We start from the raw sequence: 141045 nt of genomic DNA on the forward strand, positions 1-141045 counted from the left end.
TGGCTGCAGCGCTTGCATGGTCACAGGCTGTGTCCAGGAGCAGAACAGGGCTAGGGCTTTGGCTTGTGGGATTGTTTTACTCGTGCATTTTTTTACTAATTAGTGTCATGGTGTGTGTAGTTGAAAACAATTATTTCATGTGTCTCTGAGATAGTCTTAAAGCAACTTGAAATTCACTGTAATGCAGATAAAGCCTGCTTGGATGGCTGCCGGGAACTTCCCGATACAGCCAGGCTATGCTCTCTTCCCGGCAGTGCAGGCTTCCTCTCATGATTGCTTTTGCTGGTGATTATTTAATATTAGCTTTCCAGTTCTCCTTAATTCTCTGCGATTGTCTAAGAACATGCAGCTTTTTTATTGACTGTGCAGCTGAAATGAATTTGTAGACAGAAAGAGCAAGTTTTAGTCTCCACTCACTTGGTAGATGAAGCAAGAACATTTGGGAACTATGATTCTTTTTGTCAAAATGAAGAGTCTGATGTTCGCAGTGAGTACTGCCTGTGGAGAGGGCTTAGAAGGGGATTGGGTTTAGAAATGGGTCAGAGCTGCTGTGCCTGAGAGCCAGCCTGGTGCTGTGCAGGTCACCTCCTGAGGGGTGCATGGGTGCCCTGCTTGATTGCCAGAGCCCCAAAACATTTATGTGGTTGTGCTTGCAGTGTCTGCCAAGGGGCAGCTCTGCGACGAGACTTTACAGCTTTTCTAATGTACTCTGAGAAGAAGCAGCTTTGTAGCTCCTCACACAGTGAAAACAAAACCAGAGCCAGGACCAAGTGCTGTTCCCAAGAGCTGCTTGCTGCAATCCCAGCTGGTTGCCTGCACTTGGCAAGGACAGGAGCTGTCTCTCTCCACCTCCCTCTGCCTCCTCCCTGTCTGCACAGGCTTTGTCTTCAAAATCTTCTTCCCAGATGCAGGGGAAGGAAAGGCCTGCCAACTCTCCACTGCTTGTTCCTCCCCAGCTTGCAGAGTCACTGAAACTCATTGCCAGCAAATTTGCCTTTGGATGGAAATCAGAACTGGGAAAATAAATAATGCCTCTTCATTGCCAGCATGGAGAGAGTGGTGAACTTGGTGTGGCTGGAAAGCCATCAAGCCAGTGTGTCAACAGCAGCCAGCAAACGCATGGAGCCCCAGGACACCAGAACCTTTAAACACAATCAGTTGTCCCTGAGGAGCTTTCCATGTCCACATGGAAGTGCTGCTGATTTCCTTTCATAACCCATTTTTATTTTAACACAAGTATCAAGGGCAAAAAGAACGGTCTGACAGAGTTATAAATATAGTAGTCTTATGCTTCAGTTGCAATACCAAAACGAGGTACCACACTTCTCTTACCAAGACAGCTTTGAAGTGAGTAGGGTGAGAAGCAGAGCAGAGAAGCCAGGGTGCAGGTGGCCAGCACAATTTTTTTGATTGCCAGCACACTGTGATCCCATAGAAATTTACAAATATCTTCCCACACCTCTCCCCTCTGCCTGTGGAAAAGCACCTGGGCTCCAGAAATTTGGCCTTGTGTGACTTGCTTGGCTCCTCTCAGCAGAGAGGAAGCAAGGGCCATGGCCTGTTGAGGATGGCTGCTGTGGGATTTGGGATTTTAATCACTCATTAAGACGTCAGCATACACTTATGATTCTCTATGGGGGAAAAAAAAATTCTCAGACTGAAGCATTCTGGTGTCACTCTGAGCAAGCTGTCATCCTAGCAGCCAGACCTAAAAGTGCATGGAGGAAGCTGAGAGGTTTTAATCATTGCTGTCGTGGTAGGCTCTGCTCTCGTACCTGATCTCATCTGCACTGTGCTGTTACATGTCATACACGTGTGATGTGAAGATTTCTGAAGCTCAGCTCTCACATTTGCCAAATGCTGTAGGCTGCACTAGAAATGCTGCTTTATCAGCCCTCGGTGTTATTCAGGATATAGGCTGCTGTGGGAATCATCACTATGGTTAGCAATGGCAGCATCTTCTCCTTGCACCTCCAGGACTGTACTGAGCAACAGGGTAAAGCTACAATATCTTCTGCCTCAAGGTCTAACAAGAAGGTGAACAGAAAGTGCAGTGCTTCAGCATGGTCATTTAAAAATCAACCATAACAGATTCACTTAAGATGACATAAAGCATTTATCTATTGTTAGCAGAGTTCTAGGTGATCCACTAGAGTATGGAATTGCCAGAGTTGTGGCAGAATTTTTCAGTTTTAGTGAATTTTTATTTTCATAGATCCTGGATTAAATTTTCTTTTAATTTCCTTAATAAAGACAACACTTTTCTTCTTCAGGCAGTAGTAGTTCTTTAAGGTGAGAAAGGTGTGAAAAGGGTACATATCGGATAGAATAACATTTGCTTTCTATTCTGTATGCTTTAAGAAGTCTGGCATATGTCACTACCAAGTAAGCTAACATTAAATTTTAAGGAGAAAATCAGTACCTTGACAAGGAGCTATGACACTTTTTCATCAAACTTTTTATCTGTATTTTCAATCCATAAATGGTAAATATAAAAGCATGAGGGAGGAAAATGAACTTCTTTTACCAATAATATTAGATGCTTCCTTTGTGTAACTCCTTTAAATCCACAGAAACTTGGGCTAAGAAACGTGGTCCATATGAAGATATAGAAATTGCATAAAGATACCTAATTGCTTGAAAAATTAGATGAGATCAGTAATATAAAAGTGCTAGTTTGGTTGACAGGTTTTTTAATGTTGTAATATTTTCTGTATTATGAATGGATTTCTCTTTCAAAGGGGGACAGCTCTTTGCCTGTTGTAAATTGTCTCTGCAATATCTGTGTGTGTTTCCTGCAGTTTAAGTGTATTATTAGAGTCTGAAGTTGAAATACATGTAGCATAATGTCATTATCTTCAGCTTCAACAGAGCCATCAAATTGTTATTACTGAAAGCAGCTGGTAGTACAAATGACTTTTTTCTCTTTGGGGAGTATCTGAAAGACTTGAAACTGAGGACAGCCCCCAGTAAAAGCAGAGAAGGCTGATTTTATGACTTGTCTCCTACATGAAGATTTTGCATTGCTCTTACTGTCATCTTTCCATGTTCCATTGTCTAATTTCAACCAAATGTGAGTCATCTCAGAGTAAGGAATCAAGGTCCCACAAGCTTTGTGATATACAAACTAATAAACTCTAAAATATGAAAACCTAAACCACCAAGAGTGGACGAAGTTAGCACTCTGTTTGGAGCAAGACAAACAGAACTCAGCCCCTCTTATTCCTGGCAGCATAGGCTGGTCAGGCAGCAAATGCCATCTATGCCCTGTCAGAGGTCTGGACCAGCTGCAGCTTGTGCCAGTATTCCCCATGTGCCAAACTATGAAAAGGTTGGCAAAAGATATGGACACAAAACAATGGCATAGTGGGGATGTGTAAGGATCAGGTGGTGACAAAGCATAATGAAACAACCTTCTTTTTTTTTTTGCAGCAATTCTCCCTGATACTGCAGCAATTGCCAATTGTGATTTCAAAGCTGAGAAACAAGTTTGAAAGTCCCATGGTAGGGAAAGCCTTGGAGTGCAAGTGGTGGTACCAATGACTCAAAAGACAGCTCTCTTCTTTCTGAGTGAATACTGAATTTTTGTTGTTGCAGGATTGCTATAGAATGATACCTTTCTGAACATGAGCTTTCCCTGACGACTTTCAGAAACCTGATTCTGGTTACTCATGGTTTTTGAATTACCTTCTTTTTTCTCTCACAGAAACAGACCGACTAAAATTTTCCCTGTCTTTAGACGTAAAAGCATGTTTCTAGGGACGATTTCTGGTTCACTGAATCGGAATTTAACTTTACAAGGAAATTAAACCAATCTGATAAGATCACAGACATTTTCTTGTAAATTTTTTCTTATTTCTGTAAAAGCCGTATTTAAAAACAACCACACTTGAATAGTTGACTATAAACAGAATTTTAGCCTTGGCTGGATACTAGAAGAGGGCAGTACAGCCAAACATTGTTAACCAGATAATTACAGGAAATTTAAGTAGCATTTTGGTGAGATTTTTTTGATGGAGCTGTTTCTACTTTATTTTCCTAATGTTTCTAAAGCTCCTTAAGTGCAGGGACTACCTTTTCTGGGAATTCATATAGTTAGAAGTGTGTTAAAGAATGTTCTTAGTGCAAATTTCTACTTCTGCAGACAGCATAAGGAAGTAATGTGCCAGCAGCTGCCCTCTCTGCAGAAACTGCTGATGGTTTATCCAGGACATTGGGATATTCTTGTATATCCTGGGCATGAGGTAAGTGTACTGGGAGAGAAAAATAGGCCCATTTCACAAATATCAATGCAGCTGAAGCACTGACATGGAACATGTAGGACTTTTATTGGTGTAATGTTATACTTGATTTTGTTCTCACTGAATGAAAGCTAAAGTGAGTTTTCCATTTCCTTTCACAGGAACCAAGCGAGTTTGTTTACCTGGAAGGGGAAAAAAAAAAAACCACCAACAAAACCAGATTTATTTGGTTTGAATGTGCAGGATTTGGTATTGGCAGGTACAGGGATCACTTTTGTGAAAATCTGCCAGAAGCTCATGTGATAGAGGCTGAGCCCATCAGTGGTACTGGTAGAATCTCTGGGCTAATAACATTGTTAAGGAGGGGGAAAAAACATCTACTGGGCAACTGCAGCCAGAGAAGAGAGGAGTGAAAATATGTGAGAGCAACAACTCTTCAGGCACCAAGGTCGCTGAAGAAGGGTGAGGAGATGCACCAAGTACTGGAGTAGAGATTCTCCTGCAGCCCGTGGTGAAGAGAATGGTGAGATCTAGGGAATCGAGACCTGGGGTACAGGAGGGGATAAGTTCAGAAAGGGTTAAGTTCAAGAGGCTATTTCATTTGCCGCTTTGGCTGCCAGACCTGTTGCTGTGGAAATGATAGCTGAGATGATACTGCATATTCTAAATCTATCATCCAGCTTGAGTTAAGGTTTTTCCCTGGTGAACCATATAAACTTGAAGCTACTGGACAAAGGGAAGTGGGGGTTTAATCCTTTTAGCTGCTATAACATATGCCTCTGTTCTGGTCATCTTAGCATCTTTCTCCTTAGTAAGGCTATCCAGGCAGGGAAAAAGAAATAAAACTACCATTCCCAAACTTTCTCCTTGGGAATGCAAGCCAAACTGAGACATTTGTCTGTGAGTGACACAAGACTGAATTATGAGCATCAGGAGCCATAAACAGGAAGGATCAGCTTGTTCAGGAAGGTACACAGGAGGAGATGGGCTTTGGTGAGTGCAGAGCTTTTAAACTGCTTTAAAGCAGTTGGTTTAACAAGGCAGGTGGGGATTTTCCAGAGGTTGGTTTTTTGAGGTATCTTATCTTTTTTGGAGGTTTGTGTTTCTGGATCAAGCAGAAGTCAGAGAAGAAACTAAGAAAAGTGTAGTCTGCCCTGACCCACTGAGAGCGTGCTAGTGCTGCCCAGGACTGAATGACATTTATTTCAGTATCCTCACCTCATCTCAGCAATGCTGCAGGAGCAATTCCTTCCACTTTGGAGGCAAAAGTTACAAATGATTCAAACTGACTGATGTGATGGTTGGCTGAAGAAAATAAGATGAGAGCAATATGCATTTATACTTTCATAGTAGCCTTAACATCTGCATTTCCCCCATCTTAGTGAAGAAAAGTTTAGCCCATAGCCTTGCCTGTATCTGAATGTTCAATGGGTGGATAAAAGAGAGACTTACTGTGAGATTGCTTCTGAGTCCTAGTCCTGTGAACACTAAATTTTCACACCACAGCTGTTATGGCTAGTAACACATCAAGATTTGCTGAGTTGATTTCAGAGCCTGACCTTGTTCAGAGTATTTTGTAATGCCTTCTCCTTTTAAATCTGTTCTTCGTCGTGGAAGATAAAGTAACAGCTAGGATTTTTCAATTGATTTATATGAGTTTTAGTAGGTTTCAAGTAGTCTTTTATATGAAAGATAAATTTGATATCTATCTTAATGTAAAATGTTCTTCATAAAAATATTTTCCATGTTGGAAAGTAAAATTTTCTAATATTAGGAAATGCCCAATTCAAGAGTGATTGTATTTACTACAACAGAGCTTTGTTTCAGTTAATAATTCAAAGCACATAATAGATAATTCTGTCTTAGGTGCAGCTTTGAGGAGTGTTGTTGACTTCAGTGTGTGGCTCCAGGTGTTCTTATTTCATGATATTTGAGCTGCTGTTAGAAAAAAAAATCTTATGGTTTCCTAAGGGTTTTTATCAGGCAGCTATTACAGGAGTGTCTTCTGTGTTTTCTGATGAGCTCGTTTTATTTGACAATACCTTGTACACCAAAGGAGTATTTGTATCTCTCCTTCAAAGCTGAGAAACTGCGGAAAAAAAGAACCAAGTTGGGAGTGGGGAGAGAAGACACTACTATGATATTAAAAAACACGTTCCAGTTTATTTTGCTGCTCACTAGGACCCTGAGCTACCTGCTCATAATCACAGAGAAGGACGTTTTCTGGGACAGCTTTTGAAATAAACAGAGTTTTCCTATGAGCTGTCCACTGGGTGGCAGAAGTAGATAAGAAAAAAAAAAGTACCCAAGCATAACAGGAGGGGCACACAAGTCTAGCCACTAAACTATTTTGTAGCAGCACTGTATGATGCCTGAGCTGGATGTATTTGAGAGTAACACCTTATGAGATAATATATTCAATAGGGCTTTTTTTACTCTCTTCCCCTTTCTGTATGTACAAAGAGGTAGACTGCTGGGTATGCACATTCTCCTCCTTTCTTTCTGTTTTCCTCACTGACTACAGGGAGAGCATTTTCAGAGCAGAAGAGGGCCTGGACTGACCTTCCTTCTCATCCTTTTCTTTCCACCCCTTTTGATGGAAGATGCTGAGGCTGAAGCTGGAGGCTTTGCTGTTCTGCCCCATCCCTGAGCAGAACTTGCTGCTTTGCAGAAATTACAGAGGGAGGTGTCTTAAACCTTTGTCTACTCCAGTGTTGCCATAGCTAAAAGCAATTGTTAGTATTGACACAATGAAGATCCCTTCCAAAGATATGTGTTCCCAGGTGATCCAGATCCTTGAGCTGACCGCTTTTACCAGTAGCTGTCCTTTTGTCTTGCCTGAGTTTGTAACTCAAGCCAGATTTGCCAGTTTAAGAGAGGAGTTGAACCTGTTGTAAAATAGTGGGCAGCTAGTAAAGAGATATAGCAGGAAGCTGATAAATTTAAATGATTAACAATCCCCACTCTTCTATGGTACTATGGTTAGTATCCTACAAGGTTGAAGCAAAGCACAGTGAGAATATAGGTAAAGGGCAGGAGTAATGGACCAGTTGACTTGGAAAGCAACTAAGACCCAAGAGGTAAGCTTTATCCCTGAAAATCTTTGTGATAAAAATACATTTAAAACACAGTCTACGTGTTCCTGTCATATGTGGAATTCTGTTAAAAGCAAAGATAACCTTGTGATCCAATATGCTTCCATGGGTGTGTGTATGCCCTGTTGAGATAACTGAACATCCTTTGTCTGTCCACTGTAAAACCCCCAAATCCTAAGTGACCTAAGAGATCCTGAAAGTTTATAAGAATATAATATTTTGGTTCACCTCCTGATTGTTTGGTTTTTTTGGTTTTTGTTTGTTTGTTTGTTTTTGGTTTTGTTCTTTTTTTTAATGTTCTGTTTTGTGGTTTGTTTTTTTGGGTTTTTTTTGGGGGGGGAAGGGGCTTTTTTCTTTTATGAATTCTCTACAATATCTGTGAGAAAGAAATATAACTTGTGTTATCACTGTTTAGGATGTTTTTACAGAGAATTTGGCCTTGTCACCAAAATTTGTCTTTTAGATCTGCCTGCTTCACTGCCCTCCAAACACTCCTGCTTCAAAACTCACTCTATTCCCCCTTCTCGGCTCTTTGCGGAGCTCCTGCTTTCTTGCACTGCCTGGGCAGGAGAATGATGCAGTAACCAGCATGGTTAGTCTCCATGAATATTTTTGCCCTATTAAATTCAGTGTTCAAGAACGTCTTTATTATGTGTTTTATTATTGTGAGGCTGTGAGGACTGTGGCTCTTAGAAAGGCGCAGTGCCTGGCAGGTGGGCAGAGCATGTAGTGGGATGGGTTGAGCTCAGCATCTGGAGGATTATGTCTAACTGCATGTAGGGCCATTGACCTGGAATGCTTTTAATTTACAAGGGTAGTTCCCAATAGCGTATTTCTAGCATTCTTTCTTTAGAAGACCATGGATGCCAAGTTGTAATAACTAAAATGAGGTCAGCTATATCAGGCTCAAGCTATTTGACAGCACACTTCGCAATCTCTGGAATGAATTGGATGAAAGAAAATGTTGAATCTTGTTCTGGCATGACCTATTCCCTTTTTAAAAACTAATTATGGCAGTTTTATTCCACTTTGAACTCTACTGTTATATGTACACAACACTATGACAGTTTACATGTTTTTCCTGACCCACATGGTATGGATTTTTAGATAAAACTGCTTATAGCTACTATATTTTATCTAATCTTTGAGTAAAAATATGAAGATACGATTCCACTGAACATGCAGAGTAAACTACACAAAATTCTGTATTATGTACAAATCTTATATGCAACTTGTTCTATCAGTATTTGAAAATCAGTAGAAGTTTCTAAATAAAAGTAAGCATTCTGTAAACAGGTGTGATACATAAAAATAATGTTGAGTTTTTTCACTGGAAAGCAACAAACCTGGTACACAGAGGCAAGAGTGGTGGGGGAAAGAAGGATCTTTTCCAACAGTCTGTATGCCAGATGTAAAGTAAGAAAGATAGTCTGTTGGGCACATTCAGTGAAGAATTACATATTCAGGTCTAAATCTATTGTCAGGAACAAGTAGTTCCCCCAGCTAGGCTCAGTCCTGGGAGTTGTGGCATGGTGAGACCTCAGAACTGCTAAAAAAAAAATTATATAAATATTTCCTGGATATTACTTAGAAAATGCCAAGTTTCAAAATCTGAATGAAAATTCGAATGTTATTAAAACATCACAGAAAGCTAACCCTGATCACATCTTGTCAATATTTAATTTTGATGTTGTGTAAAATGCTCAGCATAAAATTTGCTCGAAGAAAAAGGAGCATACCAATTTCACAGTCTTAAAAACAGAGAAAAAGACCCTGAATATATTAAACATACAAGAAGAGAGTTCTGGTATTGTGGTATGGTTGGTTTGTTGGTTTTTTCTAAACATATAGCTGAGGTTACTTGGAATGCCCTACTGTACTTAAATGACTTGGCTAAATATGTTTATTTTGTACCCTTGGTTTCTGTAGTATGGAAAACTAAATCTAAAACACTCTACACTCAGCTACTGTGATGGAAATATTTTTTTGTTCCTGAAACACACAGGATAATCTTTATTATCCTTTGTACTATTTTTCTTCCCCCCCCCTACTATTTAAAGAAACAGCAGAAACTTAAGGCAAAGTTTAGCTAAATTAAATTGTCATTAATTTATACAAAAATTGAACGGAGTACTTGTGGGCTACTGCTATCAACCTAGGAGAAATTATAGTCTTAGGGACATTGTATGATGCTGACATGAGCTTTGGACATGCAGTGGCTTAAAACACTGCTTCTAGTAACTTGAGCATATACATTTTCCAAGGAAACAGTCCAGATTTTCCGAATAAAAGATGCTTAGTGGAAGGACGTACTGGAATTGGAGAAAAAAGCCAGGGTGTGGGAAATGTTAACTCACAGAGCAGTTGAGTAATGTTAGTTGGTCTCTGTTCCATTCCCCACTGACCTTTCTGTAAATGAACCCTGGCATGACTCACCCTGCAGTCCCACCTTGTCTGCCCTCCCTCCCTTTGGTGCAGCTGAGAGGTTGCAATGGCACTCACATCCATTTGGCTCATTCATAACAGCAATTTGGTGTTTGGGCTTGTTTTTTTTTTTTAAATTGTCAGCTCATATGCATAACATCCCTTTCCTTTTCTTGAATAAAGGTAGAATCCAGTGTGTTGCAATGTAAAATTGTACCCTTTCAAAAAGAAGCCAATTTTTGCTTTTGTTCTTCTGTAAGGTGCATCTTAATACATCTCTTTCTAAGTTTTTTCAACTGCGTATTGATTTCTCAACTACCATCCTTTTAATTATTTGATGCCAGTTTAATATGGTACATGTACAACCAAGGAAAACCACCTCAGTGTCACACAACATGTGATTTACCATCATTTTCTCGTATGTCAAAGGGCAATAAACAGTGATGATGACAAGAGTATTATCTCTTTATCTTGGAGGAAAGTATTAGTCTTGCTTCACTTCCTAAGTTTCCAGAAATCAAGTTCCCAAAGACACTGGGATCAGATTTTATGTTAGAAACACAATTTTATTGCACCAGTTTATTGCTGAACCTTGTGTAATAACAGGATGGACTTGATTATACTTTGAGCAGTAGCACTTGAAACTACAGAACTGGAACGAAAATTCATGCCTGTTTTCTGAACTACTGAGGATCCAGCAGAGTTGAAAAGGAGTCAGAAAATCATTGAGCCATTTCAGTAAGCCGTCAGGGAGCGAGGCAAGCCTTGCATCACAGAGGCATCATGACATTTCAGGAGTCTACAGCTCCTCAAATGCAATTCCATGTCATGTCCTCTTTTCTGATTTTTTATTCCTATCTTCCCCTCATGTTTTGTTTTTCTGGCTCCACGTTACTATTTTAGCTCTTGAAAGAGAAGGGGGAATAATCCATTTACTTAGTGGGAATTTGTATGTGTTAGGCAGACTGAAAGGGAAAAATTGTTATTTCTGGAGATGCCAGGAGTCTGATATCCTGGAGTTTTTACAGATACCTGTGTTAAAAATACCCACTGAGTCTTAGGTTTGCCTTGAGCATTTCTGATTAACTTAAATTTATGGCATCCTCTCACAAAAATCTCCATGATCTATTTTTTTTTTGTGTGACATTGTTATTTCCCTGTTTCATGTAATTTGACAGCTGTCTTTATTAAATTATGTTAAGTGAATGGTTGACAGATTGTTAAGAATAGAAGTAGTCGGTATAAAATTAACTTCCAGGGCCTGTTTCTTGGAGTTAGCAAGAGGAGACCAAGGAAAACTGTGTGCTTATATATGTAATATTTGAATAATAGAATACAAATAAAAAGTCTGTGTTTCTGTTATAAAATCTTCTACTGTAAGACAAGGCAAACCTTGAATAATCCCAGCATTCTTACCTATTGCACTCAAAATAATGAATTGTATTTTCTTTGCTATAAATTTATACATGTATATGAATTTTCAGTAGAAAGTAAATATATAATATTTTAATTTGATAGATTGAAGAACATGATGGGAGTACTTTTCACAAACTCCTATTATACTTTAGTAATTATAAAGCTTTTATTTGGAAGGCTAGAACATGAACCAGGCAGTTTACTTAAGTAGCAATGTAATACTGCTTAACATTGTTTTCTCATTTGCTCACAACTTACAGGTTTTTAAAAAATAATTGAACAAAGGCAAACCTAGGAAAATAATACCCACAGAAGAGAAGGGATCTCCTCAAAAAAAACAAATGATGGAGAGGGAGGAAAGAAAGTGGAAGATGAACTTTTGTTTAAACATTATCGATAGGGGAAAAAATCCCCCTTTTTGAAATCCTAGCACTAAGGAAACCTATTGCAATTCCATCACTGATTTTCATTCATGCAAATTCTATCTCTACATCAATAATAATTTCCAGTATTGACTAGGCCATAGCACAGGTGCAATATTTTTGGTGTCTTTGCCTTAACTCAGTTTGGTTTCTGTATCTTTAATGACAGTGGTCATAGTGGTGTATAGGTCATGATAAAAACTTAAATGTTATGAGTTCCTAATTAACATGAGAAAAATGTTGCTCTTGAAATGCAAAAAAGGATTATTTGCTTGATATTTGCAAAGGAACATAGCAAATGGAACTGTTTAATTTAAAATTGGGAAACTGAAAAAATATTAAAGATGATCTTCTTTGAAGTGAAAAGTGAATAAGATAATACTGGGAATAAAAAAAATACAAAGAATATGGATAAGAAGGAAGTATTTTAAAAATATTGATAAATAAAGTTGATAAGATATTGCCTGAATAAAATGGGAATTCTTTATTGCTGGATGCCTTTAAGAGTAAATTAGAGAAACACCTGCAAGAAATGATTTAGGACGGGGACTGTGACTTCATGATAGTTTTTCCCCTGCTCATGATTCATTGACTTCCATGTCCTCAACTTACCTTAAGCTCTCATTTTTTAAGGAATTAACAGTAATATCTGACTTTTTAATTGATTTTCACTAATTGTTTAAATAATTAGAAGAAATCTATTTTTCAAACTGATTTTTTCCCCCCGATTTGTTTAGGAATCTCTCTCGTGTGTGTCTGACATGTCATCGAACACATGCAACCACAGTCATCTGCACAGTCATATTCAGAATTTGATTATAGGCTTAGCCTGTGATTGGACTCCGACTGATGGGGTATAGCTTAAAATTGTTTCAGTGTTTGCACTTGCTTTCTGGACTTTAGAGGAGACAGAGTACAGCTGCTCAGGCAGCACATCTGATTTGGTCAGCTGAAAGCCTTCTCTAGTGTTGCTGAAAATCCACTTTACAAGGTGTCATTCTTAGAAGTCATCCCAAGTTAGGAATGAAGTTACTCTCACTAGCTCTGCAGCTGAATCTAAATAACTAATCACTTTTCACTTTCCATCATTGTTGTGTTATTTGGATGCATATTTAGGCATCTGTTGAATTCACAAACATCCTAGCAGTCACTCCATATTCTGTGCTCCATATATCTGTTTGTTTTGTATTTGGTAAGTAAATTTATGACAAAAATGGATGATCTCCATAATAATCAAATCAATGAACTTTTGTAGTTCTCTAATTTTTTGGGTTTCAACAGTTTTTGTTCTTTGTCCGTTGAGCTTGATTTTTTTTCAAATAAGAAACTTACTAGAAAACTTTGACTTATCAGAGGACTATGGCAAGTAGCTGGAATGAGCGAGACATGGCATAATTTAGAAGTCATTCCCTGCCTTGGGACTAATCTTTTCACTATTGCCCAGTCTAAACAGTAGCTTGTATTTTCTGTTTTGTAAAAAAGTTGTATGAAGCTGCTCTAGAAGTCACTGTGCCCTCCTCCCATATATAGGAACTTTCCATTATTTTACTCTCCATGTTTTTTGACACAAGGCTCCAGCCCACCATCACTGACTTTTTGTCCCAGGAAAATTCTGCGATCCTTTGTAAATGAGCATTATTTCTCACAAATTTAAACCCTGGCTCTTAAAAAGATTTGGAGTACTTTCCACTTCTACCAGATGTTCCACCCATGTTTTATGGGAACAGATGAAGTCATTTAAGGATGTGAGGATGTTTTTTGATCCTTGGAACTTGGGTTATACTCTTCACAAACATCTGAAATGTCCCTGGTGCACTGAAGAGTCTAAATGGAATTCTCCACCACTGAAGCAATCCACAGGTTATCATACAAGATGTTTTTATTTCCTCTTCCATCTCTGTATGATAATTCAATTTGAAGGATAACCATATATTTGTTGAGTTAAAATTGTGAATATATTCTGTTCCTTATCTTTTTCTCCAAAGTATTTCTTGTATAATAAGGTGGATGATCTTGATCTTTTTGTGAATGAAGACTTCTGCAAGCAGAAGTCTTATTGTACCTTCACATCTCTGTTAGATGTTTGATACAGTTGTAAGTGTGGAAGATGGTGGGGATCACTGCTTCAAGCCATCCTCTAACATGAAATAGAATTTCTTTTTATTACGATGTGACATGCTAGGAAATCCAGTGGGAGAGGGGCTGCTTTGTTCCAGCAATATTCCATAAGTTATATTTTACTGCTGCTACTTACCATATGTGCCCACCTCTTCATTATACTTGAAGGACACAAGTTACAAAATAATTGCTCTATTAATTTCCTTTCACTGTTTTCTATGGATATTTCTGTTGAGTTGGTTTCTAGATTTTTTTAATTTTTGTATTGCTGTTGACTTTGGTCTTTTTAAGAAGCTCTGAACTATCAACTCTGTTGTACATTGTCCCCATGATGCCTTTTCTTTAGCTTCACTTACTTCCAGTCATTCTTTTCCCTTGGAGCTCAATTCTCCATCTAGCTTGACTCTAAGTTCTGTAAAAGAGCAGTCCTAGTTTCAAAGACTGGTTCATAGTCTTACAGATGTATTTATTTGCATATTGATTTATTATCTTTCTAACTCTATTATGAGGCCTTGCTCAAAATGAGGTTAATGACAGAATGTCCTCCTGTCACCCTGCACTCAAGGCCATTGCTCCAGGAGGTCACACTTCTTCCTACTGACATTGAACACTCAAGTATTATCCTGAAACCCTCTTACTCTATTGGAGTCCTGAGGATTCCAATTACTTGGATCAAATCCATTACCAAAACACCTTAGTTAGAAATGTTAATACTATAATGGAACAAATCCATTTACTGTGAAATAAGGCACAAAAAGTATGCTGTATTTCTCTTCTTGTGTGCAGTGGCAGACGATTGTTAGTATTAGGCATAATTTCTTCGACCCAACCACCTGAGCACTTCTTCTTTTGTGAGAGTCAGTAACCAGTCCAACAGCTCTGCCACTTCTGAGCCATGGACATTTGGAGAGAAGTGCTATGGGAAATCAAGATGCTCTGATGTTGACCAGTTACTTCTGAAAACTGCTGTCAGCCCTCCAGTAACCCCAGCATTTCTTTTCCTGTAAGGTGGCAATCATTAGCCTGGGCTGTTCTACCATCTGATGCCTCTGAAGTCTACTGCACCTCTACCACATGGCTTGGAGCCTGCTAAGAAACGTATTTTCTCACTTAGCTGGCCACTGACATTTTTGTGAAACTTCTGCACTTTGAAGTCCTTCAGTATTTCCTGATTACATGCACAATCACTCATGTTTTGCCTCTGGAAAAAAAATTGCTTCCATGAAATTTCTGTGCAGTTTCTGCTTGTTACTTGCTACTCTTGATCATTGCTTTTGCAGTGTGTTCTCTTTCTCCATCATGAACCATTTACAAAATGGCTTTTCACTCAGGCTTCAGAATTCACCTCTTGAGCATTGCCCTGTCAGGAATCTCTTGGAATTGGGCAATTCCATCTCTTGGAATTGCCCAATCAGCCAGCTGCCTTTCTGTGCATCCTGTCTTCTGCTTGCAGTAACAATGGCAAGTTAGGCAATTATTAAAGGTACAGCCTTTCCATATTGAGAATCACCTATTAATGAAGAATAAAAAGGAACTAATATTTAAACACAATTCTAATATACATTACTATCGAAAGGCTCTTTATTGTTTCAGTTCTTCGTGAATGTGCTAGATCAGAAATCCTAGGCTTACTTGACTTCCTGTTTCTTTTTTGAAACAGCCATAACTGTTGGGAACTGCTGGCAGGGCAGCATTTTGAGGCAGGACTGGATTTTTGTCTTGTTCCCATTGCATCCAGCACAATAACAATGAACTCACTGCTAAAATGAAGTACTTCTCCACAGAGGTGCTTCCCAGAAAGATTATTACGTAACCTACAAGGTCAAAATCAGATTTTTGGAGCTGTGTGTTATCAAGCAGTTGTAAGATAATGATCTCATCACAGAAAAAGTATTGAGTGTTAGCCAGTGCAAATATATTTAAAACAATTTTTGCCTACAGCACTTCTAAATTCAGTTCTGAGCTGATCAATATGGATTAGTTCCAACCCTCCTGTTATGAGCAGGGATGACTTCCATGAGACTGGGTTGCTCAAATCTCCATCCAACTGGGCCTGGAACCATTCCAGGTGGGGCATCCACAACTTCTCTGGGAAATCTGTTCCTGTGTCTCACTATCCTCACACTGAAGTATTTATGCCTAATATCTAATCCATACCATAATCTAATATCTAACCTGCCTTCTATCAGTTTAAGGTCAAAAAAAATGTCCAAAGATGTAGAAGTGACTACTGAACTTATATAGCATTACACAGTGAAAAAAGGGGAGCCTGTTTTTTTTTTTTTTAATGAATAGCAATTCTTTAAAATCTTACAAGTCCAAGAAATTATTATTTTCCAAGTTCAGAAGTTTCTGTGCATTTGAAATACTCCTGTCTTCTGTGTTAATGACTAGTTACTGAAAATCAAATGCACTACCCATTTTTAAAGACCTATTTAAACCATGAGAGCTATTAACATTAAGTAACCTCATTCCAGATTTGTATTATTAATGATGTATAAAGACCTCGTTTAAATGTTTACGGAGAAGTCTCTGCTCAGTGCTTGTATATGGAGACAGGGTTCCTAAAGTGGACAGCCAAATTAAGCATTTGTATCCCTTGCCTGGAGTGCCTACATTAGCAACATTAAACTAGGAAGAGCTGCCACTTAAACTGTGGAAATACAACTTTTCAATCATGCTATTTTTAAGCAATGGCTTAAACGACAGGGATTGTGGAAACTTCTGTTTTGCAAATCCTGGGCTCCGACTACTATTTTCCAGTTGTTTACTCTCATGCATTAGCTCTAGTTTCTCTTTCACCAGCTCCAGTCCCTGCTCACCATAATAATGCAGAATTCATTTCAGAATCTTGACTATGCAACTACAGTAAACCAGAGTATATTTATTGAAGTGATGGAAAATAGAGAAACATTGACTTTCCATAAGGTTCTTGAATTTCTGTCCCTTAAAATACAACCTGCTCTTGCAGAGATGGTTTAAGAACAGATGTGGTTGCTGACAGCATAATTAAGTAAATGTCTACTAGTTTCCTAAAGCATAAATTCTACATGGTGTGATTACTACAAAACCTGTATTTATTACCATTTCCTACTGTGGTGGTGCATCCCTCCCACTTCTTGTGCTGTTGCTTTTATATTAAATCTGGTTCTGCTTGATTCCTTTGCTGATGATTCTTTAAGCGACCTTAAACCACTCATTCTCAACACCTTTGTAAACCTTGACATTGTTTAGAATGCAACTTCATTAAGGTGTGAGGTGTCACCTTGGTGTCCTAAACATAGCCTAATCTCGCTATATTTTGCCATTCACAGGAAAACATATGATTATCAGAAACATAAGTACACTTTATGTATGGGACGTGTTGAAGTGTAAAGAAGCATTGTTATTTACAAGAGTGGGGTTGATCCCATGAGAATTATCTATCATATGCAGGTGTAAATTGAGCTGGTTCAGCATTTATATTTAACTCTGAGTTTACTGGTTGCTGGCTGACTTCCTACTATTTACTGGCTGATTGTTGGGATGGATAAAAGTAATAATAGGCATAGAATTTCACTGAAGCTTCAGGCTAGACAAACCTGTAAGCTAAAAATTATATTTGAAGCTAGTGAAAAATATTCTTAATCTTGAAGCGCAGAATATTCTGAGTTGGAAGGAATCCACAAGGATCATCAAGTCCCACTCTTAAGCAAATAGCCCATCCTGGGATTGAACCTGGAAACTTGGCATTATTAGTTCCATCCTCTCTCTCATCAACTGAGATCTGTTAATCTCAGAGTAACAGATAAGGAATATCAGCCTAACTGTCTACAATACCTAGAAATGTGGGGGTTTTGTCTGTGGGTGCCCCACCACCCAGGAGTTTGTAGAAGGGAGAGACTGCGGGAGAGGGCGGGGCTCCGAGGGAGCGCAGGTGCTGTCAGTGGGTCGACGAAGAAAGCAGGAGATACAGTCCAATTTGTCGGTGCTCCAAGGAGGGTTTATTGAGCCAAGGTGAGGGGAGTTGGAGGGGTCTGGAGGCAGCGACAAAATGGCCTTGAGCACTTTCATACAACGGTATTTATAGGAGGAGGGGAAAGGGAAGGAGGAGATTTGGGGAGCTAATGTGGAAAGGGGGATTTTTGAGCGACAACACGAATAACCAAAGAAATAACAACACCATAAAAAGAACGCCAACCAAATATTTGCTTTAACAAGAACAAAGGAGAACATTCTAGAACTAAAACCATATTTGTAACTGGGGGAGGGGGAGAGGAGTAGCTGTCAAACCCTGTCAAGCTTGGTGCATTCCAAATGGCCTGGAGAGCTGGGGGTCCTGGGAGCGTACCATGCCCAGGAACCATCCCCACCTCTCTCCCATGGGGTTGGGGCACTCAGATGTGCCATGGCCACCGCAACATAGAAATGTCACTACTTTGTATGTGATCACTAGTACAAATATAGAAGTTGATGTAACTCAATCAAATTACATGACCTGAACACTATTGATTGGAAATTAGCTAAATATATGTATTATTTTAACCATTATGCAGAAGAGTATATGAATTTAAAAGATGCTGGTTCATGACCAGTCTTTTATGTCTCTCCATTTCATCTGTTCCATTTGTCTTGCACTGAAGGACATGAGAGAGGGCCCTGTATTGCAGCTGTGAGGAAGAAAGTGGAATTCGTGGCTATTTAATTGGGGCTTTGGAGAATTAGCCTTCATATGGTTTCTCCAGTGCTGAGTCATGCTACCTCCATGACAAACATCCTCAGGATGATGCCCTGCAAACACTACATCCATACCAATATGCACACCATGTAATTTTCTGAGTAAAGCTACTAGTGTGCGATTCATTACAGCCTATATAATAATGAACTGTTTATTAATGTACATTTTATATTTCCAAAATTTTTCATTGACACAGCACAGCTATGTTCCTGTCTATTCTGTCCCTTAAAACTTCACTGAGGAAAAGAAAATGGGAAAATTAAAATTCTTCCTGAGCAAAGAAGAACGAGGGCTACAGAATGTAACACCTATTTCAGGAGGAGGAAAATAGACATAGAGGAATAGGTGTATAGGTTTTGAAAGGTACTTTTCTTAATCCCAGTCAGTAAAACTTGAATCTTCAATATATTTAGGTAGTATCAGTGCACCTCCTGAGAGTTTCTGCAAGGAAACAATTTTCTGTCTACATAACCTTGGCTAATGCAACTTGTTTGTAGAATAACCAGAAACTTAATTTAAAACCACAGAATCCTGAGAATAAGAAAGACATTGAGAACTTTCACAGTGTGGGAGGAGGATGACACAGTTTTTGATTGCCTGAAGCTAGATAGGAATGTAGCAGACCTCAAAATGACTAATTTGGATGCAATTTGTGCTTAGACTTTAGATTGCTTTTTCATTTAATTTCATTTTTGCATGCCCTCACTGGGCACCATACTGTTTTATGCTTTATTTGAGAACATTTTTTTCCCCTCTTCAGACTCATCATTAAGGACATAATATCAAATGCTATTGATGAGTCATCAGCTGAAAAATCACCATTGTAATAATTTAATACTAGGAAAATTTTAATGGGTGAATGAACATGACGGCAACAAAATGATCTACTGGAGGCTGTGTTCACATCTGCTTTGTGCATCATGTGTTCTACCATGACCAGTCTAAGGGCTAAAAGACTTACACTTCCATCCCATTTCTTGGTGTAAGTTAAACAAAATAATTTTTTGTGAAACCTGTGTGAAACCTGGGAGATCACTGGTGGATTTAATCACTGCTTTATTACTGCAGTTTCCCAGACTTAATTGTAGATTCTGTTAAAGGCAAAGATTATACATATAGCATTATAAAGATTCTAAATTCATTAATAGGAGATAGATTTCTTAATCAGAGTATCATCAAAGCTTGTAAATACTTTATGTTTAAGGAGCCATAACACATTGGCCATGAATAGCAGGAAATTTTTCATGCTATAAGCAGAAATATTAGTGTCATATGAACAGTGGCCCAGAGGTGCTACACTTTGCAAAATATTGATTCTGTTAGATTTAAACCCTCATAGAGTTGACATTTGCTATTAGGTACTCTCTCCATGGTATAGTTATTAATTGTTTTCACAAGCTTTTTTAGCTAAAATAAGTATTGTCTACTCTATGACAGTTCATTTGCAGAATTTCTTAAACATCTCTCATCTAGAGACTCTTTTAAATTGGAAAGAAATATACAGAGAGTGCACATATGTGCTTGTCTTCAGACGTATATGCATACATACATATGAACCAATTCACTGACAGCAATCAAACTGCATCATCATAAAGTGAGATACAATGGTTCATGGCTGAGCTGCTCAGTTTCCCAAAAATGTGGTCAGAGGGAGAATGGGAAACTATCAAAGATTTTTCTTTCAGAGGTCCCTAGATATCGCCTTTCTGGGATACAATTTAGAATGAAAAGCATCTTTTGATCCTTTATTGTGTTCAGGTAGGCAGACAACAGCAGGGGTAATTTTTAAAATTTATGTCTTATTCGCACTTAACTGAAGGGTGAAAGCCCTTTCTGTCAAGTGTGGAGGTGTTTGCTTAAACTTTGTGTGTGAGTGGGCAACACAGGCACTTCCTGCCTTGGTCATTCAGAAAAATCTGCTGCCGTTCAGTGATCCTCAAAAGAGGCTACTTGTTACTGGGGCTACATTTGAGCCCAGAGTTGTCTCCTGGCTGAAGAACTTTACAAACACAACCTCATACACAGACGTGGGTACAAGGCAAGCAGGAAACATCTGTGGGAAGAGATGAACTGGTCACGAGTACTGCTGTGCCCAGTGTACAAATAGCCCATGGTGTCTTGGAAAAGCATCAAGATGACAAGCTGGCCCCAGATCCTGAAAATGGCAGTGGCAGAGGCGGTGAGAGCCTTGAGTACAAGAGCAAGGAGCCTCTGCTTGTGACTGCCATCCATAAGCCATACTGCTTTCTAATGTAGTTGTTTGTTATTCACAGAGAACTAGGGTCAGCCTTGGCCCCGTGTTAGCCAGGCATTCAGTCTGATGAAAACTAACACTTGTGTGTTATTTAATGAAGGTTTTTCTCCATGTGCATTCTGTCACAGAAGGGCAGGACCCATGTGACACAGCTCTGATGTTCCTCCAGAGTTTTCATGGATGTGGAGAGGCAGACATGAGGAACATCACCTAGGCAGAACCTGTAAATAAATAATTAGGGAATGGCTCCACAGGTCTTAAATACTGCTTTGCCTGTGCCAGGCAAGCTTGCATACCTCTCTCAAGTGGAGGGATTCTTGAAGTTTTTGTGAAGGTGGTGAGGGACACCAGCTCCTGCTTTTAGTAACACCTCTTCACATATGAATGTCATGTGCTCATTGTCAGGTCATCCAAATCCTAAAGACAGTGTTCCCACTAGTCTGTCTCCTGGACACAGCAATCATTGAGGCCAGGACTTAGAAGTCATTCTGTTCCTTCACCTGGAAAAGAAATGCTGAATGATGGGCAGGAGTGTATCACTAAACTACTTCAAACCCCTGTCCTGCCCCTCTGGTAACCGAGAGCTCGCTGATCCCCGATGCAGCCGGGGGTCGGGATACTCTGGCAGACCGGGGAAAGCCCGCCCGGCCCTTCCCCGGTGCCGTGCGGGGGCGGCTCTGGGGGGCAGGGGCGTGCGGCGAAGCAGCACGAAGGGTCCCGGCCGTGACCCGCGCTGGCCCCGGGCCAGGCAGGGCCGTGCCAGGGCGCGGGGCCGGCGGGGGCGGTGCTGCCGGCGGGGCGGCTCCGCGGGCCTGGGCTGCCGCTGCGGGCGGGCGCGGGGCAGAGCCCGACAGCGGCGAGCGCAGCCGGCGGCACGGGGTACCGCGGCCGCGGAGGGACGGCGAGCGGCTGCCTGCAGGTCAGCGGGGCCCCGGGGCTCCGGGCAGGCTGCCGGGGTGCATCCTGCGGGGCTCAGCCGGGCGGGGAGACGGACACGGGCCAGGCACGGGCAGGTGCAGCCCTCGGGCGGCCTCGGGCAGCGCTCGCAGCGGGCAGCGCCGCGGAGCAGCGTGGGGAGCGCGGGCAGCGGAGAGACGCGGGGCTGACATAAGGAAACTTGTGCCTCCTTCTGAGCGGGGAGCTGACGGTGCGCTGTGTCACTGATGCGGGGTTGATGTTTTTTGGGTTTTTTTGCAACGTGACTGCGGTGCGTGCCGCAGATTGGACTAGCATGACATCCTTGCTTAGTTTATTGGCACGAGATGAAATAATTTATGTCTCGCTCTGTCCTTCTGTGCCATACAGAAACCTGCTTTATTCTAGCACTGTAAGCAGAACGGGCTTACCGGTTAACTTCTTTGATGGTTTGTGGCATCAGAGTACAGACTTTACAAGAATAAGTAAAGTAGAAGGGTTCATAATAACTGCAATTACACTTGTTTTTGTACCTGGAAAAAAATTTGCTCTGTGCGCCACTTCTGATTATTGCTATTCAGTTGTGTAATGCTTAGAGGTACATGGTACTGTAATGCTTAGATGTACATGGCACTGTGCTGAAAGGATCTGGTCTTCAATTCAAGGATCTCAAAGGCTGGCAAACCCCTCCACTGGTTGTTTCTGAAAGTCTTCCAGCTTCCAGGCACCTGAGAAAGCCTTGTTGATCTGTTAGAGTTAGTAAACTTACTTGGAAGTTTTCTCCAAACCTTAATGATTGTGGTGGTTCTTACTATATATCACTCAAATGTTTATTCAAATCCATAATACTGAACTAAAGGATGAGCACAAAATATTTATTTGAAGAATTGTGCTAAGTAGTTTCCTTAGGTAATTTAGTTTTCATCATGAAGACTTTGACAGCATACAACATGTTAAAGATGTGCAAAATTAGGACAAATTTCTTTTGGGGATGCATAACAGGAGCGCTGTAGATGGTGATGGCATCTCTTGGCAGTTGTGAATTTGGGGTTTGTATCTGATAGCAGTACTGCCTGGGATTCTGGACACCAAAGTTCCAGCAGAGTCTTACCAGTTTGTCAGGGGACGTGTAGCAAAGGTGGACTGAGATCTAGAAAACATAACTATGGGGAAACAGTGAAAGAACTGGAGTGTTGCAGTCTAGGGAAGCAAAAACTGATGAGAGATGTGATAATAATCTTTAACTGTGTAATTGGTTGCTGCAGAGTGGTGGGAAGCAAACTCTTCACCACATACGATGGAGACATGACAAGAGCCAGCTTGCTGAGCTGCTGCAGGAGAGATTAGGTTAAATTGGTCCTGTCTAATTGTACAGGCAATTGAGCATTGATTGTCCAAACAATCACTTACCAGAAATCCTTAAAACAAATGAGATCCTGCCTTCCTGCTGTCAGAGACACTAAATGACCTCTCCAGGTCCCTTAAAGGCTCCAGGAGTGGCAGAGGCAGCTAGGAGGCCAGCCTGTGAACTCACACACTCTTGATCATGAGCATGCATATCAAAGAACCAGCTTTGTGAGGTAAACGGCTCAGTGGTCCATTTATAATATTTCACTCACATGCCTAACTTTTATACTAGATTTTGTGATTCTTTTCCCTTCCGCTCAAACTGCATTTGCCACTGAAGTCTAAGAGGAATGATGGATGATCTGCTGATGAACATCACATCTTGGTTTGACACCATCATAGCCAGTAAATTGGCTTATTGGTAAACGTTAGGAAATTTCATCTTCATTTTGAAGAGTTCTGCAAAGTGTATCACATTGTTTCCTTCAGGTCCTTCAGGTCCTCAGCAATTACCAGAGTGTCTCAGGAAGTCCATGAGGCAGAGTTAATTTGGTCTAATTAGTGTCTATATAGGCCATCAATATCATCTTGAAAAGTACTCAGAATATAATTCTTAAACATATATTGAAATTTGTAGTTTGTCCTACTACATTTAACAAAGTTTTGCGTGGTCCAATTATTAGCCCAATTAATTACAGAAATAGCTGACTGAAATGAGTCTTGGTGGTTTTCTTCCTTTACCTCCATTACCTAGAGTTTTTTGCTGCTTTGCACAATATTTATTATTTTATTGTGTTATTCTTTTTATAGTTATTATGAATTGACATGTTAATTACATTAAAAATTCTACCACATTCTTTGCTTCCAGAAATCAGCTTCCTGGTCCAAAAAAGGATCACTTAAGTTTTTTGAATATCCCTGTTTTATAAGCATGGGAACAGACAAGGTATAACCTGTCTTTCTAGATTATTTGTTATTATTTTTTGTCCCTGTGTTCTGCCCTTACTGTTTTATAGAGACACTGAATAAAGCTGATTCAATCTTTCCAGTGTCTCTTTATAAAAAAAGTGACTCTTTCAATGCTCTTAGTAATCTGTTTTGTTAAGATGACTTTATTTCGGCCTTTTCCCCACTTCTTTGAGCTGACATGACCAGAGCTGAGCCCAGTAACCCTGCTGAAGACTTGCTGTTCCTGAGGCATCTTCTGCTCCTTGCCTCTCAGCTGCTTTCCATCACACCGGCGGTGGCGTGGCAGGCTAGAGTGCTTGAAATAACCAAGATGTGCCTTATAAAATGTCTCTCGTTTGTTTTGTTCTGGTTTGTTGCTCTGGACCCTGTCAGAGTTGCTCTGAATCATCTCAGGGATGAATTTTGTCAGGGCGCAGCAGTGGAGGATCCCCATGGAGGACCAGCAGGGACGAGCCTGGCCTGTCCCATTGCCCCAGCACAGAGCAGAGTCTCTGGGGGACACCAGGGCAGCCCCAGCCCTGCACATCTCAGATCTTTGGATTGAAGGTGGCTCCACCAGCCAGGTCTTTTAAGTAACTAATGCTACTCATCTGGAGTAAAATTTAGGGTAAGCAGAAAGTTGTCAAGAAGATTGCTACACCACAGCAACGCATATTGCTTTGTTAAATATGAACAACCCCATTATAATCAAGGCTTGACATTTCTGCCCTGCTTTTGCTCATGGTTGTAGGCTGAGCCCTGCAAGGCTTCGGTGTTCATTTAGAACTGGTCTGGCTGTGGAAAAACACTATACATAGTAGAAGAAAACTAGGCCTGTGAGAGCATAGAAAAATGGCTTGAGATACTTTTTTTCTCTCTCTCTGGTTTCTGTGGTACTGGGGTACTGTGAGACTTACAAAAGAAACTTTTCCAAGTTACCATTAATCTGCATAGGCATTGTTTTAAAGCAGTGCTGATTGATTTAGCCTTCAAGGGTAGATGTCAGGCACACTATTCATGATTAACAGCAGATAGAAACCAAGGAGATGAGCAATTTTGATCATACTGAATAATACTATGAGTGGAAATGAGAGTACAAAGTAAATATGTGTCAGCCTTCTGGAATTTTGTGTGATTTATCTAATTTCAATGTTGGATTGGGTAATTGATCTTTATATCAGTGTGTTTCATGCTGTAATAAAATAGGATTTAAATAGTGAGAAGTTATTAGCTGTTCTAAGTAAAACACACATACACTGGAATGAGACCCAGTCTCTATAACTAAGAACATGGAAAAATGGCAGGGAAGTTTCTTTGAACTTGATGTAGTGCAAAATAACACTGTCATTCATGCCAGTGAGATTTACATTTTTCCTTGAATTTTCTGTCTCTTCAAAGGGTGTGTGTTAAGTGTACTGTATTAGCACATAAGAAATCTACATTTCTTGTATATTTGTACTTTAAGGCCTCTTCATAATTCAGATTTTTGTATTCCAAGATTTTTCTCTCTCCTGTGGTTAGTTCTGGTAGCTTGCTTTGAAGCTCTAGTTTGAACTAATAACAAAGAGAGGCTGCAGGCTTCTTGGTAATGACAGAAATAAATATGGCAAAATGAGCCATATTTTGATGTGGTAAAATGGATTTTTAGAGATTGCAGAGGGGAACACGAGGAGGGGGCAGGAAGGGTTGAGAAGTGGCTGCAAGGGCCCTTTGGTTGTGGGACTAGTGGTGGGGGTCTTCTGGCAGCTGACAAGGGAGCAGAGACATGAGTAGGGTTCAGGGCATTTTCGGGACAGCGAAGGTTTGGCAGAGATTTGTGGCAGCACAGTCTCTTTTTTTATTCCCTCACGCTTTCCATCCAGACTAGTTCTTCTCATTGTCTTTTTTGCTGTTCCACATTGTGGGGTGCCTTTTATCACCTCTGCAATCATCCATTCTTTCTCAAGTTAACTTTTTTCTTTCCCTCTTCATTGGCCCCTTCCAATCCCTCCCAAGCTTTGGGAAAAGGGCTGGGATCTCAGTGTCACTTGTTCTGGCTTTGGGGAAAGTGATACAGAGAGGTGAGGGGCCTGTGCAGAGGTGAAGACAGCACTTCAGTAACCTTAAAGAGAGAGATTTGCTCCTTCTGGAGTCCTGCATGACCTAAGAGATGTCTGGCAGAGAGGTACAGCAGGTCTGCCTCACATATGCTCACCTCTGTCCTTGGAGATGGTGGCAGAGTTCTGTGTAAATAGGTGCTAATCAGCAGTTCAGGATGTAGCTCTGCCATTCTTATCTTTTTTGGCATAGGCAGAATCTGCTGTAGAAGTGGACTACTTGCTTACAAGTGTGCAGATTTGTCTGTGGAATATGCTAGAAAAGTGTCTTTACCCAAGCTGTCTGTGAAAGGGAAAAATTGTGTTGTCAGAATGAAGAGTGCCCCATGTGTGCTAGGCGTGTACAGTAACACTGCCATTTGATTAGCTCAGAACTTTTTTGTATATTTTAAAGACCACTTACTCTACCCAAAGCTCTGTATTTTTTTGTATTTAGTCCAACTTACCAAATGCACCCTTTTGATTTGCAATATCCAAATTATCAGTTTTTTTCCCTTTTGTGTAATTCTTCAGAGCCATGGTAATGATAAAACATATCCTAACTTGCCTGAACTCATTTTTATCCTACGTCAACAGAAAGTGGAAGAAAAAAACAAACCCTGAGCTCTAGTTTGAAATTAAGCCAACAATTTTTAAAGCATGCCAGCTTGTGTTTTCCAAAATATGTTATAACAATCTGTACTTTCTTCATTAAGTAAAGTTAATGATTTCCAAAAGTTTTCTTTTCAGTCAAAACTGTTTCAGCATATAAAAATAAGCCCAATTAAGGTGATTTGAAGATACATAAATGAAGAGTGTTGCAGCTGGTATAACAGCAGGAGTACATCTGGGCTTAGCCTTTAATAGAAACTTGGAAATCTTGTCAAAAGTACCTTGTACTTCTTTTGGTCTTGGCAGGTAATTCCAATTCTCACCCCTTATGACCTCCCCAGTTCGAAAAGAATTTGCAGGATCATATGTATAGACATCAAGATAAATTTGCATAGTGGTATTAAGAGTACAGTTTATAAAAATATCAGATTATTGAGCTCAGTTTAAAATTTGTGGTAAAACTCTTGCTTCACTAAAGCGTGCAGAATTGTGTGACCTTTTTCCAGGCTAGCAGAGGAGCTGCCAGCAAGCATGATGAGCTTTTTAGACTATCAGTGTAATGCATACATTTGAGGGAAGATGTATGAAGTGGTGCTTAATTCTTTTCCTGATATTGGACACTGAAAATGTTCATATTATAGGTGCAATTAAAAAAGTACTGTCCTCAGTGTCCTCAAACGTAGTTTTTTTCTTAGTCTTTTCACCACTTGGGATATCCTGGGTGTCTGTCTTGGAGCTGTGGCCCAGAGAGGCTCCATTAGACAGATCTAAGCAAGCCTGTTTAAACCTCTTCAGTTGCTTGACCAGATCAGTATGTTCCTCCTTACTTGCACTTGGAATCTGACTCTGGTTTTCTAATGTTTCTCCTTGCCTCATTGCATATAGAGAAGATACAATAATATTCCCATCTGATTAGAAAGGCAGAGGAGAAAATAAACACTGTAAGCATAGCTTCAGTGTCCTGTGTGGAGAGGAGGCAGACAGATCTGTGCAATGACTTAAAGGGTGTGTGAATTGAGCAGAACATGACTTGATAGAAGCAGAAATGGACCATGCAGAATTGTTGGTGTTGTGAATTCACTTCTTTCTTAGCTGTGGGAAATGTTTCAAAACAAAAAAGCATTCTTTGGGAAGTGGCTCTGAGATTAGACTTTATGCCCAAGACAAAAACCCAGGGGAAAGTTACATAATGCTGGACTTTCATTTTATCAGAGGTTTGATTACCCATGGAAAGTGGACATGAGAGTCTCCAGCTCTTAAAGTCTTGGGCCTCATAGCACAGGACTGTAAGGGGTAAAGTAGATCAGTCCTGGCAGAATACAGGCCGAACTGAATGCCAGTGTCTTGGTAAGAAGCTTTTTCCCAAATGGAATGGTATCTGCCTAATTATCACATTTTGCTTAAAAAGTTTCCATTAGGAGGGAGCGGAGCTGGGTGGGTGAAAGTGAGAGGACTTTTGAGATATAACATGAGATTCTCTGTCAACTCATGGGATAGAACAATGTGGAAAAGTAGTGCCTAAAACACTGAAGTTAAGGTGCAGCCCTTTGCTTCATAGCAACTTATTTAAAGTGAAATATTATGTGGAAATATAATAATACAAAGTGTTAATATGGAAGCAAATTTTCAAAGACAACCTCCCTGATTATCTTTCCTACTGAAAAGCAATTGAAATTCTGACCTACTGAAAAGAAGTCCTCTTTGTCTTTCAGAAACTGTCACTTGCAGAGAAAGTAAGCATCAAATGGCAAGCCTAAGAAAACTAACCAAATAAATTAAATAGCTTTTTGAATAGCTCTGTCTGGAAGTTAAGAGAAAAAGAAAAATGGGGAAATAATGTCAGTTAAGAAACCTGGAGGCATTGTTTCCTATCCCTAAAAAGTAAATTTGAGAATTCTTCAGGTCTTATGTAGAATGACACAAGCCATGAGAAATCACTGATGGTAATATGTATCTAAATGCTGGCAGGCAATATATTAAACTGTGAAAAAAATACCCTTGCAGTACAATAGATGGTAAAATGATAAAGGAGGGTTTTTTTCTGTTTTACTATCATGAAAAAGAATGAGGGGTAGGGAAGGGGAGGAAGATTTGCTGAATAGGAATAACAGCAAATTCCTTTTAAAGGTCCTAGACAATGGAGGTTTATGTTTGCTATTCCCTGGTGAATTTTCAATGAGGAGAAAGGAATGTAATTGTATGCCCCTGTGATTAAGTCCATTTGCTGTGCAAAGGGGCCCACATGGCCATGGCGTGCTCATGACTCGGCTGAAACGAACATTGACAAGTTTTGCCAAAAAGGGGAGGGAAGCCAGAATACAGAGGATTTCACTAAGGAGCTCAAAAGAGAGGACAGCTGCACCTAATTTTCAGAAGCACATAGTTGTCTTCGAGGAAGCTAAGCAATACCAAGAATAAAGATTAATTTTTATTTCCTAAAGAGTAAAGACATTCCACTTATTTTAGCTCTTATTTTCTTTCCTGATCTGGATTTAAATAAGGTATCTGCCCTCAGAAGAGGTGTTCCTAGCAAAGGAGAATTTCTTGTCTGTGTATGCATAAGCATACCTACTGAGTACTCACTGTAGTTACCAGTAGTTCATGGTTTGATGGTTCCTGGCAGTAGTAAGAAAAAGGCATTGAACAAAACCATCCTGGAGCTGTCCAATACAGAGTATTTCCTTTAAAGAAGGCCTGGTTATCTCTGCTCTTCAACATTTGACCACATGCAGTTTTGAATTTGTTTCATGGTCACTGTGTCTGATTTTTAAATAGATCAGGGTGATACATATCTCCTGCTCCTGCAGAGTTACTTATAGGATGCCTTTGAAAAGTTGGGCAACTGCAGGCAATTAAATCTTTCTCAGAAATCAAACAGATATGAAAATTCTGTTATGTGGTGATTTCATTCTGAAAACTCTGCACCATTAATACCCCAATAGAACTCAGGCATGATGATTGACACCTGAAGTATGTAATCACTTAAAATCATTAACCTATTTCTGTATTTGAATAAACAGCAAGTAACCTTTCTCTCCTGAAAATGAATAGATCAGGATGTTGAGAACATCTTGATACCTTGGAAAATATTAATAGTTATTATAACAATTGTTATTAAATAATCCTGTCTTTTTGTGACACAGAATTTTTCATACTTTTTTCCTGAAGTGGTTATTTTCTAGTTTTTGTTTGCATACACATTTTCCACTAGTTGATATTTTCAATCTATTTTTGTCTTCATGGAATCTTATTTTACGGTACGACCGAAAAGAAACTGGCTTTCTATGGTTGTATATGCACTTTTTTCTCCTTTAGTACTGTCTGAGAACCAGTAATCATGTACCTAGAGTTCATCTTCAACAAGTTCATTCAAAACATACATGACAGTATTTGATTTTAAAAGACTAAAATTAAAGCAATGCTTATGTATTATGTTATAGTTGCTAGTTGTTATGGCTAAATTATAGCTAAATTGATTGTGAATTCTGATGAATTATATAGTCCAAATAGGAACCAAGAATGTAATCACACATTTTAGAATGAAGCTCAGAGACAAGTAAATCCATTTCAGTCATCTAAATCCATCTATTTCTTATCATTTAAGCAAGAGAACACTATATGATACTATCTTTGGCTTACTTTTTTTTTTGAAGGAGATGACCCTTATATAAAATCAAACTGAGATTGTAAACAACCATATGAAATTATTTAGCCTATTATGTGGATTATCTAGAATTCACACACCACTTACATAATTATTGAGGTCTTAAAGTACCTCCATATACCACAATTTTTGCAGTGGCAAATATAAATTCTGTAAAATTACTGTGAATGGACTGAGTTTGCATTCTCATAGGATTCAGTATTTCAGTAGTTTGGTATTTTGTAAACATATTATCAAAATTGAGGGGATAGAATTTCAAATAACGGTTATTTTTGTTTCTTTTACATGAAAAGCAATGTCAGATGGAGGTTTGAGCATTGCATATAATTCTGTTACTGGAATAGAATAGCCGGTATTTAAAGATTCAAGTTATATGATGTAAAGTGTATGCTTATTTATTTTGATGGCTTCCTGACTTATTTTGTTTGCAGGCCTAGTTGTACAGACAATGCTATATTTATTTAGGCCTTAATGCAACAAATTACAGTCCAGGTGCAGATTTTATGATCCATTGAGATGACAATTTTTTTTTTTTTTGAGTGGAAGCTGCAGTCTATCCAGTCATTTTAGGCTGAAGAAGTCACACTGTGTCTGTACAATAATTGGTTTTGTCTAAACCCACAGATGCTAGTTTTACAACTTGCATGTAAATGCTATATTTATTTTTACATGTCTCTGTTAAAGTTTATATTTTATACTTCAGCATAGGATGTAGACAATAACATACTTTAATGAAAAGGAATTTGTCCATCTCTCTGTTAGTATTAAATTCTGTACAAAATTCTCTATGTTCTTTGGTGCATTAAGGTAAGGTAATATTACTGGCTTGTAGCCAATAGCACACTCAACAGCGTCTTTAGGATTTTCCTCCTCAGGATGTCTCTGAGCAGAGCTCAAGAAGTGTCTCTCTGACACTCGGTGATGCTCTCCAGCACTGACAGCCAACACTTGCCCGGCTGTGCCTGACTCCAGATTACCTTCATCATCAGGAGGTTGCCCTCTGGTACTGGGGTTTCAACACCTCTTAGTCATTTGGTACATAAGGTACTTCTTACCTTACTAGAGGACAAAAATATACAAATAAAGCTTTATTACAATTGTGAACCTTTTTCTAAATTCATGTTAATTAAGTCTACTCAATTTTTTTCTGTGAAGCAAACTTCACAGACAGAAAACATCATATAAAATTGACTGTGTTTAGAAACTCTTCATCTGGATCCATTTTGATTTATTTTTGTGTATGTTGTCTAACATAAATTATTTATTACTATATGTTGGATAAGTTGGGTATATAACTTTTTTCTTTATTTTTTCCATGTGTATTAAATGATTTTCCTGTTGCTGTCTTACTGTGTTTTCAACAGCTTATCAATCCCACAATTTAAAAACGAATAGATATTTTCTAATAACACTGTAAAAATGATTATGAATCTCATCATCATGGTGAACAAATATAAACCAAATTACTTTATCTTGGCTCTCCATAGCATAAATGTAGGCACTGATGAATCTGCAGATTTTGTGTTGTACCACAACAATAACCGGCAGCACCTCGTTTTGAGACTAACTACTTTATAACTAGTATTTATAAATTAACTGGAGCCAAAAATGTAAAAAATTGCTTTTATTACCTCCAGCATCTTTAGTGTTCCGATGAAAAATGGTCAGACTCTTGGAAATGTTGGCAGACAGTTAAGAATTGGCTATAGTACAAAAGGATCATTCCCGAAGGGAGGCTGCAGAACACCATGGTCTGAAGAATCTCTGCTAGTAATGCTGTTAAACCATGGCTTTTCATTTACTGTAGGAAATAGAAATTGGCATTTAACACATGCATTTATCTCCACAAGCCTTCTTTACAGGAGGTCACTAAGACTGCATGCATAGTGTTTTTTCTAATTGTATAATCCTTAGCCTCCAGTACTAGAACAAACCCTAGAAACACTCAAAGGGACGCTCAAGATGTGTTCTTGGTAACATGAAGTGCATTAGGTTTCCCTCTTGTATGTAAATTCATCTTTTTAAACAAACAAACCAACCAACATGAAATCTACCATTTTTCTAAGAGCGTGAGTTTGATGTTAAAAAAGAAAAGCTCATCTCAAATTGAACAACTCTGTATATGTCTGAAAATGCATTTGGCATCTTTAGAAATGTCAAGTTTCTGGCACAAATAATAATATATTCCTTTCACTTAAAAAAAACCCCAACCTTGTATTATATCTTTTGATAATATAAAATTTTTTTTGTTTTTAATTTGTGGTATTTCTCGGAAAGCTAAGTTGTACACCTGGTTATGCAAGAAAGCACAACTCGCACTTTGTTCAAAGTACTTCGTACTTTGTTGTGTATGCAACTTGCCATAGATCATAGTAAATGTGCCATGTTGTTTTATTCATCCTTTTGCAACCTACATTGGTGACAGTAGACATTTCTTAATGGACTCTATGGAAAATAAGTTACTCATGTCTTGAATATTTTGAGAGATGGGAACTACTTTGGAACAATTAATCTGTGCTTTTGAAAGAAAAAATGTTCCCTATACTTTTCTAACCTCTAATGGCCATTTAATTCAACTGAGGCTAATTTAAGTCAGGTTGGCTGATTCAGAAATATGACACTCTTGAATTATTAAGAAATTCTTGGCCCCTTCATGACAAAAAGAAGCAAATAGCATAGCTGTTTGCACTGTTCTCTTGAACAGAAAGATTGCAAGCGGAATGGCATGAAGGAGACAAAATAGAATCATGTAATCCTCATGGAAAAGTCTTTTAAGATCATCAAGTCCAACGGTCAACCCAGCACCAGCACTATGTTCTTCTTTAAACCATGTCCTCAGGGGAAAATCTTTGGTTGTTTACTGTGTGAGTTATAATATATAATCCATATAATAAAATATATAATCTCTCAGAATAGTCTGTGGTAGGTCATCTGGTAAATAATATTAACTGTTTCTCAAAAGAGGGAGAAAAGTGCCTGATTTATTCTGTTTCCCTGGTGGGAACCTAAGAGGTGTATGGGTGATGAGTGCTTATGACTGTTTGGGATCACTGCTGAATACAGTAGCAAGTCTCATCCCTGGGGGCCAGACGACTCTTTAACCTAAATGATGAAGATTTCTTCATAGAGTGGGAGGAAAGAATTTGCCTTCTTCCCATGAGTAAACTGGCAAGATGGAACAGGATGAAGCCTTCCACCCCCACTCCATCCTTGCAGTGCCAGACTGCAATGTCAGGAAATGTCTGCAATGGCAGAGGAATAATTTTCTACAGTTTTGAACATTGAGATTTCTACGAATTTCCAAGTGCAGAACAAACTTGCATGGCCCTGTCTGTTGTTATTGTTGTAAAATCAAACATCCTGCATCTTTGCAAAGCCTTCGTGATGTGGCTTGTCCACTCACTTGTTGCTCAACTCTGTAGTTACTTTGTCCTTAGTTGTTTGGTGGACTGAATGAAACCATATGGTAGGACTAGGAAGGAATTTTAAACTTTATAAAAGTAATAAAAATAATTGTCTACCTGCAACAGGCTGTGAAAGTCATCACAATGTAAAGAAAGTGAACTGGATTACTTGCTGGAATACCTTTAGTCTTTTTGCAGGTGTAAAGCAGCTGGGTGTGGAAGTTCTGCATGGTTTTAATTTTTGCTTACGATCATACTGATCTGGAAATGCGAGTATTTCTCAAAGTACCAAACTTTGGATGTACTTGAAACAGCAGATGTTTGTTTTCCCCTTCAAGCATGCATGTGCTAAAGTTATTTTTTCTTCCCTCAAAAAACTGTTTAAAATCTTAAGGATTTGATTTAGCTCCACTGAATACAACTGTAATTCTTTCAAAGTTTTACTAGTTCAGGTCCTAATTTCCTCTAGAATTTCTACTATTTCCATTCCTTCATCCATCACAGCCTCCTTTGAGTGACTTGTCAATATTTTCAGTGAAAACAAGACAAAGTAAAAAGAACCCTATAATTTAGAAAACATAGAATTGGAAAACCTAAAAATCCTTTATATCTGCTCACCTTATATGATTCTTACTGGATTGATGTCAGTGAGTTTACATATTATTAAAATACTAACATACAATCAAATGTTTTAGAGGGCAGTCTACTTCATGGTGCCTTTATATACGGTCTAAAGGCTGTACTACATTGAGTAAATGTCCGTCCCTTCTATAGTATAAAACAGTAACATTAGGTTTTGAAGCTTGAACAGATAGCTTATTATGCTTTTCCTGTGGCTATGGATTTTGTTTTTTAAAAAAAAGATTAGTCTGATTTGCCTTTAATTGAATTTTTCCACAAATGATGGAAAAAGCAAGACCGTTAAAGAATTGCAAAGGACTAGGCTTTCAAATGAAGTTTTGATGCCTTTGGCTAGTGCAGGGGTCCACAGCATCATTATTATCCTCTCCAGCCTTTGACATTACTTATATTAAAACAAATAATTGCATTAAGTATAATTGTGGAAAAAGACAATGAATAACACCAATGGGCATGGTGCTGGAATCCAAACCTGTTTGGAGGATAAAAAGGAGAAGGGAATAAAAGAAAAAGATAAGACAAAAAATATAATTTCTATTTCTGATGTTGGTCCTTACTTGCAGGAGCCAAATGAAGTCTATAGACTAATTCTTTCCTTCACGCAGTAAACTTATTTTAAATCCCCTCTCGTGTATTTCTTACTGCATCTCTCTTGTTTTCATGGCAAATGTTGCAGTCATCACATTGCAAATAACATCGTAGCTTAGCCAACCTTACCCTCCCTTTTTTAAAAGTGGAGAATGAAAATAAAAAGATGAAAGGAATATAAGTGTAATGGGAAAAGAAAGAAGTCTGTGAGGAGCCATTAGCAAAAATGGGTGTCTGACATATGAGGACCTAGTTAGTCTGGTAGCACTGACAGTGCATGAGTCCTGAGCTGTCTTGCTTTTCTGAGGGCTTTGAGATCACAGCAGCAACTGATGAACAACTCTGTGTATCTCTTGTCAACAGGGCATGATCCAAAAGTAGTCTTTTAATCGCATTAGGAGTTCTTACTTGGATTGATTCCATTTTTACATTGCCTTTATGACTCTTTTTATCAACACTCATTGTTAGAGATTGTTGTACCTTTATCTTAGATTTAAACCAATTTCTACAGTGGTTTCATTGCTAAATTACACATAATTATATGTAATTATGTATAGTTACTTTATATAATTTCTAGTTATTTCATTATGTGCCCCAATGATTGTTTCCCTTGTCTCTGGCCCAATTGAACTCTAAATTCCTTAGTGCAGACAAACTGGTGTCCCAAACTTTTGCACCAGGTAATAATTTCTATTAAATTGTTTTCTCTTTCCCTGTTTGGTAATGTAGATGTTTATACATGTGCATACTTACACAAAACTTGAACTTTTGGATTTCCTGTAGGAATAGGTTGAAACATTTCTTATGCAGGATCCTATTATCGTATGCAAGGTTAATTTCAACTGTACAATTTGAGTGTCAGATTTCATCCTATTGATTAACTGTTTTGTTTTTCTCGAGTCCATCCAAGGAGGGAAAGTTCAGTGGAATATCAAGATGCTTGATAAAGAGAGAAAAAACAGAACAGGCTTTTCACAGATGGGATTAAATCATAGTTTCAGGGAGACTTCAAATTCATTTGTTGCAGCCAGAAATCTGAGCTGCCAATTGTGGCCACTTACATAAGTTGCCCATCCTGTATTGTTTCCCAGTCAGTCGTGAGTTGATCCAGTAGCTCAAATGCTGTGCTGAGCCTCCTTTTGCTTTAACCCATAGTAACTAATTGCTGGTTCCTGACACAGCATTCTCTTGGAGTGGGAATAAATCCAACTAAGTGTGAACTGCCAGAATAAATTGGATTAAAAAATACAAGTCTTCTGTGACTTCAGACGCTGGAGTGTGCAAACAAACTGTCTCTGCTGTAGACTGGAGGAATCTGTGGGTTTGTGTGCTTTACTGAATCATATGAAAAATAAACAGTCAGCCCTTCCCATTTAAGAGGATTATTTGCTTTCAAAAATATGTACCTTCTTACTTGGGTTATAATATTATCAACTTCTTACTTTAGTCTTCAGTATATAGCATGGAAGCTGGTGTAAAGGCTTTAGACAGTTGATACAAAGCCTTCTTTCCAAAATCTGCTGAAAAGATAAATTCATTAAACATCTCTGCACCTTTATATATTCTTCATAATACTTTTTACATCATATGTATCTCAAAGCTATAAATATGAAATGTAATCTTAGCATGTAGTATACTAATTCCTGTGTGTTTATTTTGTTTCTGCTGAATATCTCTAATAATAGAAATTGTAATCATGTTGGAGAATTGCATTTTAAATACTGGTCCATTGAATTTTTTTCTTACCTATCCCTAAAATGTCTACTGAGTGAAGATTTAAGTGGTTTACTTATCAGTAGTTTTGGTGATGCTCTTTTGACTGTTAGGTCAACTGTTTTCAATGAGAGATTTAAATTGTATCTGTGGCACAAATGAATGAAATATCAAATAGTCGAATGAAATATCAAGTAATCTTGAACTAGTAGTTACTGCCTTCACTGAGTTTTGAGGGAGAAATACAAAGTAACGTTGGAACAGCAGAACAGACCATGCTAATGTGTACTTGAGGGACCAGAGATGTATATGCAGAGGCAAGTGAGATTGATTTCTAAAAGTGCAGATGACATGTGATGTTAATATTTCTCTGATGTCTCCAATATTCATTCATGTTCTTCACATGCTTGGACATTCATCTTCGGCTGACTCATTAGCTTTGCCACCAACTCTGCACAGCTCCCATTGCTGCAGCTGTGCTCTTTGTTGACATCCCTTCTCAATGTTTCATGTGTTTCTCCAGCTCTGTTTGGAGATCTCTGTTTTTTGGTCTGTCTACCAAGTAGGCTTTTAAATTTATAAAGGGAAAGCAAGCAAAACTATGCCTCTTGCCCTTGCTTACTATTTAAAAAAACATACGGCAAAGGTGGTGGGAATGGGACAGATGACCCAAGCAATGCCCCCATTAGCCTTTTCCTTTTAAGGTAGTCCAGGAATTGCTTTCTGCTTGATTTCAGAGTTAGGAAATAAAATACCTGAAACTGTGCACTATGTGTACTTTGTATTGGGATGTATTCATATATAGACTTAGTTCAGCTATTGCTTAGCCAGAACGGAACTGTTTTGTAACACTTTTCATCCTTGTTGCACTGCTACTTACAATAAAAAACCCAAAGAAAACTCATAATATATGTAACTTAAACACATAATTTTCTTTCTTGACCCCTCTTAATAAAAACAATTCTGTAATCAAATATTTAATGTTGTAGAAAACTGCTGGTATGAATGTAATTATACTGCTGATTACTCCAAAACTGTTTGATTCAACATATAAATAGAAAGAAATGGTAGGAGGATACTGATGTACTTTTCACTGTGGGAGATTTTATCTATTTATATGCAAACTTGCATTTATGTACTTATATGTATGTGTAAACCAAGCCTAAATCAATTATATCTTTACAGCCTCACCCTTCCCAGGAAATGCTGTTATTCTTTTAAATGTTTGCAAGTATAACAACCTCATCAGTTGTGGCCACCAAGAAAAATAAATGAGAAAGTACAATATGTGGAAAACATTAATGCAGAATGGGACTGAAATCCAAGTGGAAATAAACACAAACTCAGATGAATTACTTGATGAAAGAAACTGACTTAGAATAGCTTCATAGACTTTTTGAATGCTTAGGAATGGTAGTAGTAGGTAGAGACAGGAATAAACAGTTAAATGTAAATTGCCCTAACATTTTATTTGCAAATCCCATTAATTTTGAAAATGGAGGGAGCAAATATAAAAAGGTAGTGATGCAATATTACATTACTTTTCTACATTACTTAATGCATATTAATCAGGATTTTCAGGGTTCCTTTGTCTTGCTGCACAGTTCCTGTAGTATTGCATAAGTTTTGAAAACGTAAAGAATGTGTTGTATGTCCTTTCAGTCATTACTGTTATAATGTATTAATGCTTGTCCCTTTGTAGGCCAAACTTAATGATCTCTAGTTGAATTATGAGATGTTTATGTAGTGATGCAATATGAGAGAAGTGTTAACTTACACTTGGAAAGCTAGCTAATATGTATAACCTTTAGTCTGGTTATTTTCTCAGAATGCTGGAAAAGGTTAAAACCATACCCTTCCAGGATTTCTTCTTAGGCAGTAACTATCAGTGGGAAGAAGTGGAGGAAGAAACTCTTCCTTTCAGTGTAGTTCTTTAGCAAGAAATCTTCATGCAGTAGAGAAGCCAGGGTTTCTAGAGAGAAGAAATCTCTCTATGAATTTGAATAGTGACAAAACTGCACTGAAGAGCAAATATTTTTGATTCTGTAAGATTCCAAATTGCTCTAAATGGAAAGTTTCCTCAGAGAGTATTCCTGGGAATAGTAAAATGATATATTTATCTGGGCTCTGGAAAAATTGCCGTGGAAAGACTGCATCAGTAAACTGCCCTTTGAGATACAGAAGGTGCTGCTTTTAGGCATCATAAATGCGAAGTGGAAATACTGCCTAACCTGCTTAGATGCATAAATTTTCTACTGAAAACTTAAATTGGATGTGAAGTCATTCTGCTGTGCATACATACAGAAGATGTCATTTGAGCCTTTGTGCACTTCTGTATAGCAAAGCTGTTCTGGGAATTGCATGCCTTTGCCATCTGTAACACACTGACAGTCTAGAATTCATTTGAAAATCAAGTAGGGGCTGTTGGTTTCAGTAATGGCTGTACCACATTTCCACTGTACAGGAAACCTGAGTTCAGTTCCTTTCCCAGTCAGCAGTGCTCAGTGGTCCTGTTGGTGCCACACTGCTGCACAGCACAATTGCACTGCCCAGAAGAAAGCACGAAATAAGTTGCAGGAGCTGTCCAATTGGCTATGGCTGCCTAAAGTAACACAGCATGTGGGTTAGTGGCTGTGTCTCTGGTTTCCAAACTTCATTGAGTTTTCCTCCAATTCATGACAAAAAGTGAATGTGCATGGGGGAGGCTATCACCTGTACCACCATAGGATATGGGCTGATGCAGCCAAGATGCAACCTTTCTCTCCTGCCTTTGGTGAAGACAGAAATAATACCTTGTGAACTCTACTGTGGTGGAGAACAGGGTCTTACACTACTACCCCGTACCGTGGGTTCAAGGGTCTGGTGTTGAGTGACACTGATAGGGCTTTAACTTTCTTGTGCTCTCAGATGCAGAGAAATTTGCCTGAGTCTTGATGCAAATCACTCAGAAATACTGTGTGTGCTCTCCAGCCCCTCACTTTGGGAGCTCAGAGCAGAGGCCTTTACATAAGCTGTTCTCCCTGTCTGAGACAGACCATTTTTCCTTAGGAGGCTGTTTCCATTCACTCTAACAACTTTTTTGCTATCAAAGTAGCGTGTAAAATACCAAGATAAAAAGCATACAGTGGAAAGAATGGCCATCATAAGTCACACTAAAGATCCATCCAAGCCAGTATCCTGTCTCAGTTAATATGTCATTAAATCTTGTGGCTTTAATTTAAGCAATTTTGTGGAGTTTGGAGATAGCCATCCTATACATCACCAGAGTTACAAAGCCCATGGTTGCAATGCTCTGTCCCATTTAAAGTGGAAAAAGTAAACAATTACAATGATGCCTTGAAAAATACCATAACACGAATCACAGAATATCTCAAGCTGGAAGTGATCCATAAGGATCATGGAGTCACAGCTGTTTGCAGGTGCAAACCAAATAAGGAACAAATGTGAATCCCATGTCCATCTGTTTTTGTGTCTGTTCAGACAGGTTTACCTTCTCTTAGTGCTTCCCTGCACAATCTGACCCAGCTCCTACAGGTCCTGCAACAAAAGGTACTAAGACCTTGCTTTCATGTAGGGGTCAGCAGAGCTCTCAGGGGTGGGGAATAAAGCAGTGAGCACTTCCATGGACCACCATAGAGACAATTTTCGTCTCTGCTTCTCTTAAAAAAACCTGGAGATAGAAGGAACATGATAAGCACTGATGAATTTTGGCTTTTGGCACTGTCACTGGAGAGGTTCTGGGCTGATATTAGGGGTTGCGTCTCCATGGTGGAAATAAAGCACTTGGGGAAGAATTTTCTTTAAGTAGTTTCAAGTGCCCTTTTGTTGCCTGTTCAATAATTACTGTGTTGACATGATACAGCAGCTGGGGCTCTGGAATTGTTGGTTTGGCATCTCTTTTGACTTTTAAAAGTATAGTGCTCTAATATTATTTCCTTTCTAGTAAATTGAGCATTGGAATACTCATTGTCTGATTGCTTAAGTTCTGGGTTTATCCTTTTAATTTTGGTTTCTATTAATAAGTCTGTTTTGGACTACTAAACATTTATTTTGGTTTATACTTAAAAGAAAGTTCTTAAGTAGAGGCTTTGCTGAAAATGAAATAGAGGATTCTCACAAATGGAAAAGACGGCCTGTCAAAGGAATGCAGTTTGGTTCTGTGAATCAGATAAGCTTGTTTTGGCAATTATTTTACTGATTATTTTTAAGAAGTATAAGAATGACCATGGTTTTCACCAAAAGAAATCTTGCTGTGATGTGATGTCTTTCAACATCAGAGACATAGGCTGAAGGCTGCTGTAGCATTCCTGATGCCTCTCTGTACTCCAGGACAGCCAGAAAATGCTGCTAGTAATATGAATAACAAAATATGGGTCTACCTTGCAGTTATCTGTAATCAGAAAGAGAAATTTAATAACAGAGTAATTATGGTTTTCCTTTATTAACTTTGGGGGATTATATTAGGTAGGAATAGCATTTCCTGAAAGTTGACTTTTGTGTGGTGAAATGAATTGACCCTGAAAATTGCATTTTACAGTGAAGGATGAGATGAGACAGTACAAAAGAGATTCAGATTTCTTTCAGAGCCTTGAAATTAATGGATCTCTAACATAATACTCAGAAAATTTATCTTTTTTACCATTATGGTACTTTTTTTTTCAATAAACATAATAAATATTGCTTAATTAAAGTAAACTTGTCAAATAATATTTTTAACAGCAATATGAGACTAAAATTGCATGTTTGCTTGACAGGGGGTTATAGTTCATAAACCATGATAACAAAGGAGATAACCATGATAATAAGGAGAGGGAAGAAATCAAAAGTTGAAGATGTATGTAATTTATGTAATCTTGGATGTTACAACACATAGTCTGCAAGTCTTGGCTCTTCTGGGAAGGGCTGGGGCTTGCTGAGACCCTGACTCCTGGTGTCAGTCTCAGCCCTGAGTTAGAGGAGTGGGAATTGTCCCAGACTCCCTGAAGTAGCCAGGTGTACCTGATACATACACACTTGCCATATTTTAAATCATGCTCTTTTGGTAATGTCTTTTTAATGGCTACAGAGTGGGATAGTGGGATAGTGTTTGGACAAATGTGACAAGGAATGTAACCTACTCGTGAAGGTGCCTAGCAGGAAAAGTGCATAAATGCACCTTGGTGAAAACTGAGCTTCCACAGAAAGGCTGGTGAATGTTGTTGAGTTTAGAGTCTCAGCTTTGGGCTTACATGCTTGACTGACACATTTTGGGTCAGTTCTTCATTGCAGGGTGGCCATCCAGGCTTGCAGATTCGGTTCAGAGTTGTTCCTCATACACAGTGTTATAACTGCAGAAGCTTGGGTTTGTTTGGTAATATAATAACACTGTATTTTCTTTTCATTTTCTCCATCAGTTTTGTATCAAGACCTTGAGAATAAAATACACATGGCACAGATCGTAACATTTTTTCAGATGCTGTCAGTTCTGCTACTTCATGATTACGTCACAGCTGAAGATGGGGAAACAAGAGCAAGTAAGGTCTTAATTTTTTCATTTCAGATAAGTGCAACTTCAAAGCATGCCTTGAATTTTTAGTATCCATTTTGGTGTTCACAGGTACACTTCTGTTGATGGTGATTTTTTCCCAGTATTAATTTTCCTGGTGAAAATCCTGTAACACATGAAAAATAGCTTAAATATCTTATTTCTCCATTAGCATTAGGAAGGGAATTTCTTTATTTCTTTTTTTTTGTGTGTGTCTTGGAAATGCCCAAGGGGGCAGATGGAGCTGTAAAGCTCCAGTCTTGATTTAAAATTGAGTCCTGAGTATTTGTATTCTCATTATTTCAGAAGTCATGTTCTGAATAGCTTAATGTTATCTGAGAAACTAAATATGGAAAAATAAAGGTTCTGTGAGAGGAAACTGAGATAACTCTAGTTCTGGGTCAGAACTTTTTGCATATTCTTCAAAATTAGCATCTCAAACCCCACCAAACCATTTTTATACTCTAAATCTGGTTTACAGAAAAGAAAACATTAAAGCACGGTAGCTTTTTTAAAGATAAAGTGACTGAATAAAAGGAGTGAGGAAGAATTGCCTTTAGCCACAATGGTAGTTTCAGGGTAGATCCTTTTCCTCTAGTTTTGCTCTCAGTCCAGAAATTTTCAGTATTTCACAACAAACCCCATAAAATTTCTTTTGGTCTCTAGAAAGACTTTTTTTTCAGCCTACCTGCTCTAGCAGTGTCCATCAAAAATGAATACTCTGCTTTTAGCAGTGTCCAATGATATTTGAGTCCCTCCTAACTGAAACGACTCTGTGATTCATACCCCTGGACCACTGAGTGATGCACTCAGCTTGCCCTTTGCTCCTCCCAGTGTCTTTTCTCTTCACCACCACATGCATTGCAAAAGCATCTCTCCAGCAGACTGTGGTCACTTGCTTTCAAGGAAGGTGAAATCTTGTCTTGACCAGAAGTGTCCATAGGCAGATTTCAGGATAAGGCAAAGCTCTCCTTCCCATGGTGGAGCTGCAGACTTAAAACAAAAAGGCAGTAAGGCCCATGACCTCATGTGCCATGTTATCAAAATAATTCCGTCTGGTTTTGGTCATGTCCTTGGCACCTCATGTGTCAGTTATCAAAACTTCTTTCACGGTCCATGGATGGCAATTCTCTCCTTTAGTAAGCTATTCCTTCCATCTGAGAATGGGCATGTAGGATGGATAGGACTTTACTGTGGAAATGCTTGTGTCTGTCCATGGCCTGTAGTTGGCAATTTAGTCTAAAAACTCAATTTATGACTACAGCTAGGAGAGCTGAATCCATGCGTAAGTCATCATGCAGTTACATTGTATTTATTAAATGCTTATGTGATTCTATATCCTGGACGTTGAGCTCATTCACTGAATACTTTTCTCGTGGAAAAATCAGAATGTGCTACCAGCAACATTCTATTAAGACTCAGGATTTTATAATATTAGTTCTGTAGATACTTTGTAGCAGAAGTCAGTTCAAATGTATTTGTCAAAGGATTCTGAAGTATTCAGACTATAGCCTTTTTCTGCAGTGTGCTCGGTTTGCTAACAAAAAGGAGTTTTTATTTTTATCATCTCTGCAGATGAGATATGAAAAAACCCAATATATATTCCTCTCTGCTTATTGAATGAAATACAATTGCCTGCTAAGGAACTGAATTCCAGAATTTTTCATAGTTGTTTCTGGTGCAAATGTAAATACCAGAAAATCGTGTGGCTTTTAGATACCAAGTTGGATCTGCTTAGCTTACACAATCTTACACAAGTTTTCCCTGATAAACTGCTAATTCTTTTTCAGCTGGAATGTATTTGTCAGTATAGATCCTAATACAAACACTAATTGATAGGAAAAACATTTACTGTGGAAGAAGAAAGTGAAAGTGTTCATTGAAATATTTTTCTGATTTTTGGTTTTTTTTAGGTTGCAGAACTGCTCCAGCAGATTTAGTTTTTATCTTGGATGGCTCTTACAGTGTTGGCCCAGAAAACTTTGAAATAATCAAAAGTTGGCTTGTCAATATTACAAGAAATTTTGACATAGGACCAAAGTTTATTCAAGTTGGAGTTGTCCAGTACAGTGATTACCCTGTACTTGAAATTCCTCTTGGAACTCATGAATCCACTAAGAACCTCATCAGGGAAATGGGGTCCATACACTACCTGGGAGGAAATACAAGAACAGGAAGAGCTATTCAGTTTGCCTTTGACCATCTTTTTGCAAAATCTTCAAGATTTTTAACAAAAATAGCAGTTGTTCTTACTGATGGGAAGTCCCAAGATGAAGTCAAAGATGTAGCAGCAGAAGCAAGGAAAAATAAGATCACTTTGTTTGCTATTGGTGTTGGCTCAGAAATTGAGGAGGATGAACTTAAAGCTATTGCCAATAAACCTTCATCAACTTATGTATTTTATGTTGAAGACTATATTGCAATATCAAGAATTAAAGAAGTTATAAAACAGAAACTCTGTGAAGGTAAGTGATTATAAAATATTTTAGGTGTGCAAAATGCAGTTCTGTACACATATTTTTTAGTTTCACAAGCAGAATACTTGATTGATGTAACCTAAGGGACCTGATACTCTTTACTATGATCTGCTTTCTTTTTGATTTTTTTGTGGAAATTTCTCTCAAAAAGTTATTTTCTCTGTCAAACACAGAAGTATATTTGGGAAATATTTGGTGTTTTAACACAGTATGTGTTTAATTTCAATATGTATCCTTTTGCCCTAAGCCCAATTTTTTTTTATTGATAAAGTTTAAAAACTCTAAAATATTTGAGCAATTCTCATAGTGCCGAGAATATAGGGTTTATTATTTTCCTAGTTGCAGCTGATACTCATGCACAATCCAGCATTCCTTCTAGGCAGGTGAGAGGATAGCCTGCCATTACAACAGGAGTTCTTCTGAACACATACTTTTTCTAGTATTTATTGAAAAACTCAGAAGAAAGATTTGGCAAAAATCATAGAATCGTAGAGTGTTTGGATTGGAAGGGACCTGAAAGATCTTCGAGTTCCAACCGCCCTGCCATGGTCAGGGGCACCTTTCACTAGATCAGGTTGCTTAGAACCCCATCCAACTTGGCCTCGAACATTTCCAGGGATGAGGCATCCATCTCTGGGCAAGCTGTTCCAGTGCATCACTGCCCTGACAGTAAAGACTTTCTTTCTAATATCTAATCCAAACCTACTCTTTTTCAGTTAAAGTGATTCCCCCTTGTCCTGTCACTACATGACCTTGTGAAAAGTGCTGTTCCAGCTCTCTTGTAAGGCACCTTTAGGTACAGGAAGGCTGCCCTAAGGTCTTCCCACAGCTTTCTCTTCTCCAGACTGAACAACCCCAACTTTCTCAGCCTTTTTCCATAGGAGAGGTGCTTCAGCCTTCTAATTAAATTTGTGGCTTCCTTGACTTGCTCCAGCAAGTCCACATCCTTCTTAAGTTGTGGCCTGAGAGCTGGATGCAGCACTCCAGGTAGGCACTCATGAGAGTGAGGAGATGTCTGGAGTTGCAGCAAGCTGCTATGATGTTTCTTAGAAGGATTTTATAGAAGAGTTAGCCAAGACCATCATTGTAAAATGACTCTTTGATCTTAGAATTCTAACAGCATCACTGCATGGAGTTTTCTGGTTAAAACAGTGGCTTTCTCATATACATAAAAAAGATAGCAAATTGCTTTTAAAATGTATCACTAAGAATCTATTGTATCAGTGGTATTTTGTACATGTTTTATTATCAAGAATTGATGCAAGTCCTATTTCAGTTGTACCATATTTCTGCACTTAGTAAGAGTAAAAAGTAGTTTTTGTGTGCTCTCACTTTGAGTATCAACTTCATTGAAAAAATATGGTGATACTTTTGTTGAGGATATTAGTGTTTATTTCTTGCTACATTAAAGGAAAATCATAATAATTCTTTGTGGCTGATGTAGTAAGGTGGTCAGTCCAAAAATTAAATCAGCTAAGTGGAGCTAGATTCTTTAATAGAACTTCATGCAGGGAGAAATTCCCCTAAATAAACACAATATTTTCTTTGAATAAAGTTTAGAAGACATGCCATTATATTTCATCAAGATGGATTTTCAGCTTTCAGCATCAAGTTAACTAGTATCCTCTAAAATTCAGCTGCGGTATTTCACATGACTTACAGCAGCAATCTGTGAATGTTGACTATTTATACCAAAGTGTACTTCATTTTTTCACTTGAAGTGACCCTTTGCTTCATCTGTCTTATGTCATGCACTTCTGTTGCACTGAGATGCTTCTCTTAAAGAGCAATTAAAGCGAGTCAGCAGCTTCATTTCTAACCACAGTCATTAGCAGGTGAACACCAAGACTAGTAAACTGGAATTTTTATAGCTAAGTTGTGCATAGTTTTATTATTTATTTATTTATTTATTTAGTAGTTATTTAGTGGAGGAAATTTGATGAGCTCCAAGCAGCAATGGTTTGTCTGTGAGCAACCACATGAAACTGCCTGGAAATTTTGCAATTCTCTTTTCATGGTTTTCATATAAATGTCTAAAAAATATGCTAGCTTTTACTTAATGGAGTTTTAAAATTCATTTTTAAATGAACATAGATAATAAGGCCACAGGGGTAGTGTCTCCTTTCTGGACAAAGGAGGCTGAGGTTTGGTGGTTCTTGGAGCAAATATTGCTCTTAGGACCAGGCTTGTGGGTGGAGGGCTTTAGTGTGCCTTTTGGGGACTCTAGTGTTTGTTTTAGAGTACATCAGGGTTAAAAAGACTTCCTGAACCTGTCAGCCAGAATGGAACCAAATATTCAAGGAATATTTAATATTTATTCTGAAGGTCAAATATTCCTGCACTATCAATATTCTATTAAAAAAAAAAAAAAGAAGAAAAAATTGTGTGTCAGGAATGCATTTAGGAAGAAAACCCAGTGCAGACCCCAGAAGTTTGTCTGGAGGATGCAGAGAAAAGTTCCTTTGTGCCAGATACAGGGATTTAACATCATAAAGTTATTTCATGCTTTAGGAAGGAAAATAAAGCACATGAAAACTATGTAGAAACACTAAAAGGCAGTAAGATTTCAGAATAGGCTAGAGAGTTAAAGTGACTGGTAATATGGACTGAAAACACAGCCCTATTTCCAATGGAAGACAGTTCTTAATTTTGCCATTGATTTCTGCATCTTGTATAATGGCTCAGTTATTTATGAAAATAATCCTGCCAGAAGATTATCCAGAACAGCTACTTTGGCATGGATCCATAATAATAGCCCTCTTACATGAAGTATTCCTATTTTTGCATTTAGTTTTTGATTTTACACCAAATTTGTAATATTGTAACTGATAAGAGTTTGTTTTCTTGTGTTTGTTTTCTTGTCTGTGTATATGTATGTGATCATCTGTAGTCTCTCTTAACGATGATATGACCATTATCCAGCTTTGAAATAAATGAGTTTAGAAAGTAGTTCCATGATAACAATGCACACTTGAAGAAAACTGGGAAAAAAAAAGTTTCATTACTCTTACTTAATATCATAAGTATGTTGACTTAAATCTGTGTTTTGAGAAGAATGAGAAGGAAAATTGTGTTGGACTATTTCCTTTTTTTTCTTGGAAGCATTCAGGAGGCAAACATTTTAATTTCCAAAATGTAGACTGCGTTCTTGCAATTCTATCATGTAGAACAGACAGATAATTTATTTTTAATTTGGAAGTCAGGTGTCATTTTGCTATGAGGAGGAAAAATAAGGGGAGTTTATGTGGTTTCCTGCTTCTACCCCAAGTACCTATGACATGTCCCCTTACAATGGATTTTCCTTTCCCAAGATAGGCTGTTCAGAAAATTGGCTGAATTTTCTTATGTCCCCCACCAGAATGGGGTATCTTCTGACTGCCCTGGGGTTGGTTAGAAAGAGAAGTCATGCAAAGTTGCTCATATTATGAAAACAAGCCAGTCTAGACCTTTGAGCTGATAATTCCCTGGCACAGAGACAGCAGTTCTTCAGCCCATGGCTAGTTGACATGGAGATGAGAGAACTTTACACTCCTTCATTGGAATGTATTCCTAACCTCTTCCCTGTCTATGAACTGATGCTCTTCTGAAGAAACAGTGGGAAATGAATAATGATATTTATTGTAAACAGTTTAAGCATAATTTTAATAAAACAAAAACCTTTCTTTTCATTGATTCGTTGCCATAATAGAATTTGCGTTAGTGAGATAGTACGAAGTTTAACTCTCCTACTCTCCTATCTCTTTTTCTTTTTTTTTTTTTTTTTGAGACAACTTAATCTCCACTGTTTTTGTGGAGAGAGAATTAACCAAAGAAAACATGCAGCTAACTTAAGTTTCCACAAAAAAGATATCACACCCTATTTTTCCAGTGAGAATAACTTCAAGCAGATTTCAGTGTAACAGACAAAACAGGTCAGAGTCCATTTCGAGTTAAATAAAAATGAAAAAAAAAGTTGTAGATAATTCTAACATTGTCTATTTTAAAACCGAACTTATAGTTGGGAAGGACACTCAATTGAAATTATTTGTGCATTTTGGGAATTAACATCTATATTTTTATATCAATTTGAAACCATAGAATTTTAGAAATAAAATGCAATATATTTATTAGTCAGATATTGTAATACCTGTCAACTACAATTAGTGACAATTCAAAATAGCATGTGAATGTAATTGCAGTAAAATATGACATCTTAGTATTCTTGCCTCAAGTCCCTGAGGATCTTGCATACCACTTCTCTCATGTTGTACTTAACTGACAGCTCTCATTTCTCTTTTTATTTCTTGACAGGCAAAAAATTAGTTGGGTGGAAGGTTACTTTTTGAAAGTTTTAAGTCATGTTTTGAACTGTCCTTGCATTTATTACTTCCCAGAATCTGTTTGTCCAACAAGAATTCCAGTGGCAGCTCGAGATGAAAAAGGATTTGACATTCTTGTAGGATTAGGTGTGAAGAAAAAGGTTAAAAAGAGAATTCAAATACCAACCACTAATGCAAAAGCTTATGAAGTAACCTCACGTGTTGACCTCTCAGAATTAACAAGGTATTAAATATTATAAATATGCTTCCATATTCAGTAAGATGTTTTTGTTTGCTTTGAGTGAGGACTTTAAGATTTATATGAATGTTCAAGTACTGTCTTGTTTTTTCCACCCTTCCCCCTTTTTTAGGAACGTGTTTCCAGAAGGTCTCCCTCCATCCTATGTGTTTGTTTCCACTCAAAGATTTAAAGTAAAAAAGACATGGGATTTATGGAGAATTCTGAGTCTAGATAAGAGACCACAGATAGCAGTCACTATTAATGGAGAAGAGAAAACATTATCATTCACTACAACAAGTTTAATAAATGGTACACAAGTTATTACTTTTGCTGCACCTCATGTAAAGGTAAGGAGTATGTCACTATCATGCTGGAATACTTCTTTAGATACACATTATTCCACTATTCCCCTCTTTGTGCAAACCAATTTTATTGTTTTCTAGTATAATCTGACTGTTCTGTCAGTCTTTCTTCAGTAAATTCCAGTGAAGTATTCCACTCTTGTAAGAAAGATTGTCTTAGCTGCAGATGAGACAGAGGAATGGAGATTGAATCACTCTATTCTTGCCTTTGTAGCAGGAATACATGCAGCCCAGAGATTGCCCTTCCTGCTACAGGGAGTGTTATTTAAGTGAACGGAGAGGGCTAATTCAGCAAAGACTGGGAAAAATATGCTGCTGGAGCACTTCATGGCCAAGTGGGTTCAACTTTTCTGGGAAGTCGAGGCCCGCATTCAAATCCCTCCTACAAATCAGGCTGAAGGAATTTTAAATATAAATCCTTGGTGAAGGAAGGACTCCTATCCAAGGAACAGGTCTTAACTACTAAGCTTTTTCTAGGGAGAGGTATTTTATTCTTCTGGTACTGGATGGAGAATTTTTGCTTTTTCTTTCCAAATTTCCTTTGCCTTTTTGTAGTTATTAGTAGGCAAAATATTTTTTTTAAGAAGTTGTGTTAAACTTGATTTACTGGAAACTGTTAGAATATTCAGTTGCAAGTCAATAATTAATTTGTATTTATCTATTTCTGTGACCTGCTTATTCAAGCAGTCCCAGATATCCGTGAACTTGACCATGAAAACACAACTTTGGTGGTTTTTCTTTTTTCTTTTGTGTTTCTCCATGCTTGCCTTGCTGTTATGGAAAACAAAAATTTCATGGCCTTTTTAGACCTGTGTGTCTTTAAACACACTATAAAAGTCTATATACTCTTAATGAACATTTTTCCTTAATAAACCTTTATGATAATTTATCACTTTAACTGAAAAATGGAAAGGTTATATATTCTGATCTGTTGTTTCTTTTGTCTTGTAATGAGAGCCATTGCAAATAAATAAAATACAATCTGCAAAAGAAAATAAAATAGAAAAAGAGGTGCTCTCAAAGAGTGTTTATTATTAAGTGAAGTATGCTTAATTTCTATTCAGGTCTAAAAAAGGTGACAGATTTATAACATACTGAAAGATATATGTTTCAGTTTACCCTTATACATACCAAGTTAGTGTGGGATTAATCTCTGTGCAATTTAGCATATAGGCTAGGCTTGGTTGAAGAGCTAGATTGTTTTTGAAAGCTTTAGAAACCTGGGGTTTTGTGAGAGAAATGTCTGGTTTACTCATTGCAATATTGGGATTCTTTCTGCCAATATCACACCTTTTTTTTTTTTTTCATAAGAGTAACAGTTTGTTTTCACCATGATTGATAATCTGAAGTGTTTGAGACCTTATACCACTGCTGAAAATTAGGCTTCTGGCTGCATATTTTAAACAAATGCAGGTTTGAGCATGTTCAAGGTCACCGACTATAAAGAACTCTATCTGAGTTATAAAAGAATTCTGAAATAGGGATTAATTATTAGCAATTGTCATATTTTCAATTACAATGTTAGTTGGTGTGGCTAGCACAGGTTTTTCCCATGAGAAATTTTCTTGTGTTTTGTAAATAAAGTTTGGATGTTGTTGGAACAGTGTCCCAGAACTTGGGCAGTGCAGGCCTGGCCAATCAGGCCTGGGGGAAGGCTTCTGACTGACCAATCTGGGTGACTTTTGAGAACTCTATATATGTGATGAAATCAAAACAATAAAGGTCATTCCTTCTTGCCACTGAGAACTGATGCATTCATTACTCTGCTAGCTGCTCAACAGCGACAAGTTGGCAATACTTTATTGGCCTATACAGTTTACAATTATTTGTATGTAAAACTCAAAACCATTATAATCTCAACCATTAACAGTAGTTTGATTGTTGAAATGCATTTTTATTGTTATTTAAATTGAAGACATGTTTTTTTAAACACTGCTCTTTTCTTCATTTTTCTTAGACATTGTTTGATGAAGGATGGCATCAAATTCGCCTCTTAGTAACAGAAGAATTTGTAACTTTCTATATAGATGGCCAAGAAATTGAAACAAAGCCATTACATCCTGTTTTAGGTATTTACATCAGTGGCCTAACCCAAATAGGAAAGTATTCTGGAAAGGAGGAAACAGTACAGGTAGGCATATTCTAAAATGACTGTAATTCAGTAGTTCTGCTGTAGGTTAACATAGCATTGGTGTCTTCTATTTTCTTGAGCTCACTCTTCTAATGTGCAGTAGCCTGAAATTAGGAAACAGCATTTTAATATTTAAGAGAGAGCAGAAATGGTCAGAGAGAGAGCAAAAATGGTCAGGAGGACTTAGCACAACTGCTGTATCCTGTGACATGAATGCTTAATTGGTCTCACTGATTTCAAGGACAAAATGGATGCAACATGCTTACCTGAGTTTGGGAAACAATGTCTCAAAGTAGGGAATTTCCTCTGTGCATGAAATTTGTGTATGATTTCCTTCTGTCAGTGTATGGGTTATGCTGATAAAAGTGAAGAATTTTGGTGGTTTCTTTTTCCTTGCTTTGCAGTCGTGATAGTTTATGCTAGAAAAAACTGACAGTGATTTCATTTTTTTTTAAGATACCAACAAAGCAGAATGGAGCAAACTTTTATTTACCTGATGCCAGTGTTTTTATTGGTTGCTTTTTACAGATTTATGTTGTATACTAAACACTAAGCACTAGGGAATCCTAATGCTTCAGCATCCTAATGATGCTTCACCAGAATTTACTAATCCTGCATCTAATATAAGCAGGTCTGTATAGAAACATCTTCCCAGGTCTGTTAAAGTAAAAAGGGAAAGGTTGGGTTTGCCTGTGCTATTGTTTCCTCAATGATGTTGGCAGCCAGTGCAGTTCATGATCCATGTGCTTGGATTTATTGCCAAGGAGTATGGATGGTGATTTCTGTTATTTAAAAAAAATTCTTAGGTTGATTATTTTTATTTAAATAATTCTGTTGCAGAATGTTTAATTGGTTTCATGTTTTAATCATTGTGAGTAGCCTGAATAAAAATATTTCTATGTATTTAATTGATTTTTAGCTGTAGTGAACACACAGACCTCTAAAGAGTCTTTTATGTTTGGAATTACAGTTTGATGTACAAAAACTTCGAATCTACTGTGACCCAGAGCAAAATAATCGAGAAACAGTCTGTGAGATACCAGGATTTGTGAGTATGATAGATGAAGTTTGGAGGACTAGTTGGTGTTTTTTTATAAATCACTTTTTAAAGCAGACTTAGTGAAGTTTTAAAATAAGTCTGTCATATCTTATGTTCTCTGCAATTTATCAAGGAGTTGAAGCCAAAAGATTGCTTTTTGCCATTTTAGTTTCACTCTATGTTGTTGTAAATTAAATTAAATTTGGACTTTACCCATGAAATTCTGGACTCCTTCAGCAAATAAAAATGTTGGATGATCTTCAAGGAGGAATATGTGTTTTGTGGTTTTATCCTGTGAGAGTGTGCTTGTGTCAGAATTCCTGAAATAAGCAGAGGCTGTATGTACTAATTACAGCCCAAATTAATCCCCTTTCCCAGAGATACTTAGCTGCATAGTAATTTTAAGCTCCTTCTATGATCCGTGGAAAATGGTAACTTTCTCTAGGGGTTGCTTAAGCCAAAAATTGAATACAGAGGAAGCTTTCTCTGTCCACAGAGTGTATGAAATCTGTAGTGACTGTGTTCATTAGAATACTCCTGTGGGCTGTGCAGCTAATGCTGGCTACTAAACTATTAAGACAGACAATTTCATGGTTGCTCTGCTGAAGTATTCGGGGATGGATTGTTCTATACTGTTGCAGATACTGGAACAAAATTGACAGCAGAGTCTAATGCAGTCACAGGAAAGCAAGAAAGAGCCAGCCTTGCCTCTGTGCTGCTCTGTGATTTCCCAGAGGCTGGATTCAGGCAGAGATCAGAGATTTCAGAAATATTTTGGTACATTCTCTGACATGAATGAATAAGCAGAGGAAATTTTTGATAAGATCCTTCTGGTAGAAGGTTTGACCCAAATCTAAATATTTACCATGTAAATATTGACATGGTTTAGTATTAATTTCATATGCATTGGTAGCAGCTGCACATAAGCCTCAGAAAGTCTAAAAATTTGAATTATAATTTCTTGACAGTTACAGCCCATAAGTTATGATAGGTTTTGACAGTGTTTACAAATGAATGGATTTTGCTTTTTACAAACATTGCTGTACTCTTAAACTGTGTTTCTTCTTGTTTCAGAATGGAGAGGTAGGCTTGATCCTAAACTACTCAAACTCAGTTTAAGGTAGTATTTGTCTTTGTACAAGCTTCTTAATATTCTAGGTAATAAATACTTTGTTTTCAAAAGGGGACAGAGATTTGCTAAGCTTAAGGTTTCCATGCTTGAACTCTAGTCAGTAGACAAAAATATTTTTTCTGAAAAAGCACATGTTTATTAGAATAAATGGTCTGATGTTTTCCCCCAGTTCAATTCAATTGCTTCTGTTTGCAGGGCTGGACACCTGCAAAGGGCTGGGGGGTATGCCCAGTCAGGTAGCTGTTACCTGCACTGTGCTGATGGAGCTACCTGAACAGGAATTTATCTGAAGGATTAATATGACAGCTTCCCTAACATTCCTTGTAACTCCCAATTTGTACCATTGCAAAGAAATCATGGATTTGCACTTTCATCAATCATTTGACTCCAAGAAATAATTACGTTCAAAAAACATCTTAAAAGTGTCATTATTTTAGAAAATACGAGTAAAATGCTATGGAAAGTTTTAGATAATAAATAAAAAATCTGTTTTTTTGTTGGTTGGATTCCTAAACTTTTGCCTTTCCATAGCACTAAGAACTTGATGGCTTAGTGCTGCTGGGTGAAAAAGAATTCGCTGAATGTAACTTCAATGTACAGCTTTAGTACAGATGTACCTATAATAGATTGGATTTAGTAGCTCTCCCCTTGCCTGCCTCAGTAAAGCACTGAGGTTTTATGGGGGGCTTAACGGTGAGAAGTAAACATCACAAAAAAAGAAAAAATTCTAGAGGGTTATGTGATCTGTCAAGGTTTAGTGTTTACTGCTGCAGGGAGCATGGTTTGGGGGAAGTCACCTAATGGTCTTTGTAGAATGGGCACTCTGGGGACCAGAACCAGTGACCTCTAGGAGTAGGTGGTACCAGCTGTGTCCCACCTCTCCTCAGGTAGCTTCATAGTTGGAACACATGCCTAGGAGGTAGGAGACTGGAATTTTTTGTTCTTTGCAGGCTTGCTACACATTATCATGTGTAGCATGCCAATGGTTGGGATCATTATGCTATACATGTTATTTATTACATTCTTTTACAGATCTTTTAATTGTTATATTTGAGAATTGATCACACTTCAAATCATGAATATAAATTAGCTAAAAGAATTTTTCATGTTGCAAGATTTTAAAAAACAGCTACAGGTGTCAGCTCAATATCGGTGTATTTTTTTCTTTACTCTGGGTAAAATGATTTCATGCCTGAAAAGCAGGTAGAGGGCAATATACAGATAAGCAGAAGTTCCAGCTGAACAATGGAGGGAATGTCAGGACCTAAGTGAAAGCCAGCCTAAGGAAGATCAGCTTCGTGTTATGGTAGGTTTGTTGACTGCTTTTGGCACATGTGCTGATGGCTGTTTTCACTCTTGGTAGTGTATGAATGGTCCCAGTGATGTAGGCTCAACTCCTGCCCCCTGCATATGCCCGCCAGGAAAGCAAGGACCTCCAGGCCCAAAAGTAAGTCTCTGTTCTGTCCTGTTGATCATATATGACCCGTGTTTCCTTGCTACTCTTCAGCAAATGATGTTGCAATGTTAAATGTTTGAGGATGAAATGATTTTCTAACAGTAGTTTTTTAATGGAGAGGGGGGTTTCTACCTTCTTTGTAAAAGAAGGAACTAGATGCTTAGTGGGAGAGTTCCACGTTAACTGTGCTGATGACCTCCTTTCAGTGGTGATGAAGAACTGAGAAGTAGACTTGAGTTGCAGCAGCCTGACTCAGCAAAAGCAAATCTTCAGTGTTTTGCTTTAGTACTTAATAACTGTGCTAAGCAGTGCTTACAGAATTATTTATAAGTGTAGACAAGAAAACCCCAAATCAATTGTCCTTAATTAAGCATATGAATAAAAAACTTCTCTACTGTCATCATAAAAGAGGTTACAGTATGCTCTAGCTACTTCAAGTTGAAGGGCTTCTTGATACAGTGGAGAAGCTTCCTGATCAGGGAATTGAAACCCACAATACAGAGATCATCATTATTGTTTCATGTAATAGAACTTCTGTGGTATTTTACCTTTTTTATTCTCTTTTTGCCATATTTGAGAAAAAAAAACAGAGCGAGAATAAAGTATTTATAAAAGAATTAAAAACCATTTCCTGTAAAGTGTGAAGGAATATGAAATGTCAGAACTTGTATGACCTATACCTACTGCCTTATGTGCAATTTTTCAACTACAATGCACTATAATATCTATTATACTTATTGCACTTTGCTGAACTCAAATCAAAGCTGTTAGTAAAATAAACGGAGAAAGTCAATACTCTAGGAGGATATGTTGAGTAGGAAGTTAAGTTCCTGCTTTCTCCCCATAAACATGAAGCCTTGGGATGCAACTTTTCTTTTACTTTAATCTGGTGGTAACAGTGGTTATCAAAATAACTGTAAAGGGCTTTTAAGAGAACAAATAAAAATATCTTTTTCTGACAGCAATTGTGGTGAGGAGTTTATTATTTTGCAGGTTTTAGTCCTGGCTCTTGCCTTTTTAGTGCTTTTATCTTAAGAATTAGGCTCAGCTAAAGCTAGTGAGAGATTTCTTCAGAAAAGAAGAAACATCATTAATTAAGTTTTGATAAGGATTGTTTCATCTATTTGATGGAAAGTGTTTCTATTTCTATTGATTAAAATGCTAAAAGACTTGAAAGCTTTTAATTTGATGGGTCAAACTTATGCTGTAACCAAGTGTGTGTTCACTTCTCCAAGTACTGCACAAGAAGTTGGGGAGAATTTTCCCCCAAAAGATCAGTTCTTTTCACTGTAGGAATTGCTCCTCAGTAAGAGGTCTCTGGGCTTGTAGAGACTGTTTTGTGGAATGTGTTAGGGTTAAGCTTGCTTTGTGCTAATTTTAAAATACTCTTATAATTTTAAAATGCTTATATATTTTGTGTGTTCATGTGTTGCTTCTCCACAGGGTGACCCTGGGCAGCCTGGGAATCATGGTTATCCTGGTCTGCCTGGTCCAGATGGTAAGCCTGTGAGTACTAAAAACTTAGTCATATATAGTAAATGTAAAACTAACAGGAGAAAAAACATGGAACACAAATACCAGATTTTCAAATTTAGATGATTTTGTCTCCATTCTTTGAACCTGTGAATGTCATTTAAGCACCATCTGCATGTAACAGTTCTATGAATATGTTAATCATACTATTTTTGTTTCAAGGTTCAATACTGTAAACAAAAGTTAGGTACTGTTGTAAAGCAGAGAACAGGCTATGAGTGCTCCTCTTGGTTTTTGCATTACTTTGCAGCAGTTATGTCACCACTTTCATTCTTTGCTCCTTGAGATGTTGTTCACTGGAAAGCACTTCAGGGCACCTAAAATACTATTTTTTTAGGGATTGCTGCTTGGTTCATGTAATTTCTGTGTAGGTTACCTCGAGTAGTCCATCAAAAGATGTAGATACACATGTAAAATGTTAAAAATATAGATATATTTTTAGTTCCAAACTGCTTCATTTAACTGTGGTGATTCCATTTGTAAGCAGAGTTAGTTTAACAGGAAGTAAATAGATAGTGAAAACAAGAAATGTAATTGTTTCTAAAAATTGAAAATATCTCTGTTTTAAAATATGGGACTTGTTAATATTGAAACGTGACCATGGTAGGCCTGATGGCCCAGATAAGCAGTGTGTACATGAATTTTTCATCAGTCCCACAAGCAAATATCTTCATTTTTCTTGTGATATAAAAATGTTTTTATATTTTTTATCTTGTCTTAAACAGCTTTTCATAGCTATTAGCTTCAGAGTTTTTTTGAACCAGAATTAGAGAAGACAATCTGAATTGAAATTCTCAGTGCTTTAAAATACTGGATTTTGATTTTAGACAATCCTGAAAATACAGGTTTTAAAGTATTCTGAGGTGGGAAAGTGCATTTAAGTCAGAATAATTTTTCACTTGATCATTGGTGGTGCTTAAGCTTATGAGGAGCAGTTCTGCTCTCCTTTACAACACAGGTATACAAACTGTCTGAATGTGGAGTTGCATGGGAGAAAGTGTCTATCAGAGTTTGACCACGCTGATTTCTGGAAACACATTTGCAGTATTAATAAGCATAGCAGAGCTGCCTTTAATCCAGCTAAGTCTGATATTTTGAAAAATAATGTAATATCATGTGAGCTTTAATGAAGGCAGAATGGACTGTATATTGCCAGGGAAATTTCAGTTTCTGTTATCTCTTTTAATAAATAGATTAACACTTCATTTCTGAAGTGCCTGGTCAGCTACAATAGTATTGTCTTAGAAACAATTTGTTATGATTCTTTCATACTTTTATGAACAGACTTCCACTTCAAGGCTGTTTATCTTCCCATAAGCACTGAAATTTGTAACAGCATGAGTTATGAAGGAGAAAGAAGTTGATACTATAGACCGACTGTAACTTTGTAATCTGGCAGAAATGGCTTATCTTTTCCTGCAAGTGAGTCATAATGTGCATAGATGGGCATTCTCTGAACATAAAAAAGATTACCAAAAGTATGTCAGAATGAGAATCAAAAAGCCTCACTAGAGGAGAAATTGTATCACTTTGCTGAAGAACTTATGTTATTTAAAGTGCTTACAGTTAAATCCTATAGCTTTATTAACTGACTAACATTTTTGAAATATCAGTTGCAGTTTTTGCACTTGTTCTTTGTAAGGACATAATTGCAAACCAATTAGATCATCTGCAGCTCTGGCCAATGTATTATTTTCCTTTCAGTAGATTCTTGGGTGCATTCCAGGTGACTTTTTGGCCATGAATGATGGGAGACCCTTTAGATGCACTGTGCAGGAAAGCAGATTCCTCTCTCTGTCTTTTTCTTTCTATTTTACTTTTGTATTTGCTAATACAACTAGTACGTTTTCTGTGCTGTCAGTGATTTTTCTTGTTTAGGGAAACTTTGCTAATGAATCTTTTTAGCTTTATGTCCTGGGGAACTCTGAGAAACAAGCATTTAATTCAGATAGCACCATAGGCATACAGGTAGTTTTGTAGTCAGTCTTGTTTAATCAAATGGCTTTTGCATGAAAAGCTTTTCCTGCAGAGTCAGTCTTTTCTGTTCCCAAACACATTTTTATGTTCTTCTCTAAAGTTATTCCAGTTTGCCTGTCTGGTATTAATTTTCTTGGAACAGTATAACTGGTCAACAAAATGTTTCTTCCTCTGAGAAAGGTTTTAGGCATGCATTTATATTACTATATGAAACTGATTTTTAAAGTAAAATATCTAATAAAATCTAGTTTATTGTTTGTGAGCTGGCTAGATTGTTCTAATACTTAAAGTTAGTTTTAGTGCAGAAAAATTGAAAACAATTCCTGCTAATATCTTCAATCTTACCAGAACATAATTGTTTACCTGGTGTTATCCAGTAAAATTGTTTGCTCTAATATTTGGGGAAGTGACCATAAACATGACTTTTAATCATTTAGTAAATGTTATTTTTACTAATCTTGTTTAGAGTATCTCTGTTTTTTCACTTTAATTGCCACCTGTGTTTATTTTCTGATACATACAGAAAAGATCAATTAAAGAATCTGTAAAAAAGCATGATAGTGACAAGCATAAGTAATGAAAATACATTTTTTTCAATCAAAAATGTAATTCAGAACCTGAAATTACTACATTTTCAAGAGAAAAGCACTGATAAATAAGTGCAAGGATAAAAACAGTATTTGAATCTCAACTGGAATTCATTTCAATGAACATTCAATGAAAGAAGCAGTTGGAATGACTGCTAGCCCTGGAAGCTCTCAGCAGCCTGACTGTGTGGTCACAAATCCATTTTTTATTCCAAAAGATGCTTCGTACTGGGAAAAAACTCAAGGTGCAAAATAAATTATCAGCGTCTATGCAGTGATCACATGTGGTTAATAGAGGCGATAGGTTATCAATCTGCTGACAGAAATTGAAAAAAAAACCACTTGTCAATTTTGAACTACAAACCATGCAGCTGGCAAATCTGAACAATTTTGCAGTGTTTCATTTAGTTTTATTCATGAAAGTTTGGAACAATTTGCCTTGTCTTCACAGTGTGTACAATAAAATAAAAGAAGAAATGAGAAAGAAAAACAGTTTTAAAAAAATCTGGTGAGACAATTTACTGATATATGCAGATATAGGGTTCATAAGGTATCAAAAGCCTCACATAATAAGTAATATCTGATCATTCCAATATATTTTTTTAAAGATTACAGAACACATTTAGGGCTGTATTATCTAGAGTTTAATATCTGTTGACCAACTGAGAACCAAATATTTTATGATGTACTTACTATACTTGCAATGAAGAGCTATTTCAACAACACTTTTGTAATAAAAATGGGTAATAGTTTCACATATGCATCGAAACCCTTATGCTGTTGCATGGTTTGCCTGGCATTTAAGTTGCTATAAACTGTGCAGCTACTTTTTTCAGAAAACTTTGGTAGAGTTGATAATTCAGCAATGAAATGCTGCTCTCAATTCCAGAAAAATGCATATTCTTTAGTAACACTGTGACCTTGTTATTGTAAGAGAAAATCTTTTTGCTCTGTTCTAATACAGTCATGTATAGGCTTCCCTGAGACCCAGTAGTCTGAGATCAGAGCAATGCCTGATGCTGACTTGTACTGCAGAGACAGCTATAGAGTTCAGACAAAAGAGCATATCACTACCTGCAGCAGCTGCCAAAGGCAGAGGATATTGTAAGGATGAACATCTAAACAGTGAGCGGGAAGTTAGACTCCCTTGGTACAGCATCCTATCTCCCAACAGCCTGAAGCTTGGGAACTTTTGAAGCTGGATTTGGGACCTTTTATTTACTGATCTTGATGGGTCTTTTTTCCTCTGTGCTATTTGAGAACATTGTGTTTAGGCATAATATACTGCTAGGGCCTCTGAGTTATGAAGGCCTTGGCAGATGATGGAGGAAAGTGTAATGAAATGGAGAAATAATAAACATGGATACATGTCTGAATAGTTATAACAATTTCTGTCCTTTAAGATGTAATGTATTTTATATAAAGAGTTTGAAGACTTGTCTTGTATTGCTTTAGATAACTGTGCTTTAAAGATTTTCTGCAAGAAACTTACACAAGAGGTCTGCAGACCTTTCAGGGTGTTTTCCTAACGCCAAGTTAAATTTTCCTTTTGCAGCTGAATTCCATTATGCTTAGTTACATCACCCTACATAGTTGTTTTTACTTAGTGCTCATAGTCCTTGAATATCATTAGACCATTGCTGTTGATCCTTTGTTCCTTCCAAGCCAAATTGGGCTTGCTTACTTCAATGTCTTTCCCAAGTAGTCCTGTGTTTGAGCCTTTGTCATTTCTGTTGTTCATTGACTCCAAAAGCTTTTCATTAATGGAATGTGCGGTGCAGTTGTCATTGCCTTACCCATACAGCCTGTATTTTTATATTTGTCAGATGGGATATGCCTACAAATGCTGTCTGACCTTTCGTCCTTTAGGCATGCAAGTGCATTGAAGATAGACTTCTGAGGTTTACTCTGGTATTGCACCCAGAGTTCTTTGGAATTAATACTTGTCATATGTCCTTCTTGCTCAATTTTTTCCCTTACAGGCAAACTAACTTTCCTATTCCAGTAAGACTCTTAATTCACTGATGATGACAGTGTTGCCAATTTTTTTTGTCTTTTATATAAGTTCTTTGACCTAAGAAGTGTGTTCAATTTTTTTTCCTTAGAATTATTTGTAAATTATGGCCATTTTTGTTAAATTACAATGTTTCATTTTATCTGTGATTTTTTCAAATACCCAGCAATCTGAGACAAGGCTAATCTCGATGTCCTGCTGTTCATCACTTTCCTTTTAAGGACTTTCAGGCACTAGAAAATGATCAGTACTGTTCTCACCTACAACAAACTGAGAGCAAGATTTTGTATAACCCTGATTTCAGGTGAACAGATGTAACATAATGAATGTGAATATAATCAAAGTGCTGTGGAGTAGTGCTGACTGACATTGATGAAACATTATAGGTGGGATTCACTTTAAGACACATACATTTAGTATTTAAATGGTTACAGAGACACAGGGTGTCTAAATTCTCATAATGGTCAATAGATGTTTAACTATTATACCACAAGAGGTGTGGGATTTTTATGCTGTGAGGTATTTTGTCTTGCCCACACTGCAAAACAATTAATGCCTCCCAAATATTTTGTGCCACTGTCTTCTAACACTGGGTGGGTGTCTTAGGAATCTCAAATGGCAGGAGCATTTAGGCAGCTGGATTCAAAACTCAGTATCAAATTCAGAGTTGACTATAATAGTCCTCACACTATCTGTGTGTCTTCTGAAAAGTTCATGAGAGAAGACTGAGGCCAGATAAAAAGTATTATTTTTGGTGGCAAACTTTGTGTGTTCATCCTATTTAAAAGAGAACCTTCAGTCCTGAACTCATCAATTGAAAAGGGAATTTTCACTTCTGTCCTTTTTACATAAAATGGGAGCTATGGCACTGCTGTTCTTCCAGCATACATATGTATGTCACATAGGTACTTTCATTGAAGGCTTTGTGATTAGGGAAAGAGGATTTGAGCTGAGTTTAATGCAAAACATTTGTAGGTATTAGCATGTAAATTGATGATCCATCCTGCAGAAGGAGTAGTGATACAAATATATACTCGGTTTTAATGAAATCAGGGTTTTTTTTTTTTATTTTGTAGAAGGTATTTTTTAACTTGCCCAAACAATTGCTATGTTATTGGTACCAGAGAGTGATTCTAATTTTTGTTGCTTTCTGTGAATTTCCTTTTGAATCTTCTCTCTTTCAGCTATCCATTAAAAGAACACATTGACCATGTGTTTGATTTGTATTGAAATCACATTACAATATTTAGCCCTGAGCTAAATATGCCTTTTTGTAAGCTGAAAACTCTTCTGCTGTCTTCCATTCATCTTGTGATTTTGAAATTCAGTTCAGCCAGGAAATTGTCCTCTTCTACTTCTTCCCCTGCTCAGTTAGAGGGAGAAAGGAAAATGCATTGCAGAGTTCTAAATTATGAAATAAAGTTTTATTTGTATAGAATTATATCCTACAGAATGTCATACCAATTATTTTTTTAAGAAAAAAATGTATAAAATTTTAAAGGCATTTTTTTATTTGATGAATTGTTTCAGCTACCTGGGAGGCCTATAAGCACTCTGGGAATTGTATACCATTTGCAGTTAAAGCTGATTTTGCTTGAACTGCCTTGAGCACTAAAAGTAAAATGCTTGATAAAGGATCCATGTATGACAGAGACCTAGAATTCTGTTTACTTCTATATTAAATATTACCAGCTGGCTCATGGGGCAACTGCTCAAATGTCTTTTGGGAAGAGGGCACAGCAAGGAGTCTCTTGTGTCTAACCCAGCAAATAACTTTAGGTCTGTTTATTATTCCTAGGAAGGTCTGACTGATTCAAAGAAGAAATCAGACAAACACATTGCCCTCCTTGTATCGAAAAGGTTCAATTAGCTCCTTTTTACCAGTGTGGAAATCACCCCAGGAAATTTGGTGCTAAGATTTTAGGACTGAAACCCATTTGGAAATAGGATTATTGCTTCTCTCAGTTCAAATCAAGATCAAATTCTGGGTATTTGAAATTGGATAGCCCATTTAATGGAATTTATCAAATTTAGTTTTGTCTGCCTGTTGAAATGTCTGAACCAAACAGCCTTAGAGTATTACAGTACAATTTCTCTTCTTGTTTTACATGTTTTCTCAGTAAAATCCTCTTGGTAGTTCATTTTGTCCCTTGCAAGAACATGCTTTTAAAGGAGCTATGTAAAATTCATGTTCTTCAGTAATTTGCCTCTCTTAAAGGATTCTTTAAAGCCCCTGTTAATTTTGCATGAAAACTGGCAATCTTTGCTGCACTAAGTGAATCAAATCTACCAAAACATAGACAGGTATTTTGGATTCTGTAAAGGTTCTCTTGTTCTGCCAATGTTGATTTCTAGTAAAGCATTCCTGAAATTCTCTTTTCAACTCATGAATTATTTAGCATTTCTTTTTGTAGCCCAGTCATTCAAATTATTTTTTTATTGGCACAGCCTGTTATATACCTTCAAGTTCATAGCTAAGTGCTTAGTATTGAGAATGGAGTTTTTATTATTTAGTGCTTAGTATTGAGAATGGAGTTTTTATTATTTAGAGATATTATAAAACTAGCTCCATAATGTATTAGAACATACCTTGTTTGTTATAGCTGATTTCTGTAACTGGATATAAGCCTTTAAAAGTCCTGGCATGTTTCAGCTATTTTTCTTAACAGAGAGAGAAAAAATATGTGTACATATGTGGATTAGTTTTTGTTGGTTTTTTTTTCCAGTGGAAAATAAAACAATATGTTTCTTATGCTTTTGTGTAACAATTCTGAAATAACTGGTTTTAGCAAAAGTCTGGAGGCTGAGAACTTCAGCTGCAGATATGAAAGCTTTTGAAAGCTGAAAACTAAATCCCAAATGTATGATTGTGATAGCAGTTGCTAAAATCTGTGACCTAAAATTATAGGGTTGTGACAAAAGTTTTCCAGTAAGCAGGATTGTTTTTTCTTTAGAAAGGTGTTTGGATATTTGTGTATGTTGCTTTTGAAAAGTCACACGTCTTGGTTCTTTTCCTTAGGGATACCAGGGATCAGCAGGAGCTCCAGGTATCCCAGGAACTCCAGGGATTCAAGTAAGTTTCTGTTTCGTTCCTAGAATTTGAATGTCTGAGACAAATCCTGCCAAGTCTCTCTCAATATGCATTGTTTGTCATTGAGAGTTGAGGTGTGGGGAATGAAGAGGCCTCAAAGGGCGTCATGAAATCAGGGGCCATCCTTGGGTGAATTGCTTTGAAATTCACATGGCTTTGGGGTTTGTAGGTAGGCTGACAATTAGACTGCAAATATAAGCAGTACTAGCTGAGACCTCTAGAAGATGGACTTAGCTGCAGTTAGACATTTTTGATGTGATCCAGAAGCCAAACAGTAGTTCCTTCAATTTTTCTGTGAATCACTAACAATGATCTGAATTCTTGTCATAGTGATGGATTGCCCACAGTTCACACATCCAAAACAAGGTTTCACATAAAGCCCAGACTGATGGAGCAGAACAATTTTCCTTTCTTTGTTGTATTAATTTAGTAGTCCTTACTGAAACAGTTGTTGGATTTTATAGGACAGTGCTGTATTTTACTTGTGGCATGATCCAGACTGGATGATAGTTAAGGACTTAGTCATTTGTTGAATTAAATATGTGAGAGCATGCTGGGGCCAAGAGTGAGCCTGCAACATGGCAATCGTGGAGGCTGTTGGATGGACAACTGAATGTTGCTGTCTGATGGACATCTCTGGGCTAGTACAGGCTGTGTGGCATTCTTTTTATTCCTGGGGTGGTCTTGGTTAAAACAAAAAATTGTTTTTGTGTCCTCAGTCATGGGTTATGATAATGTGCTATTTCATCCATGCTGGGTACATATCATTCTTGGTTCTGCTTTTGTGTCCAGTTACCAAAATGTTGTAATTAGGCAGCTGACACATTGGTCTTTGGGTTATGTGTTACATTTCTGTGTCTCATTCTGTATCAGATTGTATTGGTATTTGAGCTGGTGTTAATTTCTTTCTCAATCTAGGGACCTCGTGGCTTGCCAGGTATCAAGGGAGAACCAGGAAAAGATGGGGAAAAGGTAAAAGAACCCAAACAAGGATAATAGATAAAAAGATTTTACTCTTTTATTTTTTGGTTGTACAGGTAATAGTATCAGTATTTTCACATGAGTGTTCTCTGAGAATTGTTTACTAAAAGGGTAATAAGAAAGGACTAAGAAGCCTAAATTTAAATTCTGAATCTGATCTGCTTTATTTAATAAAGTTTATACAGGCTTTAGTACTGCTAGTAACAACTTCATTGCACTGAACAACACATATTTAGAAAGTGTATCTAAGTATGGGTACCTGAAAGCATAATACAGACATCTGTCAAAATGGTTTCTTTTTAACTCTTTTCATGCTTTTTCTTTTTAAGTGAGAATCCAGATGACCTAGGTAGGAATTCCTGGATGGCACTTTTGTCAGAAAACACTGACTAATTGAAACCAAAACCTTTTGTGGAAAATTCTAGCTGAGGTGTAGCCAGTAGCTTGGAGCTACACACAGATGTTCTGGTAATCAGGATAAAGTCGACTCTGGATCTTCTGTATACACAGAAGATGTATAAGATCTTCTGCATATGGCCATTGGCTATTGGCAAGTCTCATTGATATATAAATATGTGTCCACCCTCCTCTCACATTTCTGCCCTATGTTTAGGAAAATTCTAAACTGATTGTGAGGATAATTATTTTGGTATTGGTTTATTAAAACTTCAAAGCCTTTTCTGTAAAACAAGCACTTGTTTTCCCAACGTATCTTAGAATTTCTTTTTAAAGTTTCCAATAAGCAGGTTCTTAAATTCATCACTGTTCAGCAGAATTCTCTAATTAATGATTAGAGCTGAAAACCTGCTTACGTGTTCTGTGCTTCAGTCATCTCAATCTAATTAATTTTAGAACTTAATCTAATTGATCAGTTAATATTGGGCCATGTGTAGAAATTAAGATGCTGCTGATGAAAAACTCTAATTGTCTGGCAGTACAGGGTTGTCATGGAAAGAATATTTCCTATTGCTCAGTCTAGCCTTGTTTAAAATGTGCCAAGAAATAGGGCTTCCACCACTGTTTTAGAGAACATTTCCATTGTAAAATAGGTCTTGCCATTAGAATGTTTTTCCTGGAGATTCAGCCCAAATGTTCATCTCTTTATTTCACCCTGTTACTTGTATGGTTTCTCTACTGCCTAATTTAAAACTCCTGCCATTTCCAAATGTTTTAGTTTATCCAATAATTGAACCACCACTTCTGAGAAGAAATCAAGACTCCATTCTTTTTCATTAAGAAGCAATGGATGCATGAAGTGTTAATTTTATAACCTTTGCTGATTTTTGAACTCTGTTCCATTGTCTGCTTTTAATATTTATTTGTTGAGAGGTATTGTGATAGCATTAACCCACAAGCTGTCATTCCTGTGGTCATGTTCCTGCCTACTGCAAATATATGACAGGCCTCTCCAAATCTGCTTAGGCATGAATGGCTTTGATGAACAGCACTGAGACATGTTGTCATGGTTTAACCTTTGTCTTAGAATTTGAAATATTATATGAAATAACTTTCTAAGCACAGTTTACTATTCTTCCTACATGATTGAAATATATTAAACAAATTGAAATATATTGTTCAATATAGAAGTAAATATTAACAGAAAGAAAACATTCTGATTGTCCAAAAATGATTTTGTGATTAGCTGTTTTCTCACGTGAAGTAGATCTTGTCTACTGAAACAAGCAACTGTGACTGGTTTTATTGTTTCAAGTCAAGTAGTGACAAGTTGTAATTTAGGATTTTGTTGTCATTGCTCAAGGGAACTTGCAGACAAATTGTCTGTTAAATATCTTCAGTACCAACAGCAAAAGTTTGGAATTCTTGATATCTGACACCTCTGAGAACAATAAAAAGAACTGATGTTTTGCATTGTCTTTTCAATTGCCAAATGCTTTTACCAAAGTGGATTCTTTCTTCCACTGAAATGAGAACTCATTTGTCAAATTTCCAAAGTTGTTTTGTAAGTATATTTTGGTTTAGTTTTGTTTCTTTTTTGGAGAAGGTACTTAATATCTTATTTTTTAATACTTCACTCATCCAGTGTAAGTTGGTAAGAAATTTCATAAGGTTAGTAGGTCTTTGATATTTTCAGTAAGAGGTAGAAGCAAAGCCATAGCAGATCTAGGAAATTTCCTTATTCTTTGGGAATTAGGAAGGGTTGTAGAATTATCATAGCTCCTACAGAGATTTTCAGAGCTTTTTTTCATCTTGTAAAATTTAATTGCTACTTTTGAACCGCCCTAAGACATTAAAAAATTGCAGTAAATTTAGTCTAAAATTTAGTGATTAAACCTTTTATGTAATGAATCTTGTTTAAAGATCAAAAAATACTTATCACTCATTACACCAATGTTATGAAGTTGATACAGTGATATATTGCATCTTTCCACTATTTGTTGATCACAAGAATGTGAACATTTTATAGTATATTACCACTATTTTGATACAAGGATTTAAAATATGTTTGCTCTTTCAGGGTGACAGTGGACTACCTGGTTTTCCTGGATTACATGGGATGCCAGCACCAAAGGTTGAAATTAAATATTTCTTGTTACAATATTCCTGTGTTTCAGATTGCTCTGTAGTTTAATTTAAAGGGAAAATCAGTCCATATACAATATTACGTCAGAGCATTTGATGAATTACTTAAAATTAATAGATATGAAGATGATATTTAGGGAAGACACATGCCATGGCACTTCATTGCATAGATATCAAACAATAGAAACCACCCGTTTTTCCATTTCTGTTCTGGTCTATGGGATTTTATATTAATTAATTTGATTTTGCTGCTACTTAGAGAATTCTTTTAAAAAAATAAAAACAATTATATTATTTTCATGTAATTCCACTTGAGTGACAGCATTTTGAAGGACAGTTCTGGTCTCTCTCTGTGATTTCAGTTTATGTGTGTATTCCCCAAAACAATTTCCCCCATATCTTTTGCCCATCTATGTTTGTACTCAACTGAAGTTACTTCTTACTTTTTCCAAATTTGTGTTTTTAACTCTTCAAATAAGGTCTTCAGAAAAGTCTAGCCCTTTTCAAGGAACTGAATTTTCACTTATGCTCCTACCTATATTGAAGCAATGAGAATCACAAAGTGCCTTCTATGGAAAGTAGAAGCATGAAGCATTAAGCATGGGGATTGTCTCATCATCTCTGTTGGACATTCTGGCTTCTCTAGGAAAGCTGGGCAAATTCAGGATTTGCATTTAAGTCTTGAGCATATTTTTTATATCACATGGAGCTCTTTGCCTTCTATGTGCCTGTCATTCATGCAAAGTTTTTATATTTATCTATCTATCATCTATCTATCTATCTATCTATATCTTTATATAACTATTTCTGTTTTGGAAATTAACTTGTTCATGTACATTTTGTCTAGGGAGAAAGGGGTCCTAAAGGAGATCAAGGAGTGCCAGGAATATACGGAAAAAAGGCAAGTGACGTTATAATCCTAAATTAAAGCAAAATGCTGTTGGTATCTGTGATGGGGTGACCTTGACTGGCTGCCTGGTGCAAACCCCCAAGAACCTCTCTTATCCTCCCTTCTCATCAGTATAGAGGGAGAAAATAATACGGAAAAGCTTGTGGGTCCAGATAGGAGAGATCACGTGGCAGTTACTGTCACAGAGAAAACTGTGGCTACTTGGGGAAAATTAATTTAATTTATTGACAACTAAAAAAAGTTTGCATAGTGGGAAAAAAAGGGGAAAAACTAAATCCCGTTCTCCTCCACACTACTTTTTCCCAGGCTAAGCTTCCCTCCTTCCTGGGATAGGAAGTAAGGAGCAAGTTAGAGGGGTCTTTACTCAGGCTCTGCTTATTTGGATATTTTGAGAACTGTCTTTATTATCTTAGTGGATTGGTGTGATTAATTTTCACATAGCACAAAATCCATTTCTTGTAAATAGGTCTGTGGGGTAACACACCATATATGGGGCATGGGTAATAATTATATTGCAAAGAAGTCAATGTTTTTTAATATAGATGTACGATAACCAAACGAGAGAGGGAGAGGAGTTTGGGCAGTGAGGAGAGGAGCACATGACAGGAGTGAGGCTGATAGCAGATGGGAAGAGAGATACTTTAATCTGTAATTTAAATAAAGCACAGGGTATATTTTGGCCATCCAATGACAACTGCTGTATTTTCACCTGTCATTATACTTTCTTCATGTTTTTAGTATAGAGTTTTAAAGAGGGTCTGTGTTAGCAATTCTATAGTTTGAAGCATATTTTTGTTTCTGTAATGGGGTTGTAGTTACTAATTCACAACTGCATACGTTAAGAAAGAAACAGATCTTCCGTACATTTTCAAAATAAGAAAAAACATACACGAGTTATAGGTTAAATATACTGAATTTGCAGCATAAACATTGAGCACTGCTTACTTTTCTCTTGCTGTTTTTCTCAGGGATCAAAAGGAGAGAAGGGTGATACAGGGTTTCCAGGAATGCCTGGACGATCTGTAAGTTTTCTGAAGATGATTTGTCTTTTGCTTTTTCTTGTTAATTCACCTACTGATTACTGCTAAATGTTGCCCCAGGGAAACCCTGGCAGAAATGGGAAAGATGGACTACCGGGCAGTCCTGGCTTCAAGGTATGTAGAAAGGCATATTAATACCTTGATAAAAGCTTCAGTAGTATTTCTTGTGGTCTAAACAGTTTATTCTGTGGAGAATTACTGGAAATTCAAATAATGTTTTTAGTGGGAAATGTGGAAATTTACTGCAGCAATGAGAAGATGTAATTGTTTTCAATTGTTCTGTGAGCAGAAGCAAAGCTTTCATTAAGAATGTATTAGTGATCATTAGAGATTTTTTTTACTTTATCTCTCTTATTCTTTTGTGTTTCTCTAACTCTATGAATCTGTTAAAGATATTTATATCCAAGTATAGATGGAGAACATAATTGCTTTTGAGGGAGCTGCAGGAAAATTAGGGGAAAGTACCTTCAGTATCAGATTAATGTTTGTGTTTATATTCTCTTAACTATGCAGTGCTGTTCATATTTAATGTAGAACAGTCTTTCAAGTCAACTAAGTATGTGTCTGCTGTAATAAAACAACAGTATCTGGTATTTCTATAATGTATTGCAGTCTTTGAGCTCACTGGACATTTTACTTTCCAAGTTGTTGTTTGCACTGTTCTAATTTGTGAAAACATAAACTTTAGCAGTATCAGTTTTAAGTACACAGAAAAAAGATTTTAATAATATGTGATATAAATGCTCAATTGAATTGATCTAAAGGAGTCTTTCAACAGCAGCTTTGTTCCTATAAGATTTTTTAAATAATAATGAAATTATCTAGGGCTGCTCAAGATTAATGTTACTTCAGTATCCAAAAATGCAAGTGTACTTCCGAGTGCATTTGTCTAAATTCATTCATATTACTGTAGTTGGAGACCTGGGTCTTCCATTTTGTGACCATGCTTGTCTAGAGCAGTTGGGTATGCAGCTGGCATATCTGTGACATCTGCTGCAGCAGGGAGATATGACACAAAACCTGTGAGAGACCTAAAACCTTCCAGGCAGCAGCTGTCAGTGAGGTGGATCCAGGGTAGTGCCAGTTGACTCTGGAGGGCAGCTCAGCTCAGAGAAGGCAGCCTTGTAGGTACCAGTTTAGTTGTATACCTAAAAAAACCCTGGTGCATTTGAAATGCATTAGTCTCCAAAATATCCTCAGAGAGCTGAAAAATATGACATAAGTCCTGTGGAAAGCCAGTGCCTTTCTGGAGTGGGAATAGACAAGATACCATTGGGTATCTCAAATATGACCAAATGTCCATGTGTGGGCAATGGAATTCAGTTCTGGTCAGCTGAATCAATCCTCCATCAATTGTCACAACCAGGCTTCCATTATCTGTGATATAAGCTTGGTTGTCTCCAGGAATTTATTTCAAATGAATCCTCCCTTATTTTCCATGTAAATGCATATATATAGAGAGAGAGATATGTATATATATATATATATATGTATGTATATATACACATACATTAGTTATCATTGCTAAGGTAGAAGAAAAATTCCTTCTCTGGTACTGTAGAATGTAGAAAAAATATTAGATACCTGACCTTTTTTCTTCTCTGGTATTTGATTATATGGACATGTAATAGTCACAGTTAACATTAAACATAAAATTTTAACTGTCACTGGTGGCAATTCAGAGTGAAGCATTATGTTGCTAAAGCATGAGTTTGGAGAGTATCTTTATCTGTTTTATGCTTGTAAACAATATACAGAGAATTCAGTATGTTGTGTGAACATATGTATATTTAAACTAAAAGATATTTTCTGGACTATTTTCTTAATTATTGTAGTACAAAAAATATTATATGCTCATTAATTTTTATTAATTTTATAATATAGTAGTTAATAGAAGCCATATCCTTCATTTGAACATTTTGTTAGCCTGACTTCGACATCTGCTTGCTATAAAACATTGCTTCATTCTGGGTCTGTAATCAAGTTCTGGGCCTGTAAACAAACAGGCTCTCTTTGAAGGAAATTTCTGTTGGAGCTTTCCTGGATTTTACAATATTCATTTTGGGAAAGAATGTGGAAAAAACATGGTTTGAAACCCAGATGCTACCCATTGTTACTTCAATTCCTATATATATATATCTTTGACTTTCTTGTATGTGTTTTATTTCTGGAATTATTCACATTCTCAGAAAACTTGAGTGTTATACATACTTCAAGTAAGGACATAAAGATTTGATCATTTGTGGTACTGCTGTATTCTGAAATGCTTTGCAATATTTTTTCATACTATTACTTGTACTAAAAATTAGACACTAGCAGTTTATTATTGTTTCATGCACTTTTTTCAACCAGAAATTGCTTCTCTGATTGAAAAGAAAATTGCCTCTGACCTCTTTTTGCAAACTGACAGATGCCAGGCACAGCATGAGGGAATATTGGATTGATGACACCTCTTGCTGTGTCCTAAACTGTTAAGAGGTGTTTGGTGAGATCTCGATGTATGTTGGTTTGAAATTTTACTTACATTAAAAATATAATTTACTAATTAAAATAACTATTTTTATTATGCAAATAAGGTTGTTTTCTGAAGTCTTTTTTATTTTAAAGGGAGAAGTTGGACAGCCTGGATCTCCAGGCCTAGAAGGACATCGAGGAGAGCCTGTAAGTGATTAAATTGCTAACATATCCTTATGTACTGATTTGTTAGTTTTGCTGGGTTTTGTCTTTTTTTTTTTTTTTAGTTAATGGCTATTATACTTCATGTTTAATTCATATTGATTTAAATTGTTTGATATGTCCATTTTTTAAAGTGCTTGTTTATTTTCTGCTGTTCATCTTTAAATGTGGTTTAATTAAAAGGAATAAACAAGGCCTTAAAGTCAAAGATGCCTTTAAAGATTCTTAACCATATTGCTCTTGTGTATCTTAGTATATATACTGAGATATATATATCTCAGTATATATACTAAGATACACATATATATATGTTATAAAATTGTCTAACATAATATATATATGTTATATATATATATATATAACATATATATATGTTATAACATATATATATTGTTATAAAATTGTCTCATTATTCACTTCTTTCCTTTTGATGTTTTGGTATAGTTAGATATTAATAATTACTTACATGAGGAAAGATTTTGGATGGGTTTAACTCTTCTTTCTGCTACATGGTGTATCTTCTTTCATATACTTGTCAATGGCATTTTTAAAGTCTATTTTTTCACTGTCTACCCCCTTTCCTTTGTCCAGTTTTATTGGCCTTTTACTTCCCTTCATCTTCTTACACCACATTATCTGCATCTCTCTTCTTGTTTAGCTGGAGACCATTCTGCTTCATTTTTGTTTTGCTTCATTCCAAAGACATTGTTCCTCTACTGGTATTTGGAGAACACCTCAGGGCAGCTCATTTTACCTCCTCTTTGTATCTGAGATCTAATCTTTCTCCTCCTTGTTTCCTCATTTGGCTCTTTAAGGCCAGCAGACTGCTGTAAGCAGATGAGCCAAGATATCAGCTTTGGGTGATATCTTGAGACACAGCCAGCTGTCTTCAAACCATCAGTAACTCTTCTGTGGGCCAAGAGCAGTAAATGGAGTTCAGTTTGTGGAACACTGCCTTAAAGATGAATTACATTCTGAATTGTAAGATAAGGAGATACAGCTTTATACAGTCAGAAATTTTGTGGTATTGAATGTAATGGTAGGAGTTACATGATACTCAAATCTGGTAGAGAGTTTTGAAAATTAGGAGCTAGAAATAACTATTCCAACTGAAAAATTCTCAGACTTTTTCAGTTAATTTTTTTATATATTCACCAAAACCGCCTAAAACATTTTGAGTGGACTGCAAAACACTAAGAAATCATTCCCAAGAGATTTTCTTCCCACTTGTCTGGTTTAAGTGGAAAACACACATAATTCCTCCCTTGGCTTTATTTTTTCCTCTTTTTCTGCCCCAAATAACTGCAAGGTGTTTTAACCTTTTGCAGCCTGTGGTATCTTCGTGTGTAAGACAGACTGAAAGTGAATGTTAATTAAATGTCATAAAATACAGGGGATTTTTGTATATTGTTAGTTGGTACACCGTAGCAAATGTGTTGAGATAAAAATGTGTCATGTTATTGTCCCTAGCCTTGTGTTGTGTCTTTTTGTTTTTACAAAAGAAATGTTAGTTGGTCATTATGATTTTTAACAAAATTAATTTAAGTGGAAGGGAAAAGGCATTTCTGACCTACAGGAAAACTAAATATTTAATACTTTAACAGCTCTCTTTCTAGTGTGATAGCACTGGTTAAATATGAACTGTATCTACTACAGAACATCAAAATATATTTTAAACAGCAATATAAACTCATCACTTAAGTCCCATAATTTTGCTTAAAACCATAATGAAGTGCTGGATTTAAGACATTAAAAGCCCTGAGAAGTCTTTAAAAAGCACCACAAAATAATAGAGGGAGACTTCCAAAATATAAACAACTACCAAAAAATGTAAACAATCCTAATTGGGCAAGCCAGATTGCATTGTATGCTTCATTTATAATTGGTGGAGGTTCTGAAGAGCTGAAAGTCTCCATGCTGACCATGAAATTGCCTCAAGGTGGTCATTAGGAAATGTAAGACACTGAGTCATCCCTGCTCATCTGCCTTTATTGCTGACGAAGCACCATCCTGCATGTGCAAACACACCATCTATTTAGGGCCTGGAGGAGGAGCAAAGAGCAGAGCAGTGCAGCAACGTTGTGGTAAAAGTGTGTGTTTGGGTAGTGGAAAATGAAAACTGTCCTCAGCTGTGAGATAAATAGGTCCTCTATTTGAGTAGAGGATAATTGACTTTCACCTGTTGGAAAGTGAGCTGGATTTGGGGGGCTGAGACTGATGTCTTGTGCAACTTACTGTTTCTGTTGTTTCTGTTGTTCCCCCAATGAGAATTTGATATGTAATGTGTAAGTACCTCCTCTCGACTCCCCTTCTGTGGAATCCAGTGTGATCTTCTGTGGTGGGATACCCTCCTAGTTAGTGCACTGCTGTGGAAGAGAGGGATTGACCTGCGCTGTGCCATCCCTGTGACAGCCAATTAGGCTGCCTAAGCAGGAGGCAAGCCTTGGATGATGCAGTTGAAGCTGGATGACTCTATATCATTAACCAGCCACATGCAGCTGTGGCCCTGGGACAGCTCAGCAGGTAGTGTGGATACCCCACCCACACAAACATACGTGCAGACAGTCTTTATTTCTTCCATTCAGCCACATTAGTGTTAGACATGGCTTAATTTGTTAAGTTGATGATTTTAAAAATAGGCATCTTATGATCCCTCTTGCTTTAGCAAAGAAAAGTAGCATGGTTGTGAAATGAATGTATCTTGAGACAACATCTAAGGAGTAACTGTCTAGAATGGAGAGCACAGGTGAACGGAACTCCCATTGCCGCCAGCCTTTGAGATGTGTGGTTATTTTTTGGATGGAATACTTTCTGATATATTATTATATTAATCCCCAAAGTTACAAACAGGAAAAAATAGGTTGTAAAGTGAAGTAAATAATTTCAAGCGATGTGATGGATTTCCCTCAGTAGTACTTTTTGGAACTTCAGTTAACCAGGCTATCCCAGTTCTACCCACTCTGTAGAATAACATGTGACAGTAAGGACAGAATAATTTAGACAGGATTTAGTAAAGGTAGTAATCCAACTCATTTTCCTGATGACAAAAATAGGCCATGCTGTCACTTGAGTAGTTTAATGGCTAGTCACCTATCTTACTGGTGACAGGCTGTTTTGATAAATACATTTTTTTGAGGGGCCAAATGTCTATAGAATAAATCAATATTTATTTGAGCTTAATTTCAGCCTGACTGTCCTTTTTAACGTAGGTAGGGTTTTGTCAGAACTGAGTTTCAGTGAAAGCTCCTTGTGTTTGCAATTATGCAGATGAGAGCTCTGAAGTGAGTCCTTGTGGGTAAAGCTGGCAGGACATTTATAGCACTCTCCTAGGCCTAGCATATGCTCTCCTGCCACAAGTAATATGTCTGAGCATTTGCAACTGCTCATGTTTACTCTCCAGAAATACATCTGCAAACACTTAAAATGGTAGAGTTTTGTCTCAATATTTAGGTCACATCGCAAGCCCTCAGATGTGGCCTCGTTTGTGCCAGTGATAGCAGCAGAACATGACTTTCAGCTCTTGACCTGACTCCTGCTGCTTATACCTGTACTCCTGGTTTGTCTATTGATCTTTTGTAACTGCATCAGGAATGCCAGATATAGATCAGTATATTCTTTGAAAAAACATGTGTCTTATGCTAGGCAATGGTAGCAGAATTCTTTTTGAAACATGTTCAAAATACACTACAAGGTACAACAGAAGTTGTATTTTCTTCATAAAGTAGAAATCCTGAAAACAAACTGGTATAGCCAGGTATCCTGTGTGTTTGGAAAGCAAATGTAAAGTTAATGTAATTTTGCTGCATCTAATAGCTATGCTGAGATTGATAGAAACAGGACAAGAAAGAAAATTCTTGACTTAGTAATATAGTAGTATTCAGAACAAAGTTTGGGTTTTTTTGGTTACTATTGTTTTCCTCTCTGTGTCACGTAATGTTTTGCTTGATGCACCTTATGTTGATGTTATGTTGGTTTGTACCAATTTTAGTTACTAAGATGCTATTTACTCAACATTTGTGTCTTGTATTTGCATTTACATACTGAGTTACGAAATACTTAGGATAAAAGCCAACCTAAAAACTCTATTATATATCTGTGTAGTAAGCCTTGTGAAAAAATTCCTTTCTGAAAGTTTACTTTATTTTTTTATGCACCTAGTCTGATTATTTTATTTCTACTTTTAATCTCTTCGTAGATTAAAGCATAAAGGTCCTCTTGTATTTCCAGTGCTCAAAATGTCATGCGCTGTGTGAATTTCTTGTGGAAATATTTCATAGAGCACTAAATACTCATGCAGATTTTATATCACCTTTTAGTGCACTGCTCCAAAATAGTGCTCTCTTTGTAAATAGTATATAAAAATAAATTATTTCTTTTCAGTTTTTAGGAGAAAAATGATCAGGAGACTCAACAAAGTGGTTGGTGTGAGTCTATCAAAGTTATTAGTTTCTGATCTGATATTCATGCTTTTCTACTAGTCTGAGGTGCCTCAAAAGTGGGAGCTGAACTCTGATGGCCTGCTTTTCAAAGGTGTCAGCATTATAGTCGTAAGGGATGTAAGGACTAGCATTTTCTCTGCAAATGATGTCTTGCAGGTCTCAAAAGAACACCTATTTCTTTTATGAAAATTATGGCTTTTACCTGTAAATTAAAAAAAAAGTGTTGTTTGGATGGGGTGATTTTTTATACATAAACAGCTGATAGTGATGATTTTGCTAGGTATATGCCATGCATCATCATTTCTTTACAAGTTAGTTGAATGCACTTTTTAGTATTGTTTCTTTATTCCTTCTAAATTGTCGAAGTAGACAGGGCAGAGTCTTGCTGATGACTTTCTGAGTGCTTAAGCTACTATAACAGATGTTGTTAGTCTTGTTCTCACTTGAGAAAAGGGGAGATGACAGCTTTGACCACACAATAATTTCAGCAGTCATTTGTTAATTACATAGTGCTGTAAGCTCAAACACATTGTTTAGACTGAATGCAGGTTTTCCTGTCAAGTATAACTTCTAGGTAGGTGTATGTATTTTTAGCAGACTTTATTTTCAACCCAGGTTATCTTCATTCTGACTGACAAGTTATTTTAACTAAATTCATTCCATACTATAATAACAGAAGAGTTAATTGCTGTTAAGAAGATAAATATGAGAACAGTGCTGTATTGAAACAGGTAATTAAGGGACTTGTAGAACTTCAGGCAGGTTAATCTGAGTTACTTTATTATTTCCAGTTGACAGAAATGATATAAGACATGACAACATCGTTGCTGATCCAAAGTGTATTGAAGTCAATGGAAAGATTCCCATTGAATTCAGTCTGGACTGGAGCCACAATAAATGCTGTAATAAACTTGGACCCACTAACCTAATGCAGTTTGGAAAATAATGCCTGCATTTCTAAGTTGTAAAGCTAGCAGTTCTGTCCCATTTAATTCACACTTTCTGACTGTTCATCATGATTTCTAATTTTTAAATTTATTCCTCACACAGTGCAATTACATTAACTATATTAATTTTCTATAATTATAGTATATTTTTGTTTTTATTTTATCTCCAGAGACTTGAGAAAGTATTTTTATAATTTTTTTCAGTTAATGTCATTTTAAATTTGATAATTTTGGAAAATCAAGTAGAGAAGAGGTGGCACACCCTGCTGACATTTCTTTAAGACTGTTTTATAAATGTAATATTAATGAAGGGAAATTTTTAAAAGTTGTAAGAAAATATGAAATGAGCTCTGGCTGTAAACCCATTGTGGACATGAATGACATATGTTATAATTAGTTACAAATGGTACTCAGAGTACTGTTTTCTGCTTGTATGCTGAAGTGACTTTTTTTATGGCTACCCTGGCACTTTTCTTACTAATTCCTATGCTGATAGATGCCAGCATTCCTTCCCTCTTGCTGCTGTTGTGTGGACATAGAGGTAGAAACACCTCTAACAAATGTGTTGTACCAATTTAAAATCTTCCTTTCCTAATAGAGTGTGAACACTAAGAATTAGTATTTTATGACTTAGGTAAATATCTGATGGAATTTCCAGTGGCTCTGAAGACCAAACAGAAACTTCCCCCAGTTAATTGCTACACTTAGAAACTGAACATAGAGAGTAGAGTATGAATGAAGAAGACAATCAGTCAGAATGTAGCAGACACAAATATTTATAATTACAGTTGATTTAATTTGCACATTACTGTTTTATTCTATGCTTTGCAACATGTTTATGTAAGTTACATAACCATGGAAGTTTACCAAGAGGATTTTTTACTTTCCTTCCTCTGATCCAGCTGCAAAAGAGTAGTAATGGTTAGTCAGTTTTCTTGCTATTTTTCGTTCTTTTTCGATGTAGGACAAGCCAGAGAAAAGATTTGTTGTACCTGAATCCTCAAAAGGTCTGAGTTACACCTGCCTTGAGAACTGTGGTCAGAGAACTGTGGTGAAACAAAGCACTCTAGCTGTAACTGCTTGAGAGCTCTACATGCTGTATCTGGCAACAATCTACAGCCTGCACTCTGAGAATTACCCAGAATGGTTTTCATTTCACCTCATACAGTCAAGTAGAAATATTTAGTCTATTTCTTTGATATTATTCTTTCTTAAATTAAATTGATATCTGCATTCAATCCATCATTAAATACAATAAATCAAATAGAAGGGGTTATTTTTGTTTTGACTGTCTTAGTTTAGATATTTATATTAATTAAAGTTATTTTAATTTAAGCCCTCCAGAAAATATGCAAGAGAAAAACAAGCAAACAACTTACAGCAGGGTTTCTTTGTTACTTTTGTGCTCAGGTGGTAGGTGGACTGTCAAAATGATTAGTTACTTTGTACGTTGCTTCTGCGTGTCGTTCTTGATCAATAGCATTGCATTGTTCTTGTGCAGGGGCATGCCACTTGTTTAAGAGAGATTGTCACATACTTTGTAGTGTAAAGTAAGGAAAAGATGCAGCTAAGTTAAATAAAGGAGATCTGCAGTGTTTGTGAGCCTTAAAAAATCCTTTCATGAGAGAAACCACATTAGTATTGGTTCTAGTCAACATTCTTGCTATAAAGATGAGAAAGATAGTTTTGTAACTGAGATCAGTTGGTTCACCTCAGTTTAGGGCAGTCTTATCCCCAAAGAGCTTTAAATGTGAAATTAAGAGGCTGAGACTCAAGTCTCAAGCACTCAAGTAAATACAGGGCTAGAAAATTTTGTGAAATTTTGTATAGTAAGTGTTCTCATTTTTTTAATCCTTACATATTAAAATTACTGTGAATTGAGGCTAAGGAAAGTCTTGTCAGAATACAGTCTAGTTTCTTATCCATAGCAAAAGAAAACAAACCCCCCAAATCTTTAAGCAGATTAAATTTAAATCTATTTACAAGGTTTAGCTAATTTTTTCTGCTAATATTACAAAACATTTAAGAAACAACCTTTGCCTCTTGTGAAAATTAATTTTTGCTTCAGAAGTCAGTTTTAGGAATGAAATTTGGTCTTTGTGATTGCTGAGTGAGTCAAAGTGTGATTTTCTTTTTTTGTTGTCTGGAAGGGTTTTGTCCCAGTCTTTGCTCCAACTTTTCTTTGCTATTTCTTAAACAGGTAACAACTGCCAAACAGACTTAGAGTACAGGAATTATCACAGATTTTTTTTTCTCTGGGAATGGATAGGGGTAAATAGAAAATTACCTTTTTTTTCACCTGTTATTTACTGCCAGATTCTGTCTGTCAGATCTTTTGGGACTTTCTTAGCCAAAAATTCAGGATGGCCCATCCTGCTTAATAGCCAGCAATGGACCAATTCTCTAGGTGTTTTACAATCCCTTTTGGAACACAGTTTTACTGTTTGCTTTTGTTACATTCTGTGATCAATTTCACAGAATCCACCATATGGAAGAACAAAAAAAACCAACCATGATTTGTTGTTCAACTTACTGCTAATTTAACTGAGTGGTTCCTTACTATGGGAAAGAGATGTGGCTGAAAGTTCAGTTCTGCAGTGTAAGCATCAAACATGGGTCAGTTTGTCAGTGTTAAGTCTGTAAGATTTCTAGACAGATTGGATGTTGGTTTTCATAGTCTCTAAGGCTGGTGCTGGCATGATAGGCACAGGGAGGGCATCATGGTGTCACCCGCAGGACTGGGAATTCAATTTTGCCTGCCCACCTTTGGATCCCTGAAGATTTGGCAAGTCTGATGCTCATATTCTTTTGAGGGTTCTTTACAAGAAACAGAGTAACACCAATTTCAGCCTGTGACAAGATGTACACAGTTCTCATTTTCTGTTAGTATTTCCAGCTTTCAGATTATAGTTTTCCAAGGTTTGTGTTGCTGGCAGTGCAATAGGGGTTACTTTGTTCCACGTTTAACATGTGTGTTTTATTGCTAATAACTGATTTGCCAAAAAAGTGTTTGAAAACTGAACTGCAAAGATCTTGGTAATGCTTTTTCCTTTCCTGAACTCAATTTAAAGTTTCTATGCTAGTCTGGTGGATAGTCATTATGTCTGTGGGAATGATTGTCTTTAGCCCTTTTTTCTTCTTTAATCATTTGCAACTACTCAGTAGTAGCAGATTCGGCTTCACTGAATTTCTTTTCCAGTTTTACACATTATCCAAATTTGGTTTGTGTCTTTCATTCTGTTAGGATTATCAAGGATTTGCTGTAATCTTTTTAAAAGTGTTTTGACTGTTGTACTTTCATGCAAATTATGGCTCGACTTGTACTTTTTTGCATGCCTCCAGTAAATCTCTCATGTATCATCAAGTAGTCTTTTTCTAGTAAGGATCAGTTAATACATAAGGAGTTGTATTTTTCAGGTGTTTAAAGGGATCATGGGAACATGTGGATAGATAGATATCTTTTGAGTATCTTGTTCTATTGCTATAATTCATGTAATGTCCTTTAGGGCCTTCCCAGGATCAGAATTGCAGATTTTTCAGAGTGGAAGGAACCATTTGATTGAAACATAAGTCATAGAACTCATATATGCTAAAAAAGCCATCATTTTATCAGAAGAAAATAAGATAATAAAGACAATTATACTCATGTTTTCTACATCTACTTGGGAATTGACTGCAAAGCAGTTTGCTCATGACAGAAGAGCTTTTGGAAATACTCTCCAATTTCACATCTTCCAGAGAAGAGATGAAATTTTATGGTAATGCATGTGTTACCTGTAGCCTAGAAACTACTACTTTCCATAATAGGGCACCCTGTCCTATAAGGCACTGAAGAAAGGGGAATATTAAAGACAGTAGCAGTGAATAAAGACTAGAATAAGCTAATACACACTCATTTTAAGACTAAAATAGATTTTGTTTTTTTCTGGAAAAAGGTCTGTGTGGTTTCTTCTGCTGTTTGCAAGCATAAAGCTAAACATCAGGGGGATGCAAATAATGCATGGTACTAGCTAGAATAAGTGGGAAATATTTAGAGAAATGTAACTTGTGTCTTAAGTAAAAATGCTTACACCTAGTTAAACTGTATATAAGGCCTCAGGCAATTTCCTTAATGGACTTTTTTTTGTAGGACTGCATGGAAGAAAATCCATCTGTTTAATATAATCCAAAACAAAAATAGACACCTCATGATTAATGAAAGCTACAGGAAAATTTTTCCAGGGATTGTGAAAACATTTTCCTCTTACAGTTAAATCCATTGTATCTGCCAGATATTATCAAAGAATGGAAGATTTATTTAAATTGCTAAAACTGTAATAAAATAGAATATTTGTACAGAATTTTATAACTGTCATAATTGAGATTCATCATGACAATGGAAACAAATTAAAGCTTTTGGGTGTTCTGTAGTCCAGGCTGTGTGGGATGCAGCTGAAGAAGACTGCATCCAGGGATTTAGTTGCATACCAAGTTGCATACTTTATTTTGCGATGATATTGAGGCAGAAGTAGCCATCAGGGTGTGTGGGGTTTGGCTGCCTGGGCTTGGGCACCAAGGGCCATTGGAGTTGTAAGAGGACAACTGCAGCATCTGGCATGCACAACAGTTTTTAGAGCAGAGTGACATCTTTTTCAGAGGGTCGATCTGCTATCCCACAGCACCTTCAGTGACACTAGAGATTATTTCAATTATCTACATGACATTCAAATGTCACTTTAGGTCCTGGGGTTACCCTGCAGAGCCTCCCCAGGTCTAACCAGAGCTTAGGAAGCTGACAGCCTTCTAGGTATGCATAAGTGACACAGGATGGAAGATAAATTATTAAACAAGCAACAGAGGCTGAATAAAGGGTAAGGACAGCAGTCCTTACCCAGTCTCAAAACATCTTAATTAACTGCTGGACTAGTACATGATCACATTAGGTTTTAGGCACAAACTCGGCAGCGTGTGATAAAACTGCAGTTGAGAATATTTTAGAATAAACATGACTTCAAACCAAGGAATTAGATTCGCTAGAGTATCTTGCTGGCTTTAAATTTCATGTGGTTATAGCACTTTCTAATTAAGGCAAAAAGAATGAATAATATTACAGGCTTTTTTGGGGCAAGGGGAGACTCCCCATTTAAGGGAAAATTTCAAATACAGGAGGAAGACCTTAGAATGAGCTAATGGAAATTGACAAAGTCAGATTGATGATGCTGACAGAACTGAGGCAGTGCTTGCAATTACCTTAATTCTTAAATATGAAGAAACACTGAATAAACCTTATATGAAGTGTGATGTAAAAGAAAAAGGGGCACAGATTACCTGATTCAGAAGTACAGAGATGCTCCAACTCATATAAGGACAGAAATCAGGAAAGCACAGTAGATGGTTTGATTTTTAGCTATTCTGGCTAGAAATATAATGCCATGTTCTACTGGCATTATAACTGCATGTGTGATATATACAAACCATTTAATTTGAATTTTCTGGAAAGACAAGGAAAAAGAAAAGTTAGAATTACAACTTCTTTTCAAATGAACAAAATGTGCCTGAGAGCTTTGCAAAGGACATCCCCAAAGGCAGTTTTTTTTTCTATAGGCCTCTGAATCATGAATTATTCCACAGCATTGATTTTATTACTCCCAGTGGGTGGCAGTTTTCCCACTTGTAGCAGTTCCAAACATTGTTTTTTCCCTTAGTGGCAGAAAAATTGCATGATGAATGTGTTTCCTATTAAGTTTTGATTAAACACAGGCATTTGTGATAATTTTAGTTGCAATATACTCTTCAAAAATTTACATTTTTGTCTTACAAATGGAGTAAAGCTAATTGCTTTGCCTCGTACTTTAAAGTAAGAATGCATTTTTTGATAATTAAAGTAAGGTTTCTTTGACTGTTTAGTTAGTGTTATGTCATCTTATTAGAAACCTAACTTCCTGTTAAAAATGTCCTATTACTCATGGGGCCAACAAAAAGATGCTGTGATTTTGAGGATTTGTGTTGTGTATGAGATCTCTGTTTGGGAACAAGACACATTTCCAAAACTTGATTTGACTTTTGACTTAGAAGTTAGGTAAGAAACTCGTGATATCTAAACTACCTTTTAACCTTGTCTTCTGAGAAAGTGCAGAGAATTCTAATTGGCATAGCCAGAGATTATCCATGTAAAAGGAAGTAATAGATTGGGGTAGATAATGAGAAGGAAAGCAATTTTTATTTTTTAGGTATTCTGGAGCTGATCCTATAGAAATGAGTCTTTGTAATTACTGAACTATGGAAGCTATACAAAAAAGGAAAAAAAAAAACCCTAGTGGGAAATACTCACTCTTTCTGACAAAATTAGCCACTTCATTCTTCTCCTTTTATGCCAGCTGACACATGGAGAGTAACTGAAATCACCGCTCTGTGTACTCTGGAAATCACTTACATCAGCATAAGTGATAGAGTCATTCTTAGCTGAGTGAATGTCAATGAACCATGACAGAATTTTTAGGTTCTGGATCAGCTCTCACTGACTTAAGGGCCTAAGTTCCACGTACTTCAGTAGTTCAGGATCAGTTAGAAAGCAAAAAAAAAGGGTGGGGGGGGAAAGGAAATAAAACTTAGTTTTACAGCTGTTGTTCTTGGAGTTTTATCTTTATTTGTCACTGATAAAAAGTTAAATGTCTTGTACCAGCAAATTATTTTAACCAAGAAAGATCAACACAGCTCAGCAGGACATTGTGTTTCTTCCTCTAGGCATTCTTATATCATGGTAAATGATTTGCTGTGTTGGATAACTGTGTGGAACTGTCTTCTGAGCCCTCCAAATTGCATAGAAATATAACTATGGAATGTTTAGGTACATTCTTTCAGGACAAGAAGGTTGCTGCCTAGTGGGATGTTTTTTCAACATATATGAAATTCTGTTTTGTATTACACATACAGACACTTAAAAGTTTGCTTTATATTTTGCAGCTACAGAAATAAATAACTGAATTATTAAATGTTATAATTCTATTAAATGCTTCTATTAAGTAATTATACTGAGAACTCATAGATGGGTCTGGAAGTTTCTAAATGCAGTGACAAACATGCCATATTTTCCATCTCTTTATTTGTGCAAAAGATCTAAGAAGGTTTTGGACAAAATTTAAGCAAGAAGACTTAGTAATATAATGTGAGTAGAAGTCTCAGTAGGAGATATTATTTTCAAATTATTTTTATTACGTTGTTGGATCTCTTCCTTTAATGCTAGATACATTGGAATTTTCATGGTCTGTAAAATGCTCAGGATGTAATTGTTAACTCATATGCCATTGACCAATGAACTGTCTCTGCTTGCTGGGGTTATTATTTCCTAAAACTGGGTGTAAACTGCAAAACAATGAAACTATCTTTTGCACAGATGTAATCCATATGGAAACTATCGGGTTATGGTTGTTACATTCATGTTATTTTTTTCCCATAGAATGCATTTGTTTTGGTGGTGTCTAGAACAGTCCTCTTGTCTTCACTACATCATATTATTTTCAATATTAGATTAAAATGTAAAGTCTGTAAGCCAAATTCTTGCTGCAGATTAATTATGATACAAATAAGAGCATTGTCTGTCCAACAAATTTGAATAGTTTTTACTTGAGAGAAAAAGTAGACTAACTGGATGTAGAGTTCAGCTTTAAGAATATATGGAGTTTTGTTTTAACCTGAATTGTGTTCAGTTAAAGGATCGCTGTAAGAACAGGGTGAGATATAATGTAGACCAGAATGAGCAATGACGCTGAGGAAATGGCAGAGATCTTCAAGTATTTGTGGAGGTAGAAGCTAGTGTACATCAAATAAAACTCTATCTCTGTAAAGTCACTGTATTTTAGATAAGAAAATATGATCTGTCATGCTGATCATCCCATTGACCAGGGCTTTAGCTTTAACTTATGTAGGAAATCTTATGTATAATATAAAGTGGTTTCTCTCCCTGTGTCAGTCATGGGTTTTGGGCAAGCAAATGCATATGAGCCTGCCCAGCAGCAGACATGGACTCTTGGAACAAAAGCAATGGGGAATGTTTCCAGCTGAAGCTCTTTCTCCTATGTGGTTTTGGTGCTTTGAGGGATTTTTTTTGTTGTAGTTGGTTGTTTTAAGTTTTGGTTTGGCTTTTTTCTTTTCCCTGCCCATATTTTGAACACGAATCATTTAGGCAAATGCTAAAAAACTTCTGGTGAAGTTACTTCATGTATTTAAAAGGTTTTCTTTTTCCTTCTTAGGGAATTCCTGGAATCCCTGGAAGTCAAGGAGCAAAAGGACAAAAGGTACTATTAGTTGTTCAAAACACTGTTAAAACTTGTACTATATATACCCATTCCAGACTAAGGGTTCGGGCTTAGAGAAGAGTTTTCATTGTGGGGATTTTATGGCATCAAATCCTTATGCAAAAGAATGAAGACAGTTCATGGCATGTTTGAAAATCTCTCATTAGGTTTTATTTCAGCTATTGCACAAGGAATGAATAACTTAAAAGGAACCAGACTAATTTCATAATGCATTGCAAAGCTATCTTAACTAAATCTGCATAATTAATGAATATATTAAAAAAATTGTTAAGTGTACATACATTAGTCACAGAATTTTTCTCTTTATGTAAAAAAAAACCAGGGTGAAATTGGACCACCAGGTCAACCAGGAGCAAAAGGGTCCCCAGGAGATACTGTAAGTTTCAAAACTGTGTTATTATGAACAAATAATTGTGGTGTTGTCATTCTCTCCTTGTCATAAACAAACATGCAATGGCAAATACAGGAGCAAAATAGCATTTTCAGGTTGGATAGACAAGTCTGTGGCAAATCTAAGTTTTTAGCTCCATGACATATCTGAAGGGTGGAAATTCAGGCTGAAGGCTGTGAGCTGGTTTTTTCTGTTGCCCTTGCCATTACTTTAAGCCTCTGAATATTTTGACAAGAGGTGAGAGTACATTTTTATAGGTTCTTGGATTTTGATGGTTGTGAAGAGATTGTACTGTTCAGTTTAATAACTTACCTGTCTTGTGATTTATCTATCCTATCTTTTTTTTTTGAGGTCTTTCCCTATGAAAATCTTCATCAGTGAACTTCCCCTTGGCATCCAGTAGTCAGGCTGGATTTCATCCATTTTGACAGACAAAGGCATTTCTGATGTCACTTTGTAGTTCTAAAAGTAGGAAAATAGAGGCCTCATTCTGAAAAAGAAATACATATTTATATCTTCAAGGACAAATACAGAATACTCAGTGGTTCTCTAAAAGGGCCTTGATTTCTCAATCATCATGACTATCACACAGTTAAGACCATCTTAGTACCTACCTTTCCTTGCATGAGAGGTAATCATCTTTTCAGGGACCATTCTTTCCCACTTTCAGTGACTGCGGGGGTGTTGGGGTGGCTTGTGCCTCACTTGGTTGGATGACAGGAACCTTGAAGGAAGAGGTTGCCAAGGATCTCAGTGTGGACCTTTACATCCTCTGTCTTTTTTTATGAATCTCTTTAACATCCTTGCTAAGGTTACCATCTTCTAGAGTGCATAAGGGCAGACCTGATACCAGAATTACTTAGGGCTTACATCCCACTGAAGTATCCCTATTCTGAAGAGAATCCTTGTTTGGATGGAGGTTAGCTGCATGTATGTTTGACCATCTTGGTATGTGCAGTCTTGCATAACTACATGTCACTGCATGCCAAATTAGCCATCTGAGTATGAAAGTAGCTACTAACTTAAGCATTATTTATATACTGGTGCTGGAATGTTCCTCATGGTGTGGCTCTTCTCTTTTCTCAACTAATTTATTCTTAATAAAATATATAATCAATTAAAACTGATGTAGTTTTTGTTGGAGACAAAGATTGAAATCAGTTTGGAATTACAAAAATTCTGGGCTACTCTGTCATCAGTACATTCAGAATTTACTACACAGTAAATTACTACACAGTATGCACTTACCCTCTATCCATGCAGCAGTTCTTCCTTTCCTGACTACCACAAGCATGATCCCTCCATTACAGCTGTCAGAAGGCCTTTTGTGTATTGGGAGAGTACACTGATTAATTTTCTTTTCATGAACTTAGAAGACTTTTCCAGCTACCTAAAGATCTTCTCTGGAAAGAACAGATTTCTTGGACAACCAGTTATTGCAGTTGTCTAGATCAAATTTGAGTGAAAAACTGCCTGAACTGGAAGTTGAAATGTCCTTACTCTTAGTTAACACGTGGACATTTGTTCTCTCACCTGTGCTTCCTAACTATTTTATGGCCTATTCCTGGAACCTTTTTCTCCATTTCTTTCCGAGCAAAGTTGAACAAAATGCCAGAGGGAAGGCTATATCATCAACTATAATAAAGTCTTGTGGGATTCCAAAGTGTACATATTTATTTCACCCAGCTACCATGTTTTCTCCCAATTTTGTTTAGATAAATAACATCTGGTTCATGATACACTTGAAAATAATTTGTTCCTCTTTCCTGTGAATTCATTTAATATATTTTTGTCAGCTGGTAAATTAAATAGGAGATTGATGCATGGAATAGTTGAATATGCTACACAGCATTAGGGAATTTAAACCAGAAAAGATAGTGGGATTTTCCTTGTATTAGTCACACTGAATATGTTTGTTCCAGAAAAAACAGATGGAAAGCTTGTGGATGGTCTATTAATAGCTTGGGAAAATTTTTTAGTAACAAGTTCTTCAGTGACTATCCCTATTGCATTGCCAACACCAGCAATTTATTAATTTACCTGCCATATAATGTCAGCTCTGGAAAACAGGGGAGTAATGCTACATTCTATGTCTTTGAATCGTTCTACATTTTTGTTCAGAATGTTCTCTTCCCTTGTAATTTTATGTAGTTTTCAGCTTATGTTCTCAAGCTTTTCCAATATTGCATCTGAAAGTTTCCTTGCAGTGTGCTGATTTAATTTAGTTTTCTTTGTGTTATGTTTTAAACAAAATAAGTTAAACCATGGTCTAGTAACAAAAAGAAACCAGGAAAAATGCATTTTATTTTTTCTTTTCCTGCAGATGTGTGCTTGACCTTTAGTTATACTAAATGTGTTTTCTGATTTGCCTTCTCTGGTATGTGTTTGCAGACCAGTGTGGATATATACACATAGCTGATTTAACTTGAAAAAAGGAGCTATTCTGTACATATAGTATTTCTACTTTATGTAAGGTAAAATGAATGAGGGACACTTTTTGATGAGCATGTGCCACTTCTGTAATCCAAGGACTGATGTGGGTTTCACTAGAAATTATCTAGGGAGATGTTGCATGATTTGAAACACATCGAGGTGACAAGGTGAAAGGAGCCAGAAATCCCCCAGTCACATTTCTTGTCCCTTCCCACAATACCTGCCCAAACTTGTGCTCACTTTTCTCTATTGATTAATGTGTTAGCAGTGAGAGCAGAAGAGAAGTATGAGGAGAAAATGGTAATTTCACAATTGCTTTGGAAAAGGAAGGTAGTCTTCAAGGAATGCAAAAAAGATCGCAAAATGAAGAGAGCTGTATTTCAGAAATGAGGAGGTCAATAGATTAACACCAAATTTGGTTTCAAACAGCTAATCTGAATTAAACATTACAGTGAAATGAAACTTAATAAAACCTTATTTTGCTGTGTAAATGAAAAGAGAAAAGGGAAGAAACAGGCCTGATGTGCAAGTGAATTAAGACAGTGTTAATACAATCAAGATTAGCTTTCAAAACCAAATTGTAATTTTCTTAGTCATGTTGTAACAAAGCTGGTGCTTAACACAGTCCATAAGCGAATGGTTAATGGGAATACACAGTCTCTTGGGTTATGAGTGTAAGCAGTCCTCAGAAACTTCAAGCCAGCTGGAGAGGAATTGGTAATTCTATCCCAAATTTATGAAAGAAATGGTTTAGGGTGTAGTAAACCTTTATTTACCACATAATAAATTACACTAGATTAGCTGCATCGTTGTCGATAAGAAGACTGATTTTCTATGTAAGTAGGAACAAGCATATCTGATATTCAAAGTTCAGGGAAGTGTTGGAAATTAGTCAATATATTATTTTGGTTAATTTAGGTAAAGTTTAATGGATTTTTCATGTGAATTTGAGCAGGAAAAGTCTTAGACTGAGAAATGTTGGCAACAAAGATATGCAAGTTTTAGTCGTGTATTTGATAGAGTTTATTTGTATTCCCAGGCCTGTGTCTATGGCCTAAATAACAGGTTGATGGAAAGTTTTGGTGACCAGTATTTTCTTATCATACAGCAGAAAAGAAACCTGAGTTAATCTGTAGTTAATATGTATTAATCTTTGGTTAATGGTAAAGCAGAGGTGAAATACAAAAAAAACTGATGAAATTCTGAAAACCCTGGCCACTTCTTGTTTTAGATAGTCTGAATTTTCTCTTCTATTTGCAGAAACAAAGACACCCTTGTAGTTTTAGCGAATAAAATTTTTGGGTTTTTTTGCAAAGCTGAGTTGCAATCTGTGTAAAAAATTATATTTATTTTTGATTGCACGTAACTTTTGAAAAAGGTCTGAGATAATGTCATCGGAATGAATTGTTCCTAACATTTAGTATTAAAGGGAAGGTGGTTGTTTTTATTTATGTGAGAGCACAGATTAAATAACAATAAAACAGTGAGTTTTGAAAATATTAAGAGTTGGAATAATTGATAAAATTTTATCTCTGACAAGTTAGATTTCCAGGCCTTATCAGATTCCAGGCCTGATACTTTCTGTATCATTATCCTTTTATTTTATGCTGTGTCTTAAGCATTCTCTTCTAGCAGATTGTATTTCACAGTATTTATTCATGTCCAAGTAAAACAATAATAATACATTGTGTTTATTGATGTGTGCAGTTCTAGAGTAAAACTGAAGTGAGATGAAGTGGTGAAAAAGACAAACGTTAACACCAGATGTGGAAAATACGATTAATGGGAATTCCTTCCTGGAAAGTATGATTTCAAAGAGAGATTGCTTTTCTAATGTATGTTTGAAGCTAACTTTAAACAGAAATTAAGGAAGTCTGCCTTCTGATGATTTAATACTCTTTAGCTCTTTTTTATGTATGGAACATACAGCTAAATATGCCTTTATGAACATGATTCCATTCAAGGAGTCCAAGAGATTTGTACATATGCCGAAGTGCCATGATCTTAAATGGCAGAGGCTGTTGGGTTCTTGAATGGACTGTTCAACTTTGAAGATTTAACAGAAGATGCAAAGGTGTGACCCCCAAAGTTAACTGCTCCTGATAAATCTCCACAAAATTTGCAAAAGGAGTCAAGTCATGGCAACCTTTGAGGGACACACAGTGAAAAAGAAGAAAGAGAATTATGAAAAGCCACAAATAATTTTTCTCGTTTTGGAAACCCTAAACAGAAACTAATAAACTTTTGTGTCACTTCCAGTTATAACAAAAGATGTATTACAGACTGGGTTTTGAGTTGCAGAATTTTTTCTCTCAGGAGTATTGCATAATAGCACTGTTCTGTTCTCCTGTAGGTTTTTGTTCCTTTGCAGAGGTAGTCCTTCATTAGGCCATAGAAGGTGTAAATAATCCTATGTACTGCATCAGAACTATAGCGTGTATGTAATAAGATGGAAGACATATTTACTGTTTATTTCACTAAAGAAATAGAATAATGATTATACTAATACAATACTGAAGTCATTATTCTTATGTTTTAGTAGAGAAATGTCTGTCTTTTTTTGTAAATAAATAGGGTTTGATGGGACCAGAAGGCTCACTTGGTCTCCCTGGAGCTCCTGGGCCTAAGGTAAGTGTTTGAGTCAATTTGCTTGTGACTTTGCTAAATGACTGCTTTGTATGCAAATTGGATCTGGACAATGCCAGAATTTGGCAGCTCATTTTTTTTGTGTATTGAATATTGGTGAATAGCTGTACTATTTTCCCTGTGTTCCCTTCTACAATAGTTCAGCCTTAAGAGAGGTTAATATAGCTCAGTAAATGGTGCCTGTCGTCCCATGAGGTTTCTAGCAATTGCAGAAATGGTCATGCGACTTTGTTTCAGCTTTGCAGTCCTGGAAAATGTTCTGCAATGCTGGAGAACAGATAATTCTCAGTATACATCTGAACTTTTTTCACATGCTACATTTATTTATATTTTAATTGTGTTCAAAATGTTATGTGCTGTTTCTTCCACCCAAGGAGCCAAACTTATTTCAGATGTAGCTTTATTGATTTCACTGCAGCTACAGCAAGAACTAATATGACCAATGTTCCCAAAGGCTAAAATGAATACTATAAATTCAGATTGGTTAGTGTAACCTTTTAATTTAATCCAAAATGAGTTTTGGATTAAACTGTAAGTAAGCATTAAATTGTATGTCCTAGAGAATACTTAGGAATATAGAATCCATTTCCCAAACTTTGTATTCACATTGAGATCGATTTCCCCCTGTGCATTATTTTACATCCAAAAGTGCATATGCATTTATCTAAAACTGTGTACTGACAGTACCAATTTTTTAAGTGGTCAGTGTTTTCTATGGTCAAGAAGATTGAACACCTATGACACGACTAAAAAGTTAGTTAGCTTTATTTTTGTCTGTGAAAAATACTTTTGTTTTGTATATTTATCTCACTCAGAATATTATCTCATGTTTAGAGTATCATTCTTAATAAGCTCATTCTCACAAAAGAGCATCATGAAATATGAGTTAATAACTCTTAGATTTAATGAAAATCCTAATTCCATAGGCTGCACTAAAAGCCAAAACATAAATAAATATTTTGATTTGTACAGATCCTAGGATTTTTTAAGTTTTATTGAATAAGATGATGGAAATTTGAAGTCAGTTCACATAAACTTGGTGTGTCTGTGTGAGGCAAATGAGGCAGGTGGTAAACAGAAGCTGGCAGATGACATTTTGTCATCAGTATCTCATCTTTCCTGAGAAAAAGTTAAACCTTCAGGCTAGCTGTAATGGAGAAGAACTTTAGCCTTTCAGTCAGTACCTGTGCCTGTTTTTAGGAGTCAATTTCTCAACAGCATCTGTTTATGTTTGCTAGTCATACCACATGTGACAAAATATAATGATGTATCAGCCACATCCTGCATTGTTATATAGGGTGATAAAGGTGAACCAGGAATACAGGGGAAACCAGGATCGTCAGGAGCCAAGGTAAATATGATTCTGGAAGTATTGTAGTTAAAGAAAGGATTTATGTACTTTTTACATGATTTACTAATTTTCTATTATTTCCCCTGATTAGATATAATACAGATTGTTTCACTGTAAAACAGTAGTTAACATCAAATTGCATCAGAATCCATTTGATGACTTATTATTACTAGTTCCATACTAGATTTTAGGCAATGTAAATCAGGTATTCCTTAAGCTCAAATCTGCAAGCATTGCCATTGCTTCAGATAGTATTTTTTGTGTAATTTTGAAACATCAACTGTATTAAAAGACAATAAAAATAGATACTGGAAAACTGAGGTTAAGAATTAGTATCCCTTTTGTGGCTTCTCTATATTCACCACCCCTTCAAAAATCCTCCAGAGATTTCAATCATCTTCAGTTATAAAATTTCAAGATATCATAGCCAAAGCATATCATGTTGAGAAACATGAGAAACATGCAATATGTGTTTTTGCACACAGCACATCACTGACACAGAGCTGTTGTATTACTCAGGGAGAATTAGGAGTACCAGGGGCTCCAGGTGAACCAGGCTACCCAGGCATTCCTGGTACCCAGGGGGTAAAGGTAAGTATACTTTCCAGTTTTTGGAATTTATTAATTGCATCTTTTTTTGGAAGTATTTTTCTTAAAAGTGATCATTATTAAACAAAATGCTTTCTCTAAATATATTCATTATTATTAGATAACACTTGGACACATTTAAAGCAATAATATGTGCATCCTCAAAATTTTCTTCTGAAGTATAAAGCCCTTGATGTGAAGGCATTAGTGGTGGGTTGACCTTGGGTGAATGCCAGGTGTCTACCAAGCTGCTCTATCACTCCCCTCTTCAGCAGGGCAGTGAAAAACTGAGAAATGAAGACGGGAAAAAGCTCATGGCTCAAGATAAAGGCAGTTTAGTAAAACAAAAGGAAAGGCCATGTGTGGAAGCAAAGTAAAACAAAATACTTATTCTCTACTTCCCATCAGCATGTGATATCCAGCCAATTCCCAGGAAGCAGGGCTTCAGTACACATAGAGGTTTGGAAGACAAACATTGCAATAACAAAAAGTCCTCCCTTTCCCCTTTCCTTTAGCTTTTATTGCTGAGCAAACATCTTACAGTATGGAATATCCCTTTCAGTTCAAGTCATTTGTGCTGGCTGTGTCATAGAACCATTGAATTGTTGGGTGGAAAGGGACCTTAAAGATTATCTAGTTCCAACCCCCCTGTCGTGGGCAGGGACACTTCCTTCCACTAGATGTGGTGGCTCAAATCCCCATCAAACCTGGCCTTGAACATTTATAGGGAGGGGGTATCCATGACTTCTCTGAGCAACCTGTCTCAGTGTCTGACCGCCCTAAAAATAAGGAATTTCTTCCTAATATTCGGTCTAAAATGAGTTTCAGTTTGAAGCCATTCACTTTTGTCCTGTCACTACAGACCCTTGTGAAAAGTGCCTCTCCAGCTTTCTTCTAAGCCCCCTCTAGGTACTTGAAGACTGCTCTGAGATCTCCCCAGAGCCTTCTGTTCTCTGGGATGAACAACCCCAACTCTCTGTCTGTATTCATGGGAAAGATGCTCCAGCTGTCCAGTCATCTTCATGGCCCTCTGCTGGGCTTGATCCAGCAGGTCCACATCCTTATATTAGGGGCCCTGGAGCTGGACACAAGTGGAGTCTCATGAGTGGAGTGGAGGGGGAGAAACACATCCCTTGCCCTGCTGGCCACATTGCTTTTGATGCAGCCTAGGATGCAGTTGGCATTCTGGGCTGCAAGTGTACCTTGCCAAGTGTACACTGGAAGTGTACATGGTAAGTTTCTCATCCGTCAACCCACAAGTCCTTCTCTGCAGGGCTGCTTTCAGTCCCGTCTCCGTCTAGCCTGAATTTGTGTTTCCTTCCAAGATCTTGTCTGCCCCTAGCTTACAGGTGAAAAGGGGGATTTGGAGAGACAGCACTGATGTTGTGGGGATCTCTGCTCAGCAGTGCCCAAAACACTGGTGTGTTATCAACACCTTTCTAGCCACCATTGCAAAGTACAGCACTATGAGGTCAGCTGTGGAGAGAATGAACACTTTCCCAACCAGAACCAATACAGCATTACAGAAATTGAATTAAATCAGGCGTTTCAGTTTCATAAGAAGAGAAACCTTGAAGAGTAAAGAGAAAGTAAGATAAAAGGGTGGTGTTATAACTAAAGTTTTATGAAAATCCCATGCAGAAGTATCCCAATGGAGCTCATTGTCTGCTCCAGAAGGCACAGGTTTCCTGTATGTCCAGTGTCATATATGCCTGTTGCGGATTAGAGGATGTTACAGCAGACTTTACCCTAGAGCTTCTCTACCCAGCCCGGTTCAGCGCCTCAGTGCTCCAAACCCTCTGTCCTAGGGCTGGACACTGCGCTCTCACCGGCCGGGGAGCCATAAGGCTAGCTCTGGTTCGTCTGCTTCCACAACCGGCGGTGATAAAGGAGGCGAGGAGGGTCTATGCGTTGTGTCCATGGAAGATGTTTATTCGCATGGTGCAGCAGAGGCCAACGACCTCCCCGAGGCAGAAATGCCTCGAGGGCGAAGGCCTCACATGCACAGCCACGTGTGGAGCATAAACACACGTGGAGCATAGACAGCAAGATGGCAGAGGGTAAGGGGTTTTATAGGGAAACACAGAGGGGCAGGGACAGCACACAGGCCCAGTGACCTCTGGGTACAGGGGAGGTACAGGGGCGGAGTTAGGAGTACAGGAACCAATAGGGGAAACCCGAGGGAGTGGCCAGGGCCACGTGGGGTTAGGGTACAGGAACCAATAGGGAAAACTGGGGGCGTGGCTAGGACTGTGTGGAGTAGGGAAGGCAGGACAATAGGTGACAAGTACAGTCGTTAAGAAAGGGGTGTGGGGAACTTGCAGCCATTATCACAATATATGCCAGCCTTACATAGATGTCTTACATATACCAGAGTACTTCGCATGTCAGTAGACACAAATATTGACATGCCTTACATTGACTACAGCATGGAGTTAGTGCCATAATAATAGTTTAATTAGTTTCATTATCACTTTATATTCAGTTCAGTATCTGGGGGTTATGGAAGGCACATGTACCAAGGCAATAATATTTTATGAAAGGTGATTTTGTTAAAAGTTATGAAACTTCTCTAAATTCTAAACTGAAGAAACTTTTAAAAAGGTCATTCATTTTATAAGAAGATTCAAGTTAGCTGGAGTTACAAGTTGTAAATAGGAAAAACTTGAATTTTTCAGGAAGAAAAGTGCAGTTGGGGCATCTGACAGTAAAAGTGAAGCCTTTTAGCCATAGACAATGTTAAAACTTGAAACTAACCAAATATTTTACATTCAAGTACAATACAACCAGATACAGCTGGCATAAATGTCTTCTTATGTTCTGGGATTTTAAATCAGGAAAATGCTTGCCACGAGAAAATTCTCATCACTGCTGTTTAGTATTTAACTAACTTAACAATGAAGAGAGATAGGCACATTTTAAGAGTGTATATTTTATACCTCTGTTGTTAATTGGAATGAACAGTTTTCATGCACTGCCTGACTCTCTCCAATGTCAATTAGATGGTGTTTAGACAAGTGGATAAAACTATATTACCTGACTTTTAAGCACCATTTAGAGCATCTGATTGCCAATCCCACTTCTATTATTTACTTTAAACATTTCAAGTCAAAACAAGTGGGTGGAAATGGAGCTTGGTCCTTAAATATTTTGATTAAATTTAAATATAGAGGGGTTTGTGGTGGCAAAAATACTTTTTCTTTGGTTTGTTGTGTATAACTTCTGCATGCAATCGTGCATTCAACTGAAATCAGCCCATGAGAAACACTGCCTCCCTTCCTGACCACATCCTCTCCACTCCCATGCACTAAGATAAAATCCTGCTGGATTTGCCACCTCATCATTTTGTATTTTTTATTTTTTACTTGGTATGTGAGTATCCACTTTCTTTTTGATAGTTCTTTTGATGAGAGATTCCTTTCTTAGTATAGCTTTCTGGAGCTTTTTCAGTGTTCGCATACATGGAGATAAAGTGATTCAGTTTTTTTCAGTATAAGAAAAAGCTAGATGTTTGTTTCGCAATTACTGTGTTAAATTAAAACACAGACTAGATATCTTAGAGACGACTCATATTAAAATTTCTTCTAATGTTTTACAGGGTGACAAAGGAAACCAAGGTGACACTGGTACCCAGGTATATCAACTTTATTTGTAATGAAATCATCTGGCATTCCTGTTTATACAAGCCTTAGGTATTAATTCAGACAGGTTTTTGTTTTTTTTTAGATTAGGCTCCACAGAAGGTTACCTTGAATAGCAGCAGTAACTCTTCTTCAAGGAAATCTGCTGAATACAGCCGACATGAGTTTTCAGCTGCATTTCTGGGGGCCTGAGCAGGCTGTTGGCATTGGGCACAGAGCTGTGTGATGCTAGCAGTGGTGGAGGCTCAGGACTGCAGGTTGTGCTGCTGCGCCAGAGGCCTGGGACATCACCCAGGACTGTCCCAGGATGTGCTCTATCCCTTCCTGCCCCAGGCACTCACTGCAGGGTCACAGAAACATAGCCAAAGTAATCCCACCTGGCCTCTGCCTGCCTGCTTTACTATTAACATGTGGAATTTTCCTCCCTGTTATCTAAAATCATGGAAATACCTACAAGAAACAGAAGAGTATCATGTCACTACTCAGATCCTGACTCGGTTCCTCTGTGTTCAGGGTAGATATGTTATTCTTTTGCACAGTTTCTGCTCTGATCTCTTTGAAGAGTAACTTTTCAGATTGATTTGTCCTGGTTTAGAATGAGATTTTAGTATTGAACTCCTTGTGTTATCTCTTTGATAGTTTAATTACATGTACCAGATAAATGTGTATTTTAAGAAAATGTGCTTCTTTTCTGAAGGGACTGAAAGGAGAAAAAGGAAGACAAGGAAATCCAGGCTTACAGGTACTGTTAAAATAGTGGTCCTACTTTCAGAGAGCCATAGTGATCCTAGTTTGAGGCCATGATGCATATTTGTTCCTTAACACTTTTTCCATAACACAGATAGGTCTTTGCATCAGGTGGAATGTATTTATGTATAGCATGATAACATAGTTATATAAATTACGTCTTAAACAATCTTAGTATTTTTAAAATAACAAATGCAACAGATACAGAGAAGATGGAGCAACACTTCTCTCAGCTGTGCACACTTGAAGGATGAGAGGAAATGCACATAAGCTGGAATACAGGAACTTGATGCACGTGAAAAACATTTTGCTTTGAGGGTGGTCAAACAGTGGAGCAGGCTGCTCATAGATATTGTGGCAAAACCTGTCTGGGCAGCATGTTGAGTTGATCAAGCTGCATCTGTTCTGCAAAGGAAATTGAATCCAAGGAGGTCACTTCCAGCCTACATGTTTCTGTATTCTGGGATATTATATCTTGAGAAACAGGCCATAAATGCATTTATTTTATTATTATGTAAATCCTTAATGATAGAATATTTTTATAAAACAGATATAAGTAATATAAAATGCAGATAACAGCACAAAGTGGCTTTTGTGTAAAGATTATGAGTGATACTTGAAATGTTACGATTTTGCATGTACCATGGTACACTTTCATACAGTCCATTACCTTCTAGACTATACTGGGAGTCATTATTGACATCTTTTATGCTCATAAATTACAGATGTTTCCTGTTTCAGCTGTAAATCAGTGAGATCCAGTTGTTTCTCTTTAACTCTAGGCCAGTGTATTCTGATTGTGTCATAGTTGGCTATCTTGTTATTCCGCAGAAAATAGCCGTTAGTATTTATAAGTACTTGTTAAATGCATAATCTATGTCATGTCTAAACACAGAAGTATTTTTTTAGAGGTACATATCTAAAACTAGACTTGGAAAGAAGCCACAGTTGCTTTTTTCAGAATTACGACATTGATACAGCTGCCTGTCTAGCCAGAAGGACCTGATTCCCGGGGATTCTGGCCAGGAGATCTAGACTGTAAGTTAGTTAACACTCTCAGAGACTCGTAGGTTCACAATAGTTCGTTATTAAACCTGAGCAGATTTTTAAAAAAGAAATGGTTTAAACTAAAAGACTGGTCATTGACTTACCCAAATGTAATGTCCTAATCTAGCACTTTACAATTTAAACTTTCTAGTTTTTCTTTTTGCAAATAATGGTCAATTTTTTTGTATCTTTAATATTTTAATCATAAGGGAAAACAAAGTGATAGCGAAAGAAAACTTCTTTCTTTTTCAGTTAGAATGATGCAACTGAATTGCTGTTTCTTGTTTTCCTTTTTTTTGGAGAAAGCTGAAAAAACAATACAGACTGAGTCTAAAACTGTTTCCCATGCTTATCTGGTTTGGTCAGCAACCAAAAAATCAGTCATTTAGTAGACGACACAAGGTCTTTGCAAGGTTTCTCAAGACTCCAAGACACAAAATAGATTTCCTTGTTCATAAGAGTGAGTCAGAAAAGTGAACTGCCATCTTGCCATGGAACTTAATGGTCAGGAACACCATTGAACCACTTGGCAGAAATTACACCAAAATAATTTGCCAGCATGCAAAATCTGCCTCACCACTACATTTCAAAGGCTCTGAAATTAATTTCTGCCTAGTAAGACAGCATTAAACAGTTAGAATCAGGAGTTTACTTCTGCTAGAATACAGCATGTTGTTTCTCTTGTAAAGTGAATAAGGTTTTTTTCTCTGAAGTCCATATCATGTTTATATGTTTATAATATGTATGATGTATTCCCAACTTATCCTCTTGGTACATGATATTAAAGGTAATACTGAAATGTTCATTCATCCTTACATAAATCTTTCATCATTATATTCAGTTTTATTTTTTGTACTACAGTGATCAGAGAATCTTTAAAAATCAACATTTGTGATTGATTACTGAAAACAAAGGACAAAAATATTAGTTTTGGATTCCAAGTAATTTGTCTCAGTCTGCTTTTTAAATTTCTTTTTCATATTATTTTTTAAAGGGAGTAGAAGGATTGAGTGGAGAACGAGGAGAGGTAAGTAATTTTGAAATTACAAATATAGTATTACAAAATTATTCAATTTGTTTCCGCAAATTCTGTGCTCTTATGTGGTTATGTGAAAATATGTGTTCAGTCTTACTTCTGTACTCACAAGTCTATGAGCAAAAGAAGAGAAATTATCAGAGAAGAGAAAGAGGTATTAGTTAAAAAGACAGAATGAAATATACATTTCATTAAAAAAATTGAAGCCAAGCATATACTTTAAGAGAATTAAAAAGTCAAGAAACAAACCAAGCAAAAAAAAAAAAAGAAAGGACTGGTTGAATAAAGAAAATAACTAAAGAAAAAAGAATCTTTGTGTTGCATGTTTAAAAAATGGTATTTAAAATATTAATTTTGTTGGTTATTTTTTATTTATTTCAATACTTAGTGAAATCAAAGTATACACTGTCTCATTAATCTAGTTCTCCTTCAAATTTAGGTTTAAATTTCTTTGTTCAACTGTTACCATTAAAGTGTTGTTGCATATCAATAACTGGATACATTAATTGAAAGTTCAATTCTGATAATTAAATAATTTGATGCATTTTAACATATGAACTGTTTCCTATGCTTCTGTGGTTCTATTAAATACTTCAGTTGCAGTTTGGCTTATAGGTGTTTTGCTAAATTGTTTCCAAAACTGGTAAGAGATTCCTTGTATACTATTGAATTAACCTAAGTATTGTAAATCATGGCAATAATATATTTCTAATGGAAACTAATTTAAATAGTTTCTTACTATGTACTAAGCTATAATAATGTCATTGCATTTACTTATCAAACCTGTAAAATTACTTTATTTTCTATTTCTATAAAATATGTTTTTTGTTAGACTGATTTCTCAATAAAAAGTTTCTTCAGCCTGTAAGTCTCAGCACTTACTGAGCTCTTTTCCATTCTTTACTTTTCTTTGCCAATAGCAAGGGTCAGCAAACAAGGCCACACATGGGATGTGGTTGAGCATTAAAAGACCAAGATATATTGCAGAAAACTTTCCCCCTAGAGTTTCATTTGCTTCTTGGCAAGTTCTTCAGGCAGTTCTGCGGAGGCTTCCAGCATTTTCTCCTGGTGTTTTTATACTGGCTTCTTGCCTCTAATGTTTTTCTACAGTAGATGCCATTTTCCCATTATTCTCTGGTTATTAATGCTTTCTATCCCCTTTAACATTTAGTTCAGATAGCTCAACTTGCAAGTCTTTTATGTAAATATAATCCATAGCAGTTAAAGGAATTAAAATCAAAACAAAACAACAAAACAAAAAAACCTCCTAGCTATAAACCCAGCATGATTTCACATGTCAGCACATACAGTTTCTACTGTAGCCACAGGTAGTTACATAAGCACCATTTGTTTATCTCTGAGCCTTGCTGACTGTTTAAATGAAAAAAACACCTTGGCAATTATGTAATAGAAATGAACAAGTACAAATCTACATGGGGTAACTAAGAGGATCAGTTCTCTGTGACTACAACATTCAAGATGACAATATCAAGAAAATAAATTACAGCTACAGCTTTGGAAAAAGTTGTATCTGAATTAATGTATGGCTTTTGAAGGTATGGTCTGCAGTTCAGGTCATGCACCTGAACTTGCCATCTTTTCAGCAGTTCTCTTAAGGCACTTGACTGATATCTGTCACATTTTGTCTCATTTCTGTTTCTTTAAGAGCATGAACTCTACCTGTCCGATTTTACAGGCTAGCTCATAAAACTGATTAATCTGACACTGAATTTAAAGCTTGTTAACCTGTAGTAATCCATCTGGAGAACTCTGGGCATTGTTATTAGTACAGACCAAGCCAGGAAGCTTTGAATTTTTCTGATCTGAAGAATTTTGATAAGTAATATAGGAAATTTTGCAAAATAATATAAATACTGTAATTTAGAATTCAGTGTAAGTCTATGGAGACTGTATGCATGAGTATTTCTTAACCTTCTATTATTTGCTTCAACAAGTTTGTCATATATAATAGTCCTGTTCTCACAACTCCATCTAAAACAGTTGGAAATGGAGAAAGAAAATGTTGCAGCAACTGATAACATTATGCAGAAGCTGTGCAAAAATGGAAGGAGAAATCTCACAAGGGAGCAAACGTAGTGCACTGACTTTAATCTTGGTCACATACTGATGTTTTGTTGGCTCCAGAGCAGGGAAAGAATTCCACATGAACTATTGCAGTAGGTAATTCCATATGTAGAGCCATTGCTCTGTTGAAGATGTATCAAAATATTTTCCAGCATTTTTTTAACCTTTTCCAGTGAAGCAAATAGACTGTACAGTTACTATCAATTAGATGGGGGAAAAAAAGAAATTAAAAAATCTCTAACTGAATTCAAATTATTTTTTCCTTTGTCTTATACACTACAAATATAAGGTTAAAGGCTTGACTATTATAGTAAGAGCTTCAGTGGTGTCAGAATTTCACATCCAATTTTTCCAGCTTTCTAAGGATTTTACCATACAATAAAAAAACTTCTAATTCTTGGGAAAAGTGAATAAAACCCTTCCTTCCATGTGTTAATAATGATTACCATTTCTTTAATATTAATTAGTAAGTAAAATGGGTCTTTAAAGTTAAGAAAAGGTAATTTAGTTCTATTTAGTAATTTTACCTGAAAACAGTTACTAAGGAATCTGAAAACTTCAATATATTTAGCAAAATAGATCTCATCAGTATCAAGTTAATTTTCGCTGAGTCCACATTAATTTTATGAAGAACTTCAATAAAGATTGTCTCAGAATATGTTTTTTTGGTGCTACCTAGCTTCCAAAAGATCTGTGAAGATACAATTGGCTTTTCATTGATTTTTCGTTCCAGAAAGGTGAGAAAGGAGATGCAGGCATTCGAGGCATCAGTGGACAAAAAGGAGAATCTGGTGTCCAGGGTTTGATTGGACCTCCTGGTATCAGAGGTCAGCCAGGAGATAGAGGACCCCCAGGACCACCTGGATCAGATGGAAAACCTGTATGTATAAGACTTCAAACTTTTCATTTTGGGTACTGTAAAAGCCACAAAGAAATGCATGTTCTCTGTTGTTTTAACTGTTCTCTGTTTAATTCAGGCACGAGAATTTTCAGAAGAATTTATTCGACAGGTGTGTTCAGATGTACTGAGAAGTAAGTTTGAAACCTCTTTTCTGTTTTTTTCTTGTTTGAAGTGCTAAAGAAGTTTCCTGATAATTATAGAAAAGCTTCCTGAAAGCAAGTTCCCTATTGCTGATTTATCACTTGTTTTCCTACACCTGTGGATCTGTATTTCCACATCACAGGTTCTATACCTCACCATCTTGTTTCCTAAAGGTATTATATTCTTTTAAGAGAGGGAAATGATTTTTTATTAGTGGTTGGGGGCAATACTTTTATTGTTACAACACTTTAAGCAAATTTTTGTTTGAATTCTCCCAGCCCAGTTGCCTGCCATTCTCCAGAGTGGAAGACTACAAAACTGTAACCATTGTCAGTCCCAAAGTGCTCCCCCAGGACTTCCAGGACCACCAGGTCCAAGAGGCCCTGAAGGCCCAAGAGGGTTTCCTGGTTTACCAGGGAATGATGGCATTCCGGGGCTGATGGGCATCCCAGGTCGCCCTGGGGCTCGTGGGATAAGAGGTACAGTGTGCACATGTCATGGTGCTAAGAGCCTTTATGCCTTGGTTTTCTGCTTCTAGTTTTGAATGGGATTACTGCAGGGTGGAGTAAGAAAATAGCTGGGTTGTATGACTGAGTGGAACTGTGAACATGGAGCAGTGTGGATGTTTCACAGTTCTAGGGGAATATGTGACAGAAGTGAGAATGCAAGAACGCAGCAAGATAGTTACTATTCAGTTCCGCTGTAGTCAAACTCTGTTTTGATCTTTTTAGAGAGTTCTTAATCTCATGTGAATGTTTCTACCAGCATTTAGATTATTTTTTTATATCAAATATGCCTAGACATAGATTTCAAAGTATTTCCATGTTTTCTGGTTTCTTTTCTTCCAAACTTGTTTGTTTCTGCTATTTTAAGGAACAATATTTATTCACTGGCTACTTGCTATCTGTGCTGATTTTTGACATTAAACAACTTTTATACTCCCTCTGATTTCCTGACTTTTTGTCCTTTGTTCTCTTTATCTCAAAAGGATTTTTGCTTCTTTCTTTAAGATTTTCTTAATTCTGGATTCTTTTTAGGCAGGCTAAGGTTTATGCTTTCAGGTAACTCAGCTGTCCAAGCATTCCAACCGATTTCTGTGATGTATTTGTGGACTTTAAGTATGCATATATAGTCTGGAACTAGAGCAAGAGACTGAGTGCAGTCCATAATTTGGTAACTGCTAGCATCAAAATAATCAGGAAAGCTGTATGAAATACAGCCAGTAATGTGCCAGTGGTAAGCAGAAAAATGGCTGGTAAATATTTACTGTCTTTATGACTTATTAACTGTGACCTAGCACAACAAATTCATATTGAATGTGTGATTATTTGCCTGTCATGCTTTTATGATTTAATCTCCAATAGGACAATATGGAGTTTGCCTCTGGAGCTGAAATTAGCAGTTCTGGTTATTCCATAGAAGTTGGAAAAATACATATATGTTTCTATGAAGAAACTGAATTTACTGGGTTGTACTAGTGTAAGAGAGCTCATATTTTGACCCTCAAAGTATTTCTTTGGTGGAGATTTAATTCTGCTCTGTATGTTGTGGAACATTTTCTATCTTTTCTGTATTCTACAGGGATTATGATGAAAAACTTACACATCCTTCATACAGCATATTAAAACTGTTGCTGATAGGAAGGATAGAACAGCAAATTTCTGAATCACCTTTCATGTATTCCCTCAGCTGGTAGTGGCTGTCTGCTTAACTGCTGCTACATCAGCTCTAAATTCAGTAGAAATTTAGAGCCCTGTCACACTGTACAGTTTACAAAAAAAAAAAAAAAAGGCTTGTTTTACATCCCATTATTTATTTTTGAAATATTACATATTTAATTCAATAAATATCAAATGCTGATTCCTGACTTCATTGAATGAAAATGATGTGCAAAGATATACATGTGTTTGCTAATTGACAGGACTGCCAGGGAAAAATGGTGCAAAAGGCAATCAAGGAGTTGGGGTTCCTGGGATCCAAGGCCCCCCAGGACCGCCAGGTGAGGGATGGTTCAGGTGTGCAGTTTCAGTGCATGCTAATAGTTTTTTTTAAAATGTGTTTTAGAAAAAAATGTTGATGCAATTTGGAAAAACTTATATAGTTTGTACACATCTTAATCACCATATATGTTTTAGGGTGATGTGTGTCTCTTGCATACCTTATAAGTTGCCATATAATACATTATTTCATATAAGACAGGTCCTGTAGAGATTGGTATCTGAGACTGCTATTTCTTGATAGATTGATCCTGAAGTCAACCATTATCTGAAAACTGAGCCCTGATATGATCATGTGACTTGTAAGCACAAGTCCTAACATTAGTGCATGCATACAAAACGTCAAGTTCAGTGTTTGGAAGAGATATTAGGGCCTGATCCAAAGCTGGAGAAGCAAATAGAAATAGGGGGACTGATTCTTGCCATGGAGCTTCCATATTATGTTATAAAGTAGAATAGTGTACAAAAGCAGATTTTCATATTTTCCTTCAAACGCTATTTTTATTTAGTGTTTTCCATGTGTTTTGAAAAGAATCTTTATAAGATATCACGTTGTTATATAAATATATAAGCAGTTTGTGACAAGAAGTGTCTTTTGCAGGAAATTAAATTTTCTTTATCTGCATACTTTGCCAAAGAGCGGGGGCGTTGTGGGTCCATACTTGCACATTTTCATTTTAATAGTTATGTATTTATTTCTTTATTGAATGTGTTTTTGTAAGGTCCTGAAGGTCCACCAGGGATGAGTACAGAAGGACGTCCTGGAGAGCGTGGGCAGCCTGGTAAAAACGGAGATCGTGGCACTCCGGGAATGCCAGGACCAGTTGGACCCCCTGGAATTTGTGACCCATCACTGTGTTTTAGTGTAATTGTGGGGAGAGATCCATTCAGAAAAGGACCAAATTATTAATTTGTGATATGATAATTTAAAGGAATAATTCGGTGCTTATCCTTCATGGTCTTTCAAATCTCAGGAAGGTGACCAGCAATAATCCCATAAAAAATCCCATTAAAAGCATTATAAATAATGATCCCAAAGGTTATGCATTCCTTTAGACAAGAAACTCCAAAACTCCAATCACTTTTTATTATACCTTGCACTGATTGAATCTCAAGTGTTTAAAGAGATTATCAGTTTTAATAGAAATAAATATTAATATTTGATATTTAGTATTTAAGTGCCCTATCATTCTCCTTTTACCTCTTTTTACTGAAGGAAGTCCTTTGCAAAATTGCTGGAAAACACCACTGGGAGAAGAATTAGGTCCTCGATGGCATTCATCAGGTACAAATAACTGTGAAATTTTTCACATGCAGCCAACATACACAGTATTTGATTTTGAAAGAATATGGCTGGCTTTTAATTCATATGTGTGCAAATACCATTGCCTTGTGTACATTTCATATGTCATAGGTCCAGGTGTTCTGTGAGTGAAAGCGTGTATCAGATTTTTATAAATTCAAACAGATACCTGGACTCATCACGGAAGACATCACCTGTTTTGCCATGCAGCTTTGCTTAAAACCAAGGTGAAATGTAAGGGTAGAACTACAGCTTCAACTGCCAAGGTTTTATTGAAGATGGTACTGTCAACTACTAAAGGTCAAAAGTTTCCACATGGGTGATTCAACTCATGAAAATAGCATTAAAAATAAAAAAGAGAAAAAGACTGGCATAGTTGGCTTGTAGCTATGATTTGACAAAATTAAAGTTTAAAAACTTTGCACAACCCCAATGTAATAGTTCTGTGTAATGAAGTATCGAGTTATATACCCTTTGCTGTTTCTCCTCAAGGACTGCGTTGCCAAATTGAAGAAGCAGGTTTACAAGGAGAAAGGTCTAACTGGTGGCTGACCAGCTGCAATGTTTGTTACACTCTTTGCTTTTTCATTTTAAGCCAGCTGTCTGTAATTTTCATTGTATGCTTTGCTAATGAAGTGTATTGCTTGCTTTCACATAAAGAGCAAAGGCACAGTTCCCATGAGAATTTAAAATCCATTTGTTAAATTAAGGCAGAGTCCTGTATTGAACTTAATTGATGCTTCATAAGTCACTTTTTCTAATGTGTTGTTTTTCTGTTGTCCTGCTATCAGAGACTGTTAATATGCTTGACATTCAAGGTAAAATAAAAGAGACACTTTCCAATAAGATGTGTGGTGGTGTGAATGACAAGTCTGAGAGGAAGTAAAACCAAAACTAAAACCAACAAAACAAGAGCAAGTCAGAAGGACCTCTGACTACAGTGAATACAAGCAGAAGACCAGAATTCCTTACTTGTAGAAAAATCCTCTTGGTTCTCAGCCAGTCTAATTGGTAGCTTTGGTTATGATTTCATTTGATCAAATTAACATGTATGTCAAGCTTTAATTTTAAAAGTAATGGTGATTTTTTCACCCCATTAGTCCTATTGGAGGGTTGTTTCTGAATGACTGGGGATCTATGCATTAATTCCAGTCTGCATCTATTTATTGGCCTTTTCTTGTAGTTTTTGATATGTCTGGCCAATTTCTTTTTGAGCTCAGCTTTTGCTTTTGTGTCTGCATTTCTGTGCACAGTGGCAGTGCCCTTGTAGTTCTTGACAGGTGTTTGTCTGCTTTTCCAGCTCTGGTATGCTTCTCTTTAGAGCAGACTTGGAGGCTCACAGTGAAGCCAAGGTAGTCTCTTGCTCTGCCTAATTCTCTGCCTTTAAAGGGGATGAACTGTTTTTGTGCTTCCAGGAGCAGAGTTTTAGAAAATCTCCCAGCACGTGCTAGCTCCTTTATCCTTCATGGAAGCTTCTCATGAAATCCTTCCCCTGGTTGAGCTGAATGAGAGAGCTGAAATTTCCTCTTCTAAAAGTGATTGGTCTTCTGGTTGTCATCTTGTCAGGCAGCTAAGGACATTTGTCTTAATTGTTGTTGATGATGTAAATAAAAGACATAGTTAGTTTTCCTCTACTCCTTTTGGTATCTAACGTAGCTCAGTCTGGCCTAGCATGAGTATTTCTGTACAGTGCTGCTCAAAGAGTACAGTCTAAGCTAGTTACAGCTTTAAAGCAAAACCTCGTTAGACCTATTTCACTTTGTATAATAAGAAAGAAAGACTGACTTAGTAAACCAAATAATTAAGAGACTTCACTGAATGTCAGACCAACTTCAAACCCTTTACCTGCAAAAGGAGGAGATTTGAAGCTGAATCTATTTGATTGCCTAAACTGTTGAGCTGTTTGGATGCTTTGAGCTTTAGTGCTGCTGTATCTTTGGTATTTTGCTGTGAATTTGAGTCTGTGCAACTGTCACATTTCTACAGGAAGGATTTGGTTGTGACAAGGTGGAATTTTCTAGAGGAAATTCTAAACATCAGTCTGCGCAAGTGCCTTTTAGAAAGTTAGTAACAACATAGCTTAAGTAAATGAAGACAAACACTTTGAAAATGTAGTTCTACATTATTAAATACCTAAGAGCTGCATAGGAAGTGTCTTGCATCCCATTGAAATGCATACATTATAGCTAGGAAGCTGCGATTTTAATTATTGCTCCTTAAAAGATTTTATCAAGCCAGAACATAGCAGACTTCACAATCATTTAATTTTATTACTTCATTTGATATAGTGGAATTATACAGTAATGTAGGTGTGTCCAAGACTCTATCTTGATTGGATCCTTTAACTGAGAATATGAATATATTTCCAGATCTTCATCCAATTCTACAATAAGAAGTTAAACAAATGGTTTAAGCTTGTGTATTATCACAGATTAATGATCCACAGGAGAGAGACACTTACTATTGATGCAAACTATATGAAGTTCCTGCAGATGTTGATCTTTAATCAGAAGCTGTGAATTAAATCACAGTGAAACATGCTACCATCTAACTACCGGACATTATCTGGAAATAGCTACTAGAAACTCTGTTAGCTGACACTTACTCACTCTCCTGATGATAGTCTTTAAAACTGGATCTTGGGCTAATTTTTAAGCAGAGTGCAAGACGCAAAAAGAATTTCTGGATATTTTTTAGTAGCATCTTGCTGTCTAACTTTGAGTTAAGAAATATCCTCCCTAGCTGGTCTAGCGCCTGTTGGTGTCAGTAGAGGAACTACGATTCACTACACTACACTAAAGATTTAATATGGCTTTAATTTATAATATCTCTCTGTGCATAACAGAGATTTAACATTTACCACTTCACTGTGCTCATTGATTGCTATTTTCTCACAGATACTGAGGCATGTACTTGGACATAAAGATGCAGAATGGAAAAGTATTACTGTGGGAACTGGATTTCTTAATGAAAGCCTAGTGCTGTATGGATGGAACTTAGCAATTTTCACCTCTGAGAATCATGATCTTAGAGAAGTTTGGAGTAAATACATTTGGAGTGATGTGTCTATATATAAATATAAATGATTTAGTAAAAGACCAGATGTCACTGATGGTTTCCACATGTGCAGATTTATTTGGCAAATATATCCATGTAGATATCGTGTGTATATTTATGTGTGTGTGTGTATCATTTTCAGTTCTTTATTAATTTAACTGAAAGATATGATAATCTTACAAATAAAAATTAAAAAGTAAAAGGATGAAATCATCAAATCATAGAATGGCTTGGGTTGGAAGGGACCATAAAGGTCATCTAGTTCCAACATCCTGCCATAGGCAGGGACATCTCCTTCCACTAGACCAGATTGCTCAAAACTCCATCCAACCTGTCCTTGAACAGTGCCAGGGATGGGCATCCACAACTTCTCTGGGCAACCTGTTCCAGTGCCTCACCACCCTCACAGTATTTCTTCCTAACATCCAATCTGAACCTACTCCTTTCTGTTCAAAGCCATTCCCTCTTGTCCTGTCACTGCATGCTCTTGTAAATAGTCTCTCTCCACCTTTCTTCTAGGCTCCCTTCAGGTATTTAAAGGCCACAATTAAGTTGCTCCAAAACCTTTTTTTTTTTCCAGGTTGAAAATCCCAATTCTCTTAATCTTTCCTCACAGGGGAGGTGCACCACCCCTCTATGATTATCTGGTGTCCCTCCTCTGGACTCCAACAGATCTATGTCCTTCCTGTGCTGGGGACCCCAGAGCTGGATGCAGTGTTCCAGGTGGGTTTCACCAGAGCAAAGCAGTGGGGCAGGATTCCCTCCATTGCCCTGCTGCCCATGCTGCTTTGGATTCAGCCCAGGACACATTTGGCTTTCTGGGCTGGGAGTGCACATTGCTGGGTCAGGTCCAGCCCCTCATCCACCAGCACTCACAAGTCCTTTCCATCAGGGCTGCTCTTGATCTGTTCATCTCCCAGCCTGGATTGATACTGAGGGTCACCCTGACCCAGGTGCAGCACCTTGCTTTTGGTCTCAAACTTCATGAGATTCCCATGGGCCCACTTCAGCTTGTCCATGTCCCTGTGGATGCCATCCTGTCCTTCTAGACTGTGTGGTCTACTCTGGAAATCTCACCTTCTAAGAACTGAGCTATCACAGTCCTGTTACTGCTTCAGAGACAAGGTATGATTGTCAGCTTCAGGAGCAGCCAGCATGTTTCAAGGCTAGTCAGCCTTTCAGAGGAGGAGCTGAATTGCTAACTATGCATCTTTCAGAACTAGAGAACTTCATTTCTCAGAAAACTTAAGCTGCATTCAAATGAAACTTCAGCACACCTGACTGTCCTGGCAATGAACACTGCCAGGATCTGTCACTATAGTTCACATGGATTGAATCAAACCTCTGTGAAAAGATACCATAACTTTTTCCTGTGGAGGGAACATATAGATGATAAATCAAAATACCTCTTAATCCAGATTCAGCAGAGAACATAAACCCTTTTAACAGCTATTGCCTTATGGGGTACTATTGAAATGTTTGAAATGAATTAATATAAAAAAAATTGTGGGTAATTTTCTTCTGTTGATAAGCAGGATTTTCTCATAGAGAACAGCATCTGTGTATCTTGAAGAATCAAAGTCCATTTTTACAATGGGGAAATCATTACTATATGATTCCTGATTTTTTTCTTTACAAGCATCTTTCCTCTCCCAGTATTTTCATAAAAGTGCTTTTTTGTGTCAAAAATATTTTGGTGACATTCCAGTATATTGTATTATTCTGTGTTATGGTTTTCTTTCCTGGCACAAAATGCAAGCACTAGATGTGTTTTCAGGTGTCATATCTGGCCACTCAAGTAACTCTCCCCAAGGTATATTGGCAAGTTAAAGTTCCTTGGTTGTCTGCCATAGGCTTAAATAACTAAAGTGCTCTGTATTGATTTTCTGACACTTTTCCCCATTTTTCTGCTTGTAGAACTATGTAGTATTCTTCCACTTAAGGTAGGTGAGAATTCATCACAAGATTTAGCCATTTGACTGTTATGACATCTCATGTCTGTAATGCCTCCAAAATGTCTTTCTCCTGATGGAAGCTCGTAACTCCAAAGAATGTTTCATCTGCTGTTTTCTGATTTTGCAATATATTGTGTAATATAATATAGTATAATATAATCACAATGCAAATATGCAATATAGTATAAGTGGTGAGGCACCGTAGCAGGTTGCCCAGAAAGTTGTGGATGCCTCATCCCTGGAAGAGCTCAAGGCCAGGTTGGATGGGGCTCTGAGCCTTGGGCAGGGACACCTTTCACTAGACCAGGTTGTTGGAGAGTGCTCTATTTCACCCCAGTGCATATGATACAAATATTTATTCCTTGCCTTATTAAGATTATGCTATATATGCATTAATGGTATTACATACGACTGACTTCAAGAAAATCATGGAAGCAAATTTTAACATCAGTTTCAAACTCTTCCAAATTGAGAGCCACCTTTTCTCAGAGCTACAGGAATTTCTCACATTTACTCTGTCTGTTTTGCCCATATGCCAAGTAAAGAAATAACATGTTTGGAAGAAGTGACATTTCAATTTCCAGTAAAAATACTTGGATCCTGTGGAGCTTTATATATACATAACAAAATGTTCCTCATGGTTAAATTAAATGTTTAAACAAACTGTCATCTGTTAAAATGCCCTGAGAGCACTGGGCACTAGGTGTTGACAAATGGAAATTAATTTTTATGGCAAGTGTACTTATGGGAATTCTTTTATGGTATAGGAGGTGTTCCAGCATGCTGTTGATGGTCAGCAACCACGTTTTCCATGCTGGATGATCAGAAGGAAGACACATGATTGTGCACTTTGGCACATTGTTTTCAGACAACCTCATCTGCTCGTTTGCCTTGTATATGAAATACGGGGGATATTGTCTCCCCTTCCTTCTGCCACACTTCTTCAATGTCTTTCTGAAGTCACTTGCCTTAAGACTGTGGGAGAAATTCCAAGTTAAGTGACAGGGATTTTTGTGCTTCCACATCTGCATTACAAGTGGGGACAGTTGATCTCTCCTCTGTCAGTTTGAACTTGTGTTCTGCAATCCTCGTGTTTGTGGAGTGCCCCACCTTGACATCCAGGAGGTCTTTCAGATCTGCTTAGATTCAGAAAGCCTTACAGTCTACCCAGCTGAGGCTCAATTCGCCTGTGTGCAATGTTTATATCTGTGTGGTGTATGGTTGGCTTCTGGATCCCTGTCTGCAGCTTGTGTGAGAGGGTGTCACTAAGCTATCAGATCTGTGAGCCTTCAGAAATCACTTCCTTTCTTTACTTTTGTTACTGCTTATCCATTGGATGCCTGAATAGGTCAACCACATGTGTACATGCAAGTAGGTGAGTAAACTCCTTGGGACTATTAGACCTGGAAGGACTTGCAGGCTTCAAACTAGACATGTATAAGTGCTTTACATATTTGTAGCCATCTAAATAGTGGTATAAATATTGCCAAAAGCTGTACATACGAAGCAGTGTTTAATAACAGCTTTGTTAAACTAACTTTATCCCAGAACTTTTGTGCTGGGGTAAAATTACCATATGATCTTCAGTAAAAAATTATGTTCTGCCCATGAATATGCCTTTTATAATGTGAAAATGTTTAATTACAGTATAGCTGAGGCATCATATTTTACATGAAAAGATAGTATTCCTTCAAATATCAGTTTATGCAGCTAAGTTCCAGATCTTTTTCCAATCCAAAAAAAACCCAAGCCAATCAACCCAACAATAAAAATACAAATCCCCCCACCAATTCCCCCCCCACCAACATCCTCCCCACCCCTCCATAAAGCAACAAAGCTAAATGCATGGGCAATGTAGAGATTACTCAGATCAGTAACAGAAAAATAAGTAATTCTTATAGAAACATTTCCAAATGCTTCCTGCTTTTACAGAAATAATAATTGTGACCTAGAACATGAGGAGCTGATTTCATATACTTGTGTGTTAAATAATTCCTGTTGTCTTGCTCTTTTTGCTTCTTCTTTTTTTCTTTTTTTTTTTTAATTTGGCTTTGAAAAAACAACTAGGACTAGGACAAAGGTATTCACACTTTTCTGAGGAGCGAGCAGTTAGTGTCATATTCTGAGTGAACCAAACCACATTATGCTCAGTAACAGGATTTCAGTGATGAAGAACAGAGCCACACACCAGACTTTGGTGGGCTCCATACAACGTTTCTAAAACAAGTATTGAAACTGAAGAATATTTTAAAAAATTAATTTTAGGAATTTCTCCACCTTTAACCAGCTTTGCTTCTTACCATATTTGTATACTAATTTTTGAGGAAAACTAACACCCTGTATGATAGAACTAAGCATCAGTGAGGTTAGAAACAACGGGTTGGATATTGTCAGCTTGGAAGCACTGGTTTGGGTCTTTCTTGAAGAATTTTGTTGATAAATTGCTGACATCTGACTTGGACAAGTTACTTGAAACTAAGGGAAGGAATTTGCTTTATTACAACATTTCTAAAACAAAGGAAAATTCCCAATGAAGCTATTAGTAGTATATTTTAATGCCATCTCTTTTACTTTTTTCCTTTGCCTTGTGCTTAATGTAGCAGATCATAGTAAAAAAAAAAAAACAAACCAGCATGAATAAACAAGAATGTCATCAGTGATTTAGGTATCTGAAGGAGCTGCAAAGTTCTTTCATACCATTCCTTGATAAAGCTGGGGACAACTTTCTACATGCAAGTTCTTTCCCCTTCTCCCAGCAGTGTTCACAGCCTGACTGGGGGAAAATTTCTTCATGGTCTAGAACAAGACATCCTGTCTAAACATATGTTCAGACAAAATATAGTTGTAATTCAAGTGACTTTGGTGCCCTGAGAAGCACTTGTAAAATTCTATTTGCTGAAGAGCTCCTCGTGGCTGTTTCCCCTTTACTGTGCTCAGTGTAGTGAATGAGCAGCTTGGCTTCAACTCTATGGAGTTCTCCTTCCTGTGAATATTCAGTGAGTTATGGACTGGGCCAGAAAAGCTGTTCTGTGCCAAAACCTTCTTGGTGTTCCCTCATATGGACGGTGGAGATAGGGCGTCAATTCAGGCACCAGATCAGCTTCACATCTGTTTTTTAGAAGCAATTTCACTGCCATCTGAATACTTGGGGAACTTCAAAGGAGAAGGTGTGGCAGCACTGAGGCTGGGCTGCTCTCTGCATCCAGCAGTGGCACACTAAGGGGGATTTTAGGATTGCAGCTTTTGACTGAAACACTCAATTAGTTGTTTTGTGGGTTGTGCCAGTTCCAGTTCTGGCCCAAATGAGAGCCCAAAATTACTACACACGTAAAAGACAGAAAGCTCCATACTGAGGTTTATAATTGCCCTTCTATAAAATTCCTCATACAATTCCACCCTGAAGGAACATTAAATTGTTATGTTTCCTGTGTTTCCCAACTTTGTATGTTTTTTCATCCCTGGAAAATCAAACAAAGCTTTTAGAGTAAAAAGATACAAAAGAAGGGGGATAAGGGCAGGAGGAAGAAGTCAACAAAGCAAATAAACTCATTACAATCAAACAAATAAAATGTGTATGAGTATACAAATGGGAGATATTAAAAAAAGGCAGTCAGAAGGCTCAAGCCTCATTCTCTGCTTGAGCCCAAGCTTTTGTTAAAGAACACAGCACAAAAAGCTAGCTGAGAAAATCCATACATTAATATATAATTACTTATTATTTAATTGTGAGGCAGAATCTACATGAAATGGAAACAAATCGGGTTTAGTAGTTGGAGGAGGTTGCAATTTTCTTTTTTTTCTCCTTTTTTTTTTTGGCAAAGCAAAAGATGGAGGACAATGAAACACATCATTTCTGTGATGAAAAATGCAAAGACTCTTTTACTTCTGTTCAATTTCTCACTCAAATGCCTAATTTTGTCATTAATCTTCTAAATTTTTTCCAGACTGGGTATGGATTCCTCACTGAACCTGTGTTTTCTAAAATATGTGAGTTAAACTGCTCAGCTTTTTCATATTCTTAAGGATTTTGTAGATCCCTAACACATTCTTCCTCACATACCTCCTTTTTAGTTCTTCGTCTACTTTTTTATAGGAGTCTTTCCATGTCATCTTGTCTCTTTTTCTGAGCTTGTCCTAGTTGTATGATACCCTGAAAAGCATGATGGCATGGCATGATGCAGTGTTTTTTGTTTTCTGTATTGTTTTTACTGTTTTCTGATGTGGTTTTTTTCCTTTATTATAATAATTCCAAATAACATTCAACTTTTAACTGTGGCTGAGCTTTGAGTTAATGTTTTCACAAATGTACTCAAAACAGCTCTGAGGCCTTTGAAATGTAATAAGAAATTCAGACACACCTTTCTGTATCTGTGTTTAGGAATTCTTTCTCCCCTACATCCACAGGCTTTCACTTACTGGATAATGGTTTTCATCTTTAGGCCATTGAATTGCTTGGTAACTCTTTCTAGTGAAAACTGTTTATTGCCCTGTTCAGCCAGTCTCATATTTGATGATCCTGAGTGCATCTCTGCCATCTGTGAACTTGGCAACAATTCAGAACTCATTATTTGCTCCATTTCTCATATAACTTCTGAAAATCTGGAGCAGCAAAAAAGACCTGAGAGCAGATTCTTGCCATCTCAGTCTATTTTATTTTTGCCTAACTCTCTGTCTTTCAACCAATTACTAATCTCCTTGGAGATGTTTTACTCTTGGTGGATGATAGTTTCTTTTCTTTAGCTTAGCAAGGGGTCTTGCTAAGAAAATTTGAAAAATCAGGCATACTAAATTCCAATGATCATCCTTAGCTACATTCTTATTATTTTTGCTTTCTTGCTCTGGTTGTCTTTCCCCCTCTAGTTAAGTGTTGATTTAGTTATTGAAACTGTTTTCTTAATTGAAATATTTTTATTTTCACCTTTTTTGCTATTTATCTATACTTTCTTTTTCCTTTTTTGCCAATATCCTAACTTGCCATTCAAAAGCTCTCAGTCATGCCTGAAAACCTTTTAAGCCATTTATTGCATTGTTTAATGGATCCTGTTAAATTGTTCTCAATAAGGTTAAAGGAGAAGGAAATCTAGAGGGACGGGAGAGGGATTTTTACTTTCTCCAAGGCTACTGAGAGAATTATTTGTTATTCTGTGGCTGTATTTTGGTTTTTGTCCTATTAATTACTCAGGAAACTCCCTAGCTACTTTTAATGGATGCTTTTTTGCCTAGATGTTGGCAGTCGCATAGCTGTTTCTTGTTTTGCTTAAAATTTCAGATTTTTTTTCTATTTCCTCCCCAAACCATTCTTTGTTATATAAACTTGTTGAAAGCATGATAATAGTAAACAAGATTTTCTCCATGGAGTATTTTGAGACCTCTGTGTTACACAGTCCGTATATACTACAAAAAGTTAATGTTATCATCCAAGTCAAATGCATTATGAGTGTCTCAGATAACTTCCCTAAACAATAAACCCTTCATATTTCTTCTATACTTCATTGTGCAGCATAAAATACTTTAAATTATATACTTAACTTTATCTGTTAATATAAGGAGTATTATCTGTGCTTTGAAAATATGCCTGATAACATATTGATGTAGAGGAAAGGGGAAATACAGTAAGATAGAAGAAATATAAAGTATTCTTCAATGACTGGAAAATTGAAGAAATCCCACTGAAAGCAGAAAGAGGTATATTTCTGTGCTCTAAAAGGGGGAAATGGTGTGAGGCATAAGTACACACGTGTAAGATCAGAAAGAAGAAGATTCAAATAGACTTCAAATACTAAAGGGACAAAAATTAAAACAGGTTAATAGAAAGTGTGGCTAAAATGAAATGTTTTATTAAAATTCTTTCTATGATTAATATTAAGAACATGGGACATAAAAGGAAAAATGTCAGTTAGAGAATATTTAGATAATATGATATGACACTACAGAGTTTACTTTGGGAGCAAGATTAAGCAATTTCTGATTCATTGTGCTCTTCTTGGAGAACTCATGGATGGCCAAGGAATCTTTGAGAGCTGGTAAAAGGCAAAGAAATTGCATTGTGCATAGTAGGAAAAGTAGTTTTAAGTGGGGCCTATTAACTGTAGAAGTAGTAAATTGATAAAAATGCAAATCATTGCTTGTCAATAAATATAATAATAAATATAAGACAAATTTAATATATCTCCTCAATAGACCAAGCAGTACAGTGGACAAAGGGAAACATCATATATGATACAAGTTGTCTTATGTAGGCTTTTGGTTTGACCCATATGGGACTGTAATGTACAAATTAGGAAGTATGTGAAGTGGTTAAAAACTCTACGGAGACCTGCAGACACAAAAGTCTTTCTGGTAGCTGGCTCCTAAAGTGGCGTATTAGTGAGGTGGAATCAGCTTCCCCTGGGGCTAATGCCTGTGTAAATTTTCACGTGTGGCCTGTAGTTGGCACAGCAGAAAAACAAGAAGTTTTCAGAAGACAATTCTTTAAATTGCAAGTTTAAAGAAAACATGTTTGCAATTTGAAATGGCATTGCTAAATTGCAGGAATAGTCTGAAATCAATACAGTGAGTGATGACTTGGTAATTTCATGGTCACCCTAACAAGAATTGCTTTCTAGCTTCTAAACTTTGAGTAATTTCTGCCTGTTTTAGGAAAATAATGCAATAGCCATTCTGTTTTTTATCCAAGAACTGCACTTTGATTGTTTCTCCTCTGTGTGAAATACATCTGACTATGCGTAGAGATAAGCATTGCAGACATTTGTATCTGAAGTCATAATCCATAGTAAGGAAAGAGAAATAGAATGTGATTTTTGTCATTTTAATGTAAATGTACAAACTAGGCTAGATTAAATCCTTTCTAAAAGTGCCTGTTCTCATTTATTGAGCACTAAGGATTAATCTATGTTGGGAGTAGCACCTACACTGGAGTTATATTAAAAACAGGCAAGATGCATCCTTCGCTCTGCCTGAATCTGTACTAGAAAGTGAAATACTGCCAGGGAATTTTTTTTGTGTCAGTGAATAGCTGGAAAACTCCCTGGCATGATGACTGATGTTCTCTGAAATAATTGCCAGTTTCAGTTCAGATGTGAAAACATTCCAGAGACTTCCCCACTAAGACATGTGCATGTAGGCACATATAAAACACCACATTTTAGACACCAAGACAGTTCATCAGATTAGACATTGCCAGTTCCATCCCAGCTGACCTTGCTGGTGGGGAAGTTGCTGACTCATCTGCCTGGGAAAGTTAATAAATCATAAATCATATTTCTTAACTAATATGGGAGTGTTATTGTCCCTTTTCTATTTCAGACCTCCCATTGTTACCAGCTTTTGTACTTTGGATGTTTACACTCCACAAAAGTTTTTGTCCACTTGTTACTGTTCCAAGTATCTATGGACAATCATTGTTGTCCTTATCGTGAGTGTGGTTGCTATTTTCCTCTACCCCAAATCCTACATGCATATATTTCCAGGTAACACCTAAATCATCTCCCTACTGTATTTTATTTCAGAACAAATGAAATCTCTGTTAATGCTAGATCCAAGAAAACTCTGTTATTTTAATCAGGTAATCATTTTGTTGATATGAAGGCTTCCAGATTTTGCTAGGGCTCTTTACTTTTGGATGAAGTTTAGGATGTAAGATATTCAGCAACCTGACAAATTACTTTTCTTTTTTTTTCTGACTTTCATGCCATTTTAATCAGTTATCCTCGATGACTGAAATTTCTTCAAGGGTTTCAGGTGACTGTATCCAAAAAGCTTCTTTCCTTTCTTTTTGGGTGCTGCACTGTGTCTATGCAGCAGTCTCTTTGTAGCATGAAGAAGGAAGCCAAAGTGCTACCAGAATAGGTATGCACATAAGCAGGATATATTTTCTCTTCTTCTACTAACTGCTTTTATTTTGTCCTTCTATCCCTGAAAGCATGTGTATATCTCATGTTATCCAAAAGAGGTCAGTCATTGTCTAGCATTTTCATACACAGGAGAGTAGAGGAGGATATAACATGAGCCTCTGGCTCTAGTGCTTTCTGATCTGCTCACTTTTAGTCCCAGAGGAGCCATCAATCATGTGGGTTAGCAATGTGGTGGAGCAGTCTGTGATTCAGATGAGTCCTGGCAACTTTTATCTAAGTGGACTCCAGGCCCTTTGCAGTGGCACTTTCTGATACTTCACAAGTCAGCAGATCATTCTTTCAGCTTCCTCAGCACTGAGACCCAAGAGCACTGCTCTTTAAAATATATAAGAACCACTATAAAGAAGAAGCAGAGGCTTTAGGACATATTTTTCAAATCAGCAGGGTAGATTCCTTGCAGGTCACCAAGAAAGCAATCAGTTATTGGCCTTGGCTGCTGAGAATAGGAAAGCAGCATTTCCTGCCTTAGGAGCAGCCACATTCTTTCTCTCCTGCCGGAGTTGCTTCAGATTCCCTAGATAACCTAGAGCCTTCACACTTCGAGATCTTCTTCTGCTTCAAGCAAAAACATATTTCTTATATTTCAGTCAGTCCACTTCCTTGTCAAGCTCTCCTGGTGTTCTTGAAAGGACCTACAGACAGCAACTTTTTTGATGGGCATTTCATTTTTATTTTGACTTCCTGACTTTCAGTGGATGTAAGACCCAGTCTGTATGAGTAGATCCTTATATGTGTTGTCATCTCTGAGTGAACACAGCCTGTACATAAGCAGCAGAAGATCTGCTGAGGAGATGCCTCCGATGAAGGCCCATTGTGAAAGGCCCTCCTCCACTGAAGGCCCATCATTTTTGGTCTTGCATATTACTGTGATCTTTGTTTTCCTGCTCTGTAACTCTGACAGAAAACACCTTTGCACCACCTCTTTACAGTCCTTTTTTATCATGGTTTTCTTTAGGTGGTGACAGAAATATAAATGCTCACTGAAGCCTAAAGTATGCTCCTACAAGATAGTGATTATGAAAATGGATAAAAATAAATGGTTATTTTAAACAGCTATGTCACTTGGGAAGCCAAGTAGATGTTATTAGCCACAATAAACTTGCAGGACAGGGAAACATTGAATAATTCGGATTAAAAAGGTCTTCTGCAAGTAACCTGGTGTCCCTGCTTAAAGAAGGGCCAAAATGGAAATTAAAACCAACCTTGAAGTCAGATCAAGTTGCTGATCAAAAAGACCAGCATTTTTTTAGAGCCCTTTAGTTGTTTAGAAACTTTGATTTTATATTATTCTTCTGTACCCAGACTGTATTTATATATAGTCTATAAATTCCTGTCATGATGAAGAGGCTGCAATACTGGGCATGTTAAAAGACATGATGTAGAATGGACCAGAAACCAAAACAGAAAAGATGCCCAGGAGCAACAGACAAGGGTAGGAACAGAAAAACTGAGTTAATGTTGTAAACCCACTTATCACCAGTGTACCAATCAGGGCAGAGGCAACAGAGACATTAGATTGGGAAAGCATCCTTTTATTGACCTTTTGCATCATTGGAGAGCACAGTTCCATCACAAATACAATTACCTAGCTGTGATATTCTTGAGGGAGGGGAGAGAAGAGGAAAATAAGAACGGCTAGTCTGGACCTAACAATGGGCAAGTAATACATATACTGGAAGGGTTCCATACGCACCATACATTCCTGCACAAAATATGCTTTAAAACAGATTTGGGATATGTGATCTGCTGCAAACATCTGTGTTTTGCGGGCTTGGACAAACTCAATTAATGCATTGTAATTTTTGGTACTCCTGAAACAATTATGCTTTTGGTTGCACTTAATTCTGTAACAGCTAGTTCCCTTTTGCTTTAGCTTTGCTGTTGACAGATCAGGATATCAAATGAAAATATAGTGGATACTCAGATCTACTTTAGGAACTAATAGCTACTGTTTTCCAGAGCAATAGCTAGTATCCTAATATTAAAACTATTTTCTAGTGGCAGCAAAAAGCTTTGGTTTTCTTTTGATATTTCTAATTATTAACCAAAGTGAATCCTACCTAATTTACAAGAATTTACATTGTAGTGTAGTTCCATCTTAGAATATTCCAAATTAGTCATGAGGAACAAGACAGTGTCATAAGCTTATCAAAATCAAAAGGTGATCTCAGAACACAGTTACAGTAATCCAAGTCCTCAGAACTTGTAAATAACATTACTCATCAGAATTGGTTATTAGCTATCCCCCCCCACCTTTTTTTTCTTCTTTTTCTTTAATTGTTCAAATACAATGAGGGCAAAACAAACTAGAAAGTTACTTAGCATATGTTCTTCAGAGCACTTAAAATTGCTAGGAACCATCTAATCCTTAGCCAAATTATTTGGACAGTTTGTTGAGTTGGAAAAAAAGTACATGTAGCTGACACAAAATTAAGCAGCTCCTGTGTGCAGCTGGATTTGGGAGATTCTTACTTGAAATCTCCGAGCTAATAGAACTACCATATGTGTTGGCTACCAAAATGCATCTTGTTACTTGTTGTAGGTCATTGCCTGTGGAAAATTACTTTCCTGCCTGATAGCACTTCTTTCTGTAAACGTAGTGAGGAGAACTGGAAATTTCCTTGCTAAAACACATTATTATAGCCTTGGCCTGTATTTTAACATAATGTGCTCTAAGTTCATGTATGTTGTCTGTTTTAAATATATAATTACATATATACTGCTTTGCAGTTGAAACACTCCCTGAACACAGACAGCAATGTCTGTTTCTTCAATTTTTTTTCCTTTCCAAAGTGCATCAGTATTTCATAAATGTCATCTGGCTCTTTGAAGAAAACATTATTTTAAAGAAAATTGTTTAGATGATAAAATAAATAAGTATATAGAAAACTTGTCAATTCCTTACTTCTAGACAGAAAAAGACATGCAATACTCTTGGAAGCTGATTTTTGTGGAGTTAGGAAGAGAAATATATAGGTATTTCAAAATATGCTTCTTTTGAGAAGCAGGAAAAGAGCACAGTTTTTACTCTTGAATTCCTAACCAAGAGGAAAACTGGAACTCTGCACTCTTCTACTCATGGTGCTCCAGGGAACACCTGATCATTATTGTGCAACTTGCATTTTCTTTTAATAAATCAATTTTATTTATTTTTAAGGTTCCACCAAGTCAAAATGGCAATCACTCCATATTTATTCTTTGTTCATATAAATAACAACCAGAAAAGAAGTAAGGCCACATTGATTTAGATCATCTGTCCTTCATGACTGTTATTTTGGACTTTGCAATGACCAGTAGCAGGCACTTAATATAAATTTAATACAGATAACGCTACACCTGCTCACTTCCCTGGAGTGAGTTCCTCATTTATGATCATCAGTGGTTGTAAGCATTTCCTGAACTGTGGGTCCCATCTGGACTATCCTGCTATGTAGCCTCTGATGGATCTATTCTCCATGGGAATTTTTTAATGCCTTTTGGAGCCTTTTGGACTTTTGACCTCCCCAACATCCTGTGATAATAAGTTCCACAGTTTAATTTTGAATGAGATCTAATTATGTGTGAAAAATGACTTCCTATGTTTGTTTTAAACTTTCTGCCTGGTGAATAAATTGGGTAGTCCCTGATTATTATACCAAGAAAAACAGTGAATAGTGCTTCTCTATTCAATTTCTCCACATATTTCATGGTTTTATAGACCTCTATCACGTCTCCCTTTTGTTATATCTGTCCAAACTGAGAGACTATGTCATCTCTTCTTGCATTAAAATGACTCCATATCTTTTTTTCAAAGATGTGCAAGGATACATAATGATGGAACAGTGAAGGTGAGGATGCTCTCTATGACAACAGCTCACAGTAGAATGACTGTGATTCCATCCCTTTTCCAAATAGAATGACTTTTGACTACCAGGCTGCTTTAATGTGAGTCTCTGCTTATATGCATACTTTGCTCAATCTATCTATGAAAAGACAGTTTTCATGAGTAGTGCATGACTTCAGAGATTGTGGTTAAATTTAAACTCTGGAATTACTCTGTCACCGTTACTTTCTTCCTTTAAGCCCCAAATCAGTATCTTAGCTATGATGTTTTTTCTAATCTAATAATTAAAAAGTGACATTTAGTTGCTAGATATTCTGGACAATGTCTGACCCAGTCACCACGAAACTACACTCTGTTTTCCTGACCTGTTTAGAGATTTAAAGGCTAGTAATGCAAGTACTTAATCCATTGACGGAATTCACAGGTACTGAAAATGAGATTTCTATGTGCAGCTGCTTTGTGTCATGCAGCAAAGACATGCAATTCACCTGGTTTGCAGCAGGGCAGCAGTGCTGACAATCAGAGCTGTGTGCAGGAGGGACTGTGGGGATCAATGCAACCACAACTTCTATTAAAAGTTCCATGTACAGAGAAGTAACTGAGATCCCAGATGTGCTGTGTTTCCTTGTATTTCCAAACATGGTACTTTTGTTTGTAACCAAAATAATCGTAAGTGCAATAAACCCTATTTTTGTCAAATGAATGCTTTTACCCTGTTTTGATTAAACATTATATTTTGTTATAGTATTCAGCAATCTTTTGCTATTAATGTTTTTCAGGTGTATACAAGTTATAATCTGTAAAAGAAAGCACATACAGGGAGTAGGGGGGGAGCAGTCACTGTCTCAGTGACATTAAAATGCACTGACACTTTGTCAATACGAACATCCTTGGATTTGGACCTTGTTATATTCTCAGGCCAGGTTCCCTAGATTTTGCCAATCTTTTGGTGATTCTTGGTCATATTCCAGCAAGTTGGGGCCAAGCTTTAAGTATTCTGGAAACTGGACTTGGTTCAAACCTTAAAATATAAACCTTAAAATATAGTTTAGAAATTATAGTTTGGGAAAATGTTTATAGAACTTACTTTGATTCAGTCAAAATTCAGTGGATTTGTAGGAGTTTTATTTCTAGTTTCATATCCTTTAAGAATGAACCTAGGTAACTGGAATCTGAAGCTCATGAATACATATGTAAGAAGAGCAAAAGAAAAAATGCTTACTTTAACTAAAAGTACTAGCTCTTTTTGCCCATTTGCATGAAGGAAAGAGTGAGATGAGTAATTTTCTACCACTCTACATTGTAAAATTACCAAGGTTCAAGGATCCATTGAAATATAATAATTTTCTGGCAAATGGAGATAATGTTCTATAGGATCACATTGTGAACTTAAACTGTTCTGTGGCCATAGGGGCAAATATATGTATTTTACACCTACCTTGTTAGTATGAATTTCTCCATGAGCCTCTTAGCTAGACATAATGTAGCTCATATGCTAGAAAATATCTGATATCTGTTTTGAAAATTGTCTCTCACACACAGCATTTGGAATGGTTCACCTCTTGCAAGCCACAATGTTTCTCATTCACAGAGAGGTCACATAGACCAGCAAAAGGCAATTTGACTCAAGTCCTACTTCTAAGGAAGGGGATGCAGTTGCAGAAGCCACAATATTGTCACCTGTGTGTATGTTACCGGGTGACCTCACTGGAGGTTTTCAGCTCAGTCTAAAAACTGTTCCTAGAATAACAAACAAACCCCAGAAGTACAAAATATATTCTGTACAAAAATCCATGATATGGCTAGTGTGAGATGGAGAGGTTTGGATATAAACAGGGACAAAAAATGGGGCCAGTACACACTACAGGGTGCAGCTAGTGTAGAGGGAAGAGATCAGATGGTCCAAAGGACACATAAAGGATCATGAAGAGTAGTACAGACATAGGTAAAATTAATTCTTGTCTGCCAGTTTAAGTCAGTTTGCAAGATCAGGCCTCTGATTTTGGTTAGTTTAATTCAGAAACAGACTTAAGAAAATGGGAATTTCTCAAGAATCTTTTAAATACAAACTTTGTAACTCATTTTGCTCTGTAAGTGACCTTCAAAAAAACCATTTTGATGGCATACTTATTTAGTAATTTTGTAAAAGTAATGTTGATCAGTGACTTTTGCAAGAATTATTGCAGTTTGTGTTCCTAACAGCTGCTTCAGTTTGAGAGGATGACTGGTCTGTTTCTTTGAAAATATCATAGAATCCCAGAATATGCAGAGTTAGAAGGGACCCATTGAGTCCAACTCCTGGCCCTGCACAGGACATCCCAAGAATCACACCATGTGCTTGAAAGCATTGTCCAAATGCTTCTTGAACTCTGTCAGCCTTGGTGCTGTGACCACTTCCCTGGAGAGCTGTTCCAGTGCCCAACCACCCTCTGGGTGAAGAACCTTTTCCTGATATCCAACATAAATCTTCCCTGACTCAGCTCCATGCCATTCCCTCAGGTCCTGTCCCTGCTGACCACAGAGAAGAGATCAGTGTCTGCCCCTCCTCTTCCCATCACAAGGAAGTTGTAACTGCAATGAGGTCTCCCCTCAGTCTCCTCCAGGCTGAAGAGACCAAGTGACCTCAGCTGTTCCTCACACAGCTTCCCCCCAAGGCCTTTCACCATCCTCATGGTCCTCCTCTGGATGCTTCCTAATACTTCCTAATACTAATATTAATAACTCCTAATTAATATCTTATGTAATTGAATTTCAAGGCTTTGGGACTGCAATTAATAAATGCTTTCAATCAATATTCTATAATATTTACTTAAAGTCAATCTGTGGGATGTCAACTGAAAAAAATAAATTCAAGAACAGTTGACATGAGATATTAAAATATTTTAATATTTAATATTTACTATTTAAATATTTAAATATATTTTAAGGAAATAACCATTTCCTTACAAAAAGGGCCTAAGGTTTTTGTTCAATAGCATTTAATCTTATTGGGACAAATTTTGAAAGAGGTTTACAGAGGCAGAAAGAGGTACATACAGGCTTGAATATTTGTATGAAGCCTATCAAACTGAAAAATTTAATAATTTACATTTTTTTCCTTATTAGTGGAGAAGACTTTACTAGTTATTCATACATTCACACCTGACCTGTACATTAGCTGATTTTGCCTCAACTGAGCCCTCAATAATTGAGGATTTACTGAGAGTGCAATTAAAATGTATTGTAATTTTTGAATGCAATGAATAATCTGCTTCTTTATATGAACACAGAGACTACTCGGGTAAAATTTAATACTTGGCCAGGTACACCTAGCAATGAGAGAAATCACATTTTCTCAAATTCTCTTTCAGGTTCAGAATTACTATTCTGGAAAGCAGAGATTCAGTGTTTCTCCAGCAGGTATCTCAGGAGTGTCTCTATTAAATTAATGTTATTTGTGATGAGATTGCCTATTTATGATAGTGTTAGTTACTTAAACTTCACTCTGACATTTGTTCTTTGTAGTTCAGAATTGGATTATCTTAAATGCATTAGTTATTTGAAAAGGAAGAATACTCCTCTGCTTCCAAGACCACACAATGCCTTCTGCATATCCCAAATGGCATTGGATGCCTGTGTGAGGACAAATGAATTGAATCATTCATATTAATGAAAAAGAATGAAAATGTTTTCCTTTATTTAAAAAGATGTGCTTTTTGAGAGGATCGTGTAAATCAAGTTTACTTTTTCACTTATATATTTTATTCCTATGACTTCATCTATACTCTTAACCTAATCTCCTGGAAAATAATTTAGCTTCTGTCCTTCAAACACCTACCAGAAGGAAGCCTCCAGCTCACAGTGTGTACACAGTAGTCACAGCCTCACTGCCTTATCCAAAGTCAGTGGAGTATAGCTATTGCTGTTTCCTAATCAGGGCTGTTTGGGGGAAGAGCTGTGGGAACTGACAGGAAGCTCATCTGGAGTCCTAGGCAATCTGCCCCAGTGTTACTACCTAGTCAGTTCAGCTGATATATTTCATCCCCAGACATATTAAAGCACTTGGAAAGACTCCAGTAGACTCCAATGGGCTTACATCACACAATTATATGACTGCTGGAGAACTGGAAATTGATGGGCTTTTACTTTAGCTAGAAATTCCTTTGAAAGCAATGTAAAGTGATATGGGAGTATCTTAACAGATATTCATCTTAGTGACATATTCTTGGTTTCCCCTGAGTACTGCCATTGGTGAATATTAAGAAGCGAATGGACTTGAGGGTTAATCAAATATTTCCTTCTCACTATCTGGGCAGGGATGGAAGCTTTACAGTGTGGAACTGCAAGGGCACTCATACTGTCATGAGACTGCAGCCATCTGAAGCCTTAGGCACAGGCAGTGATGCACTTGCTGAGCCCTCGAGGCACTGGAATAGTTATTTTCCTAAAATAGTTTCAGCATTCAATTTCCACTAAAGGGGTTTCCTTTCTATTGACAAATTAATTGTCTGACATAGACAATTGCAGATGTAATTCTCATTACTTTGTAAAAAAAATTAAAAATTTATTCTCTCAAGCAAGTCAGCATTCTGTATTCCCTGAATATCATGTTATTATCCAGACTCCTTCCCTCTCTGTAAGGAGAAGGCATGAATTAGTGACTTCTCTGTGGACAATTGGTAACAGCTCACAACATTACAATGATATGTTAGAAACAATTATCCACTCTTCATTTTCCCCGGAGTGTTCTGAGCCTTCACACTTATTCTCAGCTGCCTTAGTGAGCTCAGTAAGACTACAAGCAAAAGCTTTAGGATTGAGCCATTTGCAATAAGTTTGGTCTTCAGGGTACTCTTATTGATTTATTTCCATTTACAAGGTACTCTAAAGTTAGGCAGTATATAAAACACTTCTGATGTAATATTAAAAGATGAAATTGTGGCTTTGGACTATTATTGGATAGAAATTTTGAGATTCAGAAATAAATATACTGAAGTCAGAGGCAATCCAAAAAGGAATCCCATAGGCATGCCTGTTTCCCGGCCAAGCACTATAGTCTTCCTATACTGATGCTTTGCTTTCAGATTTAGGGTTTCCCCAAAGGGCAATAACTTCTAACGAGACAGATTTTCATTTCTGTCTTTCATAGACCCTGTAGCTCTCTCAGGAATGCCAGGAAGATGTTCTGCTGGATAAAAGGTTAAGTCATGAACCAGCATTGACTTTGTCAAATGGTTTTGTCTGAAGTGTTCTACCATATATACTGCACAACACACAAAGAGTTAATACAATTCCTATCATGTGTGCTGAGAATAAGGAATCAGTGTTGACATTCATGCAGGCTTGTTTCTATAAGGAAGTACTTCAGTTATTGCCTTTGTCTTCTATTAATTTCCTTTCCTTTTTGCCAAGAAGCATGGCTTCTTTCAAATGAATAATGAATTTTTTTCCAACATGATTATTTTGTTTAGCTAAATTTTGAGGCCCTCCTAATAATCTGGAAGGAAATCTTGATAAGAAACACAAGATCTTGAATAAGTTGTCTGGAGCCCTTTTTACACTCCTTTAAAAAGACCAAGGTAATATTTCAAAGGAGTTCAAAGAGAGGGAGTAGAACATTTGGTGCAGATGTGACTTTATGGTATGTGACTGCAAATGAATGGCAACCTAGAATGTACATTTTTATTGTCAAATGTAAACAAATTTGTTAGGTATTGTTTCTAGGGTTGTTTTTTCTCCTTGTTTTATTTCATGGCATGTATTGATTGCATTTCAGCATCTGGATTCACTCTGTGTTCAGAATTATTTAGGGTTTTTTCATGTAACCTTAAGTCTGCGTTGAGTGTTAGGAATTCATTAGAGCTCACTACAGCTTTCATTCAGTTACAATTATTTTGACAGGCTATGCAATATTGATAAATTATAATAGCACATAGCTCTGTGAATAGAGTTTCAGTGCTTTTGGGCCTCCTACATATTTGTCTTGGGTAGATATTTAATAAATGCTGGGTTGGTGCTGCAGCTTTGAGGCATTAAAAAAATCTCTTTTCTGTTCTGCCTATTTCCACCAACTTCATGAGCTCTTTGTCAAATATGTTTAAATATACCTTGAGATCAGAAGTTTGTGGGCAGGGTAGGATTGATAGTATGGTATATGCCTTATTTTATTTTTTATATTTTTTTACTAAGTATCCATACAAGAATAACACACCAGTACTGAGCCTTGTTTTGCTGTTATATGTTCCTTACTCTCTCCTCAGCTTTTGGCAATCAATGGCTTAGGGATTTCCTGAACTAGAGGCAGCATCTGGACTATCGTATTTTAATAGCCACTGGTGGACCCTTTCTCCATGAATTTGTCTAATCTCTTCTTTAACTCCATTTATGCTTTGGCCTTAACAACATCCTGTGGCAATGAGTTCCAAAATGTAATTATGTGTTGTGTGAAAAAGTACTTCCTCTTGTTGATTCTTAAATACTTGTTATGGGCAAAGTGCATTCTCTGCTGAGTGATAACACTGTTTTCTTTACTGCATTTGGAAGTAATCACACCCTGGACAATAGGTGTTCCCAGCAGCCGGCCAATGTGGTTGTATGTGGACATCAGTGAGAAGAGTGACAGGAGACAAGAGAAGTGTGTAGTGGCCTCTGGTTTATTTGACTTGTTCTGTCCTGAGACTGTGCATAAGAACATTATGCCCTTAAACAGGAATTGCACTGCTGGGTCATTTATTGATGATGTTTAACAAAGTGGACAAGTGTTTATTGTAGGCTCTTCCTCTTCCCTTACTTTGCAAATGAGCTGAAATATAAACTCCAATTTACCATACATGGTTAGATGCAAGTTTCCATTGCTCTGTGTTTAAAAATGTACAGTTAATATATTATGCACTAAACATTTGTGTTTGCAACACAGATAACTTATCTGTCTAACACATATGATATACTTACCGTGTCAGGGTCATTTTTTTTCTGGCTAACAGCTCAGAACTAATAGCTGCATTGAGGGATGTCATTGTCCAAACAAGCCTCTGAGCAGCAGGATCAATACATTTATTTCTAACAAAGTTTTATTTGTTAGTGTTTTCCCAGATAAGTCAATTTAAGTGAAATTACTATTTGTTTAGAACTTAGGATTTTTACTTATATAGGAAAATAAGGGTATAGGGTACTCTAACCCAATATTACTACAGAAACCAGTGCCTGAAATGTAGGAAAAATTTTGTGCAGCCAGATCCTCTTAGTCATGTCAGCAATGTCCCAAAAGATTAGAACAAAAATAGATCTTCTGTGAGTTAATTTTGGATTATATCAAGATGTTTACTGTTTGAGCTTACATTTGCAGTGAAGCCTACATTTTTAAGAGGAAGATTTAAGAAATAATATTGCTGTAGATGACAGTCACTGTTTTCACATGTGTTTTGAAGACTAGAATTAAGTTTTTATGAGGACATATCTGGTTACATTATAATGTGTTATTCTCTTTCATTTTTCATTGAATGGAACACCTATTTAACAAGCAATAGAAACAAAAGGTGGCTAAAGAAACTTGCAAAGGAAAATGAGACATTGCTTTACACTCTGATGACAAAGACTGTCATAATATTGCTAACCAGTGAAAGCGTCTTCAGCTGAAGCCATGAAAATGCAAAATAATCCATAGAATATATTTTGAGGAGGAGACATATTGCACATTCTCTGTTGTCAAATTGTAGGCATCTCCCTAAGATAGACAATAGTCTCTCTGTCTTCCCATATATAGAAAATCCTAAAAGAAAATAACACCTTAAAAGAGAAACATTTAAATTCAACTCCTGCGCCAGAAAGATACACTACTATAGGAGGTTATCCATTGCTCCTATTCAGAATTGCCCTCTGGAGGTGCATGTTTCTCTCTATTAGCTTGAAGTCTGGTGATGTGAATTTCCTTCTTGCAGGTCTCCCTGCAGGCAAGTGTTGTGAATGATTTTGCAGGTGCTAAGAGAACTCAGAATAATGTAGAAATTAAATAGAAATTACAGCATTCACATGGACTGTGGGATTCAGTTAATAAGGATTTCCACTTCGTTCTAGATATTTTTCAAGCATTTGAACCTATTGTCAGGATTTATGCAAGCTTAGGAGGTCAGAGTGTAATAACTTCAGTCAGTACCATTTAGCTTACATTTCACATGCATTTCCAGTGACAAGTTTTCTTCTTTTCCTTCAAAGAAAACTAGAAATTTTCTCCTTGGCAAAATATTCAGCAATAAGACAGTTGTTTAGAGCCTGGCTAGCACCAGGAGCTCTAGAACTGTGCTTACAAATAATCTTTAAAATGCAGTGGTCAGAAGAATCAGGATAGATGAACTACAGTTCATAGTGGGGGACATTATGGTCTTCAAATATTTGTAACGGACACTTTATAAATATCTAGCTTTAAAAAAAAAATCAAAAAATCCTTGTATTAGAAACAGCAGAGAGGGTGACATAACACAGAGGATTCATTGGAAAATATTTGTGAGTGTTCAGGACAGGCTTAAAATTTGTAGTCATATGGTCAACATATGTATACATTAGCTGAAACCAATATGTAGTTTCCACTGTCAAGCCATATAAAATTTATTTTGTAAATGCATTTTTATGCTAATAATTGTAAGATATAATTCTTTATATCAGTGAAACCCAGTTATTTCTTTATTGACCAAGTAAGCAAGAGGAATCAGCACTTGTGTTAGCAAAACTTAGGTGGTATCCCATGCGACTTAGTTTCTGAGCCCAAATTTTTAGTAACTGAGAGTGATATTTTGAGAGAGAAACAGTAAGACAAAAACACTATGTTTGTTAATATATGGTAAAAATGGAGGAAAATGAACCTTCTTTTGAAAATGTAAGATTTTGCTTGGGAGTTAGGCTTTGGGTGTTTGTGGCTTTTTGTTTGTTTGTTTGTTTTGGTTTTTTTTTAAATTTTAAATGCTGGATATCTTTTTGCATAACTTTTCATTTTAAAGGAATATGTTTGTTTTTTAGTTTGTTTTCCCTCACCTGTTCCTTCAATAAATGTGTCAAGACTTGAGAGAGGTAAATCATGACATTAACAATTATTCCTGGCCACAAAGCTCCTGAAGAGCAAAGGGGCTTGGTTGGTCACATAAAGGCATTTCAGGAGCAACATAGCTTGTTAAGAATGTGGGCAACCTGGAGAACAAAACCCCACAACAAATTAGGGATTTACCCAAAACAGGTGATGTACATGTCTGTATGCATACTGCTGTGGGGAGAGGTCAGCTGCTGAATCAAAACTGTAAGTGACACATATAGCTTGTATTTCATATATTTGACACTTTCAGACCAACTCCAAATAGCTGAACACTTCAGTTGCTGGCAAGATTTTAATTTTTTTTATTTTTTCTGGAAGTTTGTTCATTGCATGATCTTCCAAGTAAGTGAAAGATTCATGATTCTCTGCAATGGATTTAGCTACTGAATCATTTTCTCTATAGCCATGACTATTTACCTTTGTCAGGTTATACATATTCTTGAGGACTTTGGGAAAGAGGTAAATATACACTCTTAGATATGCAGATACTGATTACTAGTGAAACAGTTTAGTAAGAAGGAAATTTTTGAGAGCCTCAAAGGGTCTTTCTTGTCTTGTTCCACAGAACCCAAAGAGATGTTTTACTGCTAACTTCATGCACACACCCACGATATTGGTTGCAAAAGTTAACACAGACAAATGTGGCCCACAATTTTCCATTGTATTCTTAAGTGAATGAAGAATTTTTTGATATATTACCCTGCAAAGGCTTTCTTTGTAGAAAAGGTGTAATTTTAGGTGAACTTGAAATAGCCAGAAAGCTATTTCTGTGTATAAATGTGTATCTTAGGAAGCTGAGGTACCAGTAAAGCCCGTATTTTTGGTATAAATTAGGAAGAAAATGAGACCCACAGCTCTTCAATTAAAGTCTGGAATGTTCTATGAATCAGGGGAACACCTGAGACAAAAGATGCTGTGAGCAGTGATCCCCTAAGGAAAATGCATGATATCTGCTTTTTCCCAGAATGAGACTCTGATATGGGACAGAAAAATCTGTGGCAAGCAGGGTTATGGTCTAGCTGGGTGAAGCTGGTAAAAAGTGAAAGAAGAGGAAAGTATTATTTCAATGAAAAAGGGCTGTTGTGATAAGCAGGATTAATACTGACTTTGAGCTGCGTGACTGGGATGGAGCCCCAAAAATAGACCATCAGGGAGTTTCCCAACCATAACTGTGGAAAACTAAGATCTGATCAAGAATCTGGAGAAAAAAGCTTGGATCCACACTGTCTGATGACACATAAGTCCCTGCTACTGAGAGACAAAGATCACATGAACTGTAAAGGAAATATTTGTGTCTGGAGATGGTGAAACTTCAGTTCATGGAACAAACATTTGTTTGGTTTTCTCTTTGTGAGGAATGGTGTAGTTCTCATTCCTGTGTCTGAAGACTTTTTTCAGTTTTCTTCTCCACAGGAAGAACAATGCTAAAAACAAGTCACTGCATGGAGATGAAGAAAGGCATTTCTGTGAGAAACTGTTTTAATTATTATGGCAGTCTGCTAAATACTTAATTTGATTTTTAGGATTAAGCCTCTCTTTCCAGGTTTGTAAAACACACAATCACCATGCAAAGCTTGTTCCAGTGTAGTTAAGCTATTAGCTATGTTACTGTTGGGAAGAAGAAACTAAAAAAACACATTCTAGATTTTTAAAAATTTTTCACATAGAAGGAGATTTTTAGGTTTTCACATATGCCTTGACCTCTTCTTCTGTTCAATATTGCTAGGCACCTTCTTTGACAACTTTTTAGAGATTACAAGGTTTAATACAATGCTGAATGTTGTCAGATGACCCCCTGTAGACTTGCTGACTTGCAGATGAACACTAACACTATTTTACTACACCATTTTGTTCTGAGTATCCTTTTTCATTAGACATTTTCATTTTAGAAATTCTACAGAAAAAGTGTCTACAATACAAGTGTTCATTTAAATTTGAAATCTCAACTTGGAGCAATTGGAGTATATAATACTAAAATTGCCCTTTAAAATAGGAAGCAAAAAATTCCACCCTTTAGAATTAAGGTCCTTGATGAGAGTATCAGGTGGAGACTCAGGTGGAATCTGCTCATCAGAGCTTTTGGATCAATGTCTTCTGACTTGCTTTTATATCCAGGTTGAGTATTCAGTAATAAGCTGCAATGATCTAATGATTTCCATGAAACAGTCTGTTCAGACATTTTTAAGAATACATTGCCATCTGGTGTACAAAATTTCAAATTTCTTTATCAGATTTACTATTTAATGCCCTTGGGCAGAAAATCCTCCATTATTTGATTCCCTCTTTCTGAAATCAATCTATTGACTTAAATGAACTAAGACATATTGTACTTTCCAAGGCAATTGTTTTGTAAAGATTTTCTGAACATTTGTGAATTCATGCTATGGAAATAATACATTTAAATTGCTACAGAGACTACTTACATGTAGGAATTGGTACCCTGTGTGACAAATATCTATCTTGTTTTATCTCTAAGCTGAAAGAGGAAATCAAGATAATCCAACAAAAATAAATGGTGCTTATATTAGCGGGGCAAACACTGCACTGAGGTGCAGCATTCTTACTGCCTGGACCTTGTGCAAAGAGAAGTTTAAAAATACAAACAGCAGACCTTCATTCCAGACAGATTTGACGGGATATTTCACCAATTTAAATTACTCAAAGGTTTGATTCTTAATTTCTAGTTTGGTTAAACAGCAGATTTTGAGTAGCTACTTTCATTTGGTCTCAAAATAAGCAACTTTGAGTTTGCAGTAACTCTTCAATATATGTCTTTGGATCTTCCATAAGCATTGATCAAGGGTGATCATAGTATTAGGAAATCTAGTAAAACTGGCTCCTCAAATATTATGTTTTTCACATGGTAGGCATCATAAAATTAAAAAAAGGCTTGGTTAAACACATACATTTTTCCTGAAGTGTAAATAAAATTCTAAAATCTCTGAAAAGCAAGCAAAAAATTCACAGCACTCCAACCCACAATTGCTTCCAGTCTGATGAGAAATGGAGCAGTCATGGACTCACAGAATATTCTGAATTGAATTATCTGAGTAAAATTATCCGAGTTGAATTATCTGAGTAAAATTATCCACAAGAATAATTTTAGGAATGGTTCTATCCTAATGAAGTCTTCAAAAGTTGCCTTTTTTTTAACAGTTGATATCTAGTTTGGACAAATTTAAGGTAAAGTAGCTTAGTGACTTTCTAACAATGGCCCTATACATGCTGCTCTGTGCCTCTGCAATGTCTATCTGGTACAATGGGGTCCAGCTCTCCTTGGTTGTGAAAGACTGCCATGCTAATAAACATGTTTAGTACTAATCTTTCTTATCTTGGGTTTCTAAGGACCTCTTTTTCTCTTCTCATGGAATCTGAGGAACAAACACATGAGGTTACTGGGTCAGGCTCTAGTTCTTCTAACAATGAACTTTGATTTGTTTAATTCATCTGTCAGGATTTGTTTGGCTTTACATAATTACTTCCAGACTTATCTGTGATAACTTAATGGCTTACTTTTGCTGTGACCTTTTTGGTAAGGTTGTATATAAAAAAAAAATCACTGATTGCTTAAGAGGATGTGGGCAGTATTATAAAAGACATTTATTTGATTAAATGGTAATTAAAAAGTGAATGTAATTAAAAATATAGTTATGACCAGCTCTTGTTCAGTATGACTCTTGGGGAGCTTAGAGGTCAGTTTATGCTCTTGCTTTTAGTGGTTATTACTATTTACTATGTGTATGCTAGAGTAAGCACTGCATAAATAAAAAACTACAAAATAGTTATGGCAATCCCTTTAGAAAAAATAATTGTCTAAAGTAAACTTCTACTGGATTGCTTTTAAAAATTCTGCCTAATATTTATCCTGAAATTGTTTCCTGCAGCCAAATTGGAGCTCACAGTATAAATCTGACCCTTAAAAATATGGCAATTTTCAACACAGAGAAATGTTTTGGCACATGCTGCAGAAAGCTAGAGTTGCCTTGATTTTTCTATGTTCTCTTTTGGGATAATTAATACTTCAAGGGAAGCCAGTCCTGGCTGTATATGAGAATGTAAAGATATGGTTGCACAAGTGTGGGAAGACAGTGCACATTTGCACTTTCTGATGTAAGAAGGAAGACTCCATAGATCCCTATATCACTATGACATCTTTATCTTGTCCCCATTAAACTATGCTTTGAATGTGATTGCTGGTGAGTCAGGAAAAATAAGGAGGAAAACTTAGTAAAAATTGGGGTTGTTTAATTATAAATGTAAATAAGAAAATTTAAAGCTGTTTGATCAGGCAAAAGAATCAAAAAAAATCAGCTTTAAGATCGAGTATAAACCTTTATTTCTTCTTCATCAGAATGATTTGCAACATTATCTCTAATTCTATGATCACATTATAATTTATAAATGTGATAGCAATCTTTTTTTTTCCCAATATAGCCATGCAATCATACCAAGTTAATCAAGACATAAATTTTGATTTCTCACTTGACTGCCTTTTCATCTGGGGCAAAAGCTAAGGTTGGAAGCCAGGAAGCCTTGATTTCTGTTTCCACACTTTTCTTCTTGGTCAATTTTAGTACATTTTAAAAGTCTTATCTTATGAAGCTTTGCAACATATCAGACGTGGCTGCAACACTTACATTTAACAATGCTTTCAAGGGAAGAGAAAATTGAAGTGACATGTTCATCTAGAAATGCATTTCATAAATTGAAAGATCATGGAATAAACTAGTTGTTTCTATGATTGTCAGGCTTTCTTTTCTCTTTTTATTATTTTGTTTCTACATAGTTTTCAGGGGGAAAATGTTTTAATCTCTGCCCATCATTGTATTATTTGTGAATAGTAAGTATTTGGACTTCTCTGTCAAAGATTTGTAATTAGGCTTGAATGGCAAGCTAGTTCAGTTCATTTGTGTTTGAACATTTAACTAAATAAAAGTCTTAATGGATCTGAAAATATTTAATATAATAGTGTTTTTTTCTACAGGCTTTATGCTGAAATTGGATTTCCTTTTGTGTTTTGCTAGTTGTTTTAGCTGTAAATTCATCTGGACCTATATCTTTAAGTAACTTTAATATTACAGTGCTGTTCCTAATCTGCTGTGCTAGTGCCAGATCTACATTTCTCCTCATCTATATTTCTTCTGCTGGAGTTAAAATCCTAATTCAGGCCAGCTGCTTAGGTAGCTTATGTCTAGGTCTTTTGCCAGTGAAAAATAGCAAATAGTAATAAGTGCTCACTGTGGATGTGGGAGACGGGCTGTTGAGTTTCTGCTCTAAATCAAGCATGAGCTGTAGCATCTGTAGCAGGTATGTGCACATCAGAGGAATCTCCCAAATATTTCTGTGCTGACCTTTGGCTCTTAGTATGCTCTGAAAAAGTCCATAGGTTTGAGGTCCACTAACAAATTGGGTATTTTCTATAATGTTACATCCGTAAACGAAAGTAATTGTGAATCACTTAAGAAGCTCCTTAGTGGAAAGTGTACCTTTCTGAATGACTTGAGAGGATGGCAGCTTTGAGACATAAGCTAATACAACTTTGCCTGGCCCTTCCTTTTTGTCCTGATTATTTTCTATTAGGAGAAATATAGGTGAAGTTCAGATGTCAATATAGAACTCTGTTTCATCTCTTCTTTCCCCTTGGCATGAAGGGCAGTTGGGTAATCCTCATCTGAATGTTTGATGCTAGCTCAAGTCATGTCATCCCTACATGGCCACTTGAAAGATAATTGCTAGCAGAGGGAACAGCTGCGGAGCTGTGGAGTACATAGGGACTTAAACACTTAAGTTCAGAAAACGGATCTTCAGGTGTTTTTCTTGTCCCTGTTTCAGGGTTAGAGAATTGACAAGATAGCCCCAGAGAAGAGAGGTGGATTCTGCTGTCATACCCAAGGCACAGATTTTCTATCACCCAGAAGAAATTAGTTCAGCCAGTGTATTTGATTTTTGTGTTCTTATTTTTCCATTTGTTTGCAAGATTTAGTGTAAATGCCTAGACCATTTTGTCGCTTAAAAACTGTGGGTTTGAGCCAGACAGGAACAGTAAACAAATATTTCCCTGATGCTTTTAGTTACTAGGGACCCCATGGAGGAAAAACAAATAATGCAACCTACACATGTATGGTTAGCCTTATGCTAGGATTAATTGTATTTTTACTGCGATAACCTTCCCATGTAGGATGCATGATTTCCTTTACTGCTACTTTCAATATTATAAAAGCGAACTAATTAAAATCTAGATTAGTATTAGCTCCTCTAGACCACAAGGCTCCCAGCGGGGGCTGCGGGGACTGCGTGAGGGGAGGGCGGGGCTGCCCCAGCTGGACACAGCTGGTTCCAGCCAGACACAGCCAGTTCCAGCTGGACACAGCCGGTTACAGCCGGTTACAGCCGCACACAGCCGGTTCCAGCCAGACACAGCTGGTTACAGCCGCACACAGCCGGTTCCAGCCAGACACAGCCTGTTACAGCTGGATCCAACTGCTCAGCACAGGGCATTGTTGGGCCCACGGCCGGGACGGCGGCACCTCAGAGGAAAGGTATTCAAGAAGGGAAAAAACACTGTGGGACATCCAGGGGGAAAGGGAGCTGGGGAGAGGAGGAGGACGGAACTGAGGAAAGGACAACAGAGGGAACACACAGTCAGAGGAGCAGGAGGTACACTGTGGCAGAGCAGGCAGCCCAGAGGGACTCCAGCCCATGGAGGGGACGTGCCAGTGCGCGGGCAAACTGAGAGAAGGAAGGATTGGCAGAGGGGAAGCACTGTGAACTGACCCCCATCCCCTGTACCTTCCATCACCTCTACTAAAGGGACTGAATGGACCTGTGGCAAGAACAAGGAGAGAGGAGGAAGGACTGGAGGGAGAAAGTGATATGGAGACCAGCTGTGGGGAGGAGAGGTGCCTAAGGAGGAGTTGAGCCTGGGAGAAGATGAGGGGTGTTTTTTCCATTTTTGTATTTTTGCCTTTCCCCCCCATTTTCTGGATCAGTTATTAAATGTTTATTTGAATTGACGTTAAATTAAATTCCCCAGGTTGGATCTGTTTTGCCCAGGATAGTGCTTGGAAATTGATCTCCCTGGCTTCATCTCAACCCATGGGCTTTCTTGCTCCAGTTTGTCCTGTTCTGTCCTTGATCCTTCTGGCTGGGGGGAATAAAGCATGTGAGTTGTGTGTGAGAGCTGGGGCCAAGCTGCCATACAAACCCTTTCCTAATGGCTGTTACTGTGACGCCAGGGTCTCTTACACCTTCATCCTGCAGGTGTGGACTCATGGGCAGAATTTTGCCCAGTTCTGGTGTTAGTGAGGGATTTCAGAGAAATAACACCTCTCTAGCTAGTGGCACAGTGAGGATAGAATCTCCGGTTCAGATAGGCCTGAAACTGGGACTCTTCATAGTCAGATGCGAATCAGAAAAAAACACCTTCTCTGCTGAATTCAGGGCTCCTGAATCTAGCACTGGCCCTTCTCTGTGGATAGTCTTTATGGAATTAAGCTGTAATTTCCTTTATTGCTTGACTATGGCAATGTGGAGGAATGTTGCAGGAAGTCTATTGGGTTGCTTTCACTTTTCTCCAACAAAGGTGCCCAGCACAGCTTTCCAGTCTACACTTTGAGGTCAGGATTGTGACTGAGAGTGTAAATAAAAGAATATATTGCATCTTAGGACTGACAGTTCTGATTTGTGTATCTGAGATATTAAATCCCTTGGAAGAGATACTACCTGAGAGAGCTACCCGAAAGGAAGTTGTAGCCAAGGGAGGGTTGGCCTTTTCTTCCAGGGAGCCAGCAATAGGACCAGAGGACACAGCCTTAAACTGTGGAGGAGAGGTTTAACTTGGATGTTAGGAAGAATTTCTTCATGGAAAGGGTGATTAGACATTGGAATTGGTTGCTCAGAATGGCTGTTGGAGTCACAGTTCCTCGAAATGTTTAAGAAAAGACTGGACATGGCACTTAGTGCCATGGTCTAGTTGACATAGTGGTGTTCAGTCATAGGTTGGACTAGATGATCTCAGAGGTCTTTTCCAAACTGATTGATTCTGTGAAGACCAATTGTGATATCTTCTGGCTTTGTTGGACTAAATATCCTAAAATTCTCATCTCATTATATGCTGGAGTAATTTTTTTTTTTTAAGTTGAATACACCATATGTAATCATCTACAAGAAACTGGGAGGATTTTTGAAATCACTGTACCATTATTTGGAAGAGGTTCTAACCAGTATATAGGTACACTGACTTTTAATCCTTTGCCTTTTGACAGCAAACCATCTCAGGCTTTTAGTTGAAATGGAAGCTGTTATTTTGGATTCCTCCTTCAGATTGCCTGATATTATGATGCTTTACTCCTAGGTGCGTACTTGAAATGCTTAATGTTAACTATACTCTGAAGTACTTCAAGAGATAAAGCTATGGTTATAAACATATCCCATGTTTAAATTTTTCATTTATAGAATCCAATATTGATGATGGATTTTCTGGGTAAATACTTATTTCAAAGAAGATTTCTGAAGTGAGCTTGTTCTTGTGCTAAAGCAGTTATACCTGCTTTTCCAGTCAGTGCAAATATTTGTCTGTGACTTTTCTGAGCGCAGGGAAGCAGTGCGCCTGAGGGCAGCCTGTGAGGTGCTTTTCCCACTAGATGGCAGA

General features: G+C 37.0%; 1 protein-coding gene across 1 annotated transcript; it reads left to right on the forward strand.

Moving 5' to 3' along the window:
- Positions 1-21488: 21488 nt before the first annotated feature.
- Positions 21489-107435, forward strand: COL21A1 (collagen type XXI alpha 1 chain). Its single transcript, XM_085056621.1, has 30 exons — positions 21489-21606; positions 41986-42105; positions 44030-44581; positions 48967-49135; positions 49263-49479; positions 51452-51625; positions 52596-52673; positions 53739-53747; positions 55160-55243; positions 56696-56758; positions 64383-64436; positions 65373-65426; positions 67912-67965; positions 68824-68877; positions 69855-69908; positions 69987-70040; positions 72534-72587; positions 86217-86261; positions 86605-86658; positions 91681-91734; positions 93050-93103; positions 93623-93694; positions 97290-97325; positions 98030-98074; positions 100121-100153; positions 102981-103127; positions 103225-103279; positions 103568-103768; positions 105211-105288; positions 106009-107435. Exons 2-30 carry the CDS (start codon positions 42018-42020, stop codon positions 106194-106196), a joined length of 2874 nt encoding a protein of 957 aa, XP_084912747.1. The 5' UTR covers positions 21489-21606; positions 41986-42017; the 3' UTR covers positions 106197-107435.
- The last annotated feature ends 33610 nt before the right edge of the window (positions 107436-141045 follow it).

The sequence above is a fragment of the Lichenostomus cassidix genome, chromosome 3 (genome assembly GCF_008360975.1).
Source record: "Lichenostomus cassidix isolate B80296 chromosome 3, HeHo_3.0, whole genome shotgun sequence".
Classification (NCBI taxonomy): domain Eukaryota; kingdom Metazoa; phylum Chordata; class Aves; order Passeriformes; family Meliphagidae; genus Lichenostomus; species Lichenostomus cassidix.

What these genes read in the sequence shown, in the direction of transcription:
- COL21A1 (XM_085056621.1), top strand. Translation starts at nt 42,018, where the DNA reads ATGGCACAGATCGTAACATTTTTTCAGATGCTGTCAGTTCTGCTACTT. An exon ending in ATGGGATGCCAGCACCAAAG is followed by an intron (nt 67,966 to 68,823) that starts GTTGAAATTAAA and finishes CATTTTGTCTAG; the next exon opens with GGAGAAAGGGGTCCTAAAGG. An exon ending in CAGGAATGCCTGGACGATCT is followed by an intron (nt 69,909 to 69,986) that starts GTAAGTTTTCTG and finishes ATGTTGCCCCAG; the next exon opens with GGAAACCCTGGCAGAAATGG.